Source organism: Rutidosis leptorrhynchoides, chromosome 6 (assembly GCF_046630445.1).
Source record: "Rutidosis leptorrhynchoides isolate AG116_Rl617_1_P2 chromosome 6, CSIRO_AGI_Rlap_v1, whole genome shotgun sequence".
In the NCBI taxonomy this organism is placed as follows: Eukaryota; Viridiplantae; Streptophyta; class Magnoliopsida; order Asterales; family Asteraceae; genus Rutidosis; species Rutidosis leptorrhynchoides.
The window spans coordinates 8,255,844-8,392,926 of record NC_092338.1 but is presented as its reverse complement, the minus strand read 5'-3'; the positions used below and the strand labels follow the sequence as shown (position 1 = coordinate 8,392,926).

Below are 137,083 nucleotides of genomic sequence, written 5' to 3'. Positions count from 1 at the left end.
ATTTTATTTTGTTATGTTATACATTATTATTTGTATTGCTATACTATATATATGTGGTTTTAATTTTAAAGATTTTTTGTTATTAAAATAAAAAAGGTCGGTCACGCCACTAAGGACCATGCCTGTTGGGAGAGACCTGAAGATAAGGATCAAAATTCCTGCCAGTTGACCAATATTTCGTGAACAAGCTGCTGCTCTTTCTAATCTTCGTGGCCGAGTTTGATTTTCTTTTCATTTGTTGTATACCCATTTGGTTACTGTGAAGGGGTGTAATGACAGCCCATGGTTGTATTCTAACAAACCAATGAAGTAAAATGGATCATTTTTATGTAGAAGGTGTCAATCTGGGTTATGGGTTATGGGATCATATGTAGGTTTTAAAAGGGATGACTTTTTGTACATTTTAAGTGATACTAATAATAGGATCTTATGTACATAGAAGGTGTTAATTTGGGTGAAGGGCTCTATTAGTTACAAGGCTCACTTTTTGGTACATCATGTAAGATTCAAAAGTTTAAAGTGAATAAAATGTTTGGTTTAAAAAGTTTATTATGTAGATTTCTTCGTCAACCCGTGAATATCATTATAAAAAATTTTCTTTAAAAACCCGTGAATCCATGGGTCTTTGCACTAGTATATATATATATATATATATATATATATATATATATATATATATATACACACACACATACACACATACATACCATACCAGGTATTATTATTTATTATATATATGAAATAGGATATACCATAATATATTATTAATCCCTCATTCGCCATAAAAATTCACTCGCAATGACTTAGGATTACCTGCAAAATGGGGAGTTGCGTTAAAATTAACCGACTCGCAAAATAAGTTAATTCAGGTATACCAAAAAAATATTTTATAGTAACATTAACAAATAATATACAGAGTAATATAATTATAACCTAATATGATCTATAATATAATATTAATATAATATATAATAACATCATGTAATTATTATAATAAAATATATTATATTTTATACTATATTATACTGTATGTTATATATTATTTAGTAAATAATATATTGTAACAACCCAACCCGTTATCCAACCAAAATACGCGAAATAAATGTTTTTTTTACAGGTAGGGTGCGCTGCGTGCAGCCCCATGTCTGAGCGGCGCGCACAGGGTCTGGCAGCCCGCTGTCCAAAATATCCAATTTTCGTTAAAAGATCTCACACTTCCCGACACTTTTAGGCTAAACGCTTTTCACAACATTTTATAATATGTAAAACTAACATGTTTCAATAATAAAACAAGTTTTACGACACCGGGCCTACATCGGCCGTTTTACGACTTTCATACAAAATACAAGTTTTTGACTACATGAGTTTAAATTCCAAACACAACTACGAGCATGATGTTTGTGGATAAACTACCCAATCTTAAGTCGAAACCAAAAGTAATCCATGCAATCATCAAAAGGGGAAATCATCTAAATTCTGAGCATACCCTTGCCAAATCCGCTTCCGTACCTAAAAATGTAAACCACGAGAGGGTAAGCTAACGCTTAGTGAATGCAATACTTATACATATACATATATAGTTTACCTACACGCATCCACTTACAAATACCATGCAAACAAACGTATAAACGAGCTAGCATCACCAAACATACAACTAGCAACAATGTTAGTATATAAACCGTCACAATAATATACTAAATCATAACAATGCATAAACATAACAAACTGTTTCCCGCTATGGCACTACCGACTTGTAGACGACCAATAACATCGAGTCTCATTCGTATGATGTCACCGACTTGTGACTCATCATAAGGTGTCACCGACTTGCGAACCACCCACTAATACGTATGGGTCACCGACTTGTGAATGCCATGTGGCATCACCGACTCGTGAAGCACCACCTAGTGTCACAGACTTGTGAGCACTAAGAATTGTCACCGACTTGTGAATCACTTCTCCGACTATGGTATCACCGACTTGTGATTCACCATCCAGTGTCACCGACTCGTGGACACTACGAAGTGTCACCGACTTGTGAATCACTTCCCCGACTTATGGTATCACCGACTTGTGATTCACCATCTAGTGTCACCGACTCGTGAACACTACGAAGTGTCACCGACTTATGAATCACTTCCCCGACTTATGGTATCACCGACTTGTGATTCACCAACCAACTACAACGGGGTCACCGTCTCGTGAACCACCATGAGGTGTCACCAAAATGTGAGGCACCTAACGAGACACTACCGGCCCGTAGTTCTCTTCACCCATAACCTCAATAAGTCACCATCTTGTGACATAACGCCCAACACTCACGATGTGGCACCTAAGGCCCACATCGCGTACGAGTAAATAAACTACATACATACATGTATAAATATTCCACTCACCTCGATTGCAAGAAAGGCAACTCCCGCTTGAGCTCCTATGTAGCGACCCGACCAAATCATGTTTGACGGTGCCGTCTACTTAGGTCCCGTTACGTGGTCATAAGTCTTTAAAACAACGTTTGACCTAAAGATATGTCGCATTCATTTCAAATGTAAAGATTCTTCAAAGTTTACAAGAATAGTTCCACCACAAGTTACGATACAAAGTTTTAAGTACAAATGAAACTTATGCGACACAATTTAAAAGTAGCCAAAAGACGCTCCATGTATGCATATATACTCGACATCCAATGCAAGTATCAAAATAATGAGCGGAAACATGTATCATGTATCGTTCAAGGACCTGAGAAAAACATAGAAATCTGTCAACAAAAACGTTGGTGAAATCATAGGTTTAAGTAAGTAAGTACAAGTGAACCACAAGATTTGCAACCATGAGATAATAGTAATACATTCCAAAAGTTTGTTTCACGAGCACCCAATTATCAATGCTTAACATTCCTTCCATAGAACCCCATCACAATAGTGTTAGAACATACACTGTTTCTCGAAAATACATTTCATTCGTAAACGGTAGCGAACCGTTTGAATGAGGGTTTGTCAAACCCATATGGCCATATAACATAAGTTCTCGCTTACACCCGGCAAGTGTAACTAATGATAATCGAATTGAGGATTTTTGTTCAAACTCGTATGTAGAATGTTTGTTTTCCTGTACTCGTGTTCACTTAGTAAAACGAAACGTTTATGTTTTTCTCATCCCAATTGTAAGTGCAAAAGAGTAAAAGTGGGACTATGATCTCACCTTGAGTGCACGTACGAAAAGTACTTGGTGTGTGCAGCCGGGTGTACGAAATAGTATTAATTTTTACTACAAAATGCGACGAAATATTACACAAGTTTTATTTATTTATTTATCGAGTGGATATACCTAAACCTTGCTACAACACTTATAGGCAGTGTACCTAATCGTAGAGTAGTGTAGTTTTTAGTAAGTCCGGTTCGTTCCACAGGGAGCTGGTGAAGTTAACGCTATATTATTAAGTTTATTTGTAAAAATATATATATAAATAAGTAGTAGTATTATTATAAAATGGGGGTTTTACCGTTTAATGACCGGTTTGTCGATTTTAAGCGTAAAAATAAATGACAAAAATTAAAGTGCGTAAAATAAATTGCGATAAATAAAATGACAGAAAATAAAATGACAGAAAATAAAAGTGCGATGAAAAATACAATAAAACAATTATGCTTATTTAAACTTCCGTAACCATGATGTTTGACTTTTTGATTTTAATTAATTGTCCAATGGGTTAATTGTCCTTTGTCCTGGATTATTTGAAACCTATGTGGTTTTTGTCCAAAATAGTTCACCGGTCATAATTATAAAATGCTCGGCAAATTATCCTTATTCCCGAAGTCAAATAATCCAACTAATTAGGGATCCGAACTGTAACAAGGTCTTAATACTTTGTTTAATGATTACACCAGGTTAACGACTGCGTGTAATCCAAGGTTTTAATTCTTTGTTAACAATTACACCAAGTGTCCTTAAATGTAATCCACCCCTGTTTTATTGGTCCATGAATATTAATTTATCCACTTGGCCGTAGTGAATAATAAATTACCCAACCCAAATAATTAATTAAATGATTGTAAAGGATGTCGTATAAACGTCACTAAATAGGACATCCATAACCATTTTATTATTATTTGGATTAATTAATTTGAAGATAGGTTCGACAGGCTCCCATGAGTTGTCGCTCAATTTTAGACAATACCCCCCTTCTATTAATTGTCCATGGTCCAAAGTCCACAGGTGTCGGTCTTTTGTCCATACCCTAATTATGGTAAAAAAATCCAATTACCCCATCTTAATATTTAGCCTAACATCACGATTACTTCAATTTAAATAAGCATAATAATGACTTAGCTACTAGACATTAATTTAAAAAGGAAGAACATAGCTTACAGTGGTGATTAATCGCGTAGCATTACACGGACAGAGTTCCTACTTTAAAACCCGTAAAACATTTCTTACAATAACCCAATTATTATTAATCTTAAATTAAACTTAATATTATAAATATAAATATAAATTACATAAGAAAGAAAGAAGATTGGAAAAAGGTGTATCTAAATCATCGATTTAGATGGCCTTTTATAGGCAAATGATAAATTGAAATTTTCACTTATAACCCCTGAACTATGCTCAATTAACAACTTTTTATTATTTAATATTATTCTTATTATGAATTATTTAAATATTATATTATATTCTTGTGCATAGTTGACTTGTACTTTCAGCTCCGTTGCGTCGAGCGTTGATAGTTGGCTCGGGTACCGGTTCCGGATTTTCGAACGTCCTTTCGTATAATTTAATATCTTGTACTTTGCGTTTTGTAACTTGTACTCTTGTCATTTTTAGACGTTTCTCATCAATAAATTGAACCACTTTAATTGTATCTTGTACTTTTTAGCTTTTCGGACCTTTGTGTCTTCAATTCGTCGAATCTGCCTTTTGTCTTCGCACTTATTTAATATAAACGAATATTACTTGAAAATAGAACAATTGCAACTGAAAACTTGTCTTTCCTGAGGGATAATGCTATGAAATATATGTTCATTTTTAGCATTATCAGTACTTCACAAAATAACGTGTGCGAAGGATAGTGCTAGTCTTGACCTAAACAAATAGGTCGTATCAATAACGGTAAACACGATAGGTCAAAGATATTCAATTAGTCCTATGGCTCGTTACGACTCGATTATGTAGCATGTGAAATCAAATTGTCAAGTTTCATGCAAGGTACAAGTATATAAACAAGTTAGGAAGGTTGCATAATCATTTGGTTAAGTTTGACAAAAAGTCAAACTTTGGTCGGTCAAAGTCAACGAAAAAGTCAACACGTTCGGGTCGGGTCCCGAACTATTTTTCTGAGGTTTTTAATCATGTATGAGCATGTTAGAACAAGTTACATGTGAATCGGAGGTGCGTAGCATAGCAAACATTATTCGAAAATTGACAAAGTTGGACAGACCACTTTGGCGCGCCGCGCGGGTATATGGCGCGCCGCGCCATTACCTGTGCAGAGAATTCTGGCAGTTTTTAAGTTTTATGCACGAACCTAACTTCAAACAATCACCATTTATGATCCGCAAACAATCGAGACAAGTATCTTATACCGTTGGGAAGGTAATTTGACGAGGAAAACAACTAAACACATTTCATCAATCAATCTACCTAGTACAACAACCAAAACCGCATCTAATGCTTAACATTAACCGCATACAAGTTCATAAATGCAATTCAATGATTCGGGCAACCAATTTACATGAATGATATGCCGTTTCGAAGGTAATCAAGCATACAATCCAACTAAACACTTACCAATAATAATCCATGGCATTCAATGCATCAAAAGTCCATTTCAAGTTCATCAACCCTAACCCAAATTCACCAAAATCATAAATCAAGTTCATGAACTTTTCTAAAGCAACCTACACATCAAATTGAAGCTAGTGATACTAGGAACACAATTAGAACATGAACTTTTAACATCTAACAACATATGATCATCCAAAATTCAAGAACAACACACCAAAATTCAAGTTCATGCTAGTTACACTAAAACAACGAGATCGAGCATATAAATTACACACACGACATCACAATGAGCCATAGACACTAACTAACACCATTTCAAGTCAAAAACACGAATTTAGAGAAATCTAGAGTTTTAGAAATGTTACCCAAACGAGATGAAGTTGGTACCAAAATGAAGAGGATGAAGAGAGGATTACGAATATGTAATTTATTTTGTTGTAAGCCTCCTAGATCGGATTTAGATGATGATTGAATGAATTTGGTAATGGTGTGTGTGTTCTTGCTAGAGAGAAAGAGAGAGAGATGGAGATGATAATGAATGGGTGAAAGGGGTTTGACCCTTTGACCTAGTCAAGGGTTTGATCCCTTGTCAAGTTTAGTCCCTCAACTTTCGTTCGGGTGCGTGAATTACCTAAACGAGATAATTTAAAACGCGTATCAACGGGAGACGTTATAAACATATAACGGACTTTATATTAGTATAACGGAAAAGTAAATGGAAAAAGGCGGGATGTTACATTACCTACTCCTTAAAATAAATTTCGTCCCGAAATTTAAGTAGGCGTAGTAGTCGTTGTTTCTTCCTCGAAATCTTGCGTTTCCGAATTCACGAATAGATGAGGATACTTCCTTTGCATTTGATCTTGTCTTTCCCAAGTAAACTCGGGTCCCCTTTTGGCGTTCCAACGGACTTTAACAATCGGGATTCGGCTTTGTTTCAATGTCTTGATGGAGGTGTCCACAATTTCAACCGGTTCCTCCACAAAATGAAGTTTGTCATCAATAGTAAGTTCCTCGAGAGGGATGACGATATCGGGTTCGGCAAGACACTTTTTCAAGTTAGATACATGGAAGGTAGGATGAACGGAACTCAGTTGAGGCAGAAGATCTAAACGATAAGCAACGGTTCCGATACGCTCCAAGATTTCGAAAGGACCAATATACCGCGGATTTAGCTTCCCGCGTTTCCCAAAACGGATTACACCCTTCCAAGGTGCGACTTTTAACATTACTCAGTCACCGACTTGAAATTCAAGATCGTTGCGTCGTTTGTCGGTATAGCTCTTTTGGCGACTTCGGGCCGTTCTAAGCCTATCTCGGATTTGAACGATTTTCTCGGTGGTTTCGTGAATGAGTTCGGGTCCGGTGATTTGCACGTCGTCTACCTCGGCCCAACAAAGAGGTGAACGACATTTGCGGCCATATAGCGCTTCAAAAGGTGCAGCTTTAATACTCGCGTGATAACTATTGTTGTAAGAGAACTCGGCGAGAGGTAAGTGCTTGTCCCAAGCTTTTCCGAAATCAACCACGCAAGCTCGTAACATGTCCTCTAAGGTTTGAATTGTACGTTCGCTTTGTCCATCGGTTTGAGGATGATATGCGGTGCTCATGTCTAAACGCGTTCCCAACGCTTCTTGCAATGTACGCCAAAATCTAGAAACGAAACGGCCATCTCGGTCGGAGATAATCGATAAAGGTACACCGTGTCGGGCTACAATCTCCTTAATGTAAAGTTGTGCAAGTTTCTCCATTTTGTCCGTTTCTTTCATGGCAAGGAAGTGTGCGGATTTGGTGAGACGGTCAACAATAACCCAAATGGTATCATAACCGCCCGTCGTTTTTGGTAGTTTGGTGATAAAATCCATCGTTATTCTTTCCCACTTCCATTGCGGGATCTCGGGTTGTTGAAGTAGTCCGGACGGTCTTTGGTGTTCGGCTTTGACTTTGGAACATGTCAAACACTTGGAAACATAAGTAGCTACATCCCTTTTGATGTTCGGCCACCAATATAGTTGTTTAAGGTCGTGGTACATCTTATTGGCACCGGGGTGAATCGAGTATCGTGACTTATGGGCTTCATCTAAAATAAGGCTTCGTAGGTCCCCATAACTAGGCACCCAAATCCTTCCGGCGTAATATCGGAGTCCGGTCTCCCTAATTTCGAATCGAGAGACGAGAATGTTCAAGAGCTCGTGTGAAAGGTTTTCATCCTTGAGAGCCTCATCTTGGGCTACCCGAATTTGGCTATTAAGGTTGGTGTGAATGGTGATGTTTAAAGCTCGGACACGAAGAGGCACCGCTCTTTCTTTTCGACTTAAGGCATTGGCTACTACGTTTACCTTCCCGGGATGGTAACGAAGCTCGCAATCGTAATCGTTCAAAGTTTCAATCCACCATCGTTGTCTCATGTTTAGTTGCTTTTGATCGAAAATGTGTTGGAGACTTTTGTGGTCGGTAAAGATAGTACTCTTGGTTCCATAAAGATAGTGTCTCCACATTTTAAGTGCAAAGACAACGGCTCCGAGTTCGAGATCATGCGTCGTGTAGTTTCGTTCATGAATTTTGAGTTGTCGAGAAGCATAAGCAATGACTTTCGTTCGTTGCATCAATACACACCCAAAACCATGTTTCGAGGCATCGCAATATACAACAAAGTCATCATTGCCTTCGGGAAGTGACAAGATAGGAGCGGTGGTTAGCTTCGTTTTCAAGATTTGAAACGCGGATTCTTGCTCGGTCGCCCAAATGAATTTCTTTCCCTTGTGAGTTAATGCGGTTAGAGGATGTGCAACCAAAGAGAAGTTTTCGATGAATCTACGATAGTACCCGGCGAGACCCAAGAATTGACGAATGTGAGTAGGAGTAGTAGGTGTAGTGACCCGAACTTTTCCATGTTTATATATATTAATTGAGATTGATATTTACATGATTAAATGTTTCCAACATGTTAAGTAATCAAACTTGTTAAGACTTGATTAATTGAAATATGTTTCATATAGACAATTGACCACCCAAGTTGATCGGTGATTCACGAACGTTAAAACTTGTAAAAACTATATGATGACATATATATGGATATATATATATAGTTAACATGATACTATGATAAGAAAACATATCATAAAGTATATTAACAATGAACTACATATGTAAAAACAAGACTACTAACTTAATGATTTTTAAACGAGACATATATGTAACGATTATCGTTGTAAAGACATTTAATGTATATATATCATATTAAGAGATATTCATACATGATAATATCATGATAATATAATAATTTAAAATCTCATTTGATATTATAAACATTGGGTTAACAACATTTAACAAGATCGTTAACCTAAAGGTTTCAAAACAACACTTACATGTAACGACTAACGATGACTTAACGACTCAGTTAAAATGTATATACATGTAGTGTTTTAATATGTATTTATACACTTTTGAAAGACTTCAATACACTTATCAAAATACTTCTACTTAACAAAAATGCTTACAATTACATCCTCGTTCAGTTTCATCAACAATTCTACTCGTATGCACCCGTATTCGTACTCGTACAATACACAGCTTTTAGATGTATGTACTATTGGTATATACACTCCAATGATCAGCTCTTAGCAGCCCATGTGAGTCACCTAACACATGTGGGAACCATCATTTGGCAACTAGCATGAAATATCTCATAAAATTACAAAAATATGAGTAATCATTCATGACTTATTTACATGAAAACAAAATTACATATCCTTTATATCTAATCCATACACCAACGACCAAAAACACCTACAAACACTTTCATTCTTCAATTTTCTTCATCTAATTGATCTCTCTCAAGTTCTATCTTCAAGTTCTAAGTGTTCTTCATAAATTCCAAAAGTTCTAGTTTCATAAAATCAAGAATACTTTCAAGTTTGCTAGCTCACTTCCAATCTTGTAAGGTGATCATCCAACCTCAAGAAATCTTTGTTTCTTACAGTAGGTTATCATTCTAATACAAGGTAATAATCATATTCAAACTTTGGTTCAATTTCTATAACTATAACAATCTTATTTCAAGTGATGATCTTACTTGAACTTGTTTTCGTGTCATGATTCTGCTTCAAGAACTTCGAGCCATCCAAGGATCCATTGAAGCTAGATCCATTTTTCTCTTTTTCAGTAGGTTTATCCAAGGAACTTAAGGTAGTAATGATGTTCATAACATCATTCGATTCATACATATAAAGCTATCTTATTCGAAGGTTTAAACTTGTAATCACTAGAACATAGTTTAGTTAATTCTAAACTTGTTCGCAAACAAAAGTTAATCCTTCTAACTTGACTTTTAAAATAAACTAAACACATGTTCTATATCTATATGATATGATAACTTAATGATTTAAAACCTGGAAACACGAAAAACACCGTAAAACCGGATTTACGCCGTCGTAGTAACACCGCGGGCTGTTTTGGGTTAGTTAATTAAAAACTATGATAAACTTTGATTTAAAAGTTGTTATTCTGAGAAAATGATTTTTATTATGAACATGAAACTATATCCAAAAATTATGGTTAAACTCAAAGTGGAAGTATGTTTTCTAAAATGGTCATCTAGACGTCGTTCTTTCGACTGAAATGACTACCTTTACAAAAATGACTTGTAACTTATTTTTCCGACTATAAACTTATACTTTTTCTGTTTAGATTCATAAAATAGAGTTCAATATGAAACCATAGCAATTTGATTCACTCAAAACGGATTTAAAATGAAGAAGTTATGGGTAAAACAAGATTGGATAATTTTTCTCATTTTAGCTACGTGAAAATTGGTAACAAATATATTCCAACCATAACTTAATCAACTTGTATTGTATATTATGTAATCTTGAGATACCATAGACACGTATACAATGTTTCGACCTATCATGTCGACACATCTATATATATTTCGGAACAACCATAGACACTCTATATGTGAATGTTGGAGTTAGCTATACAGGGTTGAGGTTGATTCCAAAATATGTATAGTTTGAGTTGTGATCAATACTGAGATACGTATACACTGGGTCGTGGATTGATTCAAGATAATATTTATCGATTTATTTCTGTATATCTAACTGTGGACAACTAGTTATAGGTTACTAACGAGGACAGCTGACTTAATAAACTTAAAACATCAAAATATATTAAAAGTGTTGTAAATATATTTTGAACATACTTTGATATATATGTATATATTGTTATAGGTTCGTGAATCAACCAGTGGCCAAGTCTTACTTCCCGACGAAGTAAAAATCTGTGAAAGTGAGTTATAGTCCCACTTTTAAAATCTAATATTTTTGGGATGAGAATACATGCAGGTTTTATAAATGATTTACAAAATAGACACAAGTACGTGAAACTACATTCTATGGTTGAATTATCGAAATCGAATATGCCCCTTTTTATTAAGTCTGGTAATCTAAGAATTAGGGAACAGACACCCTAATTGACGCGAATCCTAAAGATAGATCTATTGGGCCTAACAAACCCCATCCAAAGTACCGGATGCTTTAGTACTTCGAAATTTATATCATATCCGAAGGGTGTCCCGGAATGATGGGGATATTCTTATATATGCATCTTGTTATTGTCGGTTACCAGGTGTTCACCATATGAATGATTTTTATCTCTATGTATGGGATGTGTATTGAAATATGAAATCTTGTGGTCTATTGTTACGATTTGATATATATAGGTTAAACCTATAACTCACCAACATTTTTGTTGACGTTTAAAGCATGTTTATTCTCAGGTGAATATTAAGAGCTTCCGCTGTTGCATACTAAAATAAGGACAAGATTTGGAGTCCATGTTTGTATGATATTGTGTAAAAACTGCATTCAAGAAACTGAATTCGATGTAACATATTTGTATTGTAAACCATTATGTAATGGTCGTGTGTAAACAGGATATTTTAGATTATCATTATTTGATAATCTACGTAAAGCTTTTTAAACCTTTATTTATGAAATAAAGGTTATGGTTTGTTTTAAAAATGAATGCAGTCTTTGAAAAACGTCTCATATAGAGGTCAAAACCTCGCAACGAAATCAATTAATATGGAACGTTTTTAATCAATAAGAACGGGACATTTCAGTTGGTATCCGAGCGTTGGTCTTAGAGAACCAGAAAATTTGCATTAGTGTATCTTATCGAGTTTGTTAGGATGCATTAGTGAGTCTAGACTTCGACCGTGTTTTCTTTAAAAATGATTGCTTAACATTTTTGTTGGAAACTATATATTTTTAACATATGAATATTATGTGATATATTAATCTCTTAACGCGTTTGATATTATGTGATAGATGTCTACCTCTAGAACAAGTCCCATTGACTCACCTAATAATAATGAAGAGTCAAATGTAAATTGGAATGATTCGTGGACTGATTCACAAGTTCCCGAAGAGGAACCGGAAGAAGAGTCGGAACCGGAAGAAGAGTCGGAACCGGAAGAAGAATCGGAACCGGAAGAAGAATCGGAACCGGATGAAGAAATAGAACCGGTGGGGGAAATAATAAAATGGTTAAGTAAAAGAAAATCCTCAACCAACCGACCAAGGTTAATTATGGTCAATGGTGTTTCCGCCAAGGAAGCAAAATATTGGGAGGATTACCAATTCTCCGATGAATCGGATTCCGACGAGAATTCCGATGATGTTATAGAAATTACCCCAACTGAATTTAAAAAGGCAAAAGAAAATAATAAGGGAAAGGGCATAAAAATAGAGAAATCTAATTCCAACCCCGATGAACTTTATATGTATCGTCAACCCCCGAAGTCCTTAAGTTGTAACAATGACCCGGGAACCTCTAAACCACCAGGTTTTTCTAAACCAATGTGGAAAATTACGGCTCGTATTAGGAGAACATCATATATCCCTAGAAACTTGGCCAAACGAACCAAAACCGAAGAAGAAGAAACGAGCGAGTCGGAATAAGATAGTTGTATTCGTGTGGTGTAATATATGTAATATAGTGTGCTTATGCTTTATGACATATGTAAAAATTGCTTGTATTAATAAGTATTTTTTTTATGAATCTAACTCTTGTCTATTTTACAGTTTAAAAACATAAAATGGATAGACAACCCAATATTTTAAGAGACCTACCCGGAGACATGATTGATGAAATCTTGTCTAGAGTCGGCCAGAATTCTTCGGCACAACTATTTAAGGCGAGATCAGTTTGTAAGACATTCGAAGAACGTTCCAAGAATGTCTTGGTTTATAAGAGACTTTCGTTTGAAAGATGGGGGATATCACATTGGGAAACCCATAAGTTACGATGTGTTTACTTTGACGCATATATTGCGGGGAACCCAAATGCTATTTTACGCAACGAGTTAAGAAATTATTTTGACTCAATATATCCAAATATTGGACTTCGTGATTTAGAAAAAGCGGCTAACATGCAACATAAAGAAGCATGTTATGCTTACGGATTAGTAATGTTCGCTTCTCACCAAAGTGAGAACAAGAACATCGGGCTACAACTATTAAACAAAACGTTTCCACAAGTGACGGAGTCGGTAATTGGGGTAAGAAATGAGGTTTTTAGATTATTACGGGACTGTTGGACATTACGTAACCCTCGTCCCTTTGATGACGTTACAACACGCTGTCTTATCAACGGCCATAACGGTTATGTTGCACAAGACCAAGGATAGGAAGTAGTCCTAGTAAAACCAGAATGCAAGACTTGTTTCTGGACGTATGAATTACGTGTCTTTATTGTCTTTGCTGAATGACTTGTGTACTAGCTAGAATTGTCTTCACAACTATCTTGTATCAAAGTTATTGTGTGCTATATTTCATGCTTTATGTAAAATAAGCGGTATTGTAAGTTTGTAAAATATTGTATAAAAGTTTGAACGCGAAATATTATTACAATCAGTTTTTCATATAGAATTGTAGTAGTTGAATTGTATATTAGCTACTAAGTATGAACTTAACGGGTAGGTACTACCCGAATTTAAACTTATAAAACGCTAATATGAAGAAAAAGCTTTTATAAATGAGTTCATATTATGCTACGAAATACTATTAACTACTCTTAATATTCTGTATGATTAACTTGTTCCATTTAACTATTTTGAAGGAAATGGCACCGACTACTCGACACACCGTGAATATGAATGAAGAGGAATTTCGTACTTTTCTAGCTTCAAACATAGCCGCAGTACAGGCTGCGCTACATACCAACAATAACCTTGGATCTAGCAGTACAGGAAATCGTGTAGGATGCACCTACAAAGAATTCACTGCCTGCAAACCTTTGGAATTTGATGGAACCAAAGGACTGATCGGATTGAAACGGTGGACCGAGAAGGTTGAATCGGTGTTTGCCATAAGTAAGTGTACTGAAGAGGACAAAGTGAAGTACGCTACGTATACCTTCATAGGTTCTGCGTTAACATGGTGGAATACCTATCTAGAGCAAGTGGGACAAGATGATGCGTACGCACTACCGTGGTCAGCATTCAAGCACTTGATGAACGAGAAGTACCGTCCCAGAACCGAGGTCAATAAGCTCAAGACAGAACTTAGAGGGTTACGAACCCAAGGATTTGATATTACCACGTACGAAAGACGATTCACAGAATTGTGCCTATTGTGTCCGGGAGCATTCGGAGATGAGGAAGAGAAGATCGACGCGTTTGTGAAAGGATTACCGGAAAGAATCCAAGAAGATATAAGTTCACACGAACCCGCCTCCATACAACAGGCATGTAGAATGGCTCACAAACTAGTGAACCAGATTGAAGAAAGAATTAAAGAACAGACTGCTGAAGAGGCCAATGTGAAGCAAGTCAAAAGAAAGTGGGAGGAAAACGGTGATAAGAATCACCAATACAACAACAACAGCAATTACAACAATAATCGCAACAATTATCCCAACAATCGCAACATCAATCGCAACTACAACAAACGGCCCAACAACAACAACAACAACAACAGCAACTACAACAATCATCCCAACAACAATAATAACCGCAACAACAACAACAACAATCAGAAGCAGCTATGCCAAAGGTGTGAAAAGAATCACTCGGGGTTCTGCACCAAATTTTGCAACAAGTGTAAAAGAAATGGTCATAGCGCGGCGAAGTGTGAGGTCTACGGACCAGGGGTTAATAGAACGAAAGGAACAAATGGTGTTGGAACGAGTAATGGCGGAGCAAGTAGTGTCGGAGCAAGTTATGCCAATGTAGTTTGTTATAAATGTGGAAAACCAGGCCACATTATTAGAAATTGCCCGAACCAGGAGAACACGAATGGACAAGGCCGTGGAAGAGTTTTCAATATTAATGCAGTAGAGGCACAGGAAGACCCGGAGCTTGTTACGGGTACGTTTCTTATTGACAATAAATCTGCTTACGTTTTATTTGATTCGGGTGCGGATAGAAGCTATATGAGTAGAGATTTTTGTGCTAAATTAAGTTGTCCATTGACGCCTTTGGATAGTAAATTTTTACTCGAATTAGCAAATGGTAAATTAATTTCAGCAGATAATATATGTCGGAATCGAGAAATTAAACTGGTTAGCGAAACATTTAAGATTGATTTGATACCAGTAGAGTTAGGGAGTTTTGATGTGATAATCGGTATGGACTGGTTGAAAGAAGTGAAAGCGAAGATCGTTTGTTACAAAAATGCAATTCGCATTATACGAGAAAAAGGAAAACCCTTAATGGTGTACGGAGAAAAGGGCAACACGAAGCTACATCTTATTAGTAATTTGAAGGCACAAAAACTAATAAGAAAAGGTTGCTATGCTGTTCTAGCACACGTCGAGAAAGTACAAACCGAAGAAAAGAGCATCAATGATGTTCCCATTGCAAAAGAATTTCCCGATGTATTTCCGAAAGAATTACCGGGATTACCCCCACGTCGATCCGTTGAATTTCAAATAGATCTTGTACCAGGAGCTGCACCAATAGCTCGTGCTCCTTACAGACTCGCACCCAGCGAGATGAAAGAACTGCAAAGCCAATTACAAGAACTTTTAGAGCGTGGTTTCATTCGACCAAGCACATCACCGTGGGGAGCTCCTGTTTTGTTTGTCAAGAAGAAAGATGGTACATTCAGGTTGTGTATCGACTACCGAGAGTTGAACAAACTTACCATCAAGAACCGCTACCCACTACCGAGAATCGACGACTTATTTGATCAACTACAAGGCTCGTCTGTTTATTCAAAGATTGACTTACGTTCCGGGTATCATCAAATGCGGGTGAAAGAAGATGATATTCCAAAGACTGCTTTCAGAACACGTTACGGTCATTACGAGTTTATGGTCATGCCGTTTGGTTTAACTAATGCACCAGCTGTGTTCATGGACCTTATGAACCGAGTGTGTGGACCATACCTTGACAAGTTTGTCATTGTTTTCATTGATGACATACTTATTTACTCAAAGAATGACCAAGAACACGGTGAACATTTGAGAAAGGTGTTAGAAGTATTGAGGAAGGAAGAATTGTACGCTAAGTTTTCAAAGTGTGCATTTTGGTTGGAAGAAGTTCAATTCCTCGGTCACATAGTGAACAAAGAAGGTATTAAGGTGGATCCGGCAAAGATAGAAACTGTTGAAAAGTGGGAAACCCCGAAAACTCCGAAACACATACGCCAGTTTTTAGGACTAGCTGGTTACTACAGAAGGTTCATCCAAGACTTTTCCAGAATAGCAAAACCCTTGACTGCATTAACGCATAAAGGGAAGAAATTTGAATGGAATGATGAACAAGAGAAAGCGTTTCAGTTATTGAAGAAAAAGCTAACTACGGCACCTATATTGTCATTGCCTGAAGGGAATGATGATTTTGTGATTTATTGTGATGCATCAAAGCAAGGTCTCGGTTGTGTATTAATGCAACGAACGAAGGTGATTGCTTATGCGTCTAGACAATTGAAGATTCACGAACAAAATTATACGACGCATGATTTGGAATTAGGCGCGGTTGTTTTTGCATTAAAGACTTGGAGGCACTACTTATATGGGGTCAAAAGTATTATATATACCGACCACAAAAGTCTTCAACACATATTTAATCAGAAACAACTGAATATGAGGCAGCGTAGGTGGATTGAATTATTGAATGATTACGACTTTGAGATTCGTTACCACCCGGGGAAGGCAAATGTGGTAGCCGATGCCTTGAGCAGGAAGGACAGAGAACCCATTCGAGTAAAATCTATGAATATAATGATTCATAATAACATTACTACTCAAATAAAGGAGGCGCAACAAGGAGTTTTAAAAGAGGGAAATTTAAAGGATGAAATACCCAAAGGATCGGAGAAGCATCTTAATATTCGGGAAGACGGAACCCGGTATAGGGCTGAAAGGATTTGGGTACCAAAATTTGGAGATATGAGAGAAATGGTACTTAGAGAAGCTCATAAAACCAGATACTCAATACATCCTGGAACGGGGAAGATGTACAAGGATCTCAAGAAACATTTTTGGTGGCCGGGTATGAAAGCCGATGTTGCTAAATACGTAGGAGAATGTTTGACGTGTTCTAAGGTCAAAGCTGAGCATCAGAAACCATCAGGTCTACTTCAACAACCCGAAATCCCGGAATGGAAATGGGAAAACATTACCATGGATTTCATCACTAAATTGCCAAGGACTGCAAGTGGTTTTGATACTATTTGGGTAATAGTTGATCGTCTCACCAAATCAGCACACTTCCTACCAATAAGAGAAGATGACAAGATGGAGAAGTTAGCACGACTGTATTTGAAGGAAGTCGTCTCCAGACATGGAATACCAATCTCTATTATCTCTGATAGGGATGGCAGATTTATTTCAAGATTCTGGCAGACATTACAGCAAGCATTAGGAACTCGTCTAGACATGAGTACTGCCTATCATCCACAAACTGATAGGCAGAGCGAAAGGAAAATACAAACGCTTGAAGACATGCTACGAGCATGTGTTATTGATTTCGGAAACAGTTGGGATCGACATCTACCATTAGCAGAATTTTCCTACAACAACAGCTACCATTCAAGCATTGAGATGGCGCCGTTTGAAGCACTTTATGGTAGAAAGTGCAGGTCTCCGATTTGTTGGAGTGAAGTGGGGGATAGACAGATTACGGGTCCGGAGATTATACAAGAAACTACCGAGAAGATCATCCAAATTCAACAACGGTTGAAAACCGCCCAAAGTCGACAAAAGAGCTACGCTGACATTAAAAGAAAAGATATAGAATTTGAAATTGGAGAGATGGTCATGCTTAAAGTTGCACCTTGGAAAGGCGTTGTTCGATTTGGTAAACGAGGGAAATTAAATCCAAGGTATATTGGACCATTCAAGATTATTGATCGTGTCGGACCAGTAGCTTACCGACTAGAGTTACCTCAACAACTCGCGGCTGTACATAACACTTTCCACGTTTCGAATTTAAAGAAATGTTTTGCTAAAGAAGATCTCACTATTCCGTTAGATGAAATCCAAATCAACGAAAAACTTCAATTCATCGAAGAACCCGTCGAAATAATGGATCGTGAGGTTAAAAGACTTAAGCAAAACAAGATACCAATTGTTAAGGTTTGATGGAATGCTCGTAGAGGACCCGAGTTCACCTGGGAGCGTGAAGATCAGATGAAGAAGAAATACCCGCATCTATTTCCAGAAGATTCATCAACACCTTCAACAGCTTAAAATTTCGGGACGAAATTTATTTAACGGGTAGGTACTGTAGTGACCCGAACTTTTCCATGTTTATATATATTAATTGAGATTGATATTTACATGATTAAATGTTTCCAACATGTTAAGTAATCAAACTTGTTAAGACTTGATTAATTGAAATATGTTTCATATAGACAATTGACCACCCAAGTTGATCGGTGATTCACGAACGTTAAAACTTGTAAAAACTATATGATGACATATATATGGATATATATATATATAGTTAACATGATACTATGATAAGAAAACATATCATAAAGTATATTAACAATGAACTACATATGTAAAAACAAGACTACTAACTTAATGATTTTTAAACGAGACATATATGTAACGATTATCGTTGTAAAGACATTTAATGTATATATATCATATTAAGAGATATTCATACATGATAATATCATGATAATATAATAATTTAAAATCTCATTTGATATTATAAACATTGGGTTAACAACATTTAACAAGATCGTTAACCTAAAGGTTTCAAAACAACACTTACATGTAACGACTAACGATGACTTAACGACTCAGTTAAAATGTATATACATGTAGTGTTTTAATATGTATTTATACACTTTTGAAAGACTTCAATACACTTATCAAAATACTTCTACTTAACAAAAATGCTTACAATTACATCCTCGTTCAGTTTCATCAACAATTCTACTCGTATGCACCCGTATTCGTACTCGTACAATACACAGCTTTTAAATGTATGTACTATTGGTATATACACTCCAATGATCAACTCTTAGCAGCCAATTTGAGTCACCTAACACATGTGGGAACCATCATTTGGCAACTAGCATGAAATATCTCATAAAATTACAAAAATATGAGTAATCATTCATGACTTATTTACATGAAAACAAAATTACATATCCTTTATATCTAATCCATACACCAACGACCAAAAACACCTACAAACACTTTCATTCTTCAATTTTCTTCATCTAATTGATCTCTCTCAAGTTCTATCTTCAAGTTCTAAGTGTTCTTCATAAATTCCAAAAGTTCTAGTTTCATAAAATCAAGAATACTTTCAAGTTTGCTAGCTCACTTCCAATCTTGTAAGGTGATCATCCAACCTCAAGAAATCTTTGTTTCTTACAGTAGGTTATCATTCTAATACAAGGTAATAATCATATTCAAACTTTGGTTCAATTTCTATAACTATAACAATCTTATTTCAAGTGATGATCTTACTTGAACTTGTTTTCGTGTCATGATTCTGCTTCAAGAACTTCGAGCCATCCAAGGATCCATTGAAGCTAGATCCATTTTTCTCTTTTTCAGTAGGTTTATCCAAGGAACTTAAGGTAGTAATGATGTTCATAACATCATTCGATTCATACATATAAAGCTATCTTATTCGAAGGTTTAAACTTGTAATCACTAGAACATAGTTTAGTTAATTCTAAACTTGTTCGCAAACAAAAGTTAATCCTTCTAAATTGACTTTTAAAATAAACTAAACACATGTTCTATATCTATATGATATGATAACTTAATGATTTAAAACCTGGAAACACGAAAAACACCGTAAAACCGGATTTACGCCGTCGTAGTAACACCGCGGGCTGTTTTGGGTTAGTTAATTAAACACTATGATAAACTTTGATTTAAAAGTTGTTATTCTGAGAAAATGATTTTTATTATGAACATGAAACTATATCCAAAAATTATGGTTAAACTCAAAGTGGAAGTATGTTTTCTAAAATGGTCATCTAGACGTCGTTCTTTCGACTGAAATGACTACCTTTACAAAAATGACTTGTAACTTATTTTTCCGACTATAAACTTATACTTTTTCTGTTTAGATTCATAAAATAGAGTTCAATATGAAACCATAGCAATTTGATTCACTCAAAACGGATTTAAAATGAAGAAGTTATGGGTAAAACAAGATTGGATAATTTTTCTCATTTTAGCTACGTGAAAATTGGTAACAAATATATTCCAACCATAACTTAATCAACTTGTATTGTATATTATGTAATCTTGAGATACCATAGACACGTATACAATGTTTCGACCTATCATGTCGACACATCTATATATATTTCGGAACAACCATAGACACTCTGTATGTGAATGTTGGAGTTAGCTATACAGGGTTGAGGTTGATTCCAAAATATGTATAGTTTGAGTTGTGATCAATACTGAGATACGTATACACTGGGTCGTGGATTGATTCAAGATAATATTTATCGATTTATTTCTGTATATCTAACTGTGGACAACTAGTTATAGGTTACTAACGAGGACAGCTGACTTAATAAACTTAAAACATCAAAATATATTAAAAGTGTTGTAAATATATTTTGAACATACTTTGATATATATGTATATATTGTTATAGGTTCGTGAATCAACCAGTGGCCAAGTCTTACTTCCCGACGAAGTAAAAATCTGTGAAAGTGAGTTATAGTCCCACTTTTAAAATCTAATATTTTTGGGATGAGAATACATGCAGGTTTTATAAATGATTTACAAAATAGACACAAGTACGTGAAACTACATTCTATGGTTGAATTATCGAAATCGAATATGCCCCTTTTTATTAAGTCTGGTAATCTAAGAATTAGGGAACAGACACCCTAATTGACGCGAATCCTAAAGATAGATCTATTGGGCCTAACAAACCCCATCCAAAGTACCGGATGCTTTAGTACTTCGAAATTTATATCATATCCGAAGGGTGTCCCGGAATGATGGGGATATTCTTATATATGCATCTTGTTATTGTCGGTTACCAGGTGTTCACCATATGAATGATTTTTATCTCTATGTATGGGATGTGTATTGAAATATGAAATCTTGTGGTCTATTGTTACGATTTGATATATATAGGTTAAACCTATAACTCACCAATATTTTTGTTGACGTTTAAAGCATGTTTATTCTCAGGTGAATATTAAGAGCTTCCGCTGTTGCATACTAAAATAAGGACAAGATTTGGAGTCCATGTTTGTATGATATTGTGTAAAAACTGCATTCAAGAAACTGAATTCGATGTAACATATTTGTATTGTAAACCATTATGTAATGGTCGTGTGTAAACAGGATATTTTAGATTATCATTATTTGATAATCTACGTAAAGCTTTTTAAACCTTTATTTATGAAATAAAGGTTATGGTTTGTTTTAAAAATGAATGCAGTCTTTGAAAAACGTCTCATATAGAGGTCAAAACCTCGCAACGAAATCAATTAATATGGAACGTTTTTAATCAATAAGAACGGGACATTTCAGTAGGAGTCTCCCATTTACTAATGGCTTCGATTTTCGTGGGATCGACTTTAATACCTTGATCACTTACAACATGACCACGAAATTGAACTTCCTTCAACCAAAATTCACACTTGGAGAATTTGGCATAAAGTCGTTCTTGTCTCAAGAGTTCAAGCACATGTCGGAGATGTTGTTCGTGCTCTTCTTCATTTTTAGAATAGATCAATATATCATCGATGAACACAATAACGAATTTATCGAGATACGGTTTGCACACGCGGTTCATAAGATCCATGAACACCGCCGGTGCGTTAGTGAGACCAAATGGCATGACAAGGAATTCATAACTACCATAACGAGTTCAGAAAGCGGTTTTGGAGACATCTTCCCCCTTAACCCTCAATTGATGATAACCCGAGCGGAGATCGATTTTCGAATATACACAAGACCCTTGTAGTTGATCAAAGAGGTCATCGATGCGAGGAAGAGGATATCGGTTCTTAACCGTCAATTTGTTTAGTTCACGATAGTCAATGCACATTCGTAGGGATCCGTCTTTCTTTTTAACAAACAAAATCGGAGCGCCCCATGGTGAATGGCTAGGTTGGATAAAACCACGGTCAAGTAGTTCTTGGATTTGACTTTGCAATTCTTGCATTTCGGATGGAGCAAGTCTATACGGTGCACGTGCTACGAGTGCGGCTCCCGGAATAAGATCGATTTGGAATTCAACCGGTCGATGAGGTGGAAGACCCGGCAATTCGTCGGGAAATACATCGGAAAAGTCACTAACAATTGGCACATCATCGATATGCTTCTCATCGGACTCGACTTTCTTAACGTGGGCAAGGATCGCAAAACAACCCTTACGGAGTAGTTTTCTAACTTTAAGGCACGAAACGAGGTTGAGTCTGGTGCAACTCTTATCGCCATAAACAATCAAAGGTTCACCATTCTCGATAGGAATTCGGATTGCGTTAAGATCACAAAGGATGTGAGATTTCGTTTTGACTAACCAATTCATACCGATTATTACATCAAAGCTTCCTAGTTCCATGGGTATCAAGTCAATTTCAAATTCCTTACCCAAAATGTTTAACGTACACCCCCGGTAATATGTGTCGGCACTTAATAGTTTCCCGTTAGCCACTTCAATGGTATAAGTGGTATCTAATGGAAGAGGTGGAGTGCTAAAAGAATGAGTCAAAGTCTTGGATACAAAGCATTTATCGGCACCCGAATCAAATAAGCAAGAGACATAAGAATTGTTGAGAAGAAACGTACCCGTGACTAGTTCAGTGTCATCCCGGGCTTCCTCGATGTTGATGTTGAAAGCTCGGCCGCGCGTATTAGGGTTATCTTTCTTCTTTGGGCATGCATTTCTATAATGACCCGTTTGACCACATTCATAACAAGTGCCCGTCTTTGGTGCATTGGGCCACTTTCGAGCGACGGGAGTGGCACTTTTACAATCGTTGGCCTTATGACCAACTCCTTGGCACCGGTGGCAAATTAACTTACTACATTCGCCAAAGTGATGTTTGTTGCATTTGTTGCAAAGAGGTAGGTTCCCGGCATAACCCTTCTTGCCGTCGGAGGTGTAAGGCTTCTTAGCAAAGTTGTTGTTGTTTGATTGGGAGGGTTCCCACTTTCTTTTGTTGCCGCCCGATTTATCCTCAGCCTTAGGTGCCGGAACTACGATTTCGTCAACCGTTTCTATCAATTTGCGGGCCATGTTCAAAGCTTCTTGATGATTAGTGGGTTTGGATGACATTACTACGTGTTTGATACTCTTTGGAAGACCATCCATGTAAAGTTCAACCCTTAAAGCTTCGGGGTTCACAAGATTTGGGCACATCAAGGCTAGTTCGGAAAATCGTTGATTGTAAGCCTTGAGATCATTTCCGATCGCCTTTAAAGTTCTTAGCTCTTGTTCGAGTCTTCGGGTTTCTTCACGAGGGAAATATTCGACAATCATCTTTTCCCTCAAGTCGGCCCAAGAGAGGGCGTGAGCTTCATCGGTACCCACCAATTGTACATAAGTATTCCACCATGTAAGAGCGACACCGGCGAAGGTGTGAGTGGAGTATTTGACCTTGTCTTGGTCCCGACAACCGCTTATGCTAAAGACGGCTTCCGTTTGCTCAAACCATCGGGTGAGCACGACCGGTCCCCCGGTTCCATCGAAAGTGTGAGGTTTGCACCCCATGAAAGCTTTATAGGAGCATCCCTCGTTTGAGTTACCGGCTCCATTGTTGTTGTTGTTGTGGTTGTTGTTATTATTGTTGTTGTTGTTGGATGAGTCACCAGCCATGGCCGCATCTACGGCGGTAGCTATCATCCGTTCGAGAGCTTGTTCGGGAGTTTCATTGCGGCGTACACGACGATGAGCCATTGTTCCTTCAAGACACAAGAATATCATTGATTAGTATTCTCAATAATACTAACCGTGATATAGAATAAAGATAAAGAGAAGTTTTTCCTCGACTTGCCTTAAATTCTTTATGCCATAATGTCGGAACGTTCATATGAGTCACCGTAATATAATCCCGGAAATTATATTACCCTGATTCATATGTGCATTCGACATCATTTCATATAGTCAAGGTGGCGCGTCAATCAAATTAAACAACGTGAGATTAAGATGAACTAAGAGTAGATATGAGTAGAAGCGTTCGAGTATAAATGCACAAGTAGTCAAGTAATTCCTACTTCAAGTCTATATGCCGGTTGTAGTCTAGACTCACCAATGTACCCTATGACTCGAGGTTGACACCAATGAACTCTAAATCCCTACAACCAACGCTCTGATACCATCTGTAGCGAACCGACCAAATCATGTTTGACGGTGCCGTCTACTTAGGTCCCGTTACGTGGTCATAAGTCTTTAAAACAACGTTTGACCTAAAGATATGTCGCATTCATTTCAAATGTAAAGATTCTTCAAAGTTTACAAGAATAGTTCCACCACAAGTTACGATACAAAGTTTTAAGTACAAATGAAACTTATGCGACACAATTTAAAAGTAGCCAAAAGACGCTCCATGTATGCATATATACTCGACATCCAATGCAAGTATCAAAATAATGAGCGGAAACATGTATCATGTATCGTTCAAGGACCTGAGAAAAACATAGAAATCTGTCAACGAAAACGTTGGTGAAATCATAGGTTTAAGTAAGTAAGTACAAGTGAACCACAAGATTTGCAACCATGAGATAATAGTAATACATTCCAAAAGTTTGTTTCACGAGCACCCAATTATCAATGCTTAACATTCATTCCATAGAACCCCATCACAATAGTGTTAGAACATACACTGTTTCTCGAAAATACATTTCATTCGTAAACGGTAGCGAACCGTTTGAATGAGGGTTTGTCAAACCCATATGGCCATATAACATAAGTTCTCGCTTACACCCGGCAAGTGTAACTAATGATAATCGAATTGAGGATTTTTGTTCAAACTCGTATGTAGAATGTTTGTTTTCCTGTACTTGTGTTCACTTAGTAAAACGAAACGTTTATGTTTTTCTCATCCCAATTGTAAGTGCAAAAGAGTAAAAGTGGGACTATGATCTCACCTTGAGTGCACGTAAGAAAAGTACTTCACAAAATAACGTGTGCGAAGGATAGTGCTAGTCTTGACCTAAACAAATAGGTCGTATCAATAACGGTAAACACGATAGGTCAAAGATGTTCAATTAGTCCTATGGCTCGTTACGACTCGATTATGTAGCATGTGAAATCAAATTGTCAAGTTTCATGCAAGGTACAAGTATATAAACAAGTTAGGAAGGTTGCATAATCATTTGGTTAAGTTTGACAAAAAGTCAAACTTTGGTCGGTCAAAGTCAACGAAAAAGTCAACACGTTCGGGTCGGGTCCCGAACTATTTTTCTGAGGTTTTTAATCATGTATGAGCATGTTAGAACAAGTTACATGTGAATCGGAGGTGCGTAGCATAGCAAACATTATTCGAAAATTGACAAAGTTGGACAGACCACTTTGGCGCGCCGCGCGGGTATATGGCGCACCGCGCCATTACCTGTGCAGAGAATTCTGGCAGTTTTTAAGTTTTATGCACGAACCTAACTTCAAACAATCACCATTTATGATCCGCAAACAATCGAGACAAGTATCTTATACCGTTGGGAAGGTAATTTGACGAGGAAAACAACTAAACACATTTCATCAATCAATCTACCTAGTACAACAACCAAAACCGCATCTAATGCTTAACATTAACCGCATACAAGTTCATAAATGCAATTCAATGATTCGGGCAACCAATTTACATGAATGATATGCCGTTTCGAAGGTAATCAAGCATACAATCCAACTAAACACTTACCAATAATAATCCATGGCATTCAATGCATCAAAAGTCCATTTCAAGTTCATCAACCCTAACCCAAATTCACCAAAATCATAAATCAAGTTCATGAACTTTTCTAAAGCAACCTACACATCAAATTGAAGCTAGTGATACTAGGAACACAATTAGAACATGAACTTTTAACATCTAACAACATATGATCATCCAAAATTCAAGAACAACACACCAAAATTCAAGTTCATGCTAGTTACACTAAAACAACGAGATCGAGCATATAAATTACACACACGACATCACAATGAGCCATAGACACTAACTAACACCATTTCAAGTCAAAAACACGAATTTAGAGAAATCTAGAGTTTTAGAAATGTTACCCAAACGAGATGAAGTTGGTACCAAAATGAAGAGGATGAAGAGAGGATTACGAATATGTAATTTATTTTGTTGTAAGCCTCCTAGATCGGATTTAGATGATGATTGAATGAATTTGGTAATGGTGTGTGTGTTCTTGCTAGAGAGAAAGAGAGAGAGATGGAGATGATAATGAATGGGTGAAAGGGGTTTGACCCTTTGACCTAGTCAAGGGTTTGATCCCTTGTCAAGTTTAGTCCCTCAACTTTCGTTCGGGTGCGTGAATTACCTAAACGAGATAATTTAAAACGCGTATCAACGGGAGATGTTATAAACATATAACGGACTTTATATTAGTATAACGGAAAAGTAAATGGAAAAAGGCGGGATGTTACATCCTAACCGTCCAAATGTGAATCACCTAGATAATTCACAAACAAATAAGCTAAACACTCTAGCTTATGCCCAAAACACCATAAGTGTAATTTCGACCCTTTTGCACTTACTTCCACTTTGACTAAGTCAAATCTCGCCCAAAACAACCATAATCACAATTAACTAATGATTATGTTCCAACAACCCATTATACTAAAGGTTTCAACATCAAAACACTTACTTGCATCATTTTGACACAAATCCCTTTTTGACCTTATCTCTAGTCAAAACACCCATTTTGCAAGCTCATACCTTTAATCACTTATAACCTTAATTAACTAGTGATTTCAACAATCAAACATGATTATCAACCAATCAATTTCACTAACCAACCCAAATCAACCAACAATGGTCATTTACACCATTTACTAGCTCAAACACCCAACTATCAACTAGTGGGTTTACTCAAGAACACCCAAATCAAAACCCCAATTATGAACACTAATCATACTATGAAAACTCGGAGTTAGAACTTACCAGTACTACCACAATGTAGCCGTGAACGAGATGAACAACTTTAACACTTGCGATTTTGATCGCTTTGAGCTTCTTCTTCTCCAAATGAAGCTTTCTCTCTCTAAACTCTTTTTCTCACTCTAGGATTTGAGGTTGAAGATGAAAGAATGGGGATAAGATTGTGGACTTGATTGAGTCCACCAATCTGCCTTTTATGGCCTAAAATCGTCCCCCAAGTGAAAAGACCAATATGCCCTTCATTTAACTTAATTAGAAAAAGCAGAATTCTGTCGCAGGAACAGTGCGCGGCGCGCACCATTACCCCTGCGCGGCGTGCACAAAGGGCTGAGCAGGTCCTGTCAACTTTTAAATTATGCAAAGCTTCATACACTTTATGTACACCATATCTACATTATGTACAATAAATATTTGAGTCTTACATATATATTATACTTATGTGTTATATTTTTTTGAAGGGCAATAAGAATTATATAAAAAGAAGAAACTAGCAAGAAGCTAGCAATACAACCCTAACCTCGATCCAAGATCAGAACGAGCTTGCCGGTGGACCACTGTCGTCCCATTCTTGAGTGAGCTAGAGCGCGACCATCTTATCCATTGAAATCTTATCCATTGAACTAGCTACCAACACACTCGACAAAAAAGACTCGACTTTATATATATATATATATATATATATATATGGAATAGTAATGTTAATTACATTAATTGTCCCATACTTATACTTATGTGTTCCATTAAAATTTATATCTACCTACAATTTTGTTAACTACTTATAAATATATTTATTATTCTATCATTTAATACAACAAACAAATTAAATGTTATGAAGAAGAAGAATGAATATAAATATTAATGTGTTATATATTTAATGGTCATAAAGACAAATAATTGTTACATATTTATTTAATATACAAAATTTGTACTATGTAATATACGGAGTAATAATAAATAAAATAATAGTATTATACAATCAAGCAATTAATACAAATTTCTCATAAATTCCTATATATCTTCCAATTCACACTTTTTTCAACATGAGAAGCTAAAACCTAGTGCTTGTTCTTCTTTTTTTCTCAAACACGCTATTTCTTGTTAAATTGTCTTGCACAATATTTTTCATTGTTTCTGTATCTTTAATGGCGAGCACAAGAAGTGGAAGGAGAGATTTAGAATCATATTCCATCAATGGCACCGAAAAAATAATCAGACGTACGTCTATCATTTTTGTTTGTTAGTTGCCCATATATATATAAGTGTATATTCACACACGAATATCTAAACAAACTTATGCAAACACTACAGTTTCAATCGTTAGAGTTTGTGTAAACACATGTAAATTTCGTAAATGAAATTCGTACAATTTTGTAAGTGCACATGTTCATTCAAGTAATAACGTTGATTTACTTCACTTGTGACAACAGGTGGCGATTGTGTCCTCATGCAGCCTGAAGACTTAGACGACCCACTTTACGTCGCTCGAGTTGTGAAACTCGAAAAAGATCGTGACGAAAATGTGAATGTTTATGTCCGTTGGTATTATCGTCCCGAGGATTCAAAGGTAGGAAGGCGGAATTTTCATGGCGAAAAGGAATTGCTTTTGTCCGATCATTATGATTGGCAAAGCGCATATGCGATCGTTGGGAAGTGTGTGGTACACTCTCTAACGAGTTACAAAGCGCTTAAAATCATTAAGGAAGAAGATTATTTCTCTAGGTTTGAATACAGGCCTTTTGTTTCCAAAGGTTTAGGTATGAGCCCTAAAAATGTTGATGTGTAAGTACTCTTTTATTATCACCTCATTCAACTTTATTTAAAATGTAATATTACATACTTTTAGTCATTAATTATTATGTATTGTTTTCCTTTATGAAATATAAAGGTATTGTAGATGTGGATTGCCATACAATCCAGATGAAAATATGGTGGGATGCGATGGATGTGGTGACTGGTATATATCATGATATATTATTGTTATTGTCTTGATGAATATTTTTGCAATCTCTCTCTCTCTCTATATATATATATTGAAAAAATTTAGAAAGAACTCAAATAACCCTACAAACTAAAAGTGACTGTTTTTATTATTTACTTTTTTGAAAAAAATCTAGTGACACATAATGAGTATATGTATATATGAAATTGATCAACTCGATCTGATACTTTGAGCTTCTAGGCTAAGCTAGCATGAAGTTATAAAGAGGTATTATTGGTTGATTAATTTATCCCTAATTTTTGTACACGCTTGATTGTTTTCGCAGGTTCCATTTTACATGTGTCGATTTAACTTATGAAGAAGCAATAAATCGAAAAAACTTTTTCTGCCCAAGTTGCGATCTTCAAAAATAATTCAGAAATGATGAAGATGGCGAGATGGTGATAGTTATTTTAATAACAGTAATGAGTGTGTTTAGAACTTTAAAAGATTAATACATTACAATCGTATAAATAATATGATTGCAGTGTATTAATTTGGTACTGTTTAATGTTTGTCTTATATGGAAAATAAATTTATTTAATATTTATTATTATTTAACTTTTCATATAATAAAAAGTAAAATGGAAATTGCGAGCATATTTAGATGTATAATGGTTCTTGTTTGGCTTTATACAATTAAAAATATAAATAATTCAATAAATAGTGTTTAATGATATTATTAAGAAAGTTAAGGGATTTTAGAAATATATATAAATATTGAGATAGTCACCATGTAATTATTAATATTAAAGACATATAATCAAATTTTATTGTTTGGTGTCAAATCTAAAGGCATTATTTTTATTAGTTTTAGTTATTATTATTATTATGAAATCATGAATCGTGATTTATGAAATTTGTATTATTTTTGTTTTTGGAAAGAATGAATATATTAGTTATATCTACTTACAGATTCTTTGATAAATTTAATAGCAATTAAATATTATTTGACTTAATTATTTAAGGAAAAATTTACTTATCTAAAAAATTTCTTTTATAAATGCTTGATAAACTTTGTCATAAAAGATATACGGAGTAATTTTTAAATCAATTTCCTTTTGTAATACAATCAAAATGTTTATGTTTATTATTATTACGAGTACAAAATTATTATTGAAGTATTTGCGAAAAAAAAAAAAAATTATTGAAGTATTTGCGAAAACTCTGCGCAATATGCACTCCCCCTACCCAGAACTCTCTCTCATTTCTTCAGACCTAAAAACTATGGTTTCTATAAACTATCTCTCAATTATATCGGGAGTATATTATAGCAGCAAAATCAGCTCAAACTTTCAATGGCTAAAACAAAACCTGGAAAAAAAGATATTGATTCCTACTGCATCAAAGGCACCAACAAATTCGTCAGACGTACGTCTTTCATCTCTCAATTTGATGCGAAATAATCTACTTTTAATTTGAAATTCTCCATCTTTCGCTGAAATTATTAAATTTTCGCTGAAATTTTATAAATTTTCGCTAAATTTTTTGATATTTCGCTGAAATTTTCGATTTTGTCGCTAAATCCTCTGAATCATTTCTGTATTAGGTTTTGTGACATATAAGCGCAAAATGTTTTAATTTTGAAAATGCTGATTTTACGGAGTTGTTTAGACAGCTGGCGATTGCGTGTTAATGAGGCCTACAGACTCCGATAAGCCACCGTACGTGGCTCGAGTGGAGAAGCTGGAAGCGGATCATCGGAACAGCGTTAAAGTTAGGGTTCGGTGGTATTACAGACCCGAAGAGTCAATGGGAGGAAGACGCCCATTTCACGGTGTTAAGGAACTGTTTTTATCTGATCATTATGATTTGCAGAGTGCACATACGATTGAAGGCAAGTGTATTGTTCATTCGTTTAAGAATTATACGAAGCTTGAAAATGTTGGTACGGAAGATTATTTTCGTAGGTTTGAGTATAAGGTTGCTACTTGTGGTTTTACGCTTGATCGTGTTGCAGTGTAAGTGTAGTCTTTTTTATGAATGTTAACTTAATTTTTTTATTTTTTAATAAATAAATTTGGTGCAAGTGTTAATTGGGGATTTATATATGATATATGCAAGTACTGCAAGTGTGAAATGCCTTACAATCCGGATGATTTGATGGTGCAATGTGAAGAATGCAAGGACTGGTATGTTGAATTATGTTACTATACTTTTTTAACATTTACATGCTAAATGGTGGTTTACAAACAGTGTGTTTAACATGATACTTAAGGGCATATGTTAGGAAATAGTTGATGAACATAGTGTACATAGTTTACCCATATGTTAGTTGATAATTATGTCTTTTTGGAAATACCTAATATCACCTGAACATTCAATTATGGTAATTTATGTTCATTAATTGTTTCTCTGTGTGTGTGTGTGTGTGTTTTTAGGACATCTTTAACCTATAATAGCGTTAATGTATGAATAAAAGTACCTTATGTCCAATCCCAACTAGTTAGTAAAAAAGAACATACTTCATATTCTTGGTTAAACGAGTTTTAGTTTTGGATGTTGGGTAAATGGTTGTAATTGCTAGTTGTTCTACAAACAAATCCTTTCAGTGTACCTGCATGAAAAATTGAAAATTGCTGCTTAATACATCTAGTTCTCTACACCCTACCCTGCTAATGATTTGATTTATTTGTCACTCTAGAGTATAGATAATAGTGCGAGTTTAGCTTTAATACTTTGTTCTTTTTGTATGGACCATTAGTTTGCTGTTTTACTCACTGTCTAAGGGACAATAGTTGCCAGATTTGAACATGTTATTGACCATGAACATCCACTTTTCCTGTAGGTTTCATCCGGTATGTATGGGAATGACAATTGAAGTTGCAAAGAAAATGGAGCAGTTTGTGTGCTCAGATTGTGCTGATAATGATGATGCTAAAGAATCGTTGAACTCGTTTCCACCATCTCTTGATGCTAAGGTGAAAATCCATCTCATTCACTGTTAACAATTTTTTTTTTTATGTGGAAATCTTTACTAATATTTGATAAGCTACGATGTAGATATTTATCCACAAACATTTGGATACTTCTTGAATTGATCAATAGTAGATGTGGCAATTTCAACCCATTTACATGTAAATTGGTTGGTAGGTTATGATCAAATGGTTTAAAAGGCATCGGAAGTGTGTACCCAAGTGCGTAAAACTTACAAGTAAAAATATTATGATAATATTTTTTATCGAATCATTAAGCATGTTAATTACTTAAAAAGTTTGAATAACGGATAAATCTGTTTACGGGTCGACCCAATTTGGCCTGGCCCCTTTTGTTTCTATATGTAAGCTATTGTCATATCTTAATGAAAGCACGTGTTTGATGTTTGTAGCTGGAATCCAAGCGTAGAAAGTGGTAACAAGTGTAGTGGTGAAATGTACAGTTGTGCAGAACAGAGCATGCTTAAACAGTCAAGAAGCTTTATGTTCAAAGTTATGCATGATATGTATCTATCTTTTTTATTTATGTTTGCTAGACTAGTGTGTAAGATTGAGTTTTTCTTTTAAATCTTTTGGTGCAATCCTAAATTCAGAGTAGAATTAGAGGTATCAAATCAAGTGATATTGAATCCTTTTTCAATCTTGACATCTTGTGTTGTTCCGTTTCCGTAATTGGACTTATAGTTTCGGCTGTTCTGGTGACAAAATGGGCGGGTCAAACAGGCTGGTAAAATGGGCCAAACATGCGCTTTTATTACGGGTTAGACCAAACAAGAAACGTGTTACTGTTCTTTTAGGATACGAATCTAAATTTCTATCTTTGTGTTCTAAAGCTGTTTATCTATTGGCTAAATACTAAAATCCAACTGAAATGTATGCTGACAAAAAAGTGACGGTACATAAATTGGTTGCGAATCAAATTTGATTGACTCGCGGGTCAAACTCTTAGTTGTCAAGGAATGTGACCTCTGGGCTCTGACTATGGTAGATGGGGTTATGTAATTTATATGATGCTCCTGAAATGAACTTGCCCCTAAATTATTGGCTAAATATATATTTTAAAGTAACAAATATAGACATACATACAGTACTCCGTAATATCGTTAGTTCTAAATATTGTAGAATAATGATCATATTGTTTGGTACTGTATTTATTTAAGAGTTCATTCACGCGCTTAGGAATAATTATTGTATATTAATCAATTTTTAATAAAGATATTGACAATTTAATGAACCAACTAGTACATAATGGTCCCTAAGGGTAACATAATACTCGGTATATAATATTTCAAGTATTTTATATTTCAAATGATGAATGCCCATTCTGTGGTGGAGATCAAGAAACAACGGATCATCTCTTCACTTCATGTCGTTATGTAACTCATTTGTGGCGCGGGCTTATCTCATGGTGGAATCAAAATGACACACTCCCAAATGGTGTGTTAAACGCGATCAACTCGGCTAACTATTTAACCAGGTCTGACTCCCTTAATTTGGTGAATTTGGTCACACGATACACTTCGCTTTGGTTGATTTGGCGATGGAGAAACGACTTAATCCACAGCGATGATAGGCGAAGACCTGTTATTTTTAAAAGAAGACATTTTGGCGAAAACAAAAATATTAACCCACCTTTGGATTTCGACTCGTAGCAAATTGGTTAATGATACCGCAATCCGCATGCGCACCTGCAAATCTATGCGGGCACCCTCTAGGGTGCGTATGCGTGTGCTCATGTGCGTTATGCGGTATGCGGATTCGTATCTAATGCCTTTGTTCCCGGAACAGCGATTACTTGGCTATCAAGTAAATATCTTTTCCATAATTACATCCGTGATTCGGGGGAGTTTGTTATGGAAAAGATTGCCATTATCTCGGATGGTTCTAGAATTAGGGTTTGCCTATATATACAAACCCTAACTATCATTCTAAAGATCGTGACATTACATAACTACCATCTGCCATACGCCTTACGTAATTGAGCATCATTCTTCGTCTCTTCAAGGTTAACAGGTTAGTTCTTCATTAAGCTAGCACCTACAACCTTATTTGGGGCCTTCCGATCAGCGACCGCTATCGAAGGTGGACTTAATCACTTGGCCACCCCGCCGACATCATCATGTCGGCCAGGGTTATTCACGGTAGCCGGACCGGAGAGCCTTGTTCTAAGATCCTTAAACCCCACTAACGCATTGAGCATGCATGTTAAACCCAATGGTAAAAATATGCATGATCAAGTGGTGCTTTCATTGAGAGTCGAACTAGTTCAAGACTGTTTAATTGCTTTCTCTTTTAAAAGGTTTTGAATTATAAGGCTTATTGTTCAAGAAATTTTTTGAATTTTTTCTTTTAACAGTATCATGACTTCCGGGGACTCGTCGGAACGTACTCAAACGGATAATCAAAACACACCATCTGGCAGTCAGCATACGCAGGCTATGACTACGGGGGCGGGATACGCGCCATATCTTCCACCTGTATCCGGCGAGCCTTTTCAGAGGTATAAGCCGATATATCCAGATGGGATTACACCGCCAAGGGCAAACTCGCCAGTTACCACTACGCGGTTGGATTTTTCCGAAGTGGATCCAAGGGTCATCTTGGCAGGCACTAGCGGTGAAACAGTAGGCTCGCACGTAGTATGCTGCGGCCAGGTACCTATTTATAGTACCACGGTTTCAATCCCTCTGCAGACGCAGAGTGTTCAACAGAATTCATCGTTTACACCGTTGCAACCTTGGCAACCACCGCGTCCAATTTCGCAGTTTTTGACTCCTGCGGATGCGCAGACATTACTTAATAGTTGGAGGTTCGGTGTCATTCCGGATGCCAATTCTCATTTGACGCCGATAACCGCAGAACAGCAAAGCACTGCGCATACGGTTGGGCTTATAGCGGCATATCCTCAGGTCTCGCAGGCATCTGCGCCACAGGTTTCGATACCTTTTCAGATACCCGTATACTCTGCGCCGGCAAGCCTGCCTTCTTTTCCAAATCAGCCTTGGTTGTATCCGCAGACGCCAGGGCAGCCCTGGCAAAATATTCAGGGGCAAGCGAATCTCGCAGGCCAATTTATGCAGGCGGCACCTCCCGACATGGTCCACCTGTTTTCACAACCTGATTTTGTTCAGGATATGATGATGCGTTTCTTCGCAGGGCTCAAAGGTGACCCTGTTAAACCACCTTTTGAGCTACTAACAACTTTTGATAAGTTTCCTCCGCATATAGCTACATATCCGTTTCCATCTGCGCCAAAGATACCTCATACGTTAGGTACTTACAATGGCTTAACTGATCCGGATGACTTCTTACAGCGTTTTGAAGGCGCAATGCGCACTCAAGGTTGGGTGGATCCGGTTGCGTGTCTGATATTTCCAATGAAACTGCAGGGTATTGCTCGTGAATGGTTTAATAAACTGCCGGCGGGTAGTATAGCCGGGTTTATGGATCTGCGGACTAAATTCTTGCTGCAATATCAGAATCAGAGGCCACGCAAACGCACTCATATTGAATGTCATGATATTGTGCAGAAATCCAAGGATTCTTTGGGTGAATTTCTCACAAGATATACTAATGAGTGTCTGCGCATACCAGATCTCAAACCAGAGCAACAGATTTCCGGACTCATACATGGTATAAACTCAGAACGTCATCCAACACTGGTAAGGCGTCTGCGCCATACAGTCCCAACAACTTATGCTGAGGCGCTTAATGAATGCCACGACTATATGCGGAGTGGCGAAGATAATGATATCCCAACAGCTAGCTCACGCAACGAGAGGAAGGACGACGATGATCGTTCGTGCGATTAAAATCGTGGTAACAACTCTCACGGAAGGTATCCTAGCGGTGGTCCTATCAGGAATGATAAAGGGAAATCAAGTGGCAATTATCGAAACAATAATCAGCGCGACATCAATAATCAGAACTATGCACTGCTTAAAAGTTTGTCTAAAACGCTAAAAGAAATTTTGGCAACCGAACCGGTATGCGCAACCTTTGCGGTTCCAACTCCGCTTACAGAATTTGGTAAGCGGGATAAAATAAAGTATTGCGAATTCCATGATGATTACGGGCATGACACTAATCGATGCAAAAACTTTATGGAACGAGTGCTCGAGGCACTACGCGCAGGTAAATTGGATCACTTAAAACCACCTAAGAAGGACAAGGGAAAATTCGCATAGGAAGGTTCGAAGGCTAAAACTTTCGCATGGCAAAAAGTTGATAAAGCAAAAAACGCTGACTTAACCATCAATATGGTTGACGCAGAGAAAGTTTGCCAGCGGAGAAAGTACAATGATCATCATGACTGGGAACTTCTCCCAATCACGTTTCCTCCTGTAATGTCAATCGACACAGTTAACTAGCCCATTATCATCAAGTGTCGTATCCCTACTTGCGGAGTACAAATTAAACGCATGCATGTTGATACCGGGAGTGGCGTCGACATTATGTACGAACATTGCTATCGTTTCCTTCCTGCAGAAGTTAGGACGCAGCTACGCCAGTCTGATGTTACGTTATATGGGTTCTCTGGAGAAAGCTCATGGCCGATAGGGCGGATAGAGCTGATGGTAGAGCTTGCGGATGACAGGAATCCACAGATGATCAGACATGAGTTGGTTGATTTTTATGTGGTCCGATCGACTTCGCGTTATAACGCGCTGCTAGGAAGAAACTTCATACGGCGTTTTAACATTATACCATCCGTGGTGCATGGCTTGATTAAGTTTCCTACAGTGGGAGGCGTTGCCACGATTGTGTCACATCAAACAACCGAGTTGTGTGGCTCAGTTGTGCCTATAAGCACTCCCAGCGTGGGGGAACAACTCGCAAACTGTGCGGTCATAGCGAATCCTTTACATCCGGATAAGCGAATTAAAATCGGCGCAGGTTTGTCAGCTGAAACCAAGGCTAAGCTACATGAAATATTATCCGCAAACGCAGATGTTTTTGCGTGGCGCGAATCAGACATGACTGGGGTTCCGCGAGATATTGCGGAACATAAATTGAATGTTAATCCATCACTCACGCCCGTTAGGCAAAAGAAGCGGCATATGGCTCTTGAACGCAGTGATTGGTTGTGCGCAGAAGTAGATAACCTAGTCAAAGCAAACATTCTGCGGGAAGTGCGCTATCAGACATGGGTTGCTAATCCTGTGTTGGTGAAAAAGGCTGACGGTAACTGGCGGATGTGTGTTGATTTTAAGGATATTAATAAAGCATGTCCCAAGGACAACTATCCTCTCCCGGAGATAGATTGGAAGGTGGAATCACTGTCAGGTTTTCGGTACAAGTGTTTTCTAGATACATACAAGGGTTATCACCAAATCTTAATGGCTGCGGAAGATGAGGACAAAACTGCCTTTCATACGCCGCAAGGTATCTACTGTTATAAGAAGATGCCCTTCGGATTAAAAAACGCAGGCGTAACCTATCAGCGCGTAATTGATGCGGCATTCAAACACCAAATTCGTAGGAATCTTGAAGCGTACATTGACGACTTGGTAATTAAGAGCAACACTGAAGAAGAAATGCTCGCGGACATCCTAGAAACGTTTGCGTCTCTACGCAGAATAAACATGAAGCTTAACCCGCTCAAATGTAGTTTTGGGGAAGATGAAGGCAAGTTTCTAGGTCAAGTGGTGACAGCGCGGGGAATCAAGGCAAATCCCAAAAATATTGAAGCCATTGATAGTTTGCCATCTCCGAAAACAAAGAAAGACGTGCAGAGTCTAACCGGGAAGCTTGCGGCGATCACGCAGTTTTTGTCGAAGGCCGCAGAGCGACAATTGCCATTCTTCAATACTTTGAAGAATTGCTTAAAGAAAAAAGACTTTGTATGGACTCAGGAGGCGGAATCAGCCTTTCAGGAGATGAAGAAGGTGCTCGCTGAATTACCAACACTCACCGCGCCAGTAACAGGAGAAACGCTTACGCTGTACCTTGCGGCATCAAAAGAAGCAATCAGCTCGGTTCTTATCGCAGATTGCGAAAAAGTAATCCATTCCCTTTTACTAGTGAATTATTTATTTCGTATACAATTAATGCTGAGGTTTTCTCAGACGCAAATGCCGGTCTACTTTGTAAGCAAGACGCTGACAGCAAGCGAAGTAAACTATGCACCAATAGAAAAGCTAGTGTATGCGCTAGTCCACACGGCGCGGCGTTTGCTTCGATATTTTCAAGCACACCCAGTTGTGGTTCTAACTGATCAACCAATCAAGCAGGTTGGTAAAAACCTAATTTGCGGCAATGACTGGGAATACCGCATTGACTAACGCAATCATATTATGTTTCACGTACTTTATAAACCTGAAATCTCTGGCCGAATGGCTAAATGGGCTGTTGAGTTAGGGGAGCATGAAATAAATTTTTCTTCGCGAAGCGCGATTAAGGGTCAAATACTTACGGATTACCTAGCAGAGTTACCTGCGGATGTTGAGGCATCAGCAGAACATCAAGATACGCATGCACCAACTCTGTCACCATGGGAGTTATATACCGATGGTGCCTGCAGCGCAGCTGGCGCGGGTGCGGGTGTAATTTTAACTGGTCGAGAAAGCGAAGAGCATACATATGCGCTACGGTTTAATTTCGCCGTTACGAACAACGAAGCAGAATTTGAGGCTCTGTTAGCGGGTATGCGCATTGCGCATAAGTTGAATGTTAAAATCCTGCACGCTTATGTGGATTCAAAGCTGGTATGTAGTCAAGTCAGCGGGGACTTTGAAGCGCACGACATTGCCATGGAGCAATATTTATCGCTTGTTCATAACCTCGCTGACCAATTCGAAGCTTTTCAAATCTCCCACGTGATGCGGGGGCAAAATAAGAAAGCGGATGCGCTTAGCAAATTGGCTGTTTTGGCTTTTGATCATCTGGGGAAGAAAGTTCTTATTGAAGAACTGCATACGAAATCCATTGTTATGATGCCTTTGGTAGCACCTGTTGAGGAATCTAGCTCAACATGGATGACACCTATTATTGCTTTCCTGCGGGACGGCACATCACCTGCGGATTCCGTTGATGCGAAGAAGGTCTGCATCAAGGCACCACTGTATGCCCTTGAGGGTGATGTCCTATATCGAAAAAATTATTTAGGGCCGCACTTAAGATGTATTGGTCCGAAAGAGGCAGAGGAGGTTATACGCGAGGTGCATGAGGGTGCATGTGCTCTTCATTCGGGGCACAGGTCTATTGTGTCAAAAATTATGCGGGTAGGTTACTATTGGCCCACAATGTACGCAGATACGGCGCGAATAGTTAAGCAATGCGAATCCTGCCAAATACATGCACCTATCAGCAGGGCACCTGCGCATCCAATGATACCAGTCTCCTCACCATGGCCATTCTGCAAATGAGCAATTGACATAGTCGGACCATTTCCAAAAGGCCGAGGTAATATTATCATTTATTTTATACCATATTCTATTTACGTCAGTATCTTATGCATACTCTGCACACGCAGGAAACATCAAATTCTTGATTGTTGCAATCGATTATTTCACGAAGTGGGTTGAAGCGCGACCGCTGGCAACAATTTCGGGAAAAAGGGTGCGAAACTTTGTATGGGAAGACATTGTTTGTCGATTCGGCATACCAAACGAAATCGTTAGTGCTAACGGTACACAGTTTGCAGGGGATCCTTTTCGTAGCTGGTGCGCAGAGCTTAATATTAAGCAAACTTTTACTTCCGTTGCGCATTCGCAGGAGAATGGCCAGTGCGAAGTCACCAACCGGGATATAGTAGCCGGAATCAAAGCTAGATTGGGCCATGGCAGAGTTGGTTGGGTGGATGAACTACCAAAAGTTTTGTGGGCACATAGAACAACACCGAAAGCAAGCACTGGCGAAACTCCGTTCAGTTTGGTTTACGGGTCAGAAGCTGTTGTGCCCGCATAGATTGGGGTACCAACGTTCCGCATACAGAATTTTGACGAACAAAATAACTCAGAAGCTTTGCGGGAAAATATTAATCTTCTTGAAGAACGCAGACTCTCTGCGGCGGTAAACGAAGCCAATAACAAGCAGAAAATTGCAAAGTACTACAATCAGCGTGTGCGTTCACGCTCTTATAAGTGCGAGGACTTAGTTTGGTGTCAGAATGACGCAAGTCATGCGGAGGATACTGGGAAATTAGGCCCCCGCTGGGAAGGTCCGTATAGGGTAGCAAAAGCAAGCAACACCGGGGCATACCATCTCGAGACATTAGATGGAAAAGTGGTGAAACGCACTTGGCACGCGACATTATTGAAAAAATGTTATATGTAGCTGGATGGACTTGATCACTCCAATTTATTTTAGCGCATTATTTTTTCTATGTATTTTCCGTCCGTTTGGATGTGTCGCGGTTGTAATCATGATTAATGCCAATTAAATATTTACTCGCGCATACTTTTATTGTTTATTTCTTTTTGTATGCGGTTCCTGCCTACTTAAGGGGTGTCCTCTAGCCCCCGTGCGGCAAAAGCCTGTTTGGTTACAAGGCTAGACATTAACGGCAGGCGAAGGGAATTGGTTTTCCCCTAGCCAAGCGCCACGGAGACTAGATGGCTGCCAAGTCGACTTAAAAATACAAGCATTGGTTTGCTTGTGCGTAATTACTCTCGCATTGGTTTGCGTGTGGAACTCTTAAGCATAAAAGCATTGGTTTGTTTTTAGTTGCGTTGCTTACCATACAGCTAAAGTGCACCCCTAGTACATGACAAAGCAATAACGCAGTAGCTTTTGAGTCTAAGTTGTTCAAGGTAAAAATCGCTAAAGTATTGGTTTATTTTACGCAGTACCTGATCATACGCATAAGTTTTGGTTAACTTTGCGCATGGGCATGCGGTTAATTCTTTGTTTTGATTCGCGATATATAAACAAATTAATACACTACGCATGACACGATAATATATACATAAAGTTATTACAAATGGTAATTGTTTAAAGCGCCTGCCCATCACGGGACTTAAGGCCCAAAAATTGTATTTACAATTGCCTGCCTAAGCATAGGACTTACGGCACAAACTATTACAACAACCTAATAATCCTCTTTGAGGAACCCGTCAATCGACATGTTTGGGTCCGCCGCAAACGCATTAATTAGGGGGATCGGGATGGCAGTGATGGCTTCTTCCGCTTCCATGAGCACCGCAGCCGTACTCTCCTTCAACTTTTTCTGCACGACGTCGGGGTACGGCGGTGTGAGCCCGCAGGCTTGGATCACCTCTAGCACTACCTTGTTGATTTCGTGGTCTTTAACCGCGTCAACATAGGCGTTGAACTTGTCGGACACGGGCCCGGAATCCATCACCTTCTGCGCAATGGTAGGAAGTGCGGTGCGAAGTTTTGTCAAGTCCGCCTGCGCTAGCTCGCGGCCAGTCACCGCGTCATCCTTCTCCCTAGTAACCTTTTCCAGCTCCACCCGCAGACGCTCAGTCTCCCCTTTGGACTGGTCAACTGCCCCAACCAGCTCGCGGTTTTTCTTTCTCTCTTCAATCAATGCGGTTTTGGTTTCCGCCGCAGTTAACTCTACCGCCTTGCGCGCTTCTTCCGTGGCGTCCCTGTCTTTCTTAACCTACTCAACTCCCGCTTGCAGCAGCCCTAATTCTGTCTCTTTCCGCACGGCCACTTGATACAAGTTAGTGGAACGGCGGGCTTGATCCGCAACCATGCCAAAAAAGACGAGGCCGTTTTGAACGAAGGCGTTAAGCGCCTGATTAAAAGGCAGTGCGGCTAGTTGGTTGTGGAACTCAGCCGGGAAGATTTGTTGGAGGAAGGCGGATTACTCTGCGGCGTTTTCCGCCGACGACTGGGTGAGCTGCGCCAGATTCACCAATCGGAAGCTACCGTGTGGCGGGGTTGGTGTAGACTCGGAGTCCAGGTGTATCGTCTTGTTCTTTGACTCGACGGTAGCTTCAAGGTCCAGATTGACCCGTGGTGGTGTGTGATGCGTCTCTTCAGCATGCTCTGCGTTTTATACCGTATGGTTAGATAAATGCAAACTTAAGTATGCGGTATGCGCGAAAGCAGAACTCTTACCAGATGGGGGAGGTAGATCCGCAGAACGGGGTTCGATAGGAACGAAGTTGTCGTTTCGCTTGTCCTCCCTCTGTTTGGGAGTGAGTTTCTTCTTCTTCTTCTTCTGTTGGGATTGGGAGGCTTCGGTGGCCTTGCGCTTGTTACCGGAGGTGGCAGGTGCATTCTCGCCAGTTTTCTCCTGCTCTAGCTGCTGGTTCACATTCTGCTTGCGGAAGGCGATGCCTGCAATCTCCTCCGCAGTCAGTACTTTCTTCATCTTCATCTCTGCAAACATGCACGCATGTGTTAGCACATATAAAATAGCACTCTGTTATGTTAGTACGTGATTATACTATTCCTACCCTTTCCATCCGGTCCGACTATGGCTGGACGCACATCTTCCCATGGCCAGTGTGCGGAGATCTTCCCTAACCGCAACATTACGTTCCCGTATGACCGGTGCACCAGCTGTGCGTTATCGCACTCCGCCAATAGCTTTGTTTCCTCGTCATCAAGGACCGAGGTTTTGTTCACATCCTTCTTCACCTTCTCGCACCATATAAGCGTTTGCGAAAAATTGGTACCAACTACAGTTTGGTCAATGTAAAAGAAAGTTTCTTTCCAGTTACCCGCATTCGACTTTGGGGTTTTTGTGAAATTTTGTCGGCCGAAGAAGGTGAACCAGGATTTGTGGTGATTGGCTAAGCGGTATAGATGACAGAAAACTTTAACCAGCGGTACCTTGTTGAGTGCGACGCACCACATCTCAAACAGTACTATTTTACCTATGGCATACGGGTGTAGCTGCCCTAATCCCACCCTGAAGTGGTCTAGTACGCCTAGGAAGAAGTCAGAGGGGGAAACCCTAAAGTTGCCGTGCTTGAACGCATGTTCGTAGATGGCCACCTTCTTCTCCGGTGGCTCGTGAGCACGCTGATTAGATAGGGGTGGAACCGGATTGTACTTTGCTAATGGTGGGTATTGTTTGACTAAGTAATCAATGTGTTTCTGCTATATAACCGATATAACACTATCTACATAGGTCTCGTTAGCCTTAGTCATTTTTTATAGAGTGGTTGGAGAATTACTAACCTTTAGACGGTGGCCGGAATATTTAGGATTTGATCGGAATTGAATATAGCAGCGTATTGGGGAAGCTTGGAGCATAAAAATGGAAATGTGTGTGAATTGGGGCTATTTATAGTGACGATTTGGAGTCATGGGGTGGAATGCGTTGATCATGGCTGTACACGTGTTACGCGATCAACAGGTGGCATTTTAAGTGCGCGCGTGGATGTCAGTTGGGTATGGTTACCTATGAGCGCATGGCTGACACGCGCCTGCCAACTGCCACTTTACGTCTTGTCAGCCGAATGGTCTTCTGCGACAGTGACAGGCATTAAATGACCTCGAAACGCACGCGGAACATTGAATGCTAGCCGTTTGCTTGTTTTTTCGCTTAATAGTTTGATGTCATATGTCTTGCGCCATATAACATCAAACTGGGGGGACATAATGATACCGCAATCCGCATGCGCACCTACAAATCTATGCGGGCACCTTCTAGGGTGCGTATGCATGTGCTCATGTGCGTTATGCGGTATGCGGATTCGTATATAATGCCTTTGTTCCCGGAACAGTGATTACTTAGCTATGAAGTAAATATCTTTTCCATAATTACATCCGTGATTCGGGGGAGTTTGTTATGGAAAGGATTGCCATTATCTCGGATGGTTCTAGAATTAGGGTTTGCCTATATATACAAACCCTAACTATCATTCTAAAGATCGTGACATTACGTAACTACCATCTGCCACACGCCTTACGTAATTGAGCATCATTCTTCGTCTCTTCAAGGTTAACAGGTTAGTTCTTCATTAAGCTAGCACCTACAACCTTATTTGGGGCCTTCCGATCAGCGACCGCTATCGAAGGTGGACTTAATCGCTTGGCCACCCCGCCGACATCATCATGTCGGCCAGGGTTATTCACGGTAGCCGGACCGGAGAGCCTTGTTCTAAGATTCTTAAACCCCACTAACGCATTGACCAGGCATGTTAAACCCAATGGTAAAAATATGCATGATCATTGGTTACTCCCTAATTTGAAGCTTGGAGAGCAGACCCAAATGGAGTTTTGGATGCTGGAGTCGCCTGGAGATGAGTCTCATTGCTTTGTAATTTTGTGGTGTTATAATTGTTGTTTAGGTGTTTTTTGGAGTCCATTTATCATGTATCCATTTGCCCATTTCCTGTGGGCTATTGTATATTCTTGGGCCTTTTGTCTTTCTTTAATATTATTGAGCTTTTCAAAAAAATAAAATAAAAAATATTTCAAGCATTTTATTACGGAGTAGTTTTTATATATTAAAAAGATATTAGTCACGTCAAACAAGACCTTACATTAACCATTCCGGCTTGCCTGAGTGGCCACCGAGTTGCCCAATGAAGCACACCACCCGGGTTCAATTCCTGGCTATGTCAAATTGTTCAAAAAGGGAGTGTGACTAGAGGGTGCGCATAATGCGCAATTCACCAGGTACCAGATCTCGCGCTCGGGGGGCTTGATTACTCGAGGTTTTACCTTCTATGGGGGAGCCAATGTGCTCATTCATAGGAGGGCTTCCTAGCTTACTAAAAAAAAAAAAAAAAAGACCTTACATTTTACATTTCTTGATTTATAGTTTTCTACTAACAAACATTTCCATTTGAATAATTTCCGGTTTGCAAATTGCAATAAATAATAAAAGTCTCGCAGGCACATTTTGCTTGTGCTAGTACCTCCAGACAAGGTTGCAAAATTCGCTTTTCGAGGATTAATCGGTTGGGATTTCGGAAGGATTAATCGGCAATTCGGAGATTAATCGGAGATTAATCGGATTGTACTGTATACATTTAAATATTAAATTTTAGAAATCATATGTGTTACTATAGAAAAAAATCATAAATATAAAGATAATTTGTAACATAATTATCTAAAATTGTTCATTTTGCTTTAAAACTATAAAATTCTTGTTTAAATTGATGTTAAAATTTAACCATTTCTTACTTTGACTGATTTTGATTATTAAATTCGATTTTGATTCATCAATTGACGTTGACCGTTTAATTAAACGGATTTTTGGAAATCGGAACGGATTGATCCTAAAAATGATTAATCGGAGATTAATCGGCGAGTAGTCGGGATTTTTACAACACTGCCTCCAGACATTCTTAGAAATCGTTTTAATTTTTTATTGTTACAATAAATTAAGTGTTCACATTTGACTTACAAAGACTTTCTTTATCAACTTTGCTCATACATATTCTTATTTGTGTTATATATTATTTAATAAAAAATATATAAATAAAAATCACATTATAAACAAAATTCAATCATATACATTTTTACAAATATTATTTAGCACAAATAGATATATTTACGGTTAAAGTTAACGTAAAAAGACTTCAAAAGTCACAGATAATAATGTGATAATGTGATAATTATAATGATAATGAGTCAAGACAATTAGTATAGATTATAATTTCCGTTACTCACAATTTTATAAAACATAATTAATTACACATTAATATTAATATAAAATAAATAAATTATTACCTTACATGATATCAAATTTATATTAGTTTATAAATTCTTTTGTGCGGCAAAAAATATAAAGTACTCTGTATAAGGACTCTACATCATCATACGTAGTAGTAATTACACATTTATTATAAAGTTTGTTATAAAGTTTTCGTTTTTTTGTAAAAAAAAGAGAAAAAAAATCCATCATAGTAATTACTACAAGTTTGTATTACTTTATTTACTTTATTATTATTTCATAAATCTCAAAAAAGCTCCCTAAGTTTATCATCAACATCTATAGATTCTATTAAATTCCTAAAATGATGACATCATAAATAAGCCTTTTCCTTCATTAAAAAAAATTAAAAAATAATTAGAAGAAAATCTAAACAACTTAGGTGACATCATTAATCACTTAATTTACAATTAAAAATATAATCTTTACAATTATGTTAGTTTCATTCGGTCAAATAGATACGCTCTTTTTTTTCAAATAAAAATAATTCTAGAAAAAAGACGCCCTTTCAACTCAACAGCTTCTTCTTCTTCTTCCTTTCCAGATTAGGATTTCTTTTTAAGCTTTGCATACTTCCTAACGAATCATCAGCAGCTTCGTCTTCATCCTTTCAGGTTAGGGTTTCTTTTCTCCAATTACTCGATTATTACTTCGTCTTCCTTTTAGGTTACGGTCATCTGCTTTTAGTTTTGATAATTAACAATTTCATGTGTTTAGGTTTAATATGTTACACTATACTCAATTTCATGAATTGTTAGATGTTAAATACGTAAAATTTCTTATACATTCATTGTTTTCAATGAACAAGAAGCAGAAAATGGGAGCGGTTCGGTCCCTTCTGATGTGGTTGTTGCACCTGTTGTTGATCTCAACCTTAAGAAGTTTGAAAGAGGTCTTCCATGGATTATACACCCGTACGAAAAGGCTAGTGGTTAAATGGCGATTATTGAGTGCATGAAAGGTGTTCGATGAAATGTCTGAGACAAAAAGTGAACATGGTATGAACTATAAATTGACTCCTACGATATTGGACAGAACTGTTGGTGGTGGTTCAAACGAAGATTCCAGGTTTTTCGATTTATAATAGGTTTGATAAAATATGAAGAATTGAAATTGACCATATCTTTTCTTTGATCGACTGATTTCGTATTGTTGTTGTATGAAACATGGGCATACATTAATCCGTTTTAGCTGAATCAGAGGATTATTTTTTTGAAACTAAGCTACACTTGATACAAATCATGTAAGCCTACATGTTCTTGCAAAGTATGGTTAACTTCAACTATTGTATAGTTGTCTTATTCATTGTTCCAGGTGATACTTTTTTATAATTTAATAAGCATGTATATTAGTGTATAACATATTTCAAATTCACTGTAACTTGATTATGTTATGTTGTACAGGTACAATATATATCAAGGCCAACATTCTTTTTGCTAATGATCTTACCTGACATCTAAAGGTATGAATATCACTTTCCGAAATAATAGTTTTGAAACATGCACCCAATGTCAATATGGAAGGGGGGTGTTCTTTGTTTGAGCCTTTGAACAATCAGACAAAACATAGTTAATTTTGTGATATTAGGTTGATTTCTTATCTCGAAAATGGGTAGGTTTTGACACATTTAACAAAAGTGGAGAAGATTTGAATTTTGAAATAGATGAGATGTTGTAACTCAGGATCATTGTACGGGTTCATTTGTTTGACACACAACTTAAGGTAAGGTTACTTGCAGTTTCTGGTATTGTACGGGATCATTGTATGTTGAAAATAGTATTACCCTCAATCTCTCATGTATTGATAAGGCAATCAAGACTTGATTTTGTGACCTGAAACAATTTTCTCCTAATAAATTGTTATTTTGCCAAATTTGATTTGAGACGTCATACTCTATTGATAAATTTCGTTTGTATATAAAAGTATAAAACACACATTCATCAACCTTAGATTCATTACATCTGACTCATAAAACATGGACTTTGTTTTTTGTTTCATTAACCTTGGATCCATTCTCTGACCATAAAACATGGACTTTAATTTTTGTTTATATTTAGGTTTGGTAAAAACGGTGAGGGTGACGATTATAAGTTAACTTAAACAGTGAGGGTGACAATTATGAGTTGGATATACTTCAAGGTATCTCTTATTCTTTTACTGTATTTGTTAAAGTTTCTTTTGACTTTCCTTATGATTCTAATTGGTATTTTTTAGCTTTAGATTTCAGATAAGACACTGATGTTGCTTTCTTTTCTACATGATACTGTCTCCATGATCGTCATGAATGATAAGGTATTTTACTCAATAACAAATTTTGGTCTGTACTCAATAACAAATAACACATGTATTAGATGTGCCAATCTAGACTCATTTACTGTTTTTATCTAGATGTTTTAATCTGGAAAGCTTACATTTGTTCAAAATGGGTCTGTACCCAAAAGTAATCTTTACGTGCTTAAAGTTATGGCAATACTCTTAGAGATTTTAATTTATCTTAGTTTCAACTCTAAAGTGTTCATGATGTAGATTTGAAATGGTTTATAAGAATAGTACGTTTGAAATTAGATTTAATAGCTCTACTGCTTTAATATTTCTTCATATACAGGTTGTCAAATATTTTCGATTTTGTTGCTATATCTATCATCATATATGCTATGTGATCGTTAATTATATAGTCAATCGTTTATGTTCATTTTTGTGTTAAAGTTCTCTTTCATCCATGTATGGCATTTGAAGCCGTTGGCACACCTTGCTTCCTCACTTCTTCTACAGTTAGGTTTCGATTAATGTGATTGTCTTATTCAGGTTCGGAACAACCTTTTCAACTTATAGTTGATACATCCGTTGTTGATTACTCTATTATATTTATACTTTACAAAATTAAATACATATTCGTTATTACTTCATTATTCGCTATTACTTCATTATTACATCCATTGTTGATTATTGTATTTGTTGCTGCTATATTTGGTGCTGTTATAATTTCCGTTCTTATAAATCTAGTAGCTTCCAAGAGCATGGAAGTGGGTCATCTTTAGAAATTAGTTGGTAGATGGTCTATTTTGCAGTAACTTATAGGTCCAATATACAATTAAAATTAGAGAGTAAGCAAGTAAAACATGTTTTTTTTTGTAGTCATCTACATATCAAGTCTCAACTCAGAGCAAATAACATAAATGTCTTCACGGTGCATTTTTGGGTAGTGTCTATTCTATGATGCTTCTATAAGTTTTTGGATTGTGTCTAATTATGCTTCTGCAGATGTAAAAATAAAATGTGAGTTAAACTAAATGTTATTGGTTTCGTTTAATCAATGCTTCAATGCACCTGAAAGCCTTAAAATGCTCTTGTGGATTATTCTTATTGTTCAACTTCTTATACAAGTAAGTATATATTGATTGTCCAACTTTTGAATCATGTATAATTAGCCATTTGAATATTTAGTGTGAACATGTATTGGATTTGACCTTTTTCTATTTTGACCTATTTTCATTTTTTGTATGGATTATTACGTTTTTCTATGTTGACCCATCCATTTACATTGGACCCATTTAAATGAATCAGCTATTAATGTATCTATACCTTCTAAATACCTTTTGTGTTTCCACGCCTCACTTCTTTAAACATATAGTTTGGCCAAATTATATGTTTATGACCCGTTCTTTCTAATGCAGATGATGTGATTCCGTACAACTACAAAGGCGCTATGCAATAATGTATGAGATCTCTAAAAAGTAAAATTCGCAAGAATTCACAATGTAACGAGAATAAAGAAATTTTTCTCAAAAGTAAAAAAAATGCAAGGATTCACAATGTAATGAGGATAAAGAAAACTCATCAATGACATTTACATATGAAGAAAACTTCAAAATGTGTTTCAGTATGTCATCTATTTATGATATTCTATTTGTTGGTTATATATTGTATGTATAATTCTAACACTTTAAGTTACAATGGTTATATTTGCAAAGGCATTACATGAAATGACAAACGGTTTGATTTATATGTCTTGAACATTTATGATTACAGTACCTTTGTGTCCAAATGTAATGGGTTAGAGATCCTTACCAATCAAGTTTTGATACTAAATGTAATTCCATCAAGGAAGATCTCACTTAAGCTTTGATCTTGAACATATTTTCTAGAAATTCACTTAAAACTGAATGATCTAAATGGATATGAGTGACTTATTTGAATTATTGGTAATTTTGTTTTTTATTTTTAGTATTTAGTATGCATATGACAGAGAAATTCAATTTATTCCTGAAACACTATCAAGTGTTACGAATGCATTGATATCTATTAATCAATTGACATCTATTTGTTAGTATATTAAACAAACCCGTAATTTTATAATTAGTAATTCTAATCTTCGCTTTCTGTGATTTTATTGTCTAAGATAGCATATAAAATTCTTCTTTTCACGTTTTCAATCTCATCTGCTATTAGTTTTAATAAAGTAACCATTTTCATGTGTTTAGGTTTAATTACACTCTTTAATTAAATCTCTATGTAATATGTAATACTCAATTCTATTTTAGCATGTTTTTGTGTATCTTATTGTCAACGTAATATTAACTATACGACTTTAGCATTTATATTCGCTTAATGCCTAAAATATATCATTCAACTGTTTCATTTAAACAATCCCGTGATTTCACGGGTCTTTTCACTAGTTTATTATTATTTCGGTTGAAGACGTTTTTTTTTTTAAAACGTTTTCGTTATTTATGAAGTTTTCGTTATTTTTGCTTAAAAAGTACAGTAAATAAATAAAAAATTTATCACATTATCTAACAACCAAAATCATTAGGATTATTATAATCCTTAACTTAATCCACTTCTTCTTTGTCTTCTGTCGGTCACATTCAACCTTGTGTATCTTTAAAAAATTTGAATAAAGCTCAAAGAAATAATTATAAAAACTGTAGGTTTTCGAAATCACACAGAACCCCTCTTCCCCTGTTCCTCTAGGGTTCTTGTAATCATTTTCATGTGACCTTCCGATCCAACCATCAACATGACTCAATTCAAGTAAGGTACAATCCAACTAATGTTAAAGCTTCAAACTTTTCATTTGGATATTTATATTTTAGAATGAATGTAATTTATTCTAGTTCAAGGTTGAATCTTTGAAAAAGAAAAGCTACATACTTTTAGGTTTTTTCAATATTGAGGATATGATTAAGCAAATACTAAATAAGCTTCCAAAGAAAACATCTTTAAAATCTTCACATAATGATGAAGGAAAAAATGAATTAGATTCTGCTGCTATAGATTCATCATCTGTTAAAGTTTCAAATTCGAGTTCGAGTTCGAATTCGAGTTCATTTAGATCGAATGCTGAACCTAATTCTAAGAAATCAGGTCCTGTTAGTGTGATCCAAGTATTGGAAGTATTTACTCATGATTCTTATGAAGCATTACCTAGTTTTCGGGCTCTATCGAATTCAGAAAAAAACAATTTATTAATCAAGAAGTTAAATATGTGCTGTGTGGTGTTTAATTTTAACGATTCGTCTAAGCATGCTAAAGAAAGGGATGTAAAGAAACAAACTTTACATGAACTAGTTGAATATGTATCTTCAGTTTCCACAAAATTCAACGACTTCACAATACAGCAAATCACGAAAATGGTTGCTGCAAATTTGTTTCGTTGTTTACCTAATTTGAATTACGAAAACAAGGTCATAGATTTGTATGATCAAGAAGATGATGAATTTTGTATGGATCCATCATGGCCACATTTGCAAATAGTGTACGAATTACTTCTTAGATTCATAGCTTCAACAGAAACAGATTTAAAACTTGCAAAAAGATATATCGATCATTCATTCGTTTTAAAACTACTCGGTCTTTTTGATTCCGAGGACCAAAGAGAACGGGAGTATTTAAAAATGATCATGCACCGAATTTATGGCAAGTTTATGGTGCATAGGCCGTTTATTAGAAAAGCGATAAACAATATTTTTTATCTTTTCATATTTGAAACGGACAAGCATAACGGGGTTTCTGAATTGCTTGAGCTTTTGGGTAGTATAATTAATGGGTTTGCTTTGCCATTAAAGGAAGAACATAAGGCTTTTCTTGCACATGTTTTGATCCCACTTCATAAGCCTAGAAATTTGTCGATATATCAGTAGCAGTTATCGTATTGTGTTGGTCAGTTTATTGAAAAAGATTTTAAGTTGGCTGATATGGTTATTCGGGGGTTATTGAAGTATTGGCCTGTAACTAATAGTTCGAAAGAGGTTATGTATTTAAGTGAATTGGAGGAAATTCTTGAAGCTACGAAGGCTGCCGAATTCGAAAAATGTATGGTCCCTTTGTTTAGACAGATTAGTCAGTGTCTCAACAGTTCACATTTTCAGGTACACATTTCGACTTTTTCTTGTTTACCATTGATATACATGGAAAACGGGTCAGTTTTGGTCAATTTGGGTAATGGGTCAAAACGGTTTTGGGTTGTAATCGATCATGGGTCAAACGGGTCAGATTAGTATTGATAACTTTGGTACTGTATTAACTAGAGGTGGCGAAACGGGTAAAGGTGACATTTCTTGTTTAATCTCATTTGGTCACAGGTAGCAGAACGTGCGTTGTTCTTGTGGAATAATGAGTATATAAGGAATCTGATAAATCGAAATCGTAAGGTGATTCTTCTAATTATAATCGCGTCCTTAGAGAAAAACACACAATTTCATTGGAACCAATCAGTTCAAAGCCTAACCGTAAACCTTAGAAAAATCTTCTCAGAAGCCGATCAATTACTATTCCAACAATGCCTTGTCAACTACCGAGAATTCGAAACTAGTGAGAAACAAAGACTCGAAAAGCGACAGTTAATATGGAACCGCTTGGATGCAATTGCAGCCACCCAAAACAAGACTAATCTAGTCATCTCGAGGTTTGCTACTTCTTCTGTCACTATCACCACCCCTGTTACCACAACTGTGAACTAACGAGTCAATCAATTGGTCAAAGTTTGACTTTTGGGATTGACCAAATAGTTACATGAACTGAAAAGGTTTTGTGAATCAATTGATCTTGACACAAACAATTATAAATGCTTAAATTTGAAGAAGAAATCAAGATTTTTACTCTTATGTAATCTTATTTTCGTTTGTTTTTTGTTCATTCCTTTTCATTTGTATCAAAGTTTGTTTGTGATATATAAAACGTTACTAGTTATTTATTTTTTTTTTTTTTTTTTTTTTTTTTTTTTTATTGTTCATTACAGATTTACAGTAACAGGTCAAAGTCTAAATCCGAGATTCAGTGTATTTGTTGATGTATAAAAACATTTTAACATTCTTTTAAATATTTCAATTGAGTTGATTGATTTTGGATAAATATAATAGTCCTTATTCAGTCAAATGAACTTGAATGGTTAAATATATGTGACACTATCATATACAAAATAAATTATATTTTTTTGTTACAGCAAATTCTGATTGTAATGATACAGCATGTATGTTGTATCCTGACATGCCTTCAATGGTGCGTGGGGATAACTGTAAAATGCAGTTGGAACTTGGAAGAGAATATATTTGCATATGTATATGTGGTACCGAATGTACACTTTGGAAAGGTATTTATATTTATATTTTTCCATTTATAATAATATTAATAATATAAGTGTACGTTTCTATGGCAGTCTGTTCCTTGTTGTAAATGGTTGTGAAACAAAAAAGATCCTAATTTTACAACATGACAAATATGTTGTTGTTATAATAATAATAATAATATAGATATGGATAGTCAATTTTGGTGTATACATATAGTCAATTTTGGTACACAAAGTATGTATTTTTATATTGAGATTTTAGGCTATAAATACTCATGAATGCAAGCATTAAACTTGCACCATTTCTCACACTTACAAAGTGTTTCTTTCTTTCTCTCCATTATCATCTTTGTTCTTACACTTCATTATTAGTATTCTTAATCAAGAATCAAATCACTAAAGGTAGTTATAAGCCTACTGAATTATAACATCAAGAATCAAACCACTAAAGGTAGTTATAAGCCTACTGAATTATAACACGTTATCAGCACGATAATCTTAATACTAAATATGGTTGGCTCTGCCACCAAAATGATATATGGTCGGTTATACCACCAAAATGATATATGGTCGGTTATACCACCAAAATGATATATGGTCGGTTATACCACCAAAATGATATATGGTCGGTTATACCACCAGAATGATATAGGTCGGTTATACCACCTGAAAAAATATATGGTCGACACTGTCGCCAAATTTTCATTTATGTTTACTAATATTTATATTTTTGTTATATAACATTTATTTATGATTGCTTACACATGGTCGACACTGTCACCTACTTATCATTTATGTTATATTAAATTTATGTTTAATGTTTATATACTTATGAATATAAATTGACTCTAATTTATCATGATGTTTGTTTTAATTTTTGATAATAGAAAATGTCGAATCTGGAAAAGCTTAAATTTACTCCTTTAGAATCAACTGGAAACAACTACATGCCATGGGTTATAAAAGTAAAAATGCATCTTAAATCAATGGGCATTCTTGAAACCATAAATGAAAACAACACTTGTTCTGAAAAAGAACAAGCTACGGCATGTTGCTTTATTCATCAACATATTGATGAATGCTTACAAAATAATTATGTGACTGTAGAAGATCCCCATGTTTTATGGGAAGGTCTCAAAAGCAGATTCAATAATCAAAGAGAAATTTTACTTCCAGCTGCAATGGAACAATGGAGAACATTAAGGTTCCAAGACTTTAAGAAAGTAAATGAATACAGCTCAGCTCTGTATAATACATGTTCACAACTTAAATTCTGTGGACATGAAATTAGTGATGCAGACATGATGGAGAAAACTTTCTCCACAATGAATGCTGCAAACATCACAGTGCAAAGAAATTTGAGAATGCTAAAGTTCAAAACATATCCTGAACTTAATTCATATCTCTTAGTTGCAGAGCAAAATGATGAGCTATTAATGAAAAATCAGCAATCCCGTCCTACTGGTACACTTGCAATCCCTGAAGCAAATACTGCAAATAATTATAAACAGGGACAAGGACGCGGGCAAGGTCGTGGTTATAATAACCATCACCATCATCATGCCAAAAGCTATAACTATGGTAGAAACCATCCTTATGGTAATGGTAATGGGCGTGGACGTGGTCGTGGTCGTGGCCGTGGTGGTCAAAGAAATAGTAATCCACGAAAATATAAATATCAACCACAAAACAAGCCCATTAAACAAGATGTTGAAGAAAATTCTTCTAAAAATTCTGAAGAATCTTGCTACAGATGTGGTAGAATGGGCCACTGGGCTAATACTTGCCGAACATCTAAACATCTTGTTAAGATGTATCAGGATTCGCTGAAAGGTAAAGAAAAGGAAGTAAATTTTGTGGATAATATTGACCCAACAGTCACTGAGAAACCATCTGATTTATATGAAGATTTCTTGAATGTTTAAGTTGTGTGTTTTTTGAAAAATAAACGATTTAATATCGTCTGTCTTTGACATTATGTTTGCTAAATGTTTCAGTACTATCTATTTGCGTTTAAAATATTGTGTAATATTAATGTACTCACTATTTATTTCTTATATATGAAGTTCAATATGAATTTTGCTGGAATACAACATCAATCAAGTGGTGGAGATCTCTGTATAGCAGACAGTGGAACTACACACACTATACTTAAATCCGAGAAATATTTTATTGATCTAAAACCAACGGAAGGAACTATACATACAATATCAGGACCTGCTAACTTGATAAAAGGGATAGGAAAGGCAAATTTCATACTACCAAATGGTACAAAATTTTTAATAAATGATGCCTTATTTTCTCCCAAGTCAAGCAGAAATTTATTGAGTTTCTCCGACATATACCTTAACGGGTATGATTATCAGTCAGTGACAACAGAAAATGAGAAATATTTAAGTATCACTGACAAGAGTCATGTGGTTGAAAAACTGCCAAGACTTAGTTCTGGATTACATTATACACATATAAATGTACCAGAAATACATATGGTAGTTAACAAAAAATATATTGATCCTGGTGTATTCAGTTTATGGCATAACAGATTAGGCCATCCAGGATCAACAATGATGAAAAGGATTATTGAATGTACTCATGGACATCCATTAAAGGATAGAAAAATCCATCATGATACAATGGTTCCATGTACATCTTGCTCTCTTGGAAAATTGATAACTAGACCCTCACCACTTAAGGTTGAGAAAGAATCACCAATGTTTCTTGAAAGAATTCAAGGTGATATATGTGGACCAATTCATCCACCATGTGGACCATTTAGATATTTCATGGTTCTAATAGACGCATCTAGCAGATGGTCTCATGTTTGTCTGTTATCAAGCCGTAATGTGGCATTTGCAAAATTTCTTGCCCAAATTATTAAATTGAGAGCTCATTTTCCTGATTACACCATTAAAAGGGTGAGACTTGATAATGCTGGTGAATTTACATCTCAAGCATTTAATGACTATTGCATGTCTATAGGAATTGTTGTTGAACATTCTGTTGCTCATGTGCATACACAAAATGGTTTAGCCGAGTCATTGATTAAACGTTTACAGTTAATCGCTAGACCATTGATAATGAGAACAAAACTCCCTGTATCTATATGGGGTCATGCAATTTTACATGCTGCTGCATTGATTCGCATCAGACCAAGTGCAAGTCATAAATATTCCCCCCTACAACTTGCTTTTGGTCAAGAGCCAAATATTTCCCATCTTAGAACATTTGGTTGTGCAGTGTATGTTCCAATTGCGACACCACAACGTACAAAAATGGGTCCTCAAAGGAGGTTGGGAATATATGTTGGATATGAAACATCTTCAATATTAAGGTATATTGAACCTATGACAGGTGACGTTTTTACAGCACGTTTTGCTGATTGTCATTTTAATGAAACATTGTTCCCTAGATTAGGGGGAGAAATGAAAAATAAAGAAAATGATGTTTCATGGTGTGAACCTCAATTAAAGTATCTTGATCCTCGCACAAAAGAATGCGAGACAGAAGTTCAAAAGATAATGCATATACAAGAACTTGCAAATCAATTGCCTGATGCATTTACAGATACAAAAACGGTGACAAAATCATATATACCAGCAGTAAATACTCCAGCTCGAATTGAAATTCCAAAAGCTGGCAATAACGTCACTCATGAATCTTTGCCACGTCAGAAACGTGGAAGACCAATCGGTTCAAAGGATAAAAATCCTCGAAAAAGAAAATCAGCTGATAATGAAGTAAAAGAAAGTGTTCAAGAAGAACCACAAATCAGTACTCCTACTGCAGAGGAGATTGATGATGTCAATACAGAAATTGCAATCAATTATGCATATTCAAAAATATTATGGAACCGAAATGAAATGAAAAATCTTGATGATAAATTTTCATTTAATGTTGCATATGACATCATGAATAATGATGATGATCCAGAACCAACATCTATGGTTGAATGTCAAAATAGACATGATTGGGCTCAATGGAAAGAAGCAATACGAGCTGAATTAGAATCACTCAATAAAAGAAAAGTTTTCGGATCCATCATTCTCACTCCTAAAGATGTGAAACCTGTAGGATACAGATGGATTTTTGTCCGAAAAAGAAATGAGAAAAATGAAGTTACAAGGTATAAAGCTAGACTTGTAGCTCAAGGTTTTTCTCAAAGACCGGGAATTGATTATGAAGAAACTTATTCTCCTGTTATGGATGCAATTACTTTTAGGTACTTAATCAGTCTGGCAGTTTCTAAAAATTTAGAAATGCATCTCATGGATGTTGTGACTGCTTATCTATATGGATCACTTGATAGTGATATATATATGAAGATACCTGAAGGATTTAAAGTACCAGAAGCATCAAATGCAAAACCCAAAGAAATGTATTCGATTAAATTACAAAGATCTTTATATGGGTTAAAACAATCGGGACGTATGTGGTATAACCGATTAAGTGATTACTTGATAAGCAAAGGGTATACAAATAATCTTACTTGCCCTTGTGTTTTCATTAAGAAAACAACATCCGGATATGTGATCATAGCTGTTTATGTTGATGATCTTAACATCATAGGTACAAATAAAGAGATCCATGAAGCCATTCAACTTCTAAAGAAAGAATTTGAAATGAAAGATCTCGGAAAAACCAAGTATTGCCTTGGTTTACAAATTGAGCATATGCCTAATGGTTTACTTGTACATCAAACAACATATACTGAAAAGATTTTGAAACGTTTCAATATGGACAAGGCAAAACCATTAAGTACTCCTATGGTTGTTAGATCACTCAATGTTGAAGCTGATCCATTTCGTCCATGTGAAGATCAAGAAGACATTCTTGGACCAGAAGTACCATATCTTAGTGCAATTGGAGCTCTTATGTATCTTACAAATTGTACAAGACCTGACATTTCTTTTGCAGTTAATTTGTTGGCAAGATTCAGCTCTGCTCCTACCAAAAGACACTGGAATGGGATCAAACACATGTTTCGATACCTTCGAGGAACTACTGATTTAGGATTATTTTATTCTAACGAATCAAAACAAGATTTGGTTGGTTATGCAGATGCAGGTTATTTATCTGATCCACATAAAGCTAAATCTCAAACTGGATATGTATTCCTAAATGGAGGTACTGCAATATCATGGCGTTCTCAAAAACAAACACTTGTTGCTACATCGTCAAATCATGCCGAAGTGATTGCATTACATGAAGCTACTCGAGAATGTTTTTGGTTGAGATCAATGACACAACTCATTACTGATTCTTGTGGACTAGAACGCGATAAAAGTCCAACAACTATCTATGAAGATAATGCAGCTTGCATAGCACAGATGAAAGAAGGGTATATCAAAAGTGACCGAACAAAACACATACCACCTAGATTCTTCTCATACACTCAAAATCTCATTAAGGACAACCAGATTGAAATGAGATATGTGCAATCTAGCAAAAACTCTGCTGATCTTTTCACGAAAGCACTTCCAACTGCTATTTTCAGAACACACGTTCATAACATTGGCATGAGACATGTTCAAAAGATGTAACAGCTGAAGCGATGTCTACTTGAGGGGGAGTCAACTCCATGCTGCACTCTTTTTCCCTTAGCTAAAGTTTTTTCCCACTGGGTTTTCTTTAGCAAGGTTTTTAACGAGGCAGTAATTTATAGTTGATCTTCAACAAAATAAAATTGCTATCCAAGGGGGAGTGTTATAATAATAATAATAATATAGATATGGATAGTCAATTTTGGTGTATACATATAGTCAATTTTGGTACACAAAGTATGTATTTTTATATTGAGATTTTAGGCTATAAATACTCATGAATGCAAGCATTAAACTTGCACCATTTCTCACACTTACAAAGTGTTTCTTTCTTTCTCTCCATTATCATCTTTGTTCTTACACTTCATTATTAGTATTCTTAATCAAGAATCAAATCACTAAAGGTAGTTATAAGCCTACTGAATTATAACATCAAGAATCAAACCACTAAAGGTAGTTATAAGCCTACTGAATTATAACAGTTGTTGGATTTAAAAGTTTTTGCAATTCATTGGCACGGGTCTACATGTTCCACTGTCTTTTTTTTTTTTTTTTTGGGGAAAATAACTAAAACTCGTATAGAAAGGAGATCGTTTTCTAAAAGAAAACGCCTTAAAAAAGGAATACAAAAGAATGGGAAAAATAGGGAAGCTCGCACTTAGAAATTAACCATCTAAACAAAAACTATCTATAAACGAGCTTCCTCTAACAACCCGAAAAACTTAAAAACAATACTAAACCGAATACACCGCGATAATAACTAACACGAACAAAGCAAAATCAACGAACATAAAAAAGAAAACGAATAAACCGGAGACAAACCTAACTTATCAACCGCTAGGTCCCGCCCTCTTAAACTTACCATCGAGTGACTTAGTTATCTCCCGGTTTTATTAGTACCCATAAATTTTAAAACACGCACGAAGGTTTTTTTTTACACAATTTTAGTTCACTGCTAGTTTTATTATCATTACTAGTATTGATTACGAGTATTTTATTTTGGCAAAATATATGAATTAAATTAAAGTAGATTCAACTATCCAATTGTGTACAAGTTGACACAGACCATGCCAGTCTCAGTCTGAAATGACTAAATCCATCAATCTATTTGAAAAAGTAACTAATGAACACAAACCCAACTACTATTGCATTTGCACGAGCGTTAAAACAAACATCAACGAACAACATAAAATTGACAAAAAAAAAAAAAAAAAAAAAAAAAAAAGTGAAGCAACGTGTTCTCAATTTCTGAATAAATAAATTCATCTGATTAATTAAACTCGCAAAAACATTGTAAAGTCAATATCTTACACTCAATCATTTTAGCAAACTGTAAAAATGTCCGTCATCGCTCATTATCTTTATACCTTTATATAGGTTATATGTACCATAAAGTGAGCATGCATTTCAAAGGTGAGAACAGCTCGATTCTAAAATTAATAGAAGAAACACATGCATGGACTTTATTTGCGTAAGGGTTTGATTCAGAGTAATTTAGTGCACGGTGGTTGTATGTTATTATTATACTTACCTTATTTAACACCACCTATATATTCAATTATATTAAATTAAATTTGGTCCCATATTTCCTTTCACATTTAAATCTCAAACGTCTTCTACAGTATCTATACATGATATCTATAATCTATAATTATATTTATATTATAATATTATATCATTATATAAAACGTCGTCCTCTTAGGGCAAATCCATAAATCATTTGATTATGATATCCTTATAATCATTTTCAAGTTTAATCAAACCTAATTTGGCTTCATACGACTTTATGTACATGATTATTCTACGTGCAACATCTAAATACCACAAAGAGAGAGATAGTCGATATAACTTCAACCAAAGGTACACATTTAATTTCAATCAAAATTAAACATTATTACAACTCTTAAATGACTAATCATTGGTCTATAAAAATAATACGAGTAATAAACAGGATAACGAATTCGGGTTAATTACATATTTGCATGTCGCTCATTGTACAACAAAATTTTAAGCTACTAATTCACTACGCCGTATATATAAGGGTTACATGTTAGAAAGCTCGTTTCTTTCCGAATTATGGTATGAAATTTGTTTGTATACTTGTAGTGTTAACTTTAGCTCAATTATAAGTATTTTGACTGCAACGACCTCTAAAGACGACATAAAAATCAAATACAATTTTAGTATCACAATAACGTAATAGAAAACACTTGGATCTATATCATCTCAATGAATCATATAATAAAAAACGGCGTTGATATGTCTATACAGTACAACCTTTGTGGTGATTCAAAGTTTAACATATTGAAACAATGATAAATTATGAATCACCACCATTAAGTAATTATAGATACAAATATAACAGAAAAAAACTTTGATTCTTACAAACTCTTGGAATAGTAGTAGGACTATCGTTTGTTATGAAGCGGATTTGGACCGGTGGGGACTGTCCGTTTGTCTGAAGAAAAGTTGTCGGATATTGGAGGCATGGTTCTTGATGGTTGGAATAGTTGTTTTGCCGCGGCAGGAGGTGGCGAAGGGAGCCTAAAAGTCGTAGTAGCGGTGGAGGAGGTGGTGGTGGTAAAGAGTAAGAAAGTAAATGAAAGAATGATATGAAAACGAGTCATGATGATCATTTTACGAAGAATGAGAATATGTAAATAATATTGTAGAGAAGATAGAAAGGTATGGTAGTGCGAACTACTCGATCTTTTTTTCTATATATGAAAAGGGTAGGTGCCTTCAAACTTGTAATCAAGTTTTTAAGAAAAATAATGTGACATATTAATGTGACATAATAAATAGTTTCAAAATAATTTTTTAAAAATCACCTTATTTATGTTTACATTATTAAGTAACGTTTGTTACATTCGATTAATAAAAAAAACAAAAACAAAATGAGTAAAGAATACATACTCAATTGAGTAAAAAGGAAAAAAAAATAAAAAATGAAAAGGTAAAATTCGAGGAAAAAAGTTAAGTGTTAGTAATAACTTCATTTTCAACCAATAGCATGCTACCAATACATTTTATATTTTAGTATATATGGTTTGTAATAAATTTCTTTTTAATATATAATAATAATATTTTTAAGAAAAACATATTTGTATGATATTTTCACCACTCTTTTTGATAGATTTATAAGAACTATGTAATATAAATAGTTATACTACATGCATTAACAATTGTAGATAATAGAATGAATTTTCTTAAATATTGTGATGAAATTTTTCTCTTAAAAAAAAGAAATTGACATGAATTTAAAATTATATTATGAACATGACTGAATTAAATTTGGGGTATGATCAGGTTCGGATCCACCTAATACAACAGAGGTCGCCCACCCTGACCATTTCTAAAAATTAATTTTAGTGAAATATGTGAACAGTTATGTAGTTATAAAACAAATTTTAGAAATCAATAACAGTGTACCAGATTAGCTTAGTTGGTTATAATGTAATTATAGACTTGTAATAGTCAAATTTTTACCCAATATTTATAATTTAAATATTTTTAAATAAATTCTGTCCCCGTCGAAAAGTATTCTTGAATCCTCCACTCTGAGTGATTTGTGATTTGTCATTTGTCAATTTCCGTTTGTGCCCTTGTTGGGTAATGACATATACGAATAATATGATGGGAAGAGTACAATAAAAGAGAAAGTATGAATATGAATTTTGCTAAAACCAGCTAAGGGTTTTCGTTAAAACACCTAGAATCCTTACACATGTTAGTTCCTTATTAACTATAATGTGGTGGTTACCTGAATATACAAACTTCCCCGGGGGGGGGGGGGGGGGGGGGGGGGGGGGGGGGGGTAGTTGCTTATTAACTAAAATGTGACGGTGACCTGATTGTATAAGTGTTCTATGCGTTTTAACGACTAATCTTAAGCTGTCGTTAGCAATATTCTTAAAGTATTTATGATTATTGTGTTTTTTATTATTACGTGTTTGACTATCTGTTTGGTTGAAATATATAATAATTCAAAGTATCGATCACCTGACTCCTTTTTGAAATCTTATGATAATTTGTCAAGTGAAGAAGCCGACATAAACACTCAATTAGACTGTTGAAACTTAGAAGTAGAATTTGTTGACTTAATTATGACATTTCTCCTACTTACTTGATCACTTAATTTAATTGATTTGCTAACTTTTAGAAATAGAGGGTGATCCTTAGAGCACACGGTGCCCGTCGTCTCCAATCTCGCCATCCCTCAAAAATCGACGGTGAATTCACCGTCGTCGACACCGACTCGCCGTCGCCAGGGTCGAATCCCACCGTCGATTTTCAATTTCGGGCCAAAGACGCTGCAAAAAATGACCGTTTGACATTGATATTCAAGAGGACCGTTTGAATTTGAACGTTTTTAATTTTTTTTCTTTTTTTTCCCCCTATAAATACCTCACATTATTCTTTCATTTTTGCACACCAATTTCTACAAACAAATCTTTATTCTTCTCCAACTACACATTCTCAAACTACAAAAATCATGTCTTCCACAAAAGTTTCTCTCGACGTACACTACGGGGGCCGAGCGGCGTACGACTGGAAGTCGTACGCTGACAGTGAAAAAAAATCGTTTGAAGATGTCGAACTTTCCGAGGTTGAAGATTGGACAAAGTTGACCAAGTTTCTTCAAAAAGAAACACCGTATGTGTTTACGCAAATTGTGTTTTTTTCCGAAGAAGCGCAAGAGTTGAAGTTTCTGTTTACGGATGAGCAATGGGATGCCCAAAAAGAGAGAGCCCGGACACGACCGTGTCGAATTGAGTTGTATCTTGTAAACATGGGCGTTTCTCCGGTTAATCCGGAGTACTCTGATTCGAGTAGCATTGAATCAGGTTACGTGAGTCAGGATTCGATTTATTAGAACTTTTTTATTTAAATGTAATCATATCATATCCGTTTAATCTATGTGTAATCGTACTATTTTAATATAATAATTTTAGTGTGTTTAATTTTGTTTAATTTTAATTTTTTAATTTAAAAAAAATGGACACTGAAAATGGACACTGTGGACACCCTCACCCAACATCCAGTCAGTCAGTCAATCTCAGTGTCCAAAATGGACACTGAAAATGGACACTGAAGAGGACCACGGGCACCTCGTGCTTTTACATACTACTTTTTAATTCATTTACACCTAAATACCTATTTTACCTTTATTTTATATTTATAATAATAATATAAGTTTAACCCTCTAGGGACATAACTGTAAATTTATGGGAAAAAATTTACATTGATCAATAAGTGGTATGTGAGAATCACCTTCCGAAATATTCCTCACCTAATTCTGAAACTAAAATAACCACTTCTCCGTATAATGCACCTATCTTTGTACATTATGGATTATACTAATTACTAATACTGTATAATATGTAATGCACAAAAATTGTTGGATTTATACAAATTAGGAAAATCAGTTAAATCATTAATACATTTTAAATTTAACAAAAAGTCAAGTGATACATTTATTTTATTTTTTTATGAAAAGTCTTGCGGTGTTAGTCATGCGCTGTTAGTCATGCGTAGATGAAATATTAAAGCCTTGATTGGAAAAATGAGATTTAACACCAATTCTAATCGAGCGTTACATTTCATCCGTTAATTTATTCGGCTTTTTTTTTTGGACACTGACGCCTATTAACTAGACGTTAGTTTTGAGCATTTGTCGGAATATTGAAAAAATTTACCTTGAGCGTGAATCACTCTACAAATATTTGACACAAAAAAATTGAACTTTTGAGTTAACGAATGTCAAATACAATCACAGTCAAAAATCTAATTTTTCTTTACCAAAAAGTGCATAATTTAACTCTTACGTCAGACATTCAGAGTTAGAAATGGTCTAAAGATTAAAATAATAGGTGGTGGGGTAATATATTGAGTCATATATTTTTATAAAGAACACATTCTACTACTCAATTTAAATAACTAGAATTAAGATGATGAATAAATAAGATAAAATTATCCTTTTGCCTTTCAGAAAAAAAAAAAAAAAAATAATATCCTTTCAGTTCGCAGAACAAAAGTTTATCTTATTTAAAGAGCATATTATAAGATATATCTATATCTACTTGCATCCATTGTGAGGTTTGTCTAAACATATTTGTGTCACTTAGACTTATTTTTTATTTTTGATAACTTTTAACTGTATACAAAATACAATAGAAACATGTTTGGTAGTTTGCTTTTGCCATAAGATGAAAATTAATAAAGCGTTGATATGATCCACTAATTTTGTGGATATTTTGGAAAACGTATGCTAGTTCCTTTTCGTCATAAGAAGAAGATTACTAATAAAGCATTAAATAATCATCACTTATTTAATTACATTCGGGAAAGAAAATAATTGATACGTAACAAATATCGTAATAGACTAAATGGTGTCTTTGATCCATTGATATGATGGGTGATCATGGAAGAAGAAGACGATGAAGATGAAGATTTTTCATATGATTAGAATTCTTAGAAGACTCTACTATCAGTTTTTTGATCATCAATAGTGATTGATAGTTAGAATACTCATGTTTCGATCCATGCTCTTATATTCTTTGGTGTTTATCTCTCATAGCTCTGTGGCAATCTACACTGACGGAATTTGGAGCCAACCACAGATGAGGCGAAACTAGTAATATGGGTAAACACTAAAAAAAACTTTAGTTTTGATAAAAAAAAATATTTTTTTAGTGTATTTTTTTTTCTTAAATTCGGACGGGTCGGGCACCCCCTCTGGGTATAACTAAGTACCGCCCCTGGCAATCTAGATGGAGTTTGGTTTATTTTTAAGGTGTGATCTTCGGATTCGTATTTTGTGGTTTGTATAGTGTGGTATATGTTAGAAAGATTATTAGGTATCATTTTCTTGCTTGTTGTTAAAGTTGTTGTGATAGTCGTTTGATCTCATTGTATTTGTTAGCTTTTGACTATTTCTTTTAATTTACATATTTTCTTGCCTTTTAAAAAAATAATAATAAAATATAAACACCAAAAACATTATAATTAAAAAAAATTATCCAACGGGAAATGAGTTTTATTGCAAATGCTTCAAGCAAATTATACAAGACCTAATTCTACTTCTTCAATGCCATTTTTTTAACAACAGTTTGGAACCACCCAGAGGTGACTCACGCGATCATCTCTCGCAGTTGCATAATCCGTCCCAACTGCTGCCCTAGAAGAAGCCCGAACCAATCCGAAAGCATAGCCAGTAAACCCCCCCGCCCACACAACGCAATGTACGAAAGACGACCTTGAATAGAATTCAAGGTTAATTAATAACCTTGTGTGCAATGTTCTCCGGGAGTCGAACTCCTGACCTATGACAAAGAGTATCCGGCCACTAACCCAGGCCACTACCATTTGAGTTTTAACACAAAATCTTTCAATGCCAAAAATTAATATATACAAATGATTTTCGAGTAAACCTACAAGCAGAAAATAAATATTAGACCATTACCATAATCAAAAAGACTAAATCGGGAAAACTTATTAATAAATAAGACTTTATCAACTACGTGGTTCAGTGGTTGTTTGTTCTTGAAAATAATAATTCTAAAACACATTCGAAGGAAATCTTTCTCAATTTCTCTAGTTTAATTCGATGTATATACATTTTACTAAATATAACACAGTCGAAGGAAACTAATGATGATGTTGCTTAACTAAAGATGCTTAGCTGTTGAGATACTATCACGTTAATAGAATTATAATTAGGAATGTTGTTCAAAAGTCGCAACACTTTTAGATTTGACTATTTCTATTTTCAATTACAATTGATGCCAAACTCATGGATCCCACACACCCATGAACATTACATTGATGTTGACGTGGCCACGTGTCTGTCATTTATTCGTTTGATACAAAGTCATTTTAGTCTTGTAGGTTTCAAGTTTAACAATTAGTGATCGGTGAGATAGGACGTATAATAAGAAGAAAATTAGTTGAAAAGGAGCTAAACCGAATATTGTTTGGAAACATCAATCAAGATGAAGGGACATAAATCGGGTGAATTTTTCATGGGGTCTCCGGACTATGGCTCATTGTGATTCATTTCGAGTTCGACAGGCTACTGTTGTTGTGCGCAGGCGACGAATATTGTGGTGAGTCACTTGTATTCATGGGTCGGTTTGGTGGTGTTGTTTGCGTATGTAGTTGGTTATTCAGTTGTTCGTTGTAGATAGTTGAATGTTGTTTCTTCATATTCTCGTGACTTCGTATAGTCTGTCAATTTATATGTTGTCCAAGCTCCCCTCTTTGAGAATTTCGCTACAATTTTTCACTAGAAAACGCATTTTTCATCATTGTTTGTCTCCCATTTTGTTTGGTTGCCTTGTGTTGATGCCCATTATATATATCGACATTGCTCTCCTCTTATGGTTATTCCTTTACATATGTTGTCACTTCGATTTACTTGCGGTTTGTTTTTGGTGGGCTGAGCCCAACAACGCCTCCTTTATAGGTCATTTCCTAGTTTGATCCCGGTCGGGTGTAGTTAATTTCTTGGATTGGTTGTTGGTGCAGTTGTGGTATCGCACTGAGGATTTAGATGCGGCATTAGGTGATTTCTTCGTTTAGGTTTAGTTTGGTGTTTGAAGTAGTTGTGTCGACCGTCTTCTGTCAAAATGGGATGAGTTAAGCTTTTCGATTGTGTTTGTCAAGAAATAATAATAACTAGACTATTTGAGGTTTTTGTTGTAACTAAATTATTTTATGTGACGATGGTTTTGTTATGTGTTCTTATAAATCCCTAAAAATATTATATAATTAGAGTTGTAATTATGTGAATCCAACAATTTTCTTAAAATTCAAGGGACCAATCAGGGTGCGACATGTGGCGCGACAATCACAAATGATTGGCATGCAGAATCACATGTGATTTACTGTATTTCAAATCCAATCACACGTTATTGAAAAAAAAAATTAAAAATTTTGAATATTTTTTTTTAAATCACATGTGATTGTCGCGCCATATGTCGCACTCTGATTGGATCTCAACTTAAAAGTTGGATTCATATGAATATTCCTCTATATAATTAATTAAATAATTTTATTTTCAAAGTTAATACTCGTAATTAATTAGTTTATTATGCAACATTTTTTTCACGCAGAAAAGTATAGGCATTAAAAAGATTTACGGAGTACTTAACTTTTTTTTACGGCGATTTGTGTTTGTGCAATGGCGTCAGTCTCATTCGACCAATCAGCAGCAACATCTACGAAATATATATATATATATATATATATATATATATATATATATATATATATATATATATATATATTTGAAAAGCAAGGTAATTTCATTAATAACACAATGATGCGCCAAAATTGCCCAACAAACACGAATACAATTACATGATAGGAGGATGCAGAGATTGCATCTCAAACGACTATACAATTATTACAAGTAGGCATCCGGTTTGGATAGCCAAGTATTCCAATCTAGCTTTTTGTCTTTTAGTTTACACGAAAACCAATCAAACGATAACGCTTGGATTTCGCAAAGAGCCACCAAAGTACTCCATCCCTTATCTTGGAAAACTATATTAGTACTTCCAAATAAAAATAAAGTAAGAAGTAATTCAAACAACCCTTGCCAAACCAAACCCGAGGAGACACTATCACGGAGGAGTTCATTTAAGGAAAAACTTGAGAAGAGACCGCGATTCCCACGTGGGACCATAGATCTTGAGCACATGAACAAAAGATGAGAGTATGATCAACATCTACCAAATATATTATTCAACTGAAATTGATCAAATCTTGTGTATAATTTATCAAATAATATTCAATCAATGTCTTGTTCATCTTCATCATCATGGTGGCAATCACTTTTCTCTCCGGCCAAAAATTCATTCACCGGCCAGTGCTTCAAACGCCTCCATGAATACGGTTAGCCTTTTTATTCTCTCTTTTTTCAAACTACACGCGCATTAATTCATACTATTTGATCTTTAAACGAATATGTATTATTTGATATGTCGAATTAGAGAATTAGGGTTAACCAGTTAGTGAACAGTTCTAGCATTCTAGGGTTAGTGAATTTAATTTGCATTGCGTTTTCTCATTTATTAACATTTTTGTTTTCCTAATTGTAGTTAAAAGCATCTGATTACGCAATTAATCCAGTATTCAACAGTTTTTGTCAGCCATCAATATTGTATATACCCTTATTTGTTATGCAGTAAAAGTATGTATTTAACTCCATTTTTTCACAAATTCCTGCCAAAGGAACATGCTTTATAACAAATACTAAATCAAAGTTATTAGAAAAGAACTTTTTGATCAATAACAAGTTAGACACAATTAAATGTATCTTCTTCAAAAGTGTAAGAACATTTCTTGTGTGCCTTCTAGTTTTAAGTGAATATCATTATCATACTTGCTTGCCCTTTAGTTTTAATAAAGTTGAATACTTTGGTGGTCTTAACATACTAATACTAATCAACAATATATGGTGGCTTATTGTCTTGTTTATGATGCGTTAATTAGAACAAAAAATTAGAAATATGGATGTCAATCAGTTAATTAACTTTTTTGCTGCACAACTATAATGCCGTAGATCTCATTGTTACACCATATCGCATTTTGATCATATATGTTTCAACCGGGTTTTGGAAACGGTCACGGGTAGACCCCGGTTAAGGCTCGTACACCTGAGTCAAAGACTCGCCCTCCCAGGGAAAAACATCATAACCTGAAACAGGGAAAAACGTCATAAATACTTTGTAACTTAATCATGCTACTTGGAATTTTTCAAACAGCCATTAAAGTCAAAGTTAAGGTGATGAGATCATCATCACAGGAGACAAAAGCATTAGCAAGTCTTAAGGAGATGGAGAAGATTATAGGGTACGAGTTCAAGAAAAAGAATCTTTTGCAACAAGCGTTTACGCATCCAAGTTATCAGGGAGCTGAATCCTATGAAAGACTTGAGTACGTTGGTGATTCTATACTCAATTTTCTGATTAGTAAACAGCAATTCTATATGTACCCGAATCTCCCGCCAGGGTCATTAACTGCTCTTCGAGCTGCAAATGTTGACACTGAGAAGCTTGCACGTGTTGCAGTTAAATATAACTTTCATAAATACCTGCGACATGAAAATCCGATGCTTAGCAAGCAAGTATGCTACTCCAGCTCATTTTTGTGTGTGTGTGTGTGTGTGTAATTTAATCAATGTACTTAGTTTTGATGCAGTATTATTATTTTATACAGATTCGAGTATTTATGAGAGCTCTTGAAAAATATCCTTTCCATTCATATGGATTAATCGATGCTCCGAAGACTTTAGCTGATATTGTTGAATCAACAATAGGGGCCATCTATGTTGACAGCAACTCGTCAATTGATACGACCTGGGAGGTTTTGTTTCTTACATATTTATTGATTCATAATTCTTGATTTATTATCTTTGATTCATAATGCTTGATTTATTATCTGATTATGTTGATTTTTTATTTTTTTTTGTGAAGGTGACTAAGATTCTACTGGAGCCTATGATTACTCCTGAAATGCTGCAACACAATCCAGTAAGGAGGCTCAATGAACTCTGCCACAAGAAGAAATTAATGATACGTTTTAGAGATAAATGGTCGAAAATAGGAGTGTATGAAGTGTTTGTGGATAATCGACTAATAGGAAGAGGCGAATACAAAGCTAAAAAAGAAATCGCACTGAACAGAGCAGCTGAGGATGCATGTAACTACCTTTTGAACAACAGAATTTCAGAAAGCAATGTAACTGAAACTTAAGAATAGTCAACTCATACAAATTTAATAATCTACAGTTTTCATTAATAAAAGCAAATCCTTAATTTCATTCATCAGTTTCTTGCGACCTGTGGCCGTGTCTTGTGATATTCGGGTGTAGTTTAGGTGACTTCTTGTCCCGATTTTAATGGGGTTTGCGGTGGTTATAGTCGTTTAGGTTCCAATTGTTTCTTTGTTGTTTTAATATGTTGATAATGTTTTGGACATCGATCCTGTAGCGACTGGATATTGGGGAGTTTGAATGGTATGTTTCACGTTTTGGTTTTTCAATTAGTTAGCATCGATCGTTTCGATGCCACAATGATTTCCACATGTTTAGTTTTATTGTTGATGTTTATTTATGTTCAATGTAATATGTAGTATTTTGGGTCTAGTCTAATGTAATAGATCTTAGCAATCAGACGCAGATTTGTGACTCCAATAAATGTTCTGATCTATTATAATTTTAATTTTTTGCATAAAAGAATAAAAGTTATTGTATCAAGGTATACTTTGTATATAAACAATGCTAAAAGTATATCGTTTATTCGACCATTTTCAACTATGACACTCTTCTTCAAATTAACACACTGTCACATCAGCGAAACATTATCATTTCCTTTCAATTTCATTCATATCACTAACTCATCACATTTTACTCACAACGATCAGACACTTATTCAAACTAACATAGACCCAATATATTAATCAATAAATATAATGTACAAGTTTTATCACACAAAATACAACAAAAAGTAGCTAGTGCATTCGTGATCAAATATGTTGGATTTAGACGAAACCATTCGCGAAAACAATTGGCTAAACATTACCTAAGCATTGGCAAGCTGCTCCCAATGGTGCCAATTGATTGGCATGAGGGTGGCAATGAGTTTCAAGATTATATTGGGGTTGCTCTTAATAAGATATAATTGTAGTTGCGATTGGCCACCGAGCTAGTAGCTAAGTAGCAAAAAGCCTCATATTGTTTGCGGGCTTGTATCCGTGAAGAAAATCGGTGCATGTTCTAATTCTTGGCAGGAGCGGACTTATGAAGGGGCAGGGTGGGGCACCCAACCCAAGTGAATTTGCAATTTTGAGTGTAAATTTTTTCGATTTTTCGGTTTTGCCCCCGGTGAATTTTTTTTGTCCCAAACCTTTCATATTTTGCTCCAAAACCTCCATATTTTACCCTAAAATCTTCGTATTATGCCCAAAAACCTCCAAGTTTTGCTAAAAAAAACTATATTTTTTGCCCTAAAACCTTCGTATTTTGGCAAAAAAAAAAAAAATTCGCACCCGGTGAAAAAATTTCCAGGATCCGCCATTGATTCGTGGGGGGGGGGGGGGGGGGGGGGTTTCTCCATGTTATGTTGTGCTGACAAGGTTTCATGCCGTAAGTCACTTGGTTTAACCGAAAGCACATCGGATACGCATTGTACAATGGTGTGTGTGAGGAGTTTTTCCTTCTAACGTGTAAGTGTGTGACACATTATTGCGAAAGTGGTTAAGTTTTCTCTGTGCGAAGTCAATACAATACTGTGATTCTAACAAAATTGTAATATTCCAGAAGAGTAGTAAAAACTTATGACGCGTTGAATTGGGCTTCCAGAAACACGGGCCAGCCAGCCTTCTTATCAGACTAAAACTCAAGAAGCCCTTGGAATGTTCTCGATCCATTAATCCAAACCACCATCAAACACTACAAATTTACGGTAAAAAAAGCCAGAGATAGAAAGAAAATAATAATAATAATACACCAAAACACCAACAAGTTTCTTGGAGAACAGGGCAAACTTAGGAAACTACCTGATACAACAACACCAACACCAACACCAAGTCACCAACGGATCGATTATAGGATATCTTATCGAATTGATTTTTTCTTTTTTTAAGATCTGCAAAAGTAATCAATCAGAATGGATTTTGAGTTACGAAGGGCGAGAGAGAAATTGGAAAAAGAACAGAAAGATAGAAAAGAGCAAGCGAGATTAAGAACAGAAAGAGAAAGAAAAGCTAAACAAGAAGCTATTCGTCAACGTGAAGCCATTGAAGCTGCTCAAAGATCTCGTAGAATCCAAGCTATGGAAGCCCAACTTAAGGTTATTATTCATCGTGTTTTGTTTATGATTTATTTTACTTAATTCGTTGGTTATTTTTATTTTATGTTGTTTCATTTAATCTGTTTCATCATTTTTAGGGCATGTTAGTAGTGTTGTATCACAATCTATCAAAAACAGTGTGCTGGTTAATTTTGGATCTAACCTAAAATAAGCAATTAGAAATTTGTTTTTAGGGCTGCAGAAAATGCCAATTTATCCTGAAAAAACCTAATTTGTAGTTGGCATCTAAATAGACTATATTAGAGCCTGTGTTTAGGTATGCTTTCAATGGTATCATAGATCTAATTATACGATTACAAATTTCGTATTGACCTTTCAGGTGGATCAGCAGATGGAAGAAAGTATATTTGCTGGGAGAGGAGTGTCATTTAACCGTATATTAGAGGCTGTGCCATTTGAGGGTTCTGGAGATAAGATCAAACTACCACCTTCTTGTTTTAACGATTTATCTAGTGAAGGTGCTTTCGACAAAGGTCCTTTACATTTCCAGTTGTCAGTAGTTCAACAGAACGATTCGTCACAATCGAAGCCTGCTGAAAATGTTGACCACGGGTCAACCCACGCAGGGGTCTTGGAGTTCACAGCAGAAGAAGGTTCTGTTGGGATACCTCCTCACATTTGGAATAATTTATATTCTAAACAAGATCCAATGACGCCTTTGATTGAAGTTAAATACGTGTGGCTAGCAAAAGGAACGTACGCAAAGCTTCAATCAGAAGAACTCGGGTTTTCAGATATACCCAACCATAAAGCTGTTCTTGAAACAACCCTTCGTCAGCATGCAACTCTTTCTCAAGACGATGTTTTGACTGTCAAACACGGTGTGTTGACTTATCATCTTCGTGTCCTTGAGTTGAAACCGTCGTCAAGTGTATCTGTCCTTGAAACGGACATTGAAGTTGACATCATGGGTCCCGATTCACTTCCCGAGAAGAGTAACCAGCATGTACTGAAGCCACTAACTTTTGGGAAGTCAGAATCTGGTGTTATTAACGAAGGCGAATACGTTTATTACAAATTTTCAATAGATGATGATACATGGGGTAGAATTACATCAGGAGATGTTGAAATTGAAGTAAAGCTGGATTCAGAGGCTAAAGATGGAGATACCGATCTTTATCTTTCAAGACACCCGCTTTTGTTCCCAAACACACACCAACATGGTTGGTCTAGTCATGACATGGGTTCAAAGTGTTTGGTTCTTGGCTCGAAAGACCACAGTTTCGGTACTGGTACCTACGGTATCGGTGTATATGGCTTCAAGGGAGCCACAAAATACCATATATCTGTAACCATTAATGAAAATTCTATCTCAAAAGTTGGTCAACAACCTGTGTCATCTTCTTCGTTGACCGCAGATACTGTAGAGTGCAGCAACTGCAAACATTACATACCATTGAGAACCATTGCACTTCATGAGGCTTATTGTAGAAGACACAATGTTATCTGTCAACATGCAGGTTGCGGTATTGTCCTTAGGACCGAAGAGGTTAAGAACCATGTGCACTGCATAAAATGCGGACTGGCTTTTCATAGTGGGGAGATAGACAAACATATGAAAGTGTTTCATGAGCCGATGAGCTGTCCTTGTGGGGTCGTCCTTGAGAAGACACAGATGGTAAGCAATTTTCTTCTATAAACGTAGTGTCTTGTACTCCGTATTAAATATTGTTTATATGTTAATTTTTCATAGATAATAATGGGCGATGATTGTTTATGGGTTGACCAGTGATATTTTGATCCGCGATTAAATACTGTTTCTGCCCATCATGTTTGAATCATGACCCAACCTGTTTATCTTGTCATCTGTAGTCTTGTTGATTTGTTTGAGCAAGTTTTCTCAGGGTGGTTGACTCTATTCATCTCCTTAATTGCAGGTGCAACACCAGTCTTCAGAATGTGCATTGCGTCTTGTGACATGTCGATTTTGTGGGGATATGGTCCAAGCTGGTTCGTTGGCTGCTGATACACGAGATAGGTTAAGAGGATTGTCTGAGCATGAGAGTCTTTGTGGGTCCAGAACTGCACCATGTGACTCGTGTGGTCGGTCAGTAATGTTGAAAGAAATGGAAATTCATCAAGTAGCTGTTCATCAGAAAAATTGATACTACCATTGTGGGTGATGATTATATGTATAATTTTTTCTTATGTACCAAGGGCTGTCATTTGTGTAAATTGATGGTACTGATTGTGGTTTATTATTAATCAATGGATTGATTGCACATGACCCAGATGGATCATTTTATTTCATGTATTTAGTCTTGCAGATGAATTGTGTTATCAACACTCAATTATACTTTATAGTTTAATGCTTTATACATTAAATCAGTGTTGTAAAAAACGGCCGAAACGGGCGCCGCAACGGACGCAGCAACGGATTTGCCTTAGTATCGTTGCAACGGACCTTGAGACGTCAAAAAAGACGGTCAACGCTTAAAAAATGGTCAACAACGCTTAAAAACCGGTCAAAAGACGGAAAAAAAACACTTTATATATATATATATATATATATATATATATATATATATATATATATATATATATATGTCAACATTAAACGTTAGTCAACATCCGTTTCGACCCCGTTTTTTTCGTTGCGACGTTTTGAGGTCGCTAACGTTTCGGTCCCGTCTCACGTCTTTTTCAACCTTGCATTAAATACATTATACTTAAAACACATAATTTGGTTGGTATGCTTAATATCAATACAAGCAAAAAAACAATATATGTTTACCACCACACTCTTTCTGACGGTAAACACATTTCAGCTCTTTTAATTGCTGCAAAGGTGCATTGATATGTTAGTCTTAAAAAAAAAATGTGCTTTAATATCTGCTGCAATAGGGATGACAAAAAAAAAAAAAAACCATGCCAGTTGGGGAAACCCGAAACTCAATATTTTTGGGCCGGGTCCGGGCCGAGTAAATGAGTCTAGGGTCGGGTATGGGATAGTTTTTATTTTTTTTGCGGATTCAACTCTTCAAGTCCGGGATAGTTTTAGACACAAACCCGATTACCTGTCCCGTATACCCGAAAAAGACCCGAGTCCATATACCCGGCCCGTATACTCAGTTACTCGGCCAGTTTACCCGATTATCCGGTCCGTATACCCGATTACCTGGTCTGTATACCCGAAATAAGACTCGAATAACCGTGGGATAATTCATTTATCCAATAGTTCTTAAGTAATTGGGGACCCAAATACCCGTAGGGAAACTTGATTACCCGCTAGTTAGTAACTAAATTGGGACCCGACGGGTCCGGTTCCGGGTTTGAGACGAGTTTTTCTAATCGAGTTCGGGTATAAAATTAGCTAAACTCGGCCGAAACCCGACCTGATGACATCCCTATTGCAAGCGGTTAATATTGAATTTTTAATATCGGTTCTTGAAATATACGATTCTTTTTTACATGTTAACGTGGACGTAAGGATTATAGTAATAGTAAAAAAAAAAAAAAAAATCATATAACCAATTGACATAAGCAAACAGAACTAGTATCTCGGAAAAAAATCCATTACAGAAGCTTCCGTCTATGTACAGATAATTAAGATTCCACCAATTGAAATCATCAACACTGCTGTCTTATTTTGTCCATAAATAACAACACTCATTACTTATACACAACGCATCAAAACTAGTAGCAGTATATACTAGATCTATAAGTGACTAAAACCCAACCGCTACGGAATCACATAACCGTAGACTGCCGTTTCGTTGAAATTTAGACGTCGTTTGCGTGGTGGCTCCCACAGTCAACGTTGCCGTCCGTCAGAATTCAAACTATAGCAATTCAAATCGACCACAATTTTTTTTAATTTAATATCATATTAGATCGAGGGCACTCTGGTTGAAGAATTCAAGCAATTTCTAGGGTAAATTTGATTTTAGTTAGGTCAATGGAAGAGGTGATCACCATGGCCGATGCGGCGTACCGCGCTAGCAAGTCGGTGGCGGTAACGCCAACGTCATCAGCTCCGATTCCGTCGTACAGTGTTCCACTGATAACAGCATTCCTTGCTTTTGCTATTGCTCAATTCCTCAAAGTCATTACCACCTGGTCCGTACATTCATATTACATCCTGCATACCTGTAACTTAAATTGTATATATATGCATATATATTAATTGACAAATTGCTGAGGTTGAATTTGATAATAGGTCCATTTGTATCGGTTCAATTTAGTACAGGAATTATTTTAATTACCAATGATTAAATATTTATTAATTTATTTTGATTGTGAAAGGATGAAAGAAATGTGAGTAATATAGTTGCAGTTACTGACCTCTGTATATGTGATTGTTAGGAGTTCAGGTATAAGGAAAAGAAATGGGATCCTAAGAAGATTGTTGGCTCAGGTGGAATGCCATCTTCTCATTCTTCAACTGTTGTGGCACTTGCGGTATCTATAGGTCTACATGAAGGAGTTGGATCATCAACATTCGCGATTGCTGTTGTCTTAGCTTTTATTGTATGTGTTCTGTACTACATAATAACATATACTGTTTTTTATGATCTATTAAGTTGCAATTATATTATATACTACGTATTTGGTTGTGAAATGGTGTATGTATTTTTTTGTTATATGGTCTCAAAATTTATACGGTGACATTATGCAGGTTATGTATGATGCATCTGGAGTCAGACTCCATGCTGGTCGCCAAGCTGAAGTAAGAAATTCCACTAGTCAAATGAAAATTTTTAGACAGCTGTTATGCTTGATTGAATCCAACAACCATATAGTTAATATTAATCATGGATGATTCATGATTGTATGACCTGCATAATATCAGTAGCTTATGATTGGCCTTTTGTGTTCATTTGTGTTCATTTTTTTTTTTTTTTTTTTTTTTTTTTTTTTTTTTTTTATTATTTTATTTTACTATTTTTATAAATAAATAAAAAAAGGCCGGAGGTCCACTCGGAAGCAATCTCTTTATCCGCCGAATAAAGAGAGGGATGACTTTCTCTACTTTTCTGGGTGGAGAAATGACTTGTTTTTATTCTCGGATAAGGGAAGGATTGTCTACATCTCACCTCCCCCATACACCACTCAAGTGGTATTGGGTACTGTTGTTGTTGTTGTTGTTGTTGTTGTCAATCATAGTGGCTCTTAACTGAACAATGATGCTGGGTTTACATAATTGAACGGCTTAGAAGCGTATTACAGTATATTTCATACATATCAGCTGTTTGCTGGTTTATTTTTACTGTTCCCGAGTGGGTATATATATTTGTCCTCATGATTATTTTTGATACACTTTTGCAGTTATTGAACCAGATTGTATGTGAACTTCCACCTGAACACCCTTTATCCACATCCATACCTCTACGTGATTCTCTTGGGCATACTCCATTCCAGGTTTCACTTTCATTTAAATAACATTAATCATCATTCTGTTTCTTGTTGAAGTTAGAGTTGATTGCATATACACATTGCCACGTTGGATGGTCGTCTTGATTACGGATACTATTATATAATCAGAGTCCACTTTAGATTTGCAGAAAACGTGGTACTCAACTACTTGTATCGTACATAACCTCAGACACATTGGGGGACTAATTTTGGAACATAAAGTTTTTCAAAGTGATCTTTATTATGAAATGGAAGAGAAATTGCTAGTTTTATATCGTAAGAATCCTTTGTGCTAAAAGCAACAAAATGTCAAAAAAGAGAGAGGGAGCGAAATAGTAGTTTACTACAACAAAAATGGAAACTTTAAGGACCCTGATCCCTTTTGAAACCAAGATGTGGCGATTTTGGCCCATTTACACATAAAATGGTTGATTTCAAATCTGAGTTTCTGTAATGACAAACTTCTTAATGCAACAATAATGAATTAGCTTGACTTGGAACAGGTGGTTGCAGGGGCCGTGTTAGGTTTCATGGTGGCACTCGTGATGAAAGCATCTAACTAAGGGCACAACTTTCTGTTCTACAGACTATGATCGCATTGGTTAAGCTGTATAATGTAAAGAATTCAGCTGCTTTTAGCTACTGGATTTGCTGTATTTATGATTGTGTACATTCTGTAATGTACTTTAAAAAGGGGTTCCTCATGAGCTCCTTGTAAAAAATATATATATTTTTATTTAACCCTCTTTTGCAAAGTGTATTAAACCTTAGGTCCCTTGTGCTCGTGCTAATAACTGCCAAGTAATACATTGATTCATTCCACGGCTTTCGTTATAATCTTGTCGCTTATGAAAATCAAAAGTATTTCTAAATCTTGACAAACCGAAAACATTAGAGAATAGTATTGGCTTCTGATCTTCATATATGCACCACATAAGATTGTGTTCTCATATCCGAATCATGATTCAAGCGAACGAATTGTTACAGTAAGCTTTTAGTTTCATCACATTTATTAAAGTTGTGCACTCTGACCATTTTGCCACCTCTGCATATAGAAATGTGTAAGACAGCGCACACTGATGAGGCTAATCTTAAGGCAAGTGATGAACATAACACCAAATAAAATTAACTAAACAAGTGTTCTGCAAGCAACATTTCAAATAAATTAACCAACAAAGCACTAAACATTCTAATATAAATGTTTGAACTAGTAGTACATAGAAGTTTACTCCAAACAACAACTGATTTCGAGGGATTAGCTAACAAATGGTTATATAAGAGAACCTTATCTCAAGAACAAAAACCAGAATCACTATGCAGTGTTTACAGACTTGGTGCTGCCTTCCTTCCAACCTTTTTGTCGGGCTCTTGATTCCCACATCTCACTTTGTTGTTTTTGTGCAAGTAAAGCTGCTTCGGCTTTTTCACGAGCTTCTTCACAAGTTTCCATTCCTGAATTGCACTTATCAGCTTCTTTTTGATACTGGGATGTCAACTTCTTGGCCTCGAGTAGCGCCATGTCAGCACGTTGTTGACTTTCTAAAGCTTCAGCCTCTCGTATCTTCAATTCCTCGGATAGAAGCTCTGCAAAATTCTTTTCTGTGTCTCCACTTACTTCGGGATCATGCTTTGCACAATCTGCTTGAAATATTCAAATATCCTAGTATTAGATATTAAATTAAATGGTTGTAAATCAACTAAGGGGCTAAGTTTTACAAGTATATACTAAAATAAGGGGCCCTGTTACTTGGTAAAGGGTTATAGCGGTAACCAGACCAATATTTGATCGTAAACTTTTGATAGGGTCCTAAAAAACGATGATCTTAAAAGCGTATCTGCGTATGCAGTGATATACAAATTAACTGTGATTATGTTCATTTTACATGCAATTAGTCAAAAATAAACAAATTGTAACGCGCTCAAGCCTATTCTTGACTATCTAAAATGTCACCTCATCTAGAAATTCTTTCTACCAGGCATGAATGGTTTGCATTTTCTGTCTTAATTTCTAGTTCATGTAATTTTCATATTTTGTGTTTTTGTTGGTGTTACACTGATACCGAGAATGTTGTAAAACTCGGCGAGTTCTCGGGGAGTTCTCGGTTTAGATCACCAGCCGACTTCTAGGTGCCCAACTCGGTCAACGACCAAGTTACCCGGTCAACGACCGAGTTTCTTGGCCAACTCGGGGAATTCTAGGTCATATCGGTCAACTCGGGGAGTTCTCGGCAACTCGGCCAAAACGGTAACTCGGATCGGGCAAAAACTTGGCAACTAAGGGGCTAAGTTTCATAAGTATATAATAAAATAAGGGACCCTGTTACTTGGTAAAGGGTTATAGCGGTAACCAGACCCATGTTTGATCGTAAACTTACGCTAGGGTCCTAAAACGATGATCTTAAAAGCGTAAGCAGTGATATAGAAATTGATCGTGATTATGTTCATTTTACATGCAATTAGTCAAAAATAAACAGATTGTAACGCTCAAGCCTATTCTTGGCTATCTAAAATGTCACCTTATCTTGAACGATATTGCACGTCTTGTTCCAAACAAGGTTATTAAAAGTAAAACTTCAAACTTCGTTCGAAAAAGTCAAGTACAACTGATGCAGCCAACAAAGAGAAGTCCAACGAAAGGCACTGAGTTTTTTCTTTCTTTCGGTTTCATTGATAGCAGAATATCCTGACTCTATAGGGGCGCTAGCGCTTTACTAATAGAAAGAATAAAAAAGGGGCCTGAGAGGTTTAGTCAGCTATTGTCCTTTTTTCATTTTTCAAAGGCAGTCCTTTTCTTTCCCCGGACCGATGACTCGCTTGTTCAGTACTGCTACTAAAAGGGGGAATAAAGTACTACTACTGAGTTTAAAGCAAAGAAGGGGGATGAGGAAGTTCCAGGTTGGAGCTCAAACCTATAGTTAAGGGAATGCCATCCGAAGCGGTGAATCGGGTTGAAAGTGAAAGTCGCCAAAAAGTGGCGGAATGCTCTCGAAACCAACTCAGCTTCTCAATTGTTCCAATCAGATCCGAAAAATGAGAAAGAAATCAAAAGTTAGTGGATCTGAAAGTCTATTTGAGATTGTTCCTTTTAATCGTAATCAAAGATGTTTTCTTGTCTCTCGTTTCTTTTCTGAACCAAAAAAAGAAGTTTCAGGGATTCAATTTGTGATATTACTTATTCTTAATTTCCTAGCGTGGATATTGGCAGGAATCGATTGAAACTTTAGTATGGGCTCATGAACGCACACCTTTGGCCAATAGGCTCAATGATCTCTTTCTTCGCTTCGATAGGCCGGTACGGCGCTCCGCGTGGTTATATTCATACATGTTCCGACTCGCCTAAGAAGGGAAGTGGCAAGGGATTTCAAAGAAGAAGAAAGAAGAGAAAGTTAGTACACAGAGTCTTCCCCTGCAAGTCGTCTTCTTGCTTTCTCAAGTGGAAGTAGTTTCATTTGGGTGCACATCATCAATCCGAAACGACTTTTCTGTCGAAGCCCTTTGTGTCTGTATTAATTTCTGACCGCACGGAATCTCCATAGCCAATTTTCCATTTTTGATTATGAAATCAGAAGGTGCTGCCTTTGGTACTACTCTTATTTTACGGAACAAGGAGTTAAGCAAGGGCCAGGAGATTGATGAAAGAAACTGGCCGAAGTCAGTGTTGTGTTCAACTCCGCGGTTGGAAGGATTGCTTTCTGCCGTCTGTCTTTTCCCGGAAGAATGCCTCCTCGACTTCTTTAGCGAGAGGGACGCCTCGCGAGCCGGACTTTTAGAGATGAGGCCTTTTGGCGATTTGCTTTGACCAGGCCAAAGGCGAAAAAGAGAGAAAAAGGCAATTCCTAGCTGTTCACGAAACGTGGCATGGGACATCTGTCGGCGGCGGGTTAATTCCGAGCGAGAGGTCAAACCAATCCCATTCATCCTGGTCTGATCCGAACGGATCTTGTTGAACGAATTGATCCATTGTTCTAAGAAGGAGTTCCATTACCTTTTTTTTTTCATTTTTCTAGAGGGGGATGGAGAAAGTGGACAAAACAGACTCGCATTTCTCATCGAAAGAAGGCTTTCGCAGAAGCAAAAAACCTCAACCCATGGTTTACCTGGGCTAAAAAAAGCGCAGTGATATAGAAATTGATCGTGATTATGTTCATTTTACATGCAATTAGTCAAAAATAAACAGATTGTAACGCTCAAGCCTATTCTTGGCTATCTAAAATGTCACCTTATCTTGAACTTTTATCTACTACGTACTAGGCATGAATGGTTTACATATTCCGTCTTAATTTTTAGTCCATGTAATTTTCATATTCTATGTTTTCGTTAGTGTTAAACTGTACCATCGCCGGTACATCCCATCACAACTTGGGGTCAACAATCAGAGACATACACACACACACACACTAAATATTGCAAGGAGGGGGATAAGCTTTATTATCAAAAAATAAATCAATATTGTCTTGGCCAATATGAATTTCTCAAATCTTCGATGTAGCTATTTGTGTGTCTAGTATAGGGGAAAACCACCATAATGAATTAACGACTATACACATATTGATCTAAAGATTGCACGTGTCATGTGGATACTGCATATTGTATTGGAAACCATAAAATAACTGGACAAAAAGTGCCGGCTACGTGGTAAACTAAAATAGATGAAGAAGCTATATTTCACATAATATATGAAAATTTAGAATATTTTCTTCATGACAGTATTACTAACCTGTGAAGGAACCATTGCTAAGCCCTGCATTACACACAAAAAGTAATCAACATTGTGTCTCTAAATAATAATAATGCTGAAAAAACAATGCACTACCACAGCATCAAATTTTATGGTTCCCACAGTTGGCATGAAAAATAAATAACCCAAATTTGAAGTTATCTGAAACTGTAATAAATGTCTTTTATAGTTCCATATCAAGGAATGATTTTTGTGCCTTACAGAACAAAAATGAACAGCTTTTCCTCTAACAATTTACTTGCAGAGTAAATCAAATGAAGTAAATTACATTTTTATGTACACAGAAACAAAGATCCAGTTAGTCCAGCTGCTAAGCTAGTGCTATTTATATGCAATTTTGTCACAAATTTGATTACCCTTTTCAGAAAAAAATGAGTACCTTTGCCATACTAGTGCTATTTGAATTCAAACTCACATTAAATTTGAGCTTATATAGATGAAAAAGTAGTTTACTTGATCCATAGAAACATGTAACAGCAAAGATCTAATAGTTATGTTTATAAAGGTTTCAAGATCTATATAGTTCATATTCAGTCCAATAACCAAACCAAGATTTATAATTTCAACAGATCAGAGCAAATTGGTGCAATAATAAGTGATACACAGATGCTAAAAAGTAACAAGATTAAAACTTTACAAGATTTAAAATGAACCCACCTTGAGGAATTGTAAGAAGTGGTTGAGAATCACAGTCACAGTTGCAAGTAGGGCAAGATACGGCGGAGGATGAGCGGCGGACGGCGGCTAATCCTTCAAGAACGTGCCAATATAACGGCGGACCTAATAAATAACCCACCATACACAATCCTAAAAATGTAATTCCGATCTTTACAACAGCCGGATTACATGATCCAGGCCTGTTTAAAGCCATTTGTACACACTTTACCTCTCTGTATATGTATAGATATAGATATAGATATAATTGGAAGTGTATGTATATTTGAGAAAATCAAAAGAAAGAAAAAATGGAGTTGATGTTTGAGGAAAGTGTAATGTGGTTTGATATCTGATCTTGTGTATAAAGTGGAAAACAGGGAGCAAATTAAGATTATTATTTTTCTTTTTAAATTTGGGTCTCTGTATTCTTCACTTGATCACCGACAGAAAAAGGGGAGTGAAAGATTTTTATCTTTTTACTGCAACTCAAGTTTTATTTATTTATTATTATTTTTTTTAAATTGAGCAATTTTACAAATCTCAATTCACCACGGCGATTTTCAAGATCCAATTCTTTTTCATTTACCAAGGGTGTTTGGATTTTAATTTGGAAAACCGATTATGCATTTTAAGTAATTACTAATAGTATTAAAATTAAATAGTTAGCTGTAACTAAATATGTTATACATGAGTATTAGTTGTTTAAGGGTATTACTTGATTAGTTTTGTAGCTTCTTTTGTATGTGTAATTGTTTGTTTGTTTTTACTGTTAAGTTCGGGTGTAGATAGCGAGAGCTTGTCGTTTATTTTTTGGTTGTTTTGCATTCTAATCCCGAACCCTGCTGGTTCTTGTGACGACTCGGAAATTTTCGACCAAATTTAAACTTAATCTTTATATGTTTCCGACACGATAAGCAAAGTCTGTAATGTTGAGTCTCAAAAATTTTGTAACTACATTCATGTAATCAATTACCCTTTGACCGTGGTCGACGATTCACGAACATTTAAGTGTATAGATATGTAAATATAATATATAGTTATATTAATTGAAAACGTTAACAAAGTATTAGATGTATAATACTTTACATGAACGTATTTGTTTCAATATAAGTTTATTATATTTATCGACTAGATTAAAAGATAATATCAAATGATTGATTTATCAGATACATTATGATATGATTATGGGTCTCTGTTATGAGGTCCACTGTGATTTAAGAAATCAGTTTTATTCGGAAAATGGTAAAATAATTTACAAGTAAGAACAAATGTGTCAATTAACGGGAACTAGACAAAGGTTAGTGGAGATTCATATTTGATTTCCAATTCATGCTTTACAATGTTTTTCCCGTGACTTGGATAAGATAATTATTTTAACTTTCATTTTATTTAATATGAAAGTAAGAATGTAGAATGTAGATAACTTAGATGTCGGATTGTGACAAGTTAAGTAATCAACGATTTAGATTAAGATAATTTTATACGTTATTTAACCATTGGACTTTATCCCACGCTTCATCATCAAACGGTAATTTAAAAACTTGAAACCTATTATAAGTATATATATTTTTATCTTTCTAAAATATTTTATGATATAACGATTTCTATTATTTTAACCTTTTAACAAAATGATATATTTAGTCTGAAAAACAAAAGTTTTAAATTTATTTTAGTTTCAAACGTAATAAAACGTTTTCAGTTTAAAAAGAACTTTATTATTAAAATGTTTTATAAGACAAATTGTTTATGAATATAAAATTTGAAGAACTTAATTAAAGCTTTGTATTATAAATTTGCAAATATATTTTATTGTTTCAAAAAGGTAAAAGTATCACTGAATAATAATTTCGAAAAGATTTTAAATTATATAATAAACTTTGAAATATAATTAGTTTTTTAAAACTTAATATTATATTATTAAATGAATATTTCAAATTTATATTTCGAAATGAATATATATATATATATATATATATATATATATATATATATATATATATATATATATATATATATTACAATATGATAAAATATAATATTAACTTTGGTATAAAACGTTTTGATTTAAAATAATATTATATATATATATATATATATATATATATATATATATATATATATATATATATATATATATATATATATATATATAACGAGACGATGATTTAATGAAGCAAATGACCAAAACACTCGAACGTTCAAGTTACATTTCAAGTGATATAGTTCATTGATAATTTAAGTCTATATTTTGACAAAGGTACATGTCACGAAACGTAAAGTACAAGTTTTCTAAGCATACGTAACGATGTTCGATAAACCGAAACCGTGACATAAACCGTTTCCAACGTACAAGTCATCGGAACTAATTTTATGTTTTAACTATGCACTAGAATATAATATTATATATATATAATTATATAAATTAAATATATATATTATTATATAATAAAAACTGTCGGCAGCCACGTTTTAAAACATTTGAGTGCTGGACAGAGGGACCATGCGATCGCATGGCTGTGCCCCTTTATTCCCATGCGATCGTATGGCAAGGGGAGTCAGGCCACATCCATAAAGCTCGTAGTTTTTGCTCCGAATTCATTCACTCTCATATCTCTACTCTCTAATATAAATATATAATAATAATAATAATAATAATAATAATAATAATAATAATAATAATAATAATAATAATAATAATAATATTTATTATTATTATTATTATTATTATTATTATTATTATTATTATTATTATTATTAAGATTAATATTATTATTAATCTTATAGTTAGGAGTATTATTATTAGTATGATTATACATAAAATATTACGACGGAGTACTGTCCGAGTGATTTCAAAATGGTTTTTCGAGCGGAATAGAGGTAAGAAAATTATGGGTTATAGCTATGGAGGTTATGGGTATTGTTCGGGGGTATAGCTCTTGAGGTCAACTTAGTGTTTATCATCTCTGTTGCGTCTACGTACTTTCTGCAATATTGAATCTCAATATTGATACGTGAGCATTCATATCTTATCTTATATATATTAATAGTGTATCCCTGACTAGTGATTGAGTATATATGATTATGCATGCTTGTATGCTTAGTTTCGTCGTTAAATAGTTATGATATATCACGAATTTAATATATGCTACTAAGATAAGGTATATGATATGCATGTCGTTGGAAAACTGACGAAAAATTAATAACTTTTCATTTAGAAATCTTGTGGTTTCGATGAACGGATTAAAATATATTGTTAATTGAATTATCATTAATTCTATTATTATTATTATTATTATTATTATTATTATTATTATTATTATTATTATTATTATTATTATTATTACTATCGTCGTATTGCTATCGTTATTATTATTATCTAATAACTATTATTATTATTATTATTATTATTATTATTATTATTATTATTATTATTATTATTATTATTATTATTATCATTATCGTTATCAATATAAGTATTATCATTAAAATTGTTATTGTTATTATTAATACTATCGTTATTATCACCAAGGTTATTATTAATATTATTAGTATGATGATGATGATGATGATTATTATTATTATTATTATTATTATTATTATTATTATTATTATTATTATTATTATTATTATTATTAAAAGTATCATTAATATTAAAACTATCATTTTTATTAAAATTATCATTTTTAATAGAAATATCATTGTTATTATAAAATATCATTATTATTATCATTTTAGTATTAATATTATTAAGAATTATCATTTTGAATAAGAATTATTATTTTATATAAAATATTAATATTATTACAGTTAATATTAAAAAGTATTGTTATTATTAAAATTATCATGATTAGAATTATCATTTTATTAATATCATCATTAGTAAATATAAATATTGTTATTATTATTATTAGTAGAATAATAATAATTATTATTATTACAAAATAATACAACTTTTACTCATTATTATTATTATCGATATTATTTTATCAAATAAATATGTGATACAATGATATTTTTACCACACGTAATATAATTACATTAATAATACATACCATTATATTTTTATGATATTAAATGAACTTTATAAATTTTATTACCTGAGATATATAAAAGAATATTTTTATCATATATAAATTTTAATATAAATTTTTATTTATTAACATATGACTTGGATTATTTACTCTAATAAATTCTGATAAATATATTTAAATATATAAAATGACTATATTTAAGCTATATAATAAATATGTATAGATTTTGGAAGTCATTTTGGGTCAAGTTTGTAGTGACCCGAATTTTTCCATGTTTATACATATTAATTGAGATTGATATTTACATGATTAAATGTTTACAACATGTTAAGCAATCAAACTTGTTAAGACTTGATTAATTGAAATATGTTTCATATAGACAATTGACCACCTAATGATTTTTATAGTTAACATGATGACATATATATGGATATATATATAGTTAACATGATACTATGATAAGTAAACATATCATTAAGTATATTAACAATGAACTACATATGTAAAAATAAGACTACTAACTTAATGATTTTTAAACGAGACATATATGTAACGATTATCGTTGTAAAGACATTTAATGTATATATATCATATTAAGAGATATTCATACATGATAATATCATGATAATATAATAATTTAAAATCTCATTTGATATTATAAACATTGGGTTAACAACATTTAACAAGATCGTTAACCTAAAGGTTTCAAAACAACACTTACATGTAACGACTAACGATGACTTAACGACTCAGTTAAAATGTATATACATGTAGTGTTTTAATATGTATTTATACACTTTTGAAAGACTTCAATACACTTATCAAAATACTTCTACTTAACAAAAATTCTTACAATTACATCCTCGTTCAGTTTCAACAACAATTCTACTCGTATGCACCCGTATTCGTACTCGTACAATACACAGCTTTTAGATGTATGTACTATTGGTATATACACTCCAATGATCAGCTCTTAGCAGCCCATGTGAGTCACCTAACACATGTGGGAACCATCATTTGGCAACTAGCATGAAATATCTCATAAAATTACAAAAATATGAGTAATCATTCATGACTTATTTACATGAAAACAAAATTACATATCCTTTATATCTAATCCATACACCAACGACCAAAAACACCTACAAACACTTTCATTCTTCAATTTTATTCATCTAATTGATCTCCCTTAAGTTCTATCTTCAAGTTCTAAGTGTTCTTCATATATTCTACAAGTTCTAGTTACATAAAATCAAGAATACTTTCAAGTTTGCTATCTCACTTCCAATCTTGTAAGGTGATCATCCAACCTCAAGAAATCTTTGTTTCTTACAGTAGGTTATCATTCTAATACAAGTTAATAATCATATTCAAACTTTGGTTCAATTTCTATAACTATAACAATCTTATTTCAAGTGATGATCTTACTTTAACTTGTTTTCGTGTCATGATTCTGCTTCAAGAACTTCGAGCCATCCAAGGATCCGTTGAAGCTAGATCCATTTTTCTCTTTTCCAGTAGGTTTATCCAAGGAACTTAAGGTAGTAACGATGTTCATAACATCATTCGATTCATACATATAAATCTATCTTATTCGAAGGTTTAAACTTGTAATCACTAGAACATAGTTTAGTTAATTCTAAACTTGTTCGCAAACAAAAGTTAATCCTTCTAACTTGACTTTTAAAATCAACTAAACACATGTTCTATATCTATATGATATGCTAACTTAATGATTTAAAACCTGGAAACACGAAAAACACCGTAAAACCGGATTTACGCCGTCGTAGTAACACCGCGGGCTGTTTTGGGTTAGTTAATTAAAAACTATGATAAACTTTGATTTAAAAGTTGTTATTCTGAGAAAATGATTTTTATTATGAACATGAAACTATATCTAAAAATTATGGTTAAACTCAAAGTGGAAGTATGTTTTCTAAAATGGTCATCTAGACGTCGTTCTTCCGACTGAAATGACTACCTTTACAAAAACGACTTGTAACTTATTTTTCCGACTATAAACCTATACTTTTTCTATTTAGATTCATAAAATAGAGTTCAATATGAAACCATAGCAATTTGATTCACTCAAAACGGATTTAAAATGAAGAAGTTATGGGTAAAACAAGATTGGATAATTTTTCTCATTTTAGCTACGTAAAAATTGGTAACAAATCTATTCCAACCATAACTTAATCAACTTGTATTGTATATTATGTAATCTTGAGATACCATAGACACGTATACAATGTTTCGACCTATCATGTCGACACATCTATATATATTTCGGAACAACCATAGACACTCTATATGTGAATGTTGGAGTTAGCTATACAGGGTTGAGGTTGATTCCAAAATATATATATAGTTTGAGTTGTGATCAATACTGAGATACGTATACACTGGGTCGTGGATTAATTCAAGATAATATTTATCGATTTATTTCTGTACATCTAACTGTGGACAACTAGTTGTAGGTTACTAACGAGGACAGCTGACTTAATAAACTTAAAACATCAAAATATATTAAAAGTGTTGTAAATATATTTTGAACATACTTTGATATATATGTATATATTGTTATAGGTTCGTGAATCAACCAGTGGCCAAGTCTTACTTCCCGACGAAGTAAAAATCTGTGAAAGTGAGTTATAGTCCCACTTTTAAAATCTAATATTTTTGGGATGAGAATACATGCAGGTTTTATAAATGATTTACAAAATAGAAACAAGTACGTGAAACTACATTCTATGGTTGAATTATCGAAATCGAATATGCCCCTTTTTATTAAGTCTGGTAATCTAAGAATTAGGGAACAGACACCCTAATTGACGCGAATCCTAAAGATAGATCTATCGGGCCCAACAAGCCCCATCCAAAGTACCGGATGCTTTAGTACTTCGAAATTTATATCATATCCGAAGGGTGTCCCGGAATGATAGGGATATTCTTATATATGCATCTTGTTAATGTCGGTTACCAGGTGTTCACCATATGAATGACTTTTATCTCTATGTATGGGATGTGTATTGAAATATGAAATCTTGTGGTCTATTATTATGATTTGATATATATAGGTTAAACCTATAACTCACCAACATTTTTGTTGACGTTTTAAGCATGTTTATTCTCAGGTGATTATTAAGAGCTTCCGCTGTCGCATACTTAAATAAGGACGAGATTTGGAGTCCATGTTTGTATGATATTGTGTAAAAACTGCATTCAAGAAACTTATTTTGTTGTAACATATTTGTATTGTAAACCATTATGTAATGGTCGTGTGTAAACATGATATTTTAGATTATCATTATTTGATAATCTACGTAAAGCTTTTTAAACCTTTATTTATGAAATAAAGGTTATGGTTTGTTTTAAAATGAATGCAGTCTTTGAAAAACGTCTCATATAGAGGTCAAAACCTCGCAACGAAATCAATTAATATGGAACATTTTTAATCAATAAGAACGGGACATTTCAGTTGGTATCCGAGCGTTGGTCTTAGAGAACCAGAATTTTGCATTAGTGTGTCTTATCGAGTTTGTTAGGATGCATTAGTGAGTCTGGACTTCGACCGTGTTTACTTGAAAAATGATTGCTTAACAAATTTTGTTGGAAACTATATATTTTTAACATGTGAATATTATGTGATATATTAATCTCTTAACGCGTTTGATATTATGTGATAGATGTCTACCTCTAGAACAAGTACCATTGACTCACCTAATAATAATGAAGAGTCAAATGTAAATTGGAATGATTCGTGGACTGATTCACAAGTTCCCGAAGAGGAACCGGAAGAAGAGTCGGAACCGGAAGAAGAATCGGAACCGGAAGAAGAATCGGAACCGGAAGAAGAAATAGAACCGGTGGGGGAAATAATAAAACGGTTAAGTAAAAGAGAATCCTCAACCAACCGACCAAGGTTAATTATGGTCAATGGTGTTTCCGCCAAGGAAGCAAAATATTGGGAGGATTACCAATTCTCCGATGAATCAGATTCCGATGAGAATTCCGATGATGTTATAGAAATTACCCCAACTGAATTTAAAAAGGCAAAAGAAAATAATAAGGGAAAGGGCATAAAAATAGAGAAATCTAATTCCAACCCCGATGAACTTTATATGTATCGTCAACCCCCAAAGTCCTTAAGTTGTAACAATGACCCGGGAACCTCTAAACCATCAGGTTTTTCTAAACCAATGTGGACAACGACGGCTCGAATTAGAGGAACATCATATATCCCTAGAAACTTGGCAAAACGAACCAAAACCGAACAAGAAGAAACGAGCGAGTCAGAATAAGATAGTTGTATTCGTGTGGTGTAATATATGTAATATAGTGTGCTTATGCTTTATGATATATGTAAAAATTGCTTGTATTAATAAGTATTTTTTTATGAATCTAACTCTTGTCTATTTTACAGTATAAAAACACAAAATGGATAGACAACCCAATATTTTAAGAGACCTACCCGGAGACATGATTGATAAAATCTTGTCTAGAGTCGGTCAGAATTCTTCGGCACAACTATTTAAGGCGAGATCAGTTTGTAAGACATTCAAAGAACGTTCCAAGAATGTCTTGGTTTATAAGAGACTTTCGTTTGAAAGATGGGGGATATCACATTGGGAAACCCATAAGTTACGATGTGTTTACTTTGACGCATATATTGCGGGGAACCCAAATGCTATTTTACGCAACGGGTTAAGAAATTATTTTGACTCAATATATCCGAATATTGGACTTCGTGATTTAGAAAAAGCGGCTAACATGCAACATAAAGAAGCATGTTATGCTTACGGATTAGTAATATTCGCTTCTCACCAAAGTGAGAACAAGAACATCGGGCTACAACTATTAAACAAAACGTTTCCACAAGTGACGGAGTCGGTAATTGGGGTAAGAAATGAGGTTTTTAGATTGTTACGGGACTGTTGGACATTACGTAACCCTCGTCCCTTTGACGACGTTACAACACGCTGTCTTATCAACAGCCATAACGGTTATGTTCCACAAGACCAAGGATGGGAAGTAATCCTAGTAAAACCAGAATGCATGACTTATTTCTGGACGTATGAATTACGTGTCTTTATTGCCTTTGCTGAACGACTTGTGTACTAGCTAGAATTATCTTCACAACTATCTTGTATCAAAGTTATTGTGTGCTATATTTCATGCTTTATGTAAAATAAGCGGTATTGTAAGTTTGTAAAATATTGTATAAAAGTTTGAACGCGAAATATTATTATAATCAGTTTTTCATATAGAATTGTAGTAGTTGAATTGTATATTAGCTACTAAGTATGAACTTAACGGGTAGGTACTACCCGAATTTAAACTTATAAAACGCTAATATGAAGAAAAAGCTTTTATAAATGAGTTCATATTATGGTACGAAATACTATTAACTACTCTTAATATTCTGTATGATTAACTTGTTCCATTTGACTATTTTGAAGGAAATGGCACCGACTACTCGACACACCGTGAATATGAATGAAGAGGAATTCCGTACTTTTCTAGCTTCAAACATAGCCGCAGTACAGGCTGCGCTACATACCAACAATAACCTTGGATCTAGCAGTACAGGAAATCGTGTAGGATGCACCTACAAAGAATTCACTGCCTGCAAACCTTTGGAATTTGATGGAACCGAAGGACCGATCGGATTGAAACGGTGGACCGAGAAGGTCGAATCGGTGTTTGCCATAAGTAAGTGTACTGAAGAGGACAAAGTGAAGTAGGCTACGCATACCTTCACAGGTTCTACGTTAACATGGTGGAATACCTATCTAGAGTAAGTGGGACAAGACGATGCGTACGCACTACCGTGGTCAGCATTCAAGCACTTGATGAAGGAGAAGTACCGTCCCAGAACCGAGATCAATAAGCTCAAGACAGAACTTAGAGGGTTACGAACCCAAGGATTTGATATTACCACATACGAAAGATGATTCACAGAATTGTGCCTATTGTGTCCGGGAGCATTCGAAGATGAGGAAGAGAAGATCGACGCGTTTGTGAAAGGATTACCGGAAAGAATCCAAGAAGATATAAGTTCACACGAGCCCGCCTCTATACAACAGGCATGTAGAATGGCTCACAAACTAGTGAACCAGATTGAAGAAAGAATTAAAGAACAGACTGCTGAAGAGGCCAATGTGAAGCAAGTCAAAAGAAAGTGGGAGGAAAACGGTGATAAGAATCACCAATACAACAACAACAGCAATTACAACAATAATCGCAACAATTATCCCAACAATCGCAACATCAATCGCAACTACAACAAACGGCCCAACAACAACAACAAAAACAACAACAACAACAACAACAGCAACTACAACAATCATCCCAACAACAATAATAACCGCAACAACAACAACAATCAGAAGCAGCTATGCCAAAGGTGTGAAAAGTATCACTCGGGGTTCTGCACCAAATTTTGTAACAAGTGTAAAAGAAATGGTCATAGCGCGGCGAAGTGTGAGGTCTACGGACCAGGGGTTAATAGAACCAAAGGAACAAATGGTGTCGGAACGAGTAATGGCGGAGCAAGTAGTGTCGGAGCAAGTTATGCCAATGTAGTTTGTTATAAATGTGGAAAACCGGGCCACATTATTAGAAATTGCCCAAACCAGGAGAACACGAATGGACAAGGCCGCGGAAGAGTTTTCAATATTAATGCGGCAGAGGCACAGGAAGACCCGGAGCTTGTTACGGGTACGTTTCTTATTGACAATAAATCTGCTTACGTTTTATTTGATTCGGGTGCGGATAGAAGCTATATGAGTAGAGATTTTTGTGCTAAATTAAGTTGTCCATTGACGCCTTTGGATAGTAAATTTTTACTCGAATTAGCAAATGGTAAATTAATTTCAGCAGATAATATATGTCGGAATCGAGAAATTAAACTGGTTAGCGAAACATTTAAGATTGATTTGATACCAGTAGAGTTAGGGAGTTTTGATGTGATAATCGGTATGGACTGGTTGAAAGAAGTGAAAGCAGAGATCGTTTGTTACAAAAATGCAATTCGCATTATACGAGAAAAAGGAAAACCCTTAATGGTGTACGGAGAAAAGGGCAACACGAAGCTACATCTTATTAGTAATTTGAAGGCACAAAAACTAATAAGAAAAGGTTGTTATGCTGTTCTAGCACACGTCGAGAAAGTACAAACTGAAGAAAAGAGCATCAATGATGTTCCCATTGCAAAAGAATTTCCCGATGTATTTCCGAAAGAATTATCGGGATTACCCCCACATCGATCCGTTGAATTTCAAATAGATCTTGTACCAGGAGCTGCACCAATAGCTCGTGCTCCTTACAGACTCGCACCCAGCGAGATGAAAGAACTGCAAGCCAATTACAAGAACTTTTAGAGCGTGGTTTCATTCGACTAAGCACATCACCGTGGGGAGCTCCTGTTTTGTTTGTCAAGAAGAAAGATGGTACATTCAGGTTGTGTATCGACTACCGAGAGTTGAACAAACTTACCATCAAGAACCGCTACCCACTACCGAGAATCGACGACTTATTTGATCAACTACAAGGCTCGTCTGTTTATTCAAAGATTGACTTACGTTCCGGGTATCATCAAATGCGGGTGAAAGAAGATGATATTCCAAAGACTGCTTTCAGAACACGTTACGGTCATTACGAGTTTATGGTCATGCCGTTTGGTTTAACTAATGCACCAGCTGTGTTCATGGACCTTATGAACTGAGTGTGTGGACCATACCTTGACAAGTTTTTCATTGTTTTCATTGATGACATACTTATTTACTCAAAGAATGACCAAGAACACGGTGAACATTTGAGAAAGGTGTTAGAAGTATTGAGGAAGGAAAAATTGTACGCTAAGTTTTCAAAGTATGCATTTTGGTTGGAAGAAGTTCAATTCCTCGGTCACATAGTGAACAAAGAAGGTATTAAGGTGGATCCGGCAAAGATAGAAACTGTTGAAAAGTGGGAAACCCCAAAAACTCCGAAACACATACGCCAGTTTTTAGGACTAGCTGGTTACTACAGAAGGTTCATCCAAGATTTTTCCAGAATAGCAAAACCCTTGACTGCATTAACGCATAAAGGGAAGAAATTTGAATGGAATGATGAACAAGAGAAAGCGTTTCAGTTATTGAAGAAAAAGCTAACTACGGCACCTATATTGTCATTGCCTGAAGGGAATGATAATTTTGTGATTTATTGTGACGCATCAAAGCAAGGTCTCGGTTGTTTATTAATGCAACGAACGAAGGTGATTGCTTATGCGTCTAGACAATTTAAGATTCACAAACAAAATTATACGACGCATGATTTGGAATTAGGATCGGTTATTTTTGCATTAAAGACTTGGAGGCACTACTTATATGGGGTCAAAAGTATTATATATACCGACCACAAAAGTCTTCAACACATATTTAATCAGAAACAACTGAATATGAGGCAGCGTAGGTGGATTGAATTGTTGAATGATTACGACTTTGAGATTCGTTACCACCCGGGGAAGGCAAATGTGGTAGCCGATGCCTTGAGCAGGAAGGACAGAGAACCCATTCGAGTAAAATCTATGAATATAATGATTCATAATAACCTTACTACTCAAATAAAGGAGGCGCAACAAGGAGTTTTAAAAGAGAGAAATTTAAAGGATGAAATACCCAAAGGATCGGAGAAGCATCTTAATATTCAGGAAGACGGAACCCGGTATAGGGCTGAAAGGATTTGGGTACCAAAATTTGGAGATATGAGAGAAATGGTACTTAGAGAAGCTCATAAAACCAGATACTCAATACATCCTGGAACGGGGAAGATGTACAAGGATCTCAAGAAACATTTTTGGTGGCCGGGTATGAAAGCCGATGTTGCTAAATACGTAGGAGAATGTTTGACGTGTTCTAAGGTCAAAGCTGAGCATCAGAAACCATCAGGTCTACTTCAACAACCCGAAATCCCAGAATGGAAATGGGAAAACATTACCATGGATTTCATCACTAAATTGCCAAGGACTGCAAGTGGTTTTGATACTATTTGGGTAATAGTTGATCGTCTCACCAAATCAGCACACTTCCTGCCAATAAGAGAAGATGACAAGATGGAGAAGTTAGCACGATTGTATTTGAAGGAAGTCGTCTCCAGACATGGAATACTAATCTCTATTATCTCTGATAGGGATGGCAGATTTATTTCAAGATTCTGGCAGACATTACAGCAAGCATTAGGAACTCGTCTAGACATGAGTACTGCCTATCATCCACAAACTGATGGACAGAGCGAAAGGACGATACAAACGCTTGAAGACATGCTACGAGCATGTGTTATTGATTTCGGAAACAGTTGGGATCGACATCTACCGTTAGCAGAATTTTCCTACAACAACAGCTACCATTCAAGCATTGAGATGGCGCCGTTTGAAGCACTTTATGGTAGAAAGTGCAGGTCTCCGATTTGTTGGAGTGAAGTGGGGGATAGACAGATTACGGGTCCGGAGATTATACAAGAAACTACCGAGAAGATCATCCAAATTCAACAACGGTTGAAAACCGTCCAAAGTCGACAAAAGAGCTACGCTGACATTAAAAGAAAAGATATAGAATTTGAAATTGGAGAGATGGTCATGCTTAAAGTTGCACCTTGGAAAGGCGTTGTTCGATTTGGTAAACGAGGGAAATTAAATCCAAGGTATATTGGACCATTCAAGATTATTGATCGTGTCGGACCAGTAGCTTACCGACTTGAGTTACCTCAACAACTCGCAGCTGTACATAACACTTTCCACGTCTCGAATTTGAAGAAATGTTTTGCTAAAGAAGATCTCACTATTCCGTTAGATGAAATCCAAATCAACGAAAAACTTCAATTCATCGAAGAACCCGTCGAAATAATGGATTGTGAGGTTAAAAGACTTAAGCAAAACAAGATACCAATTGTTAAGGTTTGATGGAATGCTCGTAGAGGACCCGAGTTCACCTGGGAGCGTGAAGATTAGATGAAGAAGAAATACCCGCATCTATTTCCAGAAGATTCGTCAACACCTTCAACAGCTTAAAATTTCGGGACGAAATTTATTTAACGGGTAGGTACTGTAGTGACCCGAATTTTTCCATGTTTATACATATTAATTGAGATTGATATTTACATGATTAAATGTTTACAACATGTTAAGCAATCAAACCTGTTAAGACTTGATTAATTGAAATATGTTTCATATAGACAATTGACCACCTAATGATTTTTATAGTTAACATGATGACATATATATGGATATATATATAGTTAACATGATACTATGATAAGTAAACATATCATTAAGTATATTAACAATGAACTACATATGTAAAAATAAGACTACTAACTTAATGATTTTTAAACGAGACATATATGTAACGATTATCGTTGTAAAGACATTTAATGTATATATATCATATTAAGAGATATTCATACATGATAATATCATGATAATATAATAATTTAAAATCTCATTTGATATTATAAACATTGGGTTAACAACATTTAACAAGATCGTTAACCTAAAGGTTTCAAAACAACACTTACATGTAACGACTAACGATGACTTAACGACTCAGTTAAAATGTATATACATGTAGTGTTTTAATATGTATTTATACACTTTTGAAAGACTTCAATACACTTATCAAAATACTTCTACTTAACAAAAATTCTTACAATTACATCCTCGTTCAGTTTCAACAACAATTCTACTCGTATGCACCCGTATTCGTACTCGTACAATACACAGCTTTTAGATGTATGTACTATTGGTATATACACTCCAATGATCAGCTCTTAGCAGCCCATGTGAGTCACCTAACACATGTGGGAACCATCATTTGGCAACTAGCATGAAATATCTCATAAAATTACAAAAATATGAGTAATCATTCATGACTTATTTACATGAAAACAAAATTACATATCCTTTATATCTAATCCATACACCAACGACCAAAAACACCTACAAACACTTTCATTCTTCAATTTTATTCATCTAATTGATCTCCCTTAAGTTCTATCTTCAAGTTCTAAGTGTTCTTCATATATTCTACAAGTTCTAGTTACATAAAATCAAGAATACTTTCAAGTTTGCTATCTCACTTCCAATCTTGTAAGGTGATCATCCAACCTCAAGAAATCTTTGTTTCTTACAGTAGGTTATCATTCTAATACAAGTTAATAATCATATTCAAACTTTGGTTCAATTTCTATAACTATAACAATCTTATTTCAAGTGATGATCTTACTTTAACTTGTTTTCGTGTCATGATTCTGCTTCAAGAACTTCGAGCCATCCAAGGATCCGTTGAAGCTAGATCCATTTTTCTCTTTTCCAGTAGGTTTATCCAAGGAACTTAAGGTAGTAACGATGTTCATAACATCATTCGATTCATACATATAAATCTATCTTATTCGAAGGTTTAAACTTGTAATCACTAGAACATAGTTTAGTTAATTCTAAACTTGTTCGCAAACAAAAGTTAATCCTTCTAACTTGACTTTTAAAATCAACTAAACACATGTTCTATATCTATATGATATGCTAACTTAATGATTTAAAACCTGGAAACACGAAAAACACCGTAAAACCGGATTTACGCCGTCGTAGTAACACCGCGGGCTGTTTTGGGTTAGTTAATTAAAAACTATGATAAACTTTGATTTAAAAGTTGTTATTCTGAGAAAATGATTTTTATTATGAACATGAAACTATATCTAAAAATTATGGTTAAACTCAAAGTGGAAGTATGTTTTCTAAAATGGTCATCTAGACGTCGTTCTTCCGACTGAAATGACTACCTTTACAAAAACGACTTGTAACTTATTTTTCCGACTATAAACCTATACTTTTTCTATTTAGATTCATAAAATAGAGTTCAATATGAAACCATAGCAATTTGATTCACTCAAAACGGATTTAAAATGAAGAAGTTATGGGTAAAACAAGATTGGATAATTTTTCTCATTTTAGCTACGTAAAAATTGGTAACAAATCTATTCCAACCATAACTTAATCAACTTGTATTGTATATTATGTAATCTTGAGATACCATAGACACGTATACAATGTTTCGACCTATCATGTCGACACATCTATATATATTTCGGAACAACCATAGACACTCTATATGTGAATGTTGGAGTTAGCTATACAGGGTTGAGGTTGATTCCAAAATATATATATAGTTTGAGTTGTGATCAATACTGAGATACGTATACACTGGGTCGTGGATTAATTCAAGATAATATTTATCGATTTATTTCTGTACATCTAACTGTGGACAACTAGTTGTAGGTTACTAACGAGGACAGCTGACTTAATAAACTTAAAACATCAAAATATATTAAAAGTGTTGTAAATATATTTTGAACATACTTTGATATATATGTATATATTGTTATAGGTTCGTGAATCAACCAGTGGCCAAGTCTTACTTCCCGACGAAGTAAAAATCTGTGAAAGTGAGTTATAGTCCCACTTTTAAAATCTAATATTTTTGGGATGAGAATACATGCAGGTTTTATAAATGATTTACAAAATAGAAACAAGTACGTGAAACTACATTCTATGGTTGAATTATCGAAATCGAATATGCCCCTTTTTATTAAGTCTGGTAATCTAAGAATTAGGGAACAGACACCCTAATTGACGCGAATCCTAAAGATAGATCTATCGGGCCCAACAAGCCCCATCCAAAGTACCGGATGCTTTAGTACTTCGAAATTTATATCATATCCGAAGGGTGTCCCGGAATGATAGGGATATTCTTATATATGCATCTTGTTAATGTCGGTTACCAGGTGTTCACCATATGAATGACTTTTATCTCTATGTATGGGATGTGTATTGAAATATGAAATCTTGTGGTCTATTATTATGATTTGATATATATAGGTTAAACCTATAACTCACCAACATTTTTGTTGACGTTTTAAGCATGTTTATTCTCAGGTGATTATTAAGAGCTTCCGCTGTCGCATACTTAAATAAGGACGAGATTTGGAGTCCATGTTTGTATGATATTGTGTAAAAACTGCATTCAAGAAACTTATTTTGTTGTAACATATTTGTATTGTAAACCATTATGTAATGGTCGTGTGTAAACATGATATTTTAGATTATCATTATTTGATAATCTACGTAAAGCTTTTTAAACCTTTATTTATGAAATAAAGGTTATGGTTTGTTTTAAAATGAATGCAGTCTTTGAAAAACGTCTCATATAGAGGTCAAAACCTCGCAACGAAATCAATTAATATGGAACATTTTTAATCAATAAGAACGGGACATTTCAAAGTTGACTTTTGTTGACTTTTGCATATCGATCTCGAGCATTAGGATTGTGATACACTACGACTTGACCTAAATTGTTAGACAGATAATGACCAACATATAAATATATATACTTAATATAGGTTCGTGAATCCGAGGCCAACCCTGCACTTGTTCAGTGCCGTCATTTACATAATTGCTACGAAATACAGTATTGTGAGTTTCATTACTCCCTTTTTATATATTTTTGGGATGAGAATACATGCGCTGCTTTTATAAATATTTTACAAAATATACACAAGTACATAAAAAATATTCTACGATTGAATTGGTGTTTATTATAATTGCCACCAAGATATGAGTACACCGGATATCACCCCTTTTTGCTGGTAACCTAAGAATTAGTGTTTATTATAATTGCCACTAATTGACGCGAATCCTAAAGATAGATCTATGGGCCTTGACAAGCCCCAGTCAGAGAATTTGAACTGCTTTAGTACTTCGACTTTTAGTATACAACCGCCATCTTTAAAAGTTATGACCTGTTGTAAGGTGTATACAACCGTCATTTTTAAAAGGGATGGCCTATTTGTATGCTGTGAGCATACTAAGTGCAAATCACTTGTATGCGGGGGATATTCTATATGCGTTTGTTAATGTCAGTTACCATGTGTTGAATTTCGATAGAATGATTTTTACACTTGCGAGTGTATGGTTACTGAAAAATGAAATCTTGTGGTCTATTAAAATTATGGAAATGAATGATTATGTTAAACTAATAAACTCACCAACCTTTTGGTTGACACTTGTAAGCATGTTTATTCTCAGGTATTAAAGAAATCTTTCGCTGTGCATTTGCTCATTTTAGAGATATTACGTGGAGTCATTCATGACATATTTCAAAAGACGTTGCATTCGAGTCGATCGAGTTCAAAAAGATTGTTATTAAGTAAATGACAGATTAAGTCATTTATAGTTTGGATATATTGGAAAATGGTATGCATATTGTCAACTATCGTTGTAATGAAAGTTGTCTTTTAAAAACGAATGCAATGTTCGTGAAATGTATCATATAGAGGTCAGAACCTCGCAATGTAATCAACTATTGTGAATCGTTTATAATCGATATGAACGGGTCCTTTCAGTTCTATGGTTGTATTCTTGTTCCAGCTTTTCTTCTTTCGATAAATTTCTTAAAAAAACATTTTATACATTAATGATGTTTGGATAAAACTAGAATTGATAATTATAATGTTTGATAACGCTATAATCTAATAATCAGTTTTGTTAGTTTTAGTAAATCAAATTCATTGATAAACAAATAATTAAGAAAAAAAAATGCGAGAAAATTAAGAATCGGATAATCTAATAATACGTATTCCTGCAGTAAAGATGACCTGCATTTTTATTTTCACGTATTAAGTTTCTCAAATCGCAGGGAGTTTCCAACCTTTATGGTACTGTCTACATCAATGCGATTATCAATGCGATTTTGGAAGGTCTCTAGGGGTTTTACCAACCTTCGCTATTTCTGCCAACATCGTCGGGAATTGGGTTTCCTGCTAACAAGGTTGGAGAACTCGGATATCGAGGAGATCTCGTTTGGACATTTTTGAGGAGATCTCGGCATCTCGGAAATTTCTCGGGGAGATCTCGGACGTTGACTTATGTTGACTTTTCCGTTTTTTAATATAAATATAAATATATCTATAAATATTTGTATATTTATATATACTTTTACGAGTTTTTACAAAAAAATCAAATAAATGAGTGAGAAAACCCGAGAAATTATTAGATTTTATGAGAAAATCCAAGAAATGACCGAGAAAATCTGATAAATTGTGGCTTTTATCAAGTTTGACCTCGTTGACTGAGAAGTCTCGGGAGAAGGACATCTCGCCTCGGCTGCCTTCATAAAACGAGATCTTGAAGAGAAATAAGGAGATTTACAACATTGCTTGCTAACGCGTGTGTGGGTGGCAAATGAGGGCATTTGATGTCGATATCGTCGTTTCAAAAAAAAAAAAAAAAAAAAAAATCTAAAACGTAATAACAAATAATCATGTTTTAATCGCTAAGCCAAGCACTCTCTAAACGTTTAATGATAAGCTTTCTTTTTTATTAAGAAATTCGTAAAATAGACATTTTATATACGTCATCTATTTTTAAAAAGTCAAAAATGATAATTATTATGAGACGAAAGGAGTATTTCATTTAATGGTAAAGATGACAAATTATTTTCATAAATTAGTTTCTAAAAAGACTCCGGGGTTGTTACATTTTTTTTTCTGAGTTTGCCTCTGTTTTCATTTGTCTCTTATTCTAAAGATGTGTCTGATTCTATTTCTTTTGCAAACAGATCAATTTTCAAATTAAAAAGCAGATTAAGAGATAAATAAACAAAAATCTAGTTATTGAATTAAAAGGTGTACAGAAACACTTTATTAAGACCGGATTCCGAATCATTCAACCTTAACGACACCACTCTACCTTCTCTTTTCACAGTTGCGGCGTCTATCTCTACTACCCGTCGCCATCGAACATGTGCAAATTCTGTAAAGGAATGCTTTTGAGAGACTTATTATTATTATTATTATTATTATTATTATTATTATTATTATTATTATTATTATTATTATTATTATTATTATTATTATTATTATTATTATTATTATTATTATTATTTAGTGATTTCATAAGAAAGATGTTCATCCTGATACTATAGCCTTCAAGTTCAGCATTGGTTATAAATGGTTACTTCAATCATTGAACTTTAATGGATCAGTTAAGGTTTTTTCTTTTTCACCTATAAATTTTCTTTTTTTTTCGAAAGGCAAGAATTTTATTATAATTAAAAGGAAGTAAATACAACTAGCAAGTAGCTAGCAATACAACGAATTCACGAGCAAGAGACACCCCCGAATGCTAAAAACGATCTAACCAAACCCACGGCATACCTATAAATTTTCTTTTGTTCGATCAATTACAGATATACTGTTTTCTGCTCACAATTAAATTATTAGACTCTTGTTATTTTGGATTTAGTAATAGTAAATGCAAATTATACGTATACGTTTTTTCTATGAAATATATTTTTAAGAGATATCATGAAACTATTGTAGTTTTTGAATTGGTTCTCTAGTTATTGCTTATGCAAATTCCTGTTTCATATTGATTAGTACTTAATTTTCAATCTAATTTGTGTAAACTGCATTCTTGTTTGAATCTTTCAAAGAGGAATATTGTGTCTTATGTACGTGAAAAACTGCCTATGAAGAGAATAAAAGCCTTTGGGGTTCAAGATATTATGATGTCTTTCCGTTTGAGACACCTGTCACTTCCCCCGTTGATGTTAGTGATGGAAATTCATCTTATTAGACTCCGTTTTTGGACAGAAGGATAGCTTCAGTAACAAAAATTTGAATGATGATTCAGATTTGTTTCAAGGTGACCTGTTTTCAAATGTAGGTTTTGCAATTGAGATGTTGGATTCAGGTGTTAAAGCAGATGTTGGGTTATTGGGTCATGTTGAAAATTACTGCTAACGTTGCCATCTCTCAGCAGGCTGATCAGTTAGACTTGTTAGAAGATTTAAATGATGGATCTTTGCGCGATATCAAAACGATGCACCGACACATTGGTTTGAAAATACTAACTCGTAGAAAAGTGGTGTCGAAAACACTACTTCGGTGCAGGAGGACCATTTGTCCATTTTAAAAATATTTATATAATTACTTTTTGTTAAATACGACTACGCTATTTAGAATGATAATAACTTTTTTGAATATAGTGGTCAATGAGTTTTCTTATGCTTTTAAAAGTTCATTTTTTATTGTCACTGACCCATTTGATCTGTTTATATTTCTATCAAATTTTTCTTGAATTATGAGTGTCAAAAGTTAGATTATTACATCATGTTTTTTGATAATTAGTTTGTTTCTTTATATTTCTTTGTTGATAAATGTAACAGTACATACATTATTACCATATTAACATGAACTTGCTTTTGATGTTTTGCTCTACTAACATAGTACATTTGGTAATATTTTATCATCTTTCTATTTATGGTTTTTACGAAGCTACATACATTGCAACAAACCTAAGTTTTGCATTTCCCTCTTACAATGATTAACATCCATCTATTCGAAGTGTACACGAATACATCATATATCAATAAAACCATCTAAAACAATCGAGATGATCTTCTACATAGTTGAACGAAAAACAAAGCCAAACCGCCAGATTTCAAAATCGTCGACGATGGAATCCCATATTTTCCATTACCAAACAACCCTTTCAAATATTCCCAAAAGCATAATATCACCCAAACACTACAAAACATCTCTCCTATTCCCAATTCATGTACCCCTGTCCAATTCTCATGAAAGTCAACTTTCAATAATCTTGACATGTTGTTGACCAATGCAGTCAGGTTGACCAATAAAATAACTACACCTGGCACGATAATGGGTGACTTGTCAAAAGTGAACCTACCAGCATCTACATCATCATCATCACCGTCATATTTTTGTTCCTTTTGTGTTACTTCGAAAACTACCGTTGATAAGCCTATAAGTTTAAGCATAACAGTTACAAATCCAAATAACCATGCTGTCATGATATTTACTCTCCTCATTCTCTGAATATTCCACCACATTCGAAGCGATACACCTAAACGTCTAACTTCCCATAGCGTGTAAACATTGTAAATCACGAAAACAGTTACAAAAATGAGAAAAGTTGACTCATTGACTTTGGGCAAGAAATTTGAACAGGTTATGATACAATATGCTGGAAGAATTGCGTAGCATAACTCTGGAACCGAACGGGCTGCCCATAAACATATCCATAAGTATGCAAGGGCTTGTCGAAACCACATATTTCCATTCACGGTAAGAAATATCGGGTTCTTATTGGTGAACAAATTCTCAAAAAGCCCAGCAGCCCATCTTTTTTGTTGTATCAATGAAGAAGGGTATGTAGAAGGTGCGGAACCAAGAAATGCAAGCGGTTCAGTTGACGTAAAAACGGTTTTCCATCCTCTTCCATGGATGGCAAGTCCTGTGAGAATATCTTCTGTTGTTGATCCATATAGCCACCCAACCTAAGATTAGATTTAAAACAATGTATAACATTGGATTTTATCAAGTAGTGGAAACACAAAATATCACAAATGGTCTCTGTGGTTTGTATCAGAAATCACAGTGATCCTTGTATTTTTGGTCCTTGTATTATTTTCCGTCTGATCCCTATTATTTTCATTTGAATCACCGGTGGTCCCTCTAATTTGCATTTTTTCGTCAAGGAGGGTCCCTGTGGATTGTACCACAAGGACCATCGGTGATTCAAAATGCAAACTACATGGACCATCCTTGACGGGAAAAAAATACAGGGACCACCATGATTTCTGATACAAACCACATTGACCATTCGTGACACTATGTATAGTTAAAAATTAAAAACTAATCAAGTCGTGATGATGGTGTGATTAATCTAAAGCTACTTAATTTTATTTCAATGCTGCAAAATATTTTATAATCGTCATGAATTGATATTTTACCTTTTTACCCCAGTTGGTACCATACTCGTAGCTACAACCGGCAACACGAATAGCTGCCTCAATCAAATTAGAAGGACTCGGTCGATTTTCCATCTTTGCATTTGATAATATCTGAGAAGCTGATTCTCTCAATTCGGTTGATTGTCCGAAAATTTTAAGTAGATCTTCAGTACCTATATTTTCTATTCAACAGAAGAATATTATGATGAAGAGTCAGTTCAAAGTTAGACATGCATTGGCAAATTTGTTAAATTATTTTTCATTAACATACCAGTTTTTAGTGTATCGTTTGGAGACGAACCATATATAACCTTTCGCCTATGAAAACAATTTGTTCCTCCATAGAATGATCCTTGAAGTGCTTGTATTCCATTAGCCACATACTGTTATAATCACACACACCAAAAAGATTAGAATAAATATTAATATTAATATAATAAATTATATTAAGATTATTACAGTAAAAAATATACTCACATATATATCAGCAAGTTGATTTCCAAAAGGGTCATCCTTCAAAGCATCATAAAAAGCTTGAGGAAACTGGATAAAAGCACAATCTTTTTCATTTTCGAAACCGAACACCATACACATTGCATGAAGAAAAACTTGTGGATTGTTGACATACATATCACAGTCTACATTCATCATCAGAGGTGCATTTGTCATTAGCCCTGAGACTCTACACTGTTCATCATATATTAAACAATGTTAATACTACTTCTATTTTACTCTACTATATGTAACATAAATTTAACAAAATGATAACCAAAAGGGTTATTGGTCTAAAAATACAATGTTTTTTATATGTCCCATGATCCCCCATTGTCTAAAAAGAACATAACTATTAAACTTACGCAAAAATAAAAAGATATTGGTAATTTAAAGATTCTTTTCATATATGTTGATAATGATAAATTAATACAATTAAAATTAATTATGAAGTCAAGCTATCCTTGATAGTGACTTATTTTTTGGTAATCATTTTTTCTCACCCATTCAAAAAGTATCAAACTTTTGATAGAAAATGACAAATAAATGTCGTAATATATTATGAAAGGTAGTACGAGCTGGTTATAACTTATAACGATCCGGTAAAATTCTGTATTAACTAAACATGAATCAGAGCAAAGTTCGTTAACTTTTCTAGATGTTCAAATAAACGGAGATAAATTCAACTAACCAGAACATTCATAGCTCCAGCTTTGTAATGATGATGATGTTTGGGACTCTTTTGTCTTGAGATATATATTACATGCGGTATATCACTTGGAGTACCTTCTTTGTTCTCTGATATAACCTACAACAAAAATATCAAAGGTGATTTTTAGACACTAATTTGTTTTTGATTTGTCATTACTCATTAAAAGGATCGCCTTTTACACTACGCTTAGTACAAATCTGTACTGTTATCTTAAAGTCTAACTATTGTTTATTTCTTACTACTCTGATATTGTTTATTTTTTATTTTTCTTGAGGGCTAGTTTGTTAAAATGTACAATAACAAGCCCGCAAAATGTAATTCTGTGTTTTTATCCTAATATATGATCAAGAAATACATTAATTTTGATATTTTTATGATAAATGGAGAGAAGTTGTTCAAAATACCACCATTAGTTTTGTCAATTGAATTTTGAAATATATAGAAACAAAAAATAAAATAAAAATAAGGGTTTATTTTGTCATATTCATCAAGTTCTTATCTTGACACAGACACATACAAATGGATCCAAAATCAAAATTTTGGAACCACCGAATAATGATGGTGATATAGAAGTATATATCTCATTTAGGCGCGCATGTCATTAAAATGTTTGGACGACAATAAAAGTTGAAATAATTTGAAAACGGATGTGCGTGTGTGATTCAACTAACCTTGATGATAGATGGATGGTCTGAACGTTTCACATCAGAAAAAACAGCAAATTCCGAATTAGGATCACATTCGAATGGCTGACGACTTGCAACCTCAATCTTTTTGTAAAGATCCCCATATTCCTTCTGTAATCATACAAAATTAATAATAATAATAACACGTCAGAATTTGTATCTCGTCTCCAAATCTTCTTTGACGTAACAAATTTCGGCACCAAAATGAAACCTAATCCACACATGTACTTATATCACATTGGGACGTAACTTATATTATCATCACTAATTCACATTTCAAAAATCAATTTTAAGTTTTACATTAAAATCTTCCAAGAAAAAGAAAAGGAAAATAAAAAACAAGAGTCGCTACAACAATTTTTAATTTGCTCACATACTTTTTCCCACACTATTTAAAAGTGTGAATTTTAGTTCAATTTCTCAGTTATGAATTTGATTAAATTAATACTCCATAACAAATATTGTTAACTGTACAATATTACCCTACTTTCTTATATAAAATTGTAAGAAAAAAAAAGTTCAAATTTATTTAAACTTATCACACTTAAAAATGTTAAGTTAAATTAGTCACACTCCTTTGTGTGAAGAAATGAGTGGCACAAATTTACTTACACTTTAAACTTGATTAACCTTATATCCACGCTATTAAATGTTAATTTTTTTTGATAAAATTGTAAGTGTGAAGTATATTTCTTTGATAAAATAGTTAAAGTGTGAAAATAATTTGATGCAGTGAATGTTTTCTAGAACTACAATATGACGTTTAAAAATATTTTGAGTGTACCTTCATCTTTTTCCATTCTTGTTGAAACTCCAATGAATCATCTTCTAAAGGTGTGGAGTTAGGAGTGAAGTATCGAAATGGAGCTCTAACTTGAACATTAAACTTTTTGCAAAATGGGACCCAAAGTTTTGCAAATTTTGTCGTTTCAACAAGTGAATAAAATGTAATTGGAGAGCAGCCATCATCAGACAAATAAAGAGCTAACTTGTTAGCTGGATAATCCACTGCTAATAACGATAATACCGTGTTCATTGTTATAATAGCCGGTTCAAGTATGGGGTCTGCCGTTGTCACAAAGATATCGACTGCTGGAAACTCAGTCTCATTTACCCTGTATGTTTACTAATCTTTAGTACATAGGTGATAACATCTAAGGACACTAAAAAAAATGTAACTCCGTATATATTATAATAAAAAAAATGACATTTACTGACATATAAAATGTGCTAAATCAATAATAAAAATATAAGTTACCTCTGCAAGAGTCGTTCCGGGTAAGTTTTGGTGCTGCATTGATTCCATTTGAGACACATACAAAGAATCCAGTTAAAAGTGAACCACGACTCACACAAAAACGCGACAACCCAAGGAAGGTAATGGTCTTGGTCTTTGAAACAAACGATACGATAAACAAGGACAGAAACAAGAAGAGAAAGAATCACGAGCTCTACGGCTCGGGATGCCGTATTTTTATGGACTAATTTTTCTTGTAAAGGGAGATAACTTGAGTAGTCTTCATTGTTTGAAGACATGATGCACAAAATTCTAAAACTATATATATGTGTGTGTGTGCTTTAAATGTATGTCAAAGAATGTTGAAATGAGTTTACTTATATATAGAGGATTGTTTAAGAATCCAATAAAGTATCTATATGTGACCAAAATATACACGATAAATTCTACTAGTATTTTGCAAAACGTACCCAAAGGTTCTGGAAATTGTAATTGTTACGTTATTTTTCAATAGCGATAGTTTTATAAGTAGTGGTAAAATAAAACAATATGGATAAAGACGTTGATATTGCCTTTTTGTGTACTATATACATTTAATTTAATTTATTTAATATATATTGCAATTACGTATATATGTTTGTTAGCTATAAATTTGTATGTATACGGCTTTTTCAGGTAGTGATAGAATCAATAGGCAAAATTATAATTGGCATTTGAAGGTTTTTTTTTTTTTAAAAGATCAACTTTATTAAACAAACATAATTACAAATGTTTAGGCTTAAAGCCTTGTACATACTGGAGGATTATGCCACTATATATTGAACTCTATACAAGTAAACTAGTAACAAGACATAGACTCGATAAATTAAGGTGACAAGTATAAGGGACTCGGTAGCAGGAAAACACCCTAACCCAATCACTTTTAACAAGAAGGAGACGTGACTTGAAAGACAAGCTGGGATGACAACTGGATACAGTGCTGATAAAACAGCGACAAAGTACCCCGGGACAACCCATTTTATCTCCCACTAGGCGCAAGATCAAGGGATCGGGTAAAAAACCTGAGATCAACCGATTCCATCTCTATCAGAAGGGTTTACATCGAAGATCAATGAGTTGTTCATCCACGTTAGCCACTCGAGATTTAGTTTCTTTGCTCGACTATTTAGCCATACAAACCTTCGTTCTTGTATGTCGGAGATAATTTTTGGGCAACTCGCGTTTGTTTACCGAAAGTGAGGCCATTCATGTTTTTTCAAATAAAATAGCAAGAGATCCAAACGATTGCTTGCCAAATCCGTGAACCGATATGGGTAGTAAGGGAAGGGTTGTGTGCTTTTGCAATTTCAGAGATGTTGTTTAAGTTGATTTGGTCAAGTTTCCACCATTTGCGGATCCTTTCCCAAATTGTTTGTATAAATTGTGACCTTGATATTAGTGGTTAAACTTAAACTTCTCGTGAAATAAACTAAATTTAACTTTAGCACCAAATAGTCAATGACTTTCCGGTATTGAGGTCACCCTTACAATCTTGAGGGTGAAGGTTCGAGTCCTGCTTAGGACAATTCGTGGTGTATATATTTGTGTTAGTATTAGGCGAGTGGGTGAGTTTGTCTTTCAAAAAAAAAAAAAAAAAAGTTAACTTCAGGAATTTTTTTTTCTAAGGGTTATTATCTTTAGATTTTTTTTTTTTTTTGGTAAACGAGGAATATCATCCTATGGACGAGCACATTGGCTCCCCACAAAAGGTAAAATCTCGGGTAATCAAGGCCCCCCGAGCACAAGACCTTATTCCAGATGAATTGCGCATTATGCGCATCTTCTAGTCACACTCCCTTTTCACATATACATTTTTTGTTTTACTCTTGTAATAATTACCTAGTAACTTTTGATAACAACATCATCCGTTAGTCATGGCCAGACCTGGGGGTGGGCCATAAGTGCGACCGCACCGGGCTTCAAGATTTAAGGAGCATCAAATGGAGGTTTTTTTTTTTTTTTTAAAGTTGCAGAAAGATGCATGAGGAGAAGGAAATGGGAAAAAAAAAAGAGGTAGGTAAAAAGTTTGAGTGAGAGAAAAATAATTTTATAGATATTTAGTTAACCTTTGTTAGTTTTATACGCGTCAGGTTCATTATTGTAAGCTTTTGTTCCTTTTTCCAAATATTTAGTTTTAGCTTCAAAATATGGTACATTTTTTACAACGTATTGTACAAACCATTCACTTATAATTCGTGTAAAATTTAAACTTTTGATTAAAAATGTAGGCGGCAGAATGAGAAATGTCTGATTTTAATAATAGAGTATTGAACTTGGTTTTAAAAGTTTTCTTGACTTAAGTTATTTCTTCAAAGAAAAAAGTCATATTCTATTTACTTCATACTTCATTTACGATACAATGATTAATTTTATTTTATATATTCAGTTAGTATTATTTTTATAAACTTCACTAAATGTTTTATACTGCATGGTGTTACTCTTTATATATCATCTCAAGTAAATAACTATGTATTTACTTCGTCTAAAAACATATGTTCTATTGGTGTAACTTTAAGTAAGTATAAAAATTTCTCTTCTGAGAGAACAAGAGTTAATGTCAATTCTAGTATTATAAACTTGTAAATAAAAGTATATATATATATATATAAGTAAAAAAGTAAAATTGATTGTCTATTTTGGAGAAAACAAAATTAGAAATACACATGTATTTGCAGATGGATGAAGGAAGTACTACTATATACTACGGAGTATTAATTTAGCAAATTTTTACATTATAGGAGTAAAAAATTATGGTAGTTATTTTAGGTTCGAAACACCTTTATAAGATAAACAACAACAACAACAACAACAACCAATATCACATGAGTGGTGTATGGGGAAGGTGAGATGTAGACAATCCTTCCCCTACCCGAGAATAAAGACAAGTCATTTCTCCACACAGGGTGAAATACTCTCAAAAGTAGAGAAAATCATACCTATCTCTATTCGACGGATAAAGAGATTGCTTTCGAATGGACCTCCGGCCAATAAGTAGGAAATTTCTTTAAAAAAAATAAAAAAATAATAATAAAAAAAGTATAATAAAAATAAAATTAAAATTAAAATTGAGACGCCATGAAAATGGTAGAATCAAATTTCCATGGGGTGTAACGACCCGTCAAAATCGCTATTGACGCGGCACGTTAATCATTGATTCCACAGTGAGGTTTTGACCTCTATATGATACGTTTTGATAAAATATTGCATTCATTAAAATAAGTGACTTTCTAAACACAGAAAGTTATAAACATGTGGGCGAGTGCTTAGGTATAAGCAAAACCCCGAAATACATAAGTCTTTAATTTACAGGTTGACATCACAGTCCAGTTATTTATTACACAACGCAGTTTTATTTTGAATGCAATAAACTTTGTACAAAGCATGAGAGACTCCATGCAGGCAACAAGCACATCACAGCGGAAGCATTCTAAGGACCTGAGAATAAAACATGCTAAAAAAGTCAACACGAATGTTGGTGAGTTATAGGTTTAATTGCTCGAGTCATAAACATATATAAAGATAGACCACAAGATTTCATCAAAAGTTTATCAATAGATTCTACGTAACAGAGCACCCTGGTAACTAAACTTAACGCTATAGTGATAATTACCCCATTCGTTTTAATACGCGCAAACCAACGTGTCTTAAACTCAAATAACATACGTCCGTTAAAAGGCTAGCGCTCTAGCTCGGACGGGGATGTCAAGCCCTATGGATCCATATACAATTATTCGCGCCCACCAGTCCATATCCTATGTACTGGCAGCTACTAGTTACCAAAGCTAAGGGATTTTCGGTTTAACTCAGTGTAGAATTTAGTATGTACTTGTGTCTTATAGCGTTTAAAATAAATTGCATATATTCTCAGCCCAAAAATATTTAAAGTATTTAAAAAGGGAGACTATAAACTCACAGTTCAATATTGCGATTCAATATTGTAGGCAAATTGCGTAGACGTAATGATGGTAGACGACTGTATGGTTGGCCTTGGATTCAAGAACAATACCCCGAATAATACCCAATATTTCCTTAGCTTAAAGCGGTTTGAAACCCGAATTAAAACACCCTCGAATATACCTTATTATTATTAAACTTAAATTATAATTATAATTATAAATTTAAATTTAAATTTAAAGTACAGAAGAAACTAAATTGTAAGGAATTCGTCGAGCAAAACTGGCATATTTATATTACTTTTCGATTTACTGTAGCTCATGCGATCGCATGAGTTTTCAGTGTTTTTGCCATGCGATCGCATGGCCGCCTTTTCTGTTTTTGTTTGCTAGTCGTCGACATCAAATAGTATTTTACTGTAACAAATAGTGTTTACTGTAGCAAATAGTATTTTACTGTAGCAAATCACTGTAGCAAAGTCGTTTTCACTGTAGCACTGTAGCAAAATACGGTTTCACTGTAGCAAATAGTGTTTTACTGTAGCAAAGTCATTTTTACTGTAGCAATTAATGTTTTACTGTAGGAAAGTCGTTTTTACTTGTACATCTTATAATATATATATATATATATACATACATATATGTATATTTACATAATATTAAATCATAAAGAGAATTGGTTTAAATTAGTCGAAATTTTTCGGTTCATCACATGGGGTTTTAAATCCTGCCTGGAATTCAATTTAAACTCTAAACGGCAGTCAAGACGCCAGTAAATCTACGTTTGCTGTTGACTCCTAAGAGCCGATCACTTAAGGATCATTATTTGGTCGTTCTGCACCGGACATCAAAATATTCAGGACCGGGCCATGTCCGTTACCCTAAGATACTATCAACTATGTATACAATAATTTTATAAACATCACTTACTAAAGACTATATATAGTTAGACAACTCGCTAACTTTTTTTTTTATATATCTTACCTTTTTTTCTGTTTCGAATACATAAAAATTTATAGAGTAGTATATTCGCGGTAAATATTCCTTTTATTGAGTAGATATACTTAAAATAGGACATCGAATCTTTTCATATGTTTGTTTGACAATAAAGAAAAATGTAAATAAAGAAGAGTTAAATAATTGAGGCAAAAGTAAAACAACAAGTTATTTGCTATGAATAAAAGGTTAAGAAAATAATATAAAAAAGAATATGAAAAACTAGATGTGTTGAATTAATTTCAAATGATTACAATCAAATCCTTATATAGAGGATTAAAGCAAAACATAATCATAACATACCAACAACTAGACCCACTAGTAAAACTAGAAGATAAATTGACAACTAGCATACATGTGAACACACCAATGTGACAACTAGCATACATGTGAACACACTAACAACTAGACCTAATAAAACAAGATAAAAGACAACTTGATTATGCAAGTATGCCATAAAAGATAATGTCAAGTTGTCCACTAAACACCTTAACCATTAATTTGGTCAATAATGCCCTAAACCCATTTGGACAAGTTGAGCAACGTGATCAATAAATTCCAAAATCAAGTTGAGCAAGTTGAGCCACTTGAGTTTGAGTTGTGCAATATTTTAACACTCCCCCTTAGTGCAAACTCCCGATCAAAAATTCTGACAACCTCTCGAAACTCTAGAAACTTAATCTTCATCAAAGCTTTAGTAAAGACATCATGTGTCTTTACCTTTTTGAGCTTTATATCCCCGCTACGAACCTTTTCACAAATAAACCAACAAAGCATTTCTATATGCTTAACACGTGAACAAAACATAGGCATCGAAGCTACCTTGATTGCACTTCTGTTGTCACAATTCAATTTGACAACACCATATACTTGTTGAAGTATATCACCAATAAATCCCTTTAACCAAGTAAACTCTTTTGGCTCCTTTTCACAATCTTTCTCTTGCTTGAGGTTTGGTTCTATTGAAGTAATCATGTGTCTTGACTCCCCCATGTTGGAATGCTCCAAGATACCCCTTGCATAACCATTGTTAGAGATTAAAAATCCATCTTCTAGCTTACCGGTTTCCACCCCTAGAAAACAACCAATCTCCCCCAGATTCTTCATTTTACAATGACCCGAAAGATCATCACTAAACCGAGCCTTGAACCTATTAATGGTTCCATATGAGTTCTTCTTCAAGAGGTTAGCCCACTTACAAGTAATCGAATTATTTGCTTCCGGCTTCTTATCAACCTCCCATGTTTCAATCTTCTCCAATGTACCATTCTCTTCTTGCATTGCTATTCTCCAATCTGGAGAATCTTTGGCATCCTTGTAACTTGTCGGTTCCTCGGAAATGCCACATGAAGAAAAACATGTAAATACCTTGTTGATGTCCATCTCATCATAATTGAGATGCCCGGGTTGTCTTTCCTCCTTTGTTGATTTTTTCTCCTCCGGTTTGTCACTTATTTCTTCATTTTCAACTCCATTTTTAGCATCATAACTCCTTGATTCTGAAATTTGTGTAGAGTCTTCACCATGAGAAGTTCCAACCGAATTATTAAATTCGATAGAAAGACAATGCTCCCAACTTTCATCAACACTTAAACCTTTCTTTTCTTCCGAGAAAAGAACATTACTAACAACTTCCTTATTACAAAGGATGGTTTCATCACGGGTCATACAACGAGAGCTACCCGAATCTAAATCCCATTGATTCGTCTTCCTAACCGTGTCAATGGTAAAACATTGTTCCCATTTCACTTCATCATCGTTGCTTGTGCAAGCCACATTTGCTTTTGTTACTTTAGAACGAAAAAATCTCTTAATATGACCAACCTTTCCACATTTGTAACATGTTGGAGGTTTCCTTCCTTTGTATTCACTTTCATCATCACTTGACGACTCTTTCTCCTCTTCATTCTTCTTGTGGAATGAATCTTCCTTGTCGTCTTTGTTGGATGAAATCTTCTTCTTGTTCTTTCCTTTCGAGAACAATACCGCATCATTTTCAAATCCTTTAGCCATTTGCTTGGCCAAAGCTTCTTGATTAGAGAGTAAATTCTCCAATTCTTCAACCGAAGGTTGAGTAGCCCACCCCTGAATAGAGGTTATGAACGGGACATACTCTTTCTTCAAACCGCGAATTAGATATCTTCGTAAACGTGCTTCACTAATTTTCTCGTCGGCATCAATCTCTGATATTTCAGAACAGAGATTTTTAACCCATAAGAAATATTCGAAAATAGTCATTCCTTCTTGTCTTAAGATTGCTAACTCGTTTTCCAAGAATTGTAACCTTGCGGTGTTTTTCTTAGAAAAGAGTTTCACAAGAGTATCCCATACTTCTTTTGAAGAAGTAATATCACGAACGTGCTCTATGAACTCTTTGCTAATTGAAGTTCTCAATGCAAAGAGAGCCTTTCCACATCGTATCTTCCATTTTCTTCGAGACTCTACATTCTCTAGAGTTTCTACGGGAATTATGGCATCACCTCCGGCCACAAGTTCCCATAGATCATGACCTTGAAGAAAAGCCTCCATACACATCTTTCAATACTTGTAGTTGTTACCTACAAGTTTCTCCATTCCATTGACCATACCACCATTATTTCCGTTTGTGCCTTCCATTTTTTATAGCAAGATAACTAGTTTGGAACTTTGAGTAAACATTGAGTAGTTGCACACAAGAGTTTAACTTAGAACCAAGCTCTAGATACCATAAAACAACAAGTTATTTGCTATGAATAAAAGGTTAAGGAAATAATATGAACAAGAATCACTACTACATTTATCCTCATTTAGACCCCCATATATAGACGCGTTAATAAATTAACACGTCTATATAAACAATTGGACACGTCTAATTAGAAAAAAGACGGAACACCCCTAATTAGCGTGTTATTTAGACGTGTTGACACGTCTAATTGACATATTTAGACGTGTTGTTGATAAAAAGGGCGGAACACCTCTAATTAACATATTATTCAGACGTGTTTGACACGTCTACTTGACCAAATGGGAGGAACACGTCTACATATGTTATTATTTAGACGTGTTTGACACCTGACATGTCTAAATATGTTATTATTTAGACATGTTATTTTTTTCTAAGTATGCCTATTGTTATATCTCTATTCTCTGAGCAATAAGTATAATTAGAATTTAATATGAACCATTGATTTGATAATTACATTTATAATCTTTTTATCTTTTGATCTAACCATCTAAAATCTAAAATACATTTATTTTATTTATTTATATAATAGAGCAAGAGCAACAAGTCCTTTCTTTAAAAAAAAATAATAATAATAAAAAAAATCTTCTCCAATTACCCTTAAGAATTACAGTAGAAGGAAAAAACACGGGCATCATTATTTCGTGTTCCATCATTATCAAACCACCATTCCAAAAGTGTAGATGGAGATCAGATTCATATAGGTTAACTGAAGCAGTTAGTCACCGCAATTCAATTCAATTCTTCCATCATGAGTAGAGATTGATGGTAACTGAATCACTTTTCGTTTCTTTTATATTTATATTATTTCAAAAATTAGCGCTTTTGATGAAAAAAATTAGGTTGCTTTTCGATGGTAACTGGAAAAATTATCAAACCACCATTCCAAAAGCGTAGATGGAGATCAGATTCATATAGGTCAATTGAAGCAGTTAGTCATCTCAATTCAATTCTTCCATCACGAGTAGAGATTGATGGCAACTGAATCACTTTTTGTTTCTTTTATGTTTATATTATTGCAAAAATTAGCGCTTTTGATGGAAAAAATTAGGTTGCTTTTCGATGGTAACTGAATCAATTTTTGCTCCTTTTATGTTCATATCATCGATGGTGACTTATTCATATAACACGTTTTGAGATATTTCAAAACATTGAATCAATGAGATTGTTTTAATATTTTGGATTAGTTTATATTTATGTTTCTATAAAAACAGTAGACAGCAGATGAGAAACAAAGAAAGGTGCTTGATTACATAACAATTTGTGTAGCATCCAATAATGTGGGTTTTTGTTCGATTTATGCTTGGCACATTCTTATTTCTTAACACAAACAATGGTCTTGATTGAAGCAGAAAATGGGACAAATAAACAAGGACTAAACAATGGCACTCGAGGCTAACAACAAATAAGCTGTTGGTTTGGTACAATTACTTATTCATACATTCAACAAGATATGTATGCTTATATTTCGATTATTAACAAATTATTCTTATACCTTTATTTTGCAATTCATATTGAAATGAATACTCAAGTTTTTCTATGCTTTTTGGAAATAAATACTTAAGTCTTGGGTAATGGAAGGAACAGCAATCATGGGCTCATGGCTATCACTATGGAAGGTACCATATGTTTCTAGGCTTATGTGTATAGTTAGACCAATAAAATGGTATGCCTTAATTTTGGCACACACAAAGTAACAAATTTGAATTAGTTCAGAACTTGTTTCTTAGTGTGTCCTTTTCATCATCTTAATTTTTGTTTCAGTGGGTCTTATGTGTTTAAAATTTCAGTAGTTAATGAAAAATCAAAAAAGAAGAGAAATAAGCCATTACTGAAGCAGATGTTTCAACCATCTTACAAAGGTGCGTGCTTTATTATTTTGGGAGTATATAACTACACTCAGTTGGTGTAACTTTGTTTACCAACTACACACTTACCTACTAAATTTTACTTTACAATATTTGATTCGATTTGATGATATATGTGTATGGTATTTGAAGAAGCTAGCTTTATTGAATTGATTTTGATTTTATGTGTGTTTGTGAAGGTATAGAACTACAACAGTGTTAGATGAATGTTCTGTTATTTTTAGTCCTTAGGTGAATGGAAACAATCAAAAAGTGAGCTTTAAAATTATGTGTATCATCTCAAATTCGTTCGTATCTAACTTTTTCACATTTGATGTTTATACTGTTGCTTGTGTGTTTACAGCTCATAGGTACTTTCATCTTCACAGATTATTATACTTGGAATCGCAAATATTGCCATAAGGTATGTGTGTAGTGTGTGTATTCTTCTGATGTTACTATTTAGTTGTGTTATTAAATTTTTATATTGTGAGACTTTGATTTCATATGTTAGGAGCAAGTTATCCATAGAAAGCCTCAATGTGGATACATTTGTTACAAGCTGTTGCAACGGAACAGAGAAAAACAATCAGAAAATGGCAGCCTTTTAGGTAACACGTAACGAACAACCAGAATGTAACTTATAATAAGGACTAGGAATAGTATATTTTTAACAATGATAAGGGATAGTGTTTCGAGCTGAAGAAAATGAATTGATAAATGCAAATCGTTTCAACTATATAGCTGTATATGCATTATGTAATCTTCTCTAGATATTGAAGAGCTTGATGATGCTGTTAAGAAGGCAAGAGGGGACTAATGGGGACGATGCCAATAAGAAGATAGAAGAGTTTCATACAAAAGTGCCTTGGTAGAGAGATCACATGTTGGATGGGTGCTATAAGAACCAGCTATAGCTACTTTTTTTAGTTTTGAGTTTCCTTAATTGTAAATTACATTCAACGATTTTTTTTGTAAATACTTTAAAAATATTTACATGATATATATATATATATATATATATATATATATATATATATATATATATATATATATATATATATAGTTTGGTTTTGTAGTAAATTAATTTGGTGCATTTGGAATTTGTGGGTAACATTTAAAATATTTGAGATTTTATTTTATTTGGCGCTGGAGAAATTCTGGTATTTGCGGGGTAATATTTGAAATATTTGAGTTAACATATACCGGGAACACGTCTAGTTGATACCGGGAACACGTCTAATTTAATAAATTAGACTTATTAATTTGATTAATTAGACGTGTCATTTACAATTAGACGTGTTAATTTAATCAATTAGACGTGTTAATTTAATTAATTAGATGTGTTCCGGGAACACGTCTAATTGACAAAAAATGAGTAACACGTCTAATTGAGTTTATTAGACCGGTTCAAGGAACCGCACTAATTAACATTATCAATTAGAGCCGCGCCATCTAGGCGTGTTAAATAACACGTCTAAATAAGCTTTTCCACACGTCTAAATGAACCGAAATGTAGTAGTGAATATGAAAAACTAAATGTGTTGGATTGATTTCAAATGGTTACAATAAAATCCTTATATCCTTATATAGTGGATTAAAGCAAAACATAATCATAACATACCAACAACTAGACCCACTAGTAAAGTTAGATGACAAATTGACAACTAGCATACATGTGAACACACCAATATGACAACTAGCATACATGTGAGCACACTAACAACTAGACCTAATAAAACAAGATAAAAGACAACTTGATTATGCTATAAAAGATAATGTCAAGTTGTCCACTAAACACCTTAACTATTAATTTGGTCAATAATGGCCTAAACCCATTTGAACAAGTTGAAAAACTTGATCAATAAATTCCAAAATCAAGTTGAGCAAATTGAGCCACTTGAGTTTGAGTTGTGCAGTAATATTTTAACAAAAAGGAGCACATGGTATCTGTATTTCGGTTAAGTGCTCATATCAATTACTTAAATTGTTATTGTTATTGTTGAATTTCGATTATATATTATTTATTACTCCTATACATCCGATATGATTCCAGAAGCAATAAGTGTCGTGATCAATTGTGATTCTCTTTAGTTACGACCAATCATTATTTATGGGAAGAATAATTTTAGCAAAGACTATAAAGGTGAAGATAAAAAATCGTGGCCTACTGCTGATCATGTCTGGTCGTAAGTTTGGACGAATGCGAACTAGTGACTGGGAAAAGTTAACGTTAATATATATATAAAAAATATTTCATGCATCATCAAATATTCTTATTAAATATAGTATATTTTATGATATGGTATATTAAAATACTATACAACGCAATCAGCAAGGTATTGATGTATTGATGACAACACAACTTCCCTCAATAGATCCGCTAAAAAAATACTATAAAAGCTTAAAGTGATACATGAAAATTATTTAGTACGGAGTATATACAAATTATCTCGTTACATATTAAAAACAGAAATATTAATTGGCTTCTTTCATTTGGCTCTCGGTTCCTAGTGTCTGTGGAAGCCTTCCTTACCTCAAATTCATCCTAGTTGTTATGTTATATTCATATAAAAATTATTTTTTACAATGGTCTAATACACAATGTTTTTTTTATGTTGTTATGGCCGAAATATGTGTTGTGGAAATATGTTAGCATGTAACGAATGTTGCATCAAAATTTTCTTTTAATTTGAATTTCTGACTCGTTTTGCATAACTATTTACATTTGCTTATATATTATTATTTGGTTATTTGTTGTCACAAGTCTAGTAAACTAATACCCCAAATAATAAGGGTCCATGTTATTCTAGAATACAACGTTGACATAAGCAGTGATGCGAGAATGTTTGGCATTGAACATATAGTGACCTCAATTGCTGGCATTGAACATATAGTGTAATGACCCGCACTTTTTCGATCAATTTATACTTATAAGATTAATATTTACATAAATTAAACCTTACCAACATGATAAGCAATCCAAATTGTTGAGACTTATGTTTTCAAAGAGAGTTTTACACAACGATTGACCGTCTAGTTTGACCGATGATATCACGAACTATACAATATATGATAATTATACGTTTGTGTATATATATGTATATATACATATTTAACATGATCTAAGGATGTTTTAATACCTCATTTTGTATTAATAACAATAAGTTATAAGTATATTTTGAAACTACTAACTTAAGTTTTCAAAACAATAACCATACGTAACGTTATTTGATATAAATACTTATAACCTATAATGTTTATACATATATCGTATATATAATGTATTTAATCACTTTTTAAAGACTTAAATACATAAAACAATATAAGTATATTCACAAAAGATAGCTATATTTGAATTCTCATTCCATTTTTCACAAAATTTCTATACGTATATCTAGAGTACATGTACTCGTATCATACCTAGCTTCTATACGTATTTACTATTGGTATATACACATCAAATCACCACCAACCAGCCCTTGTTCATGCCTTATGTATAAGGTAACTCTCTTGTTCATGCCTTATGTATAAGGTAACTACTTTTGATGTTTAGTATGACTAATTACATAAAAATACAACATGAAATTTTGTCCATGTTTTTCCATTAATCATGTTTTTATGGCCTTAAATACATCTTCCATTTTCAAATTTTACTACCTCATTTCTTTAACCAAAAACACACTCTTAAGAAACTCCATAACCATTCAGCTAAAATCCATGAAGATCTAGCCATAAAAACATCACTTAATCACTATAAGAAAACTCTTACAAAAACACTTCAAGAATCCTTCCAAGAACACAAGTTTACTTCCAATCTTTCATCCAATTCCATCACCCTTTTGGTTCTAGGTTCTTACTCCTCTTTTACAGCAATCTTGTCCAAGTAACTTGAGGTAGTAACTTTGTTCATAACCTTATTCGATTCATATATATATAGCTATCTTATTTTATGGTATACAATTTTAACAACAAGAACATAGTTTGAATGTTTTCAAACTTGTTTGCAAACTAAATAGATCCTTCTAACTTAACTTTTAAAATACTTCAAGACATGTAATATATCATAAATATATGCTAATCTAACAAGGTATAACTTGGTTTTTCAAAGAACACCTTAAAAACTGTTTTTACGACGTCGGAGTGCAACCGGGGGCGGTTTTGGGTTGGATAATTAAAAACTATTTTGAACCTTGAATTGGAGTTTTATTATCTGGAAAAATGATATTTACTATGAATATGATAACACATAAAAATTTCATATTTAACTCAAAGTATAAGTATTTTTAGAAAAATAATCATTTAATGTTGTTTACATAAGGGAAAATGATTAACTTCATAAGTTTCACCAAAGTTTGACCTATGACCTGTGATTTCGAATACAAACTAAGGTATTTACAGTTCATAGTCTTAAATAAGAACTCGATCCAAGGAAGTGGCAAGTTGAACCAACGAAAACGGAGTTGTAACGAAGAAACTATGACCAAAACAAGATCGGATATCCAAAACTAGTTTAGCCACGAAAATAATTGGAGAAAAATTAAATGAATCACATCTTTCTAAAATAACATGATATTTTATATATATGTACTCATAATTTAATTTTATATATTTCAGGACCACCCGTAAACAATACGAAAAGATTAATCATAAGATCCCATGATTGTACGCAACACGTCATTTGACAACACCGGTACTTTATGTACGCAACACGTCATTTGACAACACCGGTACCGTGGGTCAAGATTAATCCCGACCAATACAAATACGATGGGGTTTTATTTATTTCGATGGGGGTTTTTATTTATTAAACACCTAAATATGAACCATTAAAATTGAATTACTAACATCGGACTGCTAACTACGGACTAAGAAATTATTAAAACTATTAAAAGTATAATAAGTATATATATGTGACGATTGTTTAAAATGGAAATATATTGATAAACTATATATGGATAGGTTCGTGATATCAATCGGAGACCAAGTCGAAATTACATATCTTCAAGACAAAAGTGAGTATATAGTCCCACTTTTAAACTCTACGTATTTCGGGATGAGAATACATGTATTTTATGTTTTACGTTATGGACACAAGTAACTGAAAAATATATTCTACGTTGAGTTGTACCACTGGCATACTTCCCTGTAGCTTGGTAACTACTATTTACAGCGGTATTGTAAACGCGAATCCTGTTGATAGATCTATCGGGCCTGACAACCCCAACCGGACTGGACGACCAGTATTCAACGGTTGCACAGTACTTCGTTTCGTGACTACACTTGGTACGGTGTAGTAAGATTTCATAATAAAGGGAATATGCGACGTGATTAAATGTTAAGTATGGTTACCAAGTGCTCAACTACTTAGAATATTTTTATTAAAATGTTTACATATGAAATCTTGTGGTCTATATTTATATCGCTGCCGGCATTAAACCTATATCTCACCAACTTTATGTTGACGTTTTAAGCATGTTCATTCTCAGGTGATAATTAGAAGCTTCCGCTGCAACATGTTGAATTTAAACAAGATCTTGAGTATGCATATTTGTGTCAAAAATAAAACTGCATATCGGAGGATTTGTAATGTAAAATATGCTAGAAATTGTATTGTTATCATCACATGTAAAGTTTGTAAGTCTAAGATTATCGCTAAACGATAATCATCTTTTTATTGTCTAAAGCTTGTATTAAAATAAGAGTTATGGTTTGTAATGTAAAATAAATGCAGTTGTTCTTTTAAAAATGTCGCATATAGAGGTCAATACCTCGCAATGAAATCATACGTTATCTAACTCTTTCTTATGGTTAAGGACGGGTTATGACATGTGGTATCAGAGCGGTGGTCTTAGCGAACCAGGTTTGCATTAGTGTGTCTAACTGATAAGTCGTTAGGATACATTAGTAAGTCTGGACTTTGACCGGGTCTGATTTAAAAACCATTGCTTATCATTGTTGGTTAAAATTTATATGTAAATATTATGTAGTACTAATGGGTTAGTTGTTGTGTGATAGATGTCAGGCTCAAAACTTGTTATCACATTCAGCGACTCCGAACCAGAATCTTCAGATGGTGTTCCAGTCATTAACCTATCCGATGACGAAAATAATATCTTTGGGGAAGACTCACAAATTCCGGATGAACCGACTATAGAGAACCCGGAAAGTGAACCCGAGGAGGAAAGTGAACCCGAGGAGGAAAGTGAACCCGAGGAAGAAATACAGGAAATTACAAAAGACAAGTTCGAACTAGGAAAGAAACGAAAGGCTAATGAATTAGAAAATTCAAATCCCGAGTTTAGTGAGGATGATGTGGCACCAACTCCACTAGACACTACCACCCCTATACCCGCTATTCCTATTCGTTCTATCCCGGCATCTAGTTCTTCAGCCCCACAGCCAAAATATAGGCAGACAGCTAGGATAAGCGTTAGGCCATTCCTTGAACCTAAACGTCCTAGAAAATAGACCAAACGATGCGCTGCCGTATTAAACCATGGGATCATATAATGTTTTGTATAATATTATTAGTGTGGTTTGCTTAATGTTTGATGTAAGATAAGCATATGTAAAATAGTGAAGTATGAAATGCAATAATTTTCCATGGTTAAGTATTATTTAGATTGTAGTAATTGGTTCTGTACTAAGCTATTAAGTATGAACATTAACGGGTAGGTACTACCCTAGATATAATTATAAAATGCTAATAAGAAGAAAAGGCTTTTATAATAATACCTGGTTCATATTGTTAACAAGCTATAATGTACTATAAATACACACTACATCTATAATATTCCATGTGAATAATTATTTTCTTTCATTAGGAAATGGCGCGATTGAATCGAATGACGGAACAAGAAGTCGAGGAATTCATCAACCAGCGAGTGAACGACAGAATGTTATGGGTCGAAGCTACAAGAGCTACTGCAGTTAACCCAAATCCTCGTGTAGGATGTACCTACAAGACTTTTCAAGCTTGCAAGCCCTCATCATTCAGTGGAACGGAAGGACCGATCGGTTTAACCCGGTGGATAGAAAAGATGGAGACTGTGTTTAAAATCAGTGGTTGTGTTGAAAAGGACATGACCAAGTATGCATCGTGCACTTTACAAGATAGTGCACTCACGTGGTGGAAAAATTTTGTGAAGGCTGTAGGAGGAGATGTTGCTTATGATACTCCATGGGAAGAATTCAAAACAATGTTAATCAACGAATATTGTCCAAGGAACGAGGTTAGGAAGTTGGAAGATGAATTACGAAGTCTGAAGGTTATTGGTACTGAAATCACCAACTACAATCAGCGATTCATGGAATTAGTTTTGCTATGTCCTGAATTGGTTCCAACCGAAGAACGGAAGATTGAAATGTACAAAGATGGTTTGCCCAAAAAGGTCAAGGCAAATGTTACAGCATCGAAACCTAAGACAATTCATGAAGCTATAACCATGGCAAACGAGTTAATGGATCAGGTCATCTTGGATAAGAAAGCATCCAATACTGATGTGAAGGTATCAGGTAACAAAAGAAAGTGGAATGGAAATTATGATCGAGGTAATCAACAACAATCCATTAAGAAACAAGAAACCACGCAAGGTGCGGGTAGTGGTTCAGGCTTTGGTTACAAAGGACAAAATCCTTTATGTAACCGATGCCACAAACATCACTCTGGCTACTGTAATGTGGTATGCAACAAATGTAATCGAAAGGGTCATCTTGCTGAAGATTGTAGGGCTCTCGTTACAAATACAAATGGTATCAAGACTCCTGCCACCAATGCAAATAGAACTGCTTTGGCTACCATTACTTGTTTTGGGTGTGGAAAACAAGGTCACTATAAGAGCCATTGCCCGAATCCAGAGAAGAATATCGGACCTGCACGTGGGAGAGCATTTGTTATTAATGCTAGAGAGGCATGTGAAGACCCGGAGCTTGTTACGGGTACGTTTACCATTAATAACTTATCAGCATCTATTATATTTGATACTGGTGCCGATAGAAGTTACGTGTGTAGAAATTTTTACACTAAATTGAATTGTTCATCATTACCTCTAGATGCTAAGTACATGATTGAGTTAGCTAATGGTAAACTAATTAAAGCCGATAAAATTTGTCGTGATTGTAAAATAAATTTAGCCGGTGAAACGTTTAAAATTGACTTGATACCCGTAGAATTAGGAAGTTTTGATGTAATAGTCGGCATGGACTGGATGTCCAAAGTAGGAGCTGAAGTTGTGTGTGCCAAGAAGGCAATTCGCATTCCTTGTAAGGATAAAATGCCGGTGATGATTTATGGAGAGAAGGGTAACTCAAAGCTAAAACTCATTAGCTGTTTGAAAGCCAAGAAGTGTTTAGAAAAGGGATGTTATGCTATTCTAGCACATGTTAATAAAGTCGAAAAGAAAGAAAAAGAGAAGTGCATCAACGACGTTCCTGTGGCAAGAGATTTTCCTGAAGTTTTTCCGGAAGAGTTGCCGGGATTACCTCCATTTAGATCTGTAGAATTTCAAATAGATTTAGTACCAGGAGCTGCACCAGTTGCCCGTGCTCCATATAGACTTGCACCGTCCGAGTTAAAAGAACTTCAGAGTCAGTTAAAAGAATTACTGGATCGTGGATTCATACGACCAAGTACTTCACCGTGGGGAGCTCCGATTCTATTTGTTAAAAAGAAAGATGGATCTTTTAGGATGTGTATAGTTTATCGTGAATTAAATAAGTTAACTATCAAAAATCGGTATCCACTACCGAGAATTGACGACTTATTTGATCAACTCCAAGGATCATGTGTGTACTCGAAAATTGACCTAAGATCGGGCTATCATAAATTACGCGTCAAAGAAGAAGATATACTGAAAACTGCTTTTCGGACACGTTATGGTCATTACGAATTTTTGGTCATGCCGTTTGGGTTGACAAATGCGCCAGCTGTATTCATGGACCTCATGAATCGAGTTTGTAGTCCATATTTAGATAAGTTTGTTATCGTTTTCATTGATGATATTCTTATCTATTCCAAGAGTGAGCAAGAGCATGAGCAGCATTTAAGGTTGATATTAGAGTTGTTGAGAAAAGAACAGCTATATGCTAAATTTTCTAAATGTGCTTTCTGGTTGAAAGAAGTGCAATTTCTTGGCCACGTTGTTAGTAGCAAAGGAATTCAGGTTGATCCAGCAAAAATTGAAGCCATTGAAAAATGGGAGACTCCTAAGACACCAACGCAGATACGCCAATTTTTGGATTTAGCCGGTTATTATAGAAGGTTTATTCAAGATTTTTCCCGAATAGCTAAGCCGTTGACAGCGTTAACGCAAAAAGGGAAGAAATATGAATGGACATCTGAGCAGGAGAGTGCATTTCAATTACTGAAGAAGAAGTTAACTACGGCGCCTATTTTATCGTTACCTGAAGGGAACGATGATTTTGAAATATATTGTGACGCTTCGCGACAAGGTTTTGGTTGTGTTCTTATGCAACGAAAGAAAGTTATTGCATACGCATCCTGACAATTAAAGATTCACGAGCGGAATTATACGACGCACGATCTAGAACTGGGAGCAGTCGTGTTTGCGTTGAAGATATGGAGACACTACTTATATGGGGTTAGATGCACTGTGTTTACTGATCATAAAAGTCTTCAACATATTTTTGATCAGAAACAGTTGAACATGAGGCAACGTAGGTGGGTCGAGCTGATAAACGACTATGATTGTGAAATTCGTTATCATCCCGGGAAGGTGAACGTGGTGGCCGATGCTTTAAGCAGAAAGGAACGAGAACCAATTCGAGTTCGAGCGATGAACATAAAAATTAGCATGAATCTCAACTCACAAATCAAAGAGGCTCAACGAGAAGCACTTACTAAAGAAAATATAGGAAATGAAATAATGAAGAAGTATGAGAAGCAACTCGTTATGCGGGAAGATGGAACTCGATATTTTGTAAATCGTATTTGGGTACCGAAGTTGGGTGGATTAAGGAAGTTGATATTGAACGAGGCACATAAGACAAGATACTCGATACATCCTGGAGTTGGAAAGATGTATCAAGATCTTAAGACACATTATTGGTGGCCTAATTTAAAGACAGACGTTGCAACATATGTTGGGGAATGTTTAACTTGTTCCAAAGTCAAAGCAGAACACCAGAAGCCGTCAGGGTTACTTCAACAACCAGAAATTCCAGAATGGAAATGGGACGGTATTACCATGGATTTCATCACGAAGTTACCAAAGACTGCCTGGGGATACGACACCATTTGGGTAATTGTTGATCGTCTTACCAAATCTGCACATTTCTTGCCTATAAAGGAAACAGATAGAATGGAGAAATTATTACGATTATATATAAAGGAAATAGTTTCAAGGCATGGAATACCTATTTCCATTATATCTGATCGTGATAGTAGATTTACCTCAAAGTTCTGGCAATCACTACAGGAGGCACTAGGAACTCGTTTGGATATGAGTACCGCATATCATCCGCAAACCGACGGGCAGAGTGAAAGAACAATTCAAACTCTTGAAGACATGCTCAGGGCATGTGTGATCGATTTTGGAAACGGATGGGATAAATATCTACCATTAGCAGAATTCTCGTATAATAATAGTTATCATGCGAGCATTAAAGCTGCGCCATTCGAAGCATTGTATGGAAGGAAGTGTAGATCTCCTATTTGTTGGAATGAAGTAGGAGATCGACAATTAACTGGTCCCGAGATCATACACGAAACGACTGAGAAGATAGTACAAATCAAGGAGAGATTGAAAACAGCCCGTAGTCGCCAAAAGAGCTACGCCGATGTCCGAAGGAAACCATTAGAGTTTCAGATCGGTGACATGGTTATGCTAAAGGTGTCACCTTGGAAAGGTGTAATACGTTTTGGAAAAAGGGGTAAACTAAACCCAAGGTATGTAGGCCCGTTCAAAATTATCGAACGCATCGGACCGGTAGCTTATCGACTCGAGTTACCGCAACAACTCGCCGGAGTACATAATACATTTCACGTCTCGAACCTTAAAAAGTGTCTTGCAAAGGAAGACCTCACCATTCCTATTGAAGAAATTCAAGTTGACGAGAAACTACAATTCATAGAAGAACCAATCGAGATCATGGACCGTGAAGTTAAATGGCTCAAGCAGAGCAACATACCGATCGTTAAGGTTCGTTGGAATACTCGAAGAGGTCCTGAGTTTACTTGGGAACGAGAGGATCATATGAAACAAAAGTATCCACACTTGTTTCTAGATGACGCAAAATAGGTACAATTTTAAAATTTCGGGACGAAATTTATTTAACGGGTAGGTACTGTAATGACCCGCACTTTTTCGATCAATTTATACTTATAAGATTAATATTTACATAAATTAAACCTTACCAACATGATAAGCAATCCAAATTGTTGAGACTTATGTTTTCAAAGAGAGTTTTACACAACGATTGACCGTCTAGTTTGACCGATGATATCACGAACTATACAATATATGATAATTATACGTTTGTGTATATATATGTATATATACATATTTAACATGATCTAAGGATGTTTTAATACCTCATTTTGTATTAATAACAATAAGTTATAAGTATATTTTGAAACTACTAACTTAAGTTTTCAAAACAATAACCATACGTAACGTTATTTGATATAAATACTTATAACCTATAATGTTTATACATATATCGTATATATAATGTATTTAATCACTTTTTAAAGACTTAAATACATAAAACAATATAAGTATATTCACAAAAGATAGCTATATTTGAATTCTCATTCCATTTTTCACAAAATTTCTATACGTATATCTAGAGTACATGTACTCGTATCATACCTAGCTTCTATACGTATTTACTATTGGTATATACACATCAAATCACCACCAACCAGCCCTTGTTCATGCCTTATGTATAAGGTAACTCTCTTGTTCATGCCTTATGTATAAGGTAACTACTTTTGATGTTTAGTATGACTAATTACATAAAAATACAACATGAAATTTTGCCCATGTTTTTCCATTAATCATGTTTTTATGGCCTTAAATACATCTTTCATTTTCAAATTTTACTACCTCATTTCTTTAACCAAAAACACACTCTTAAGAAACTCCATAACCATTCAGCTAAAATCCATGAAGATCTAGCCATAAAAACATCACTTAATCACTATAAGAAAACTCTTACAAAAACACTTCAAGAATCCTTCCAAGAACACAAGTTTACTTCCAATCTTTCATCCAATTCCATCACCCTTTTGGTTCTAGGTTCTTACTCCTCTTTTACAGCAATCTTGTCCAAGTAACTTGAGGTAGTAACTTTGTTCATAACCTTATTCGATTCATATATATATAGCTATCTTATTTTATGGTATACAATTTTAACAACAAGAACATAGTTTGAATGTTTTCAAACTTGTTTGCAAACTAAATAGATCCTTCTAACTTAACTTTTAAAATACTTCAAGACATGTAATATATCATAAATATATGCTAATCTAACAAGGTATAACTTGGTTTTTCAAAGAACACCTTAAAAACTGTTTTTACGACGTCGGAGTGCAACCGGGGGCGGTTTTGGGTTGGATAATTAAAAACTATTTTGAACCTTGAATTGGAGTTTTATTATCTGGAAAAATGATATTTACTATGAATATGATAACACATAAAAATTTCATGATTTAACTCAAAGTATAAGTATTTTTAGAAAAATAATCATTTAATGTTGTTTACATAAGGGAAAATGATTAACTTCATAAGTTTCACCAAAGTTTGACCTATGACCTGTGATTTCGAATACAAACTAAGGTATTTACAGTTCATAGTCTTAAAGAAGAACTCGATCCAAGGAAGTGGCAAGTTGAACCAACGAAAACGGAGTTGTAACGAAGAAACTATGACCAAAACAAGATCGGATATCCAAAACTAGTTTAGCCACGAAAATAATTGGAGAAAAATTAAATGAATCACATCTTTCTAAAATAACATGATATTTTATATATATGTACTCATAATTTAATTTTATATATTTCAGGACCACCCGTAAACAATACGAGAAGATTAATCATAAGATCCCATGATTGTACGCAACACGTCATTTGACAACACCGGTACTTTATGTACGCAACACGTCATTTGACAACACCGGTACCGTGGGTCAAGATTAATCCCGACCAATACAAATACGATGGGGTTTTATTTATTTCGATGGGGGTTTTTATTTATTAAACACCTAAATATGAACCATTAAAATTGAATTACTAACATCGGACTGCTAACTACGGACTAAGAAATTATTAAAACTATTAAAAGTATAATAAGTATATATATGTGACGATTGTTTAAAATGGAAATATATTGATAAACCATATATGGATAGGTTCGTGATATCAATCGGAGACCAAGTCGAAATTACATATCTTCAAGACAAAAGTGAGTATATAGTCCCACTTTTAAACTCTACGTATTTCGGGATGAGAATACATGTATTTTATGTTTTACGTTATGGACACAAGTAACTGAAAAATATATTCTACGTTGAGTTGTACCACTGGCATACTTCCCTGTAGCTTGGTAACTACTATTTACAGCGGTATTGTAAACGCGAATCCTGTTGATAGATCTATCGGGCCTGACAACCCCAACCGGACTGGACGACCAGTATTCAACGGTTGCACAGTACTTCGTTTCGTGACTACACTTGGTACGGTGTAGTAAGATTTCATAATAAAGGGAATATGCGACGTGATTAAATGTTAAGTATGGTTACCAAGTACTCAACTACTTAGAATATTTTTATTAAAATGTTTACATATGAAATCTTGTGGTCTATATTTATATCGCTGCCGGCATTAAACCTATATCTCACCAACTTTATGTTGACGTTTTAAGCATGTTCATTCTCAGGTGATAATTAGAAGCTTCCGCTGCAACATGTTGAATTTAAACAAGATCTTGAGTATGCATATTTGTGTCAAAAATAAAACTGCATATCGGAGGATTTGTAATGTAAAATATGCTAGAAATCGTATTGTTATCATCACATGTAAAGTTTGTAAGTCTAAGATTATCGCTAAACGATAATCATCTTTTTATTGTCTAAAGCTTGTATTAAAATAAGAGTTATGGTTTGTAATGTAAAATAAATGCAGTTGTTCTTTTAAAAATGTCGCATATAGAGGTCAATACCTCGCAATGAAATCATACGTTATCTAACTCGTTCTTATGGTTAAGGACGGGTTATGACATATAGTGACCCCAATTGCAATGTCCATTCAGTAATGCTATTTTGTCAACCATAGCTGATTGTGAACCGGGCCACATACGTAGCCCAGCCTTATGGCTTCTTTCGACTCCGGATAAGCAATGGCTAGGCTATTAGACATTTAGACTCGTGATTCATAACAAAACACATAAAATCCAAACAACAACAACAACAACAACAACAACAACAACGTTACTCAATTCTTTGATTTAGAGTATATAGGGAGGTAGAATATAATGTAGACAATTATACAAAAAAAAAAAAAAAAAAAAAAATCTTGTCACAAATGCATAAAAAAAAAATAGAAAGATAAAAAGGTGGGTAGTATTTGACCATTTCTTTTTATTTTTTAAGTATTGTGATGATGTGTAATCGTATGTTGATGTAATAGTCTTGTGGGATAAGGGTTGTTATAAGATTGGTAATGGTGGTGTGCTTCCCCTCAACTCTCACATGTCTTCAGAGGAGACGAATCGCACGATGGTGTCCTCCCTCCGCCCTCAATTTTTTCACACATTCCGTGCTCCATTTTGTGCTTTTTAAGCACATTTGAGGGTGAGATTTTGAAATATTTGTTTCGATATACAACTTTAACACTTACAAATAAATTTATTTAATTAATATAGTGAGTCTAAATTTTTTTCTCAAGAAAATGTCAACTTAGAACATGAGCCCATACTCATATACTGCCATGAAAACAATGTTAGCATCTATGTGCTTGCTCAGCTCCTTCCCCCAACTAAATTAAGAGCAACTACGTAACTATTTCAGCAGGGGGTGGTATAGTGACCCGAACTTTTCCATGTTTATATATATTAAATGAAATTGATATTTACATGATTAAGTGTTTCCAACATGTTAAGCAATCAAACTTATTAAGACTTGATTAATTGGAATAGGTTTCATATAGACAAATGACCACCCAAGTTGACCGGTGATTCACGAACGTTAAAACTTGTAAAAACTATACGATGACATATATATGGTTATATATATAATTAACATGATTTTATTATAAGTATGTATCTCATTAGGTATTTTAACAATGAGTTATATACATAAAAATGAGACTATTAAATTAAGAAACTCGAAAACGATATATATAACGATTATCGTTATAACGTCTTACTAAGTACATATGAATCATATTAAGATATTGATACACTTGGTTAATTATGTTAAATGATAAGTAAATATATCATTAAGTGTATTAACAATGAACTACATATGTAAAAATAAAACTACTAACTTAATGATTTTGAAACGAGACATATATGTAACGATTATCGTTGTAACGACATTTAATGTATATAGATCATATTAAGAGATATTCGTACATCATAATATCATGATAATATAATAATTTAAAATCTTATTTGATATTATAAACATTGGGTTAACAACATTTAACAAGATCGTTAACCTAAAGGTTTCAAAACAACATTTACATGTAACTACTAACGATGACTTAACGACTCAGTTAAAATGTATATACATGTAGTGTTTTAATATGTATTCATACACTTTTGAAAGACTTCAAGACACTTATCAAAATACTTCTACTTAACAAAAATGCTTACAATTACATCCTCGTTCAGTTTCATCAACAAATCTACTCGTATGCACCCGTATTCGTACTCGTACAATACACAGCTTTTAGATGTATGTACTATTGGTATATACACTCCAATGATCAGCTCTTAGCAGACCATGTGAGTCACCTAACACATGTGGGAACCATCATTTGACAACTAGCATGAAATATCTCATAAAATTACAAAAATATGAGTAATCATTCATGACTTATTTACATAAAAACAAAATTACATATCCTTTATATCTAATCCATACACCAATGACCAAAAACACCTACAAATACTTTCATTCTTCAATTTTCTTCATCTAGTTGATCTCTCTCAAGTTCTATCTTCAAGTTCTAAGTGTTCTTCATAAATTCTAAAAGTTCTAGTTTCATAAAATCAAGAATACTTCCAAGATTGCAAGTTTACTTCCAAGTTTTCTAAATCCATTCCAAGTAATTATCCAAGATCAAGAAACCTTTGTTACTTACAGTAGGTTATCTTTCTAATACAAGGTAATAATCATATTCAAACTTTAATTAAATTTCTATAACTATAACAATCTTATTTCGAGTGGAAATCTTACTTGAAATTGTTTTCGTGTCATGATTCTGCTTCAAGAACTTTCAAGCCATCCAAGGATCCTTTGAAGCTAGATCCATTTTTTTCATTTCCAGTAGGTTTATCCAAGGAACTTGAGGTAGTAATGATGTTCATAACATCATTCGATTCATACATAAAAAGCTGTCTTATTCAACGTTATAAACTTGTAATCACTAGAACATAGTTTAGTTAATTCTAAACTTGTTCGCAAATAAAGTTAATCCTTCTAACTAGACTTTTAAATCAACTAAACACATGTTCTATATCTATATGATATGATAACTTAATGATTTAAAACCCGAAAACACGAAAAACACCATAAAACTGGATATACGCCGTCGTAGTAAAACCGGGGACTGTTTTGGTTGGGATAATTAAAAGCTAAGAAGAACTTTGATTTAAAAGCTATACTTCTGAAAAAATGATTTTTCTTATGAACATGAAACTATATAAAAAAATCATGGTTAAACTCAAAGTGAAAGTATGTTTTTCAAAATGGTCATCAAGATGTCGTTCTTTCGACGGAAATGACTACCTCTTTCAAAAATGACTTGTAACTTGTATTTCCGACTATAAACTTATACTTTTTCTATTTAGATTCATAAATTTAAGTTCAATACGAAACCGTGGCCACTGGAATCACTCAAAACGGATTAGAAACGAAGAAATGGCGAGTAAAACAAGATTGATAAAAACTACTCATTTTACCTACGTGAAAGTTAGTAATAAATCTATTCCAACCATAACCTAATCAACTTATATTGTATATTATATAATCTTGAGATACCATAGACACGTATACAATGTTTCGACCTATCATGTCGACCCATCTATATATATATATTGCGGAACAACCATAGACACTCTATATGTGAATGTTGGAGTTAGCTATACAGGGTTGAGGTTGATTCCAAAATATATATATAGTTTGAGTTGTGATCAATACTGAGATACGTATACACTGGGTCGTGGATTGATTCAAGATAATATTTATCGATTTATTTCTGTACATCTAACTGTGGACAACTAGTTGTAGGTTACTACCGAGGACAGCTGACTTAATAAACTTAAAACATCAAAATGTATTAAAAGTATTGTAAATATATTTTGAACATATTTTGATATATATGTATATATTGTTATAGGTTCGTGAATCAACCAGTGGCCAAGTCTTACTTCCCGACGAAGTAAAAATCTGTGAAAGTGAGTTATAGTCCTGTAAGACCCGAATATTTATCTTGTATACTTGTGTACTTATGACATTCGAGAACGTGCTAGTTTTTATATATGGAACATGGGGTTAAAAGCGTTTTGTCTAAATACGTCGGGAACTAGTCAAACATTTTCGCATTTAAGGACTTTTTGGACAGTCCACTTTGGCGCGCCGCGCGGCCTATATGGCGCGCCGCGCCACATGCTGTTCAGGAAATTTTTTTTATTTTGCTGTTTTCACGTGGTTTTGTCGTTGGATGGTTTGGGTTGTTACAAGTGGTATCAGAGCCTGGTCTAAGGGATTTAGGTGACTTGAGATAGGTGCC

General features: G+C 34.7%; 6 protein-coding genes and 2 pseudogenes across 6 annotated transcripts; 6 read left to right on the top strand and 2 right to left on the bottom strand.

Moving 5' to 3' along the window:
- The first annotated feature begins 28,501 nt into the window (after positions 1-28,501).
- Positions 28,502-29,711, top strand: LOC139853412 (chromatin remodeling protein EBS-like). The gene is made up of 4 exons (XM_071842805.1): positions 28,502-28,574; positions 28,787-29,138; positions 29,245-29,313; positions 29,624-29,711. Exons 1-4 carry the CDS (start codon positions 28,502-28,504, stop codon positions 29,709-29,711), a joined length of 582 nt encoding a protein of 193 aa, XP_071698906.1.
- Positions 29,712-30,507: 796 nt separating this feature from the next.
- LOC139852006 (chromatin remodeling protein EBS-like) lies at positions 30,508-32,873 on the top strand (annotated as a pseudogene).
- Positions 32,874-51,044: 18,171 nt separating this feature from the next.
- On the top strand, positions 51,045-62,330 carry LOC139853411 (serine/threonine protein phosphatase 2A 59 kDa regulatory subunit B' gamma isoform-like; annotated as a pseudogene).
- A 6,235-nt stretch (positions 62,331-68,565) lies between these two features.
- On the top strand, positions 68,566-71,084 carry LOC139851855 (ribonuclease 3-like protein 3). Its single transcript, XM_071841033.1, has 4 exons — positions 68,566-68,871; positions 69,744-70,105; positions 70,198-70,344; positions 70,455-71,084. Exons 1-4 carry the CDS (start codon positions 68,775-68,777, stop codon positions 70,731-70,733), a joined length of 885 nt encoding a protein of 294 aa, XP_071697134.1. The 5' UTR covers positions 68,566-68,774; the 3' UTR covers positions 70,734-71,084.
- Positions 71,085-72,492: 1,408 nt separating this feature from the next.
- On the top strand, positions 72,493-75,149 carry LOC139851853 (uncharacterized). Its single transcript, XM_071841032.1, has 3 exons — positions 72,493-72,829; positions 73,170-74,468; positions 74,728-75,149. Exons 1-3 carry the CDS (start codon positions 72,647-72,649, stop codon positions 74,953-74,955), a joined length of 1,710 nt encoding a protein of 569 aa, XP_071697133.1. The 5' UTR covers positions 72,493-72,646; the 3' UTR covers positions 74,956-75,149.
- A 1,280-nt stretch (positions 75,150-76,429) lies between these two features.
- On the top strand, positions 76,430-78,992 carry LOC139852572 (uncharacterized). The gene is made up of 5 exons (XM_071841868.1): positions 76,430-76,909; positions 77,164-77,320; positions 77,469-77,519; positions 78,119-78,211; positions 78,709-78,992. The coding sequence occupies exons 1-5, from the start codon at positions 76,749-76,751 to the stop codon at positions 78,766-78,768; spliced, it is 522 nt and encodes a 173-aa protein (XP_071697969.1). The 5' UTR covers positions 76,430-76,748; the 3' UTR covers positions 78,769-78,992.
- Positions 78,993-79,324: 332 nt separating this feature from the next.
- LOC139855379 (uncharacterized) lies at positions 79,325-83,962 on the bottom strand. Its single transcript, XM_071844595.1, has 3 exons — positions 83,601-83,962; positions 82,923-82,946; positions 79,325-79,843 (listed from the first exon to the last, which is right to left on the bottom strand). The coding sequence occupies exons 1-3, from the start codon at positions 83,812-83,814 to the stop codon at positions 79,518-79,520; spliced, it is 564 nt and encodes a 187-aa protein (XP_071700696.1). The 5' UTR covers positions 83,815-83,962; the 3' UTR covers positions 79,325-79,517.
- A 20,963-nt stretch (positions 83,963-104,925) lies between these two features.
- On the bottom strand, positions 104,926-109,961 carry LOC139851633 (cellulose synthase-like protein H1). The gene is made up of 8 exons (XM_071840726.1): positions 109,628-109,961; positions 109,154-109,484; positions 108,355-108,480; positions 107,663-107,779; positions 106,957-107,166; positions 106,751-106,862; positions 106,480-106,661; positions 104,926-106,023 (listed from the first exon to the last, which is right to left on the bottom strand). The coding sequence occupies exons 1-8, from the start codon at positions 109,903-109,905 to the stop codon at positions 105,103-105,105; spliced, it is 2,277 nt and encodes a 758-aa protein (XP_071696827.1). The 5' UTR covers positions 109,906-109,961; the 3' UTR covers positions 104,926-105,102.
- Between the last annotated feature and the right edge of the window lie 27,122 nt (positions 109,962-137,083).

Bases quoted from the DNA above. Each gene is read 5' to 3' on its own strand.
- LOC139853412 (XM_071842805.1), top strand. From the start codon at position 28,502: ATGGCGAGCACAAGAAGTGGAAGGAGAGATTTAGAATCATATTCCATC. The intron at 28,575-28,786 runs GTACGTCTATCA...TTGTGACAACAG, and splicing joins CACCGAAAAAATAATCAGAC to GTGGCGATTGTGTCCTCATG. The intron at 29,139-29,244 runs GTAAGTACTCTT...TGAAATATAAAG, and splicing joins AGCCCTAAAAATGTTGATGT to GTATTGTAGATGTGGATTGC.
- LOC139852572 (XM_071841868.1), top strand. From the start codon at position 76,749: ATGGAAGAGGTGATCACCATGGCCGATGCGGCGTACCGCGCTAGCAAG. The intron at 76,910-77,163 runs GTCCGTACATTC...TTAGGAGTTCAG, and splicing joins CTCAAAGTCATTACCACCTG to GTATAAGGAAAAGAAATGGG. The intron at 77,321-77,468 runs GTATGTGTTCTG...GACATTATGCAG, and splicing joins CTGTTGTCTTAGCTTTTATT to GTTATGTATGATGCATCTGG.
- LOC139851633 (XM_071840726.1), bottom strand. From the start codon at position 109,905: ATGTCTTCAAACAATGAAGACTACTCAAGTTATCTCCCTTTACAAGAA. The intron at 107,780-108,354 runs GTTAGTTGAATC...TTTTTGTTGTAG, and splicing joins ACCATCCATCTATCATCAAG to GTTATATCAGAGAACAAAGA. The intron at 107,167-107,662 runs GTTAGTTGAATT...TATGATGAACAG, and splicing joins CTGGAGCTATGAATGTTCTG to TGTAGAGTCTCAGGGCTAAT.
- LOC139855379 (XM_071844595.1), bottom strand. From the start codon at position 83,814: ATGGCTTTAAACAGGCCTGGATCATGTAATCCGGCTGTTGTAAAGATC. The intron at 82,947-83,600 runs GTGGGTTCATTT...TGTGTAATGCAG, and splicing joins ACTTCTTACAATTCCTCAAG to GGCTTAGCAATGGTTCCTTC. The intron at 79,844-82,922 runs GTTAGTAATACT...TATTTCAAGCAG, and splicing joins TAGCAATGGTTCCTTCACAG to ATTGTGCAAAGCATGATCCC.
- LOC139851853 (XM_071841032.1), top strand. From the start codon at position 72,647: ATGGATTTTGAGTTACGAAGGGCGAGAGAGAAATTGGAAAAAGAACAG. The intron at 72,830-73,169 runs GTTATTATTCAT...TTGACCTTTCAG, and splicing joins CTATGGAAGCCCAACTTAAG to GTGGATCAGCAGATGGAAGA. The intron at 74,469-74,727 runs GTAAGCAATTTT...CCTTAATTGCAG, and splicing joins TCCTTGAGAAGACACAGATG to GTGCAACACCAGTCTTCAGA.
- LOC139851855 (XM_071841033.1), top strand. From the start codon at position 68,775: ATGTCTTGTTCATCTTCATCATCATGGTGGCAATCACTTTTCTCTCCG. The intron at 68,872-69,743 runs GTTAGCCTTTTT...TTTTTCAAACAG, and splicing joins CAAACGCCTCCATGAATACG to CCATTAAAGTCAAAGTTAAG. The intron at 70,345-70,454 runs GTTTTGTTTCTT...TTTTTTGTGAAG, and splicing joins CAATTGATACGACCTGGGAG to GTGACTAAGATTCTACTGGA.